The 126648-nt window shown below is 49.9% G+C and overlaps 7 protein-coding genes and 1 pseudogene across 14 annotated transcripts; 5 read left to right on the forward strand and 3 right to left on the reverse strand.

Annotated features, from left to right (window-relative positions):
- Positions 1–19366: 19366 nt before the first annotated feature.
- Positions 19367–20320, reverse strand: LOC113916082 (olfactory receptor 1361-like). Its single transcript, XM_035726753.1, has one exon. It carries the CDS (start codon positions 20318–20320, stop codon positions 19367–19369), a length of 954 nt encoding a protein of 317 aa, XP_035582646.1.
- Positions 20321–34964: 14644 nt separating this feature from the next.
- Positions 34965–35918, forward strand: LOC113916083 (olfactory receptor 1361-like). Its single transcript, XM_035726765.1, has one exon. The coding sequence runs from the start codon at positions 34965–34967 to the stop codon at positions 35916–35918; it is 954 nt and encodes a 317-aa protein (XP_035582658.1).
- Positions 35919–42306: 6388 nt separating this feature from the next.
- LOC113916639 lies at positions 42307–43944 on the reverse strand (annotated as a pseudogene).
- A 3276-nt stretch (positions 43945–47220) lies between these two features.
- On the forward strand, positions 47221–68700 carry TPM4 (tropomyosin 4). Of its 2 annotated transcripts, XM_027583295.2 has the most exons (9): positions 47221–47370; positions 53072–53197; positions 57537–57670; positions 59684–59801; positions 60262–60332; positions 61278–61353; positions 62976–63038; positions 63125–63194; positions 67264–68700. In XM_027583295.2, exons 1-9 carry the CDS (start codon positions 47257–47259, stop codon positions 67344–67346), a joined length of 855 nt encoding a protein of 284 aa, XP_027439096.1. In that variant the 5' UTR covers positions 47221–47256; the 3' UTR covers positions 67347–68700. The 2 variants fall into 2 exon arrangements, with proteins under 2 accessions (XP_027439096.1, XP_027439097.1); XM_027583296.1 differs by lacking the exons at positions 47221–47370; positions 53072–53197 and adding an exon at positions 53441–53748 and having other exon boundaries at positions 67264–67519.
- A 2986-nt stretch (positions 68701–71686) lies between these two features.
- On the forward strand, positions 71687–90528 carry RAB8A (RAB8A, member RAS oncogene family). Its single transcript, XM_027586888.2, has 8 exons — positions 71687–71892; positions 76410–76470; positions 78353–78413; positions 81944–82021; positions 83570–83659; positions 84282–84347; positions 85616–85666; positions 89078–90528. The coding sequence occupies exons 1-8, from the start codon at positions 71769–71771 to the stop codon at positions 89168–89170; spliced, it is 624 nt and encodes a 207-aa protein (XP_027442689.1). The 5' UTR covers positions 71687–71768; the 3' UTR covers positions 89171–90528.
- Positions 90529–94335: 3807 nt separating this feature from the next.
- HSH2D (hematopoietic SH2 domain containing) lies at positions 94336–103462 on the forward strand. 5 transcript variants are annotated; one of them, XM_027581801.1, is made up of 6 exons: positions 94336–94406; positions 97144–97293; positions 98696–98785; positions 99778–99943; positions 100418–100552; positions 102687–103462. In XM_027581801.1, the coding sequence occupies exons 2-6, from the start codon at positions 97169–97171 to the stop codon at positions 103344–103346; spliced, it is 1176 nt and encodes a 391-aa protein (XP_027437602.1). In that variant the 5' UTR covers positions 94336–94406; positions 97144–97168; the 3' UTR covers positions 103347–103462. The 5 variants fall into 5 exon arrangements, with proteins under 5 accessions (XP_027437602.1, XP_027437603.1, XP_027437604.1 ...); XM_027581802.1 differs by having other exon boundaries at positions 102780–103462; XM_027581804.1 differs by lacking the exon at positions 94336–94406 and having other exon boundaries at positions 97208–97293; positions 98696–98747; positions 99716–99943.
- A 1350-nt stretch (positions 103463–104812) lies between these two features.
- Positions 104813–110411, reverse strand: CIB3 (calcium and integrin binding family member 3). 3 transcript variants are annotated; one of them, XM_027586774.1, is made up of 6 exons: positions 110361–110411; positions 110123–110157; positions 108330–108441; positions 107232–107379; positions 106160–106355; positions 104829–104939 (listed from the first exon to the last, which is right to left on the reverse strand). In XM_027586774.1, the coding sequence occupies exons 1-6, from the start codon at positions 110409–110411 to the stop codon at positions 104918–104920; spliced, it is 564 nt and encodes a 187-aa protein (XP_027442575.1). In that variant the 3' UTR covers positions 104829–104917. The 3 variants fall into 3 exon arrangements, 2 of the variants coding, with proteins under 2 accessions (XP_027442575.1, XP_027442576.1); XM_027586775.1 differs by lacking the exons at positions 108330–108441; positions 110123–110157; XR_003518539.1 differs by lacking the exons at positions 106160–106355; positions 108330–108441; positions 110123–110157; positions 110361–110411 and having other exon boundaries at positions 104813–104939; positions 107232–107533.
- A 10580-nt stretch (positions 110412–120991) lies between these two features.
- On the forward strand, positions 120992–125469 carry FAM32A (family with sequence similarity 32 member A). Its single transcript, XM_027587895.2, has 4 exons — positions 120992–121107; positions 121227–121368; positions 124869–124922; positions 125206–125469. Exons 1-4 carry the CDS (start codon positions 121034–121036, stop codon positions 125272–125274), a joined length of 339 nt encoding a protein of 112 aa, XP_027443696.1. The 5' UTR covers positions 120992–121033; the 3' UTR covers positions 125275–125469.
- Positions 125470–126648: the final 1179 nt, after the last annotated feature.

Below are 126648 nucleotides of genomic sequence, written 5' to 3' on the forward strand. Positions count from 1 at the left end.
TATAGGTATCATCCCTGATACCTATAACCAACTCCTTTTCTCCTCCCAGACCTGCTTTTTCTCTTGGGGATTTATAAAAAACAAAATAGTGAACCCAATCACTTAAACAAGAGGAGGGGCTGTTCCCTTGGGTCTTTTATTATTATTCTTTTATTTTTTTAATTTTTCTGGGTTTTTTTTTAGATTTTATTTATTTATTTGACACAGAGAGAGAGACAGAGAGGGAGGGAACACAAGCAGGGGGAGTGGGAGAGGAAGAAGCAGGCTTCCCGCTGAGCAGGGAGCCCGATGCAGGGCTCGATCCCAGGACCCTGGGATCGTGACCTGAACTGAAGGCAGATGCTTAACCGACTGAGCCACCCAGGCGCCCCTATTATTATTATTCTTAAACAGAAGGAAAGTTTTACTAAAATATGTTCACCCAATAGCTTGTGGGTATTTTGGCCAAGCATTAGTGCCCTGGCTTACATCCCATTCCTACACGTTTATGCACAGTGAGTGATGGGCCTGATATCCAATCTCTGAAATCCAAGTAAGAAAGGAGATATAGGGGCTAGTGCTCTGGCAGTGATGCTCTAAAAATCCCTGCCCATGTTGGTTCTCAGCAGTATCTTTGTTTGAGTCACAATTTTATGTTTCACAGAAGTGGAAGACTGTCACTCAAGATGACCCTGGTTGGACAGTCCAAGCACGTGTTACTTTTACTGTCTCAATTACTATGAAGCAGAGATATAAGATGGCAAAGCCCACTCTTCTCTGAATGTCAAGGCCATCTAAGATTGGATGCTGCTTTTTTTAAACTTTTGTTGTCATCACCGCTGCGTACAAGAGTTAAGATTACTCAGTTAAAGATTTCCAGAGGAAAGATACATCCCTGATCTTTATCTTTGTAGAGATATTTACCAAATGTATCTTTGGATTAGGAATCAGAGCTGTTTTTGTGCATATTAAGGCTGAGTTGTAAGTCATCCTAAGCATTTTGAACGATGGGTGCTAATCTACGTGTGTGTCGAGAAAAGGGGTTATTGATTGGGAGCTTTTAAGTATTTGAACTATGTCATAAAGCCCACATCTAAGTCCAAGCTCCATTTTTGGAGCTTTCTGGGACCAGTCAATATAGGTATCAGGGATGATACCTATAGAATACTGTATTACTTGTAGTAACAATAATACAAAAAAGTATCAGAACTTGAATACAGAAGAGTATCAGGGTAGTATAGTATGGTATCAGAGATGACCTACACTGGAATTTATATGGGCAATAAATAAACTTTTATCTATAAATCCAACGGGGTTTCTATTATCACAGCATACACCCTCAACAACCCTGTGAGTACTTCCTGTTATTGTCTTATTTATAGATGAAGAAACTGAAGCACAGGGAGTTTAGGCAACATATCCAAGGTCCCCCAACTAGGAAGTAGGGGAGCTGGGATTCTAACTCAGGCTCTGTGTCCATGTTCAATATATCACAATGCTTCCAACTGGCAAATGCTCCTGAAGACTAGAAAGGAAATTGTAAAAATCAAGGCAAGGAGATATAGCATGGTAGTGAGAATTCTCTTGTCTCCTCCTGGCCACAGTCATTCTTGGGCGGATCACTCTGAGGTCATAGGTCAAATGAAGGTCAGACCCTTTTCGTGGTCTTGCTGCTCTCAGGACTTGGCAGGTGAGTGGGGTGGGGAGGGCATGTTTTAATGCAATTTTACAAACCAATAAGAACAAACCAGAGGACCTGAATCTTCCCTGTTGCCCTTCTTTTTTCATTTCTACCCCTGCTCCTCCCAGATCCAGTAAAGCTTCCCTGAAGTTACAAAAAATAGACTGGATGTGTGTATATTTCTTCCCAAACTTGAGATACTTTTAAAGAAATATTTCACTATGGTGGATACAGTGAAGGGAACATAAAAAAGAGTAAGGTTCAGTGTGGCTGATTAGGTTTTTTAAATTTTTTATTTAAATTCAGTCAGCCAACATATAGTACATCATTAGTTTCAGATGTAGATTTCAATAACTTATCAGTTGCAGGCGCCTGGGTGGCTCAGTCAGTTAAGCCTCTGACTCTTGATTTTGGCTCAGGTCATGATCTCAGAGTCATGAGATCCAGCCCCACATCAGTCTCCACACTGAATGTGGAGCCTGCTTAATTAAGATTCTCTCTCTTTAGGACGCCTGTGTGGCTCAGTCTGTTAAGCATCTGCCTTCGGCTCAGGTCATGATCCCAGAGTCCTGGGATTGGAGTCCCTCATCGGGCTCTTGCTCAGTGGGGAGTCTGCTGCTCCCTCTGCTTGTGCTCTCTTTCTGTCTCTCTCTCTCTCTCTGACAAATAAATAAATAAAATCTTTTTAAAAAAATTCTCTCTTTCCCTCTTCCTCTGCCCCTCCCCATCCGCTTGCATGCACATTCTCTTTCTCTCAAAAAAATAAAATAAAATAAAATAAAAATAAAATAAAAGATGAGCTGCTCCACCGTAAAGTGCACACATTTTTGCTTGAATAGATTTTGCCAAAATGCCCTGAAAAGATTGCCACCCATGGAGGAGAGTGGTCATTTCCCCAACTATGTCACCAACATTTTGAATGATAAAACTTCAAAATTAGCCAATTTCCTGAAGGAAAAGTATATTTATTGATTGCTTTACTCTCAATATCCCCAATTTCTAGTGAGGCTGAGCATCTTTTCATGTTTATTGACCATTCAAGTTTCCTTGGCTATGAATTTCTTACAAAAATATGAAAAGCAAGTGATGAAAATACTAATCATAAGAAAGATGGCATGTCTACATCAATATCAGAAAAAGCAGACTTGAAAGCAAGGAGAATTATCATAGATAAAGAAGGACATTTCATAATGATAAAAGGGTCAATTCATCAAAAAGATAATAAATATAAATGTAGAGGAATTCATTTCTCAACCCCACTCACAGTGACACCCTCTTTCATGACGTTTAATCCAAACCAAGCACTAGCAGATGCTAATGTTTCAAAATCAAGTGGATCATTCCCAAGATTCTCCAGAGGCATATTTCACCCCCAAGGGCCTAACCAGGCCCTTATTTCTTTCCTCAAGCTTCAAAGCCGGGCACTGCCCTCTGGCACTCTGCAGCATCCCAGAGCAAAGCAGAGTTTTGCTCCAAAGCACAGAAGTAAAACCACAAAACTGAAATCAATAAATGTTTAAAGAAATAACTAGCAAATGAAATGTTACATCAATTTCACTAATTGTTGACTTTAATGTTTATAAAAATGACAATACAGCCCACAAAAAAAACCTGCACACAAATATTCAGAGCAACTTTATTTGTAATAGCCAAAAACTGGAAATGACCCAAATGTCGTTCAATACATGAATGGTTGAACAAACACCAGTACACCCATACAATGATATTCTACTCTGTACTAGCTTGCTAAGGCTAACTGAATAAACTACCATAGACTGGGTCATTTAAACAACAGAAATTTATTTTCTTGCAGCTCTGGAAGCCAGAAGTCTGAGATCAAAGTGTTGGCAGGGTTGGCTCCCTCCAAGGGCCATGAGAGAAAGGTCTGTCCCAGACCTCCCTCCTTGGTTCATAGATGTCTTCTCCTTGTATCTTCATATCATCTTTTCTCCATGGTTATCTCTGTGTGCAAATGTCCTCTTCTTATAAGAACACCAGTCATATGGGATTAAGGCCCAGCCTAATGAACTCATTTTAAACTTGCTATCTCTATAAAGACCCTATCTCCAAATAAGGTCATAGTCTGAGGTACTAGGGGTTAGAACACTGACATATGAATTTGGAGCGGGGGGCACAATTCAGCCCATGATATACCCAGTAATAAAAAAGGAACAAAATGCCACGATACATAGAACAACTTGAGTGGATCTCCAGGGCATTATGCTGAGTGCAAAAAAAAAAAAAGCCAATCACCAAAGGTTATATACTGTGTAATTCCATGTCTATGATACCCTCAAAATGACAATTTTATCCACACCTGTGATAAATTGCATACAACTATATAGACACATTGTACTAATATGAATTTCTTGATTCTGATATTGTACTATACTTCTATACAATGTAACTACTAGATGAAATTCAGTGGAAGGTATGCAGAATTCTATGTACTATTTTTGAAACTTCTTGTGCATCTGTAACTATTTCAAAATAAGTTGAAAAAACAAAAAATTCACTTTGGTAATAAAGACTCATTCTCTGGGCACCTGGGTGGCTCAGTCATTAAATGTCTGCTTTCGGCTCAGGTCATGATCCCAGGGTCCTGGGATCGAGCCCCACATGGGACTCCCTGCTCAGCGGGAAGCCTGCTTCTCCCTCTCCCACTCCCCCTGCTTGTGTTCTCTCTCTCACTGTGTCTCTCTATCAAATAAATAAATAAAAATCTTTAATTAAAAAAAAGACTCATTTTAGGGTTAAAAAAATTCCAGTGGAAGTCATTTACGTTTTTGCTTTTTAACTTAATGGAAAGTCTATTGATGCTCAAAGTATCCAGCTAAAGGTTAAATAAGCAATATATTCATGGTAACAAGATGATTTCAAGAGAGAAATGTCCACTTTTTCTTCAAGAGATCATTTCCTTTTTTTTATAGAGAAAAATAAAGATATATTTATATATAAATATATATTTTTAAAAAGTATTTATTTGTTTACTTATTTATTTACTTAGCTTAATTTGTGTTATAGGCGTTTACATGCTTGGTAAAGTGTATGAATGGCTTGAGTTATCCGGATTTCACTAACCCACCATTCGTATAATGGGCAAGTGGCATAAAGAAAGCTTCTTGAAAAGAAGCCACAGGACAAAATTAATTTTAACAATGTAAACACCATACCTAAGAAAATGACTGAGGCTAGAATCCTTCACTGGGTAAAATGTGAGAGGAAACAATGGTAATCAGTGATGTTGGCAGATTGCATTTTCCAAGGATGACCATACTAATGTCTGCCATCCCACATACTGTTCTTGCAATGTGATGTTGATACTCTTCCATCAAAAAGTTAGGCATAAATCCCCTCTCCCCTTAAATCTGGAGGGCACCGTGACGGTGGCAAAGTGGCCCCATGTGACTGCCAAAGCTGAATCATTAAAGGTCATACAGTTTTCACCTGGTCTTGTTGGGATGTTCACTCTTGGAACGCAACCACATGTAGTGAGGAAGCCAAGCTGTCACATGGAGGCGCCACCTATAGGTGTTACAGCCCAGTCCCAGCCCAGTTGGCTGAAGTGCAGCCAACAACCAGAATACACTGTCTTCTGTGATTCCAGCCCTCAGCCTTCAAATGGAAGAGATGAGCTGGCCTTGCCAAGCCCCATTCAAGTTAAAATTCATAAGCAAACAAAGACAATTTTACTACTTCCTTTCCACTTTAGATGCCCTTTATTTCTTTTTCTTGCCTAATTGCTCTGGGTAGGACTTCCAGTACCGTGTTGAATAGGAGAGGTGAGAATGGACATTCTTGTCCTGTTCTTGATCTTAGAGGAAAAGCTTTCCACCTTTCACTGTTGACTATGATGCTAGCTGTAAGCTTGTCATCTATGGCCTTTATTATGTTGAGGTACATTCCTTGTATACCCAACTTATTGAAAGTTTTTATCAAGAAAGGATGTTGAGCTTTGTCAGATGCTTCTTCTGTATCTAATAAGATCATATGATTTTTACCCTTCATTCTGTTAGTGTTCTATATCACATTTACTTATTGACATATGTTGTACTTTCCTTGCATTCCAGAGATAAATCCCACTTGATCATGGTGTATGATCCTTTTAATGTGCTATTGAATTTGTTTTGCTAGTATTTTGTTGAAGATTTTTGCATCCATGTTCATCAGGGATATTGCCCTGTGTTTCAAAGAGATATCTGCAGTCCCATGTTCATTGGGAATCCCATTTTATTCACAATAGCCAAGATATGGGAACAACCTAAGTGTCCGTCAATGGAGGAATGGATAAAGAAATGTGATATATAGATATAGATCTATAGATACAGATAAGAGGGAAATAATACCGTTTGTGACAATATGGATGAAACTGGAGGGCGCGTTATGTTAAGTGGAATAAGCCAGGCAGAGAAAAGACAAGTACCGTATAATCTCACTTATATGCAGGATCTGGGGGGAAAAAAGTCAAACTTATAGAAACAGAGCAGAATGGTGGATGCCAGGATTAGAAGGAAGAGGAATGGCGATATGTTCAAAAAGTACAAACTTTCAGGGTGTCTGGGTGGCTCAGTCAGTTAAGCAACTGACCCTTGATCTCAGCTCAGGTCTTGATCTCAGGGTCATGAGTTCAAGCCCCACATTGGGCTCTGCGCTTGGTGTGGTGCCTACTTTTAAAAAAAGGTACCAGGGGTGCCTGGGTGGCTCAGTTGTTAAACGTCTACCTTCAGCTCAGGTCATGGGTTCTGGGATCGAGTCCCGTATCAGCCTCCCTGCTCAGCAGGAAGTCTGCTTCTCCCTCTCCCACTCCCCCTGCTTGTGTTCCCTCTCTTGCTGTGTCCCTCTCTGTCAAATAAATAAATAAAATCTTTTAAAAATAATAAAATAAAAATTTTAAAAAGGTACTAAATTTCAGTTATAAGATGACTAAGCTCTAAGGCTCTAATGTACAATGGAGAGGACTATAGTTAATACTTCTGAATCATACACTTGAAATTTGCTAAGACAGCAGGTCTTTTTTTGTTTTTTTAAGTAGGTTCCACACTCAATGTGAGGCCAACTTGGGGGCTTGAACTCACGACCTGGAGATCAAGACCTGAGCTGAGGTCAAGAGTCAGTTGCTTTACCCACTGAGCCACCCAGGCACCCTGAGATAGCAGGTCTTACGTGTGCTCATCACACACAGAACTTTGGTAACTGTGAGAAGAAGTGGATTAACTCAGTTGGGGTAATCATTTCACAACATATACACATACCAAATCATCACACTGTACGCCTTAAATATATACTCAATTATAATTCAATAAAGCTGGGGGAAAAATTCAATCTACAAAAAAAGAAAAATATCCATAAGCAAAATAAATGCTGTTAATGTTGTTGCTGTTTTAATCCACTAACTTTGGGGTTTATTTGTTAACAAAGTGATTGATAACTGCAACAGCGAGGATAGAAGTAAGCCTCCCCACAAAAAATTTGAAAACATCAAGAAGACTATCATATATACAGATTCATATGCACTAATGTTAACCATTATATGTGCCTTGAAGTGCAAGCTAAGAATACTATGAAGCTCCCATAATTATAAATCCATTTAAATAGGATTTATTTTATTCTTACTTTTTGTAAATTAATATTTACAGGATGTGGTTTATAAATTATTGTATCTTCTCTCTGCAGTAGATGTACCTAATTTATAAATGAATATATGGCTCAAATGCTTTTTTTAAAATAAAATGTTATGTAAAAAAAATTGTGGAGGTCCTGCCTGTGGGTGGGAACCATGGTAGGATTTTGAGCAGGAGAAGATCACCATGGATTTGTCACAAGGACCCAAAGGTGCCAAGGGAATTCTTCCATTTCTAGGGCCATTGAAGAAAGTTCTCCCCAAGAAAAAAATGCCTCAGAGATCAAGGCTTCCATAGAAGTGGAAGAAAAAAAAAAAAGAAAAAAATGATGAGTGTTGCTCACTTTCCCCAAGAGACCACATCTAGCAGGGTTTCCATTTAGGGCAGACAGTTATTTGGCATCTGGATCCCTAACAAAGCCTTCAGGGGCTCAGCCCAGGGCAATAGGATCAGGGCATGAGCACTAAAGCTTCTTCCTTAGGGACCACAGACCCATCTCCCCATCACTCAAAGCCCCAGGCCCCATTCTCCATGCAACCCAGCTCACCACTCAACTTCAGATCCAGAAGGCAGAGGTGTATGGACCACCCTGGGCTTAGTGCCTGATGTCATAGCTCACCTGCCAGGTGAGTGCGGAAAGAAAGATCAGGAGTTCTGGAGATAGTCAGACCCACTGTGTGACCTTGGACTAGTGACTCTGCCTCTCTGAGTCTTGACTAGTTAGTCCTCATATTGTATGAATGGGACCAGAAAGTCTTTATGTGTGTAAGCCATGCTAATGCCTATATTGTGCTGTTTTATAGGAGTGGGCTTCGGAAGCAAATAGAACTGAGCCATTTGACCTCCTTGCACCTCAAAGTCTTCCTCTAGAGAGCAGGAGTAACAGTAGCTACCTTGGAGAATCAGATACAGTCATATGCATAAAGTGAGTCACGTAGTGAGCCCTCAGTACAGGTGAACTGTCAAATAGGAAAAGCTATTGCAGGGTTGCCCACAGGGAAGCAAGCGAGGTTGTAACGGGGAGAAATTTAGAATGTCTCTCTCCATATTGCTTCTATTTCCCTTGCGGCTGTGACCCATAGCTGAGAAACTTCTGATGAGCCCTGTAGGCATGTTAATCATCAGAGGAATTTTGTTTGCAGCTGAGATTTGCAAAAACCTACCTCACTTGAGGAAAATAAGAAAGGATGTACAGAAATGGCTGTGCTACGCTTGAGATTTTCAGGAATGACATGACCAGATTCCTACACCCAAGTATCAACTGACCAAGAGCAAAGAAGTTTCACGAACTTCCTGGGATGTCAGTCACCTTTTGACTCCAATGTCCTCCCGTTTCTCCCTTTTGCTAACATAAAGGCAGCTCGAATTTCATATCCAGAGAGATGGCTCTTTGAGACAGTAGTCTGCCATCCTCAGTTTCCTGGTTTGACGAATAAAGTCAGTTTCCTACCCAACATCTTGCCTCTTCACTTACGGCCTTGTCCTGCAGAGAGCTTGGACTTGGTTACAAGGTTTCTTTGAGGATTGTCCCGGGGGGCAGGGGAGAAAGAGGAGACATGAGAGTGACCGTTGAGGGCACAGACTGGGTGTCCAGGAGATAGAGGAGAGGCAGGGGGCTGGAGAGGATAGGAGGGGACAGGAAGGAGGGACATTTTAGGAGGAAAGAGCAGCAGGAAGTGGTGATCTATTGACCATAGAAGTGAGGAGGTAGGGGAAGGGGTGGACAACACTCAGGCTCTGCTTCGAGGTGGGAGGAATATCAGGGAGACTGGAAGTCCTGGAAGATATCCACCAGGGGATGCCCAGGAGGGTGACATCAGCCTGAGTATTGCAGATAGAACCCAGATACAAGCCAGTGGGTCCACTCTACTTGTTCCCACATTCTTCTTTGAGAACGGAGGACAGGAACCAGGAGCCTCGTCAAGAATGTATGAGAGAGACACAGAGATAGTGGGAGACGGACACAGAGACAGAGACACAGAGAGACAGAGACAGGGAGAGAAACAGAGACAGAAAGACACAGACGCAGAGACAGAAAGAGACTGAGACAGAGACACAGAGAGACACAGAGCTAGTGAGAGACAGAAACAGAGACAGAGACACAGAGGGAGAGAGAGAAACAAAAAAAAAGCATTTGGATTTCAGGCATTCCAAAAATGTTCAGTATCTTGGTTGTGGTAATAGTTTTATATACATAATGTCAGAACTCACCAATTTCTGTGTTCGCACATATGCCATTTATTACACAAGGTATACCTCAAAGAAGTAGTAATACAGATCAAAAGAAAAAATTTAAAAGTATAAAATCCTGTGTGTAACTTACCCCCTTCCTCTGTCCCATTACTTCCCTCCTCCAACGTGACCGTTATTCTAAATACAGCTTTTGTCATACTCTGTGGGTTTTACAAGTTTTATGTAAACAGGATCACTCTACACATCTTTCTGCAACTTGCTGGATTTTGCTTAGAATTATATTTTTAAGATTCATAAAAATACTCATATTTTAGGATTCATATCAATACACATGGCTCTAGTTAATTTGCTTTCAGAGTGATATAATATTCTGTTGTGGAAATATACCCTCATGTATTTGTCCACTTTGCTGGTGATGGAAATCTAAGTATTTTCCAATTTTCCATTATTATGAGAAGTGTCGTTCATGATTTGTTTTCTAAATTTTTTATTGTGGTCAAATATACATGACATAAAATTTACCATCTTTATCATTTTTAAATGTCCATTCAGTGGCATTAACTACATTCACATTGTTGTTTGACCTTCACCACCAATCATCTCCAGAACTCTTCATCTTGTGATCATTATTAAACACTGACTCCCCATCCCCTCCTCCAGCCCCTGACTCCCACCATCTACTTCCTGTCTCTGTGAATCTGACTCTAAGGACCTCACGTAAGTGAAATCATACAGTATCTGTCCTTTTGTGTCTGGATTCTTGCATTTAGCATAATGTCCTCAAGTTTCATGTTGTAGCCTGAGTCAGAATGCCCTTCCTTTACAGGGTCATGTAATATTCCATCGTATGGATGCACCACATTTGCTTACCTACCATATACACATAGAATATGTGCATTTTCAACCTTTCCAGACATTGTCAGTCACCTTGAGTGATGAGGGTGAAACAGACTCTCATAGTGGCTTCTAGCTCCTCATTATTGGTGAGGTTTAGCATCCTTGTATTTTTTTCACGTGGCATCTGGGTTCTCCTGTCTGTGATATTGTTTCTTCACGTCTCTGAGGCAGGTAATGGGGTGGGGGGCTTACACTGGTCATCAGAGTGTCTGGTCACAGTTTAGGAGTACCCCAAAATGAGATGCTCAGTAAGTGTTTGATGAATGAACGAGGAAGTAGAGGCTGTGCATATAGACTCACTGGGAAGGGAAGAGAGACTGGTGGCAGGCAGAGGGGCTGGTGGGGCCAGAGAGGGTTTCTTCCAAGTCTGGAAAATACCAACCAAAGTTCTGCCATTACTGCTGGCAGAGCTCCAGCTGCCTGCGGATACTACCAAAAGAGCTTCTGGCATTATGACAGACACCTGTCTCTGATTCTACCTCCCTCTAACCTTCTGAGACTTCCTGGGGCACTCAGAGTAGCAGAAACTCATTAGAAGCCAGCTGGAAAAAGAAAAGGCACCAGAGAAGCAGAGAGGTGAATATGAGAACTGAATGGGACTATGTCCCTCTGCATGCCCTGGGAAGCACCACATCCTCTCTGGCCCCAGCACATCACAGCCCACACACCCTCTGCCCACAAAACCACCTGCCCAAGCAGCCTTTGCTGGCTCTTCCTCAGGACACCCCATCCGTTGGTCTCCCCAGAAACATTTGAACGTGAGACTTCCAGGTCCCCAGAGACGGAGAAAGAAATAGCATTGGGCACTTCCTGAAACGATGCACTGAGGAGGACCCAACACCATGTCTGTGGTTCCTGCCAAACTATACAACTTGAGCCTAATCATGAGGAAACATCCGATAAACCCACATCAAGAGACATTCTATATGAAAATCCACCTGGATTCTTTAAATGTGTCAATGTCGTGACTTTGGGAACCATTGAACCTGGGTGCCTGGCATATCAGAGTTTGTTGTAAAGCTCTCTCAATGTTTATACCCATTAGGAAAATGTATAATAAAAAATGAAATATATTTTTAAATGTCATGAAAGAGCAAGAAAAGCTGAGAGGCTGGCCTTTATGAAAGGAGACAAAAGAACAAAAGAAACATGATAACTAGAAAGAGATTGATCCTGGACTGGATCTAGACGTGCACCTGATCCCGCTTCTACCTTCTGGAGCCTGGACCAGAGAAGAAAACCGCTATAAATCGTAGCCATTCAGGGACAATTGGAGACATTGGAACCAGACTAGCTCTTACACATAATAAAATGTGTCAGTAATGGATTTCTTGGATTTTATAAATTTGCTATGGTTACATAAGAGAATGCTGTTGTTCTTAGGAAATGCACACAAAGTATTTCGGGGTGGAGGGACACTGTATCTGTAAGTTACCCTCAAGTGGCTCAGGAAAAAAAAACACGTTTATATACAGAGATGGAGCTATAAAACAAATGTGATTAAAAGAGTGAACAATCTCAAAGTAGGAGAAGGACACGTAAGAATTCTTTATAATATCCTTGCAATTCTTCTGTAAACTTGAAATTATTTTAATTTTATACTATTTGTATTTTATATATTTAAAATTATTATTATAAATATTTTAAAACTGTACGTGTACACGCACGTCAGAACTTATCAAATCGTACACTCTAAATATGTGCCATTTGTCGTATAGCAATGATAGCTCAATCAAACTAGTTTAGAGATAAAATAAGTAAAAGAATGGAGAAGGAACTTCATTTGCAAAGGCAGAGGAGGCATGACTGGAATCTTGTGTCGGGAGGACACTTCCTTCTGTTGGGGTTTGGGTTTCATGGGGCGAGGACAACTAGGAGACAAAGGTGGAGGAGCTGGGAGGCCATCAGTGGTTTGTGGGTTGACCTCTCTGCAGCCCTGGGACGGGCAAGACATTGCATCCTCACAGGGTGCACTTCCAAATATGGACGCTGAAGGGCGCCAGTACATCACCATGCCAGAAGGTTTTCTAGAAGTCTGAGAATGTTCAAGACCTGGAAGAAAACATTGAAAACCGCGCACTCTGATGTTTGAAAACATAAAAGCAAGGCTGCAAAAATCAAAATCAATAAAGCTTGGAGGAAATGTCTTCTTAAACTGGCATGATATCGACATCATTCATTGTTAACCCTGGCATTCCCCCAAAATGTCATTAGATTTGGAAAGTTATCTGTGCGTTAGATGCTCTCCATTTGCAAGAATCCCCATAGATGCACAATCAGCAAATGGTGCAATAATTTTCATGGCACCTAAATAATTTCAAAAACAGCGATCTTTTCTACTTTTTTTTTAAGCAGAGGAAGAAATACATTTACTGTGAATGGCTTGTTACAATATTTGCTACAAGGCAGGACGGGACCTCTGAGAGTGCAGGTGCCCAGGGATGTCCTGTCCAGCCTTTTGCCTTCACACCTGCTGTTCCTTTGGCCTGGATCACTCTTCCTTCCCTACTTTGGCCAACTCCACTCCCTTTCACCCTTCCTGTCTCAGCTGAAGGCCACCTTCTCAGGAAAGCTTTCTCTGACCCCAACTCAGGCTCCCATTACCCTCGCTCTTAGCATCAGATGCTTCAGAGCCCATGTCACATTGTAACCATAAATTTATTATTTGTGCAATTATTGGGTTTCTGTCTGTCTTCTCCATTCAAATGTGAACTGGACGAGGGGCAAAGATGCTGTCTTTCCTCCCCTGGCCCACGGCTTGGCACATAGTATGTGCTCAATAATAATCGAATGAATGAATGAGTGAGGGAAGGAAGGGAAGGAGGAAGGAAGGAAGGAAGGAAGGAAGGAAGGAAGGAAGGAAGGAAAGACCAAACAGGTGCATGAGAATGATAAATCTGTTCTTGTCCAGTCTTCTAATCCAAATCAAAATTCCTATGATTCCATTGCAAAACTCTGAATATTAGCTGTCAAAATTCTCTTTAAACTCATGCTTATTATTTCAACAAGAGTCCCCTCTTCTGCTGGCTCTCTCTGCCCAGTCTTGTGCTGAATAGTGTTGAGGTAGCAGAGAAAGCTCAGTCCCAGATTCTGCCCTTGAGAAGTTCCAGTCTGAGTTGGGAGCACAGAACTGGACACAGACACCTCCAGCTTAAATATTTAGAGATGGATCACAGCAAGGGTCCTGGGAGCTGATGAGCAATGAAGGAAAAATGTCCTAGAATAGAGGCTTGAACTTGGCATGGAGAGCAGAGTATAAAGAATTAGTCCATGGTGGCTTTCCTACCTGAGGGACCATGTATGTGAAGGACCTAAGGCTTGAGAAAGCATGATTTTAGGATAGAGTTGAGATAGGAACTGTATAAAGAAGACCAGCAAGGTCCACTGTAAGGGATCCTGTTACCAAGCAAGTAAGGGACTACATCCCACCACAATAGATCAGCATCGGCTATTGTCAATGTGGGGCAGGCAAAGTGCTCCGGTGAGAATTGGGCTGGGCTGCTAGGAAGAGTAGAGCAGGTTGTATGTACTACACTTACCTCAGGGGCCACCATTCACACAGACAGCAATGGGAATAGTGCTCACACACACGCTCCACACTGGGGAGTTATGCTGTAGAGTGCCCCTGAAAGCAGGGAGAAAACAGAACTTTCATGTACATTAATTTTTATCTCCCAAGAACTTTTAAATTAATAGTAATTAGAGAAGGGACAGCAGGCTTGCATACACGAACACTGCACCAAAGTGGATATACAGATGATAAAGACGCACTTGAAAATATGTTCAACATTATCAGCCATTAGGGAAATGCAAATTAAAGCCATGAAGAAGATCATGACACACCTATCAGAATGGTTACAATAAAAATACTGCAATACACCGTGCCACCAACCAGGACCTCCACACATTACTGGTGGGGATGCAAAATGGTGTGGCCCACTCTGGAAAATGGTTTGACAGTTTCTTATAAAGTTAAACTTACACTTACCATATAATCCAGCAATCTCACCCCTGGGTACTTACCCTCGAAAAAACGAAGACTTATATACATGAATATTCATAGCAATTTTATTTGCAATAGCCAGAAGCTGGAAACAACCTAAGTGTCTTTCCACTGGTGATTGTCTAACCAAACAGTGGTCCATCCATACAATGCAATATGACTCAGCAATGAAAGGGAATGCACTAATTTTTGTAAAAGATTTTTTTATTTATTCATTTGAGAGAGCGAGAGAAAGAGCGAGTGAGAGCACAAGCAGGGGGAGAGTCAGAGGGAGAGGGAGAAGCAGGCTCTACACGGAGCAGGGAGCCCATGGTGGGCTCAAGACCAGGACCCTGGGACAGAAGGCTGTATCCTCGGTTTTGGTGAGTATACAGATCTTGTATTAGGTGGTGCAAAGAAATTCATTCCAAAGCAAAGTCAAGAGAACAACTGGGTCAGATCATGCTAAAAGAAGATGATATTATTCTGCTCCAAATGAAATGATCAGAGGCACCTAGTTGGCTTGGTATGTGGAACATGAGACTCTTGATCTCAGGGTCATGAGATCGAGCCCGACATTGTGTGTAGAGATAACTTAAATAAATAAAACTAAAAAAAAGAAAAAAAAGAAATGACCAATGAAGTGAGACATTGTTGAGAAGACAACACAGTTTGGTTTTTTAGATATCCCTTGTTGGGAGTATAGTTCTAAAACATTTGCTCATATTGTTTTGATTACCCTCATGTTATCACTAGATGACAATAAATGCTGTAGGATTGTTTTTATTAAAAAAATTCAAATAACTTCTTTGGCCTCATCTTAGTGCAAACTTGAGGTACTAATTTGTTTTAGAAGTAGGATGCTGCCATGACAGTAGATGGCATTATCTTAGTGGCTGGGTTGTGAGGACACAGTATTTCAGGCTAGAAAGCTGGATATCCTCTTTAGGTCAAAGCCAAAGTGCAACTATAATCGTTGAGAACTTGGAAGATGGTTCAAGTGGTTATGAAGCCCAATCTCTAGAAGAAGTGGTCGGAAGGAGCAAGAAATCATTGTGAGTTGGTGGCTTCTTGCCAATTTGTGCAAAGTATTACAGGAAAGATGTGGACTTGGGGGGACAAGAGTTGGCCCACAGAGATAGAAAAGTCCACAGCTGAGAGTCCTCAAAGGGCTGGAGAAACCCCACAATCCTGATTTCTGGAACAGCGGTAAGGAGGGCATTGCCTTCTGCAGGGTAAGTGGCTGACCCTAAGCTTTTACGCATGAGGCATCCATTTCAAAATACGTCCATTTTTTTTTAATAAATGTATTTCAATCCAACTTTATTTACCAAACAGGTGGTGGGCCTGATTTGGCCCATAGGCTGTAGCCTCCTGACTCTTGTCCTAACTCAGATTGTAGTGGGTGTTTGCTTGTTTGTTTTTAGTTTCAGGTGTACAATATAATGATTCAGTATTTGTATATGTTGTGAAAGACCACAGTAAGTCCAGTTAACATCTATCACACATATAAGTATACTCTCCTTTCTCTTGTGGAGAGAATTTCTGAGATCTACTCTCTCAGCGACTTTCAAATATACAATATAGTTAACTACAGTCACCACATTGAAAACTACACCCTGATGATTTATTGAATTTATAGCTGGAAGTTTGTAGCTTCTGACCCCCTTCATCCACTTTCCTTATCACTCACCCTCCACCTCTGGCAACCATCCATCAGTCCTCTGAACCTAGGAATTTTTTCCTTTTTCATTTGTTTTGTTTTAGATTCCACTTACAAGTGAGATCAAACAGTATTCCTCCTTCTCTGCCTGACTTACTTCACTTAGCATAACGCCCACGGGCCATCCGTGTTGTCCCAAATGGCAAGAGTTCCTTCTTTTTCAGGGCCAAATAATTCATCCGTCTCGAATAAACCTATCGCCATCTGTATGATGGGGCTACTAGCAGAATAACCAGATAAAGAATTAGGCCACCCTCACCACGAAGTTCCCCTTTTAGAAAGCTCTGGATAATCTAGGTATTGACCTCTTGAGTGACCCCACCTTACCCTTCCCACTCCCAAATTCCTGCTCTTATGCTTCATTTAAAAAAAATTTTTTAAGTTTATTTTTTTAGTAATCTCTGCACCCAACATGGGGCTCGAACTCACAACCCGAGATCAAGAGTTGCATGCTCCACTGACTGAGCCAGCCAGGCCATCATGCTCCTATGCTTTAAATTAGTCAATACAGAGTGAACCCCTGAAACCCTAGACACCTCATCCACTGCAGAGCCTGAGGTCTGTGCTCTCTCTGTCTCCCCACAGCCTTGCTGCGTGGCCCTCAGGATAAGCACCAGGAGAGCTGGTCCCACCACAATATTGACTTGCTCTGGAAATGTCTGTGGGGACTCCCACAAATACCCAAGGGCCTCAGGCCTTCATAACCTGAGAAGCACTATCAGTAGTCTGAGACCAGCACCCCATTCCACCCAAGACCTTTGTTTCAAATGACCTCAAGTAGCGACCATTAACATGATAGAGAGACCTGAGGAAATCAAGGAATGCAAAAATTCTCTCTGGGAAAGAGCTTTGGGTGTGGCTTCCTGATTCAAAGCAAATAGCCTCCTAAATGTTCTAGAGAATTCCTTTGAAATCAAGAGCCCAGACCATGCCTGCTTGAGCCTTAAAACAATACCCATTTGCACTAGTTTGCACCAGAAGAATCCATCTATGATGGCTGTAGAGTGCCTAAGGAGGGCATTTCCTTCTATGTTCACTCTACATGTGACCACAGAGGGGGCATGGCAAGGAAGAACACCCCAGGGGGCAAAACCAGAGACCACAGTGAACAACAGACAATGGAGTCTCCCCCAGCCAGGCAAAAAACATATTCCACTTCACAAGTAGGGCATTCTTAAATAAATCCTGCCCCATGAGATTTGATCATTATTGTGCAGTAGGAGCTGGTCTCCCATTGTACATTGAGTGAGGGGAGGGCCAGATAAATGGACTTTTAGTTTACAAATTATTGGGTCGGGGGAAACATTCCACCATGTTGAAGAAGGCTGGGTATCAGCCAGAGATTTTGAACTGAGTTGACTGCATTAACGAGATGTCTTCAGGGAGGGGTGTTAGGTGGATTCTCTGAGTGGGGCAGAAGCATGCTTTCGTGTAACTGGTGGCTAGAGGGATGGAAGGGGGACTGCTAGCTCTCTGCAAAACTCTACCCTCTCCCTCTTCTGTAGTAACAGAATCAGAACCTGGCAACACGACTGGCCAGCTACGCATTTCCTGCCTCTCTTGCAGCTAGGTGTAGCCTGGCGTGGGATAGGAGAAGTATGTGATGCTTTGAGAGCAGGCGTTTGCCTCCCCTGTGCTCTCTGATTAGATGTTTTGGTAATAATATTGTGATAACAATATCTGGGAAATGGGGCAGAAATAAGACATGGTGAATGATTAAAAGCAGAGCCACCCACTGGCCTAGAACACTGACTGTCACATGAGAGAAAAAAAAACTTTTACCTTACTCAAGCCATATTTTTTCCGAGTCCTTTTTTTTTCTTAAGCAAATGTTATGGGTTGAATTACGTCCCTTCCTCAAATTCATATCTTAAGTCCTAATCCCCAGTATTTCTGAATTTGAGCTTATATAGAAATAGGATTGTTGCAGATGTAACAGTTATGATGATATCATACTAGAGTTGGGTGGGCTCCTAATCCAAGAGAACTGGTGTCCTTCTAAAAGGGGACATTTGGAGATAGACATGCACACAAGGAGGATGCCACGGAGAGATGAAGCATGATCTGCAAGTAAAGGGATGGCCAGCAAAGCACAAGCTCCCACCAGCTAGGAGAGAGCCTTGGGATGGATTCTCCCTCACAGTCTAAGAAGGAACCCACCTGCCAACACCTTGATTTTCTACTTCTGACCTCCAGAATCATGAGACAAATTTCTATGTAAGTCACCTCCTTTGTAGTTTTTTGTTTTTCATTTGTGTGTGTGTGTGTGTGTGTGCACGTGTGTGTGTGTGTTTACAGAATCCCCAGGATACTAATACAGAAACTGGTACCAGAAATGAGATGCTGACATCACAAAAATGAAAATTTTGTTGCCATGAGCTGAGTGGTCTGGTGGTAAGGACACAAATAACACAGGCTGAAAAGCTGGAGAACCTTGTTATGCCAAAGAACATTGTCTGGTAATAATGTCACTGGTGATAACCTGGAAGGTGGATCATATGTTCACTGAGCCTATGTTTCTAGAAGTGATTGGAAAGAGCTATGATGTCACTGTGAGTTGGCTACTTCTCTCTGCTTGGCAGCAAGGAATCACAAGAAAGAGATGGTCCTAGACAAAAATTGGCCAGTGTTCAAAGTCAGAAACATCATGAAGTTAGAAGAGCCAACAGCTTCCTGTTCTTCAAAACAGTATAAATAAGGATCTTGCCTCCTACCCAAGGCTATTGTTTCAGATGACCATTAACTGAGACTGACCAAAACGTAGGTAGTTCAAGGAAAGAAATATTGCAAAATCAATAAACATAAGAATTCTGGCTAGAAAAGCACATCAGATCTGGTGCTTCCCAATGGAACTTACTAGAAACAACTAGACCAGTTGTCTACTCTAAGGTTTTAGAAGGAACTAAGTTGTTACAGAAACAGCAAAATCTTAGGACTTTTGGGCCTCTGCATTTGCATCTTTTTATTACACAGATTAACCTGAACATTAAGCAAAGTGGGGCTTCTGTCCTGGTCTCTCTAGTTTGCCAAGGACTTCCTTTTAACCATGATGTGTTCTTCAGGCTACAGTGTGAGGGCCACAAGGTCAAGGATTTTGTTTGTTCCCTGCTGGACCTTCAGCCCTTCAAAGACTATCTACAATATAAAAGATGTTCAAGAAATAGTTGTTCGAAGAATAAAGTAATACACAGAGAACCAAGAGTGATATGAAGGAAACATGGAACATTGAGACTGTGCAAGGACATTTGGTACAGATGGGCACTGGATTTGGGCACTCAAACATCCCAGTGCTATGGCCACTGAATAAAAACTGGCTTCCTCTTGACGAGGGCCCCCAAGGCTCCCTTCATGTCACTGTTGCGTAGGCTGTAGATGAAAGGGTTCAGCATGGCAGTGACCACGGTGTACATCACCGCAGCGGCTGTGTCCTTCTGGGCTGTGTGGGAGGACGTGGGGCTAAAATAAACCTCAATGACTGTCCCATAGAACAGGGACACCACAGACAGATGAGAGCCACAGGTGGAGAAAGCCTTCTGCTTGCCTCTGGTGGAGGGGATCCTCAGCACCGTGGCAAAGATGCGTGTGTAGGAGACCAAGATGCCCACAAAGGTGGTGACAGTGGGCAGGGCGCCCACGGTGTACACCATTGCATTATTGAGAAAGGTGTCAGAGCAGGCCAGCTTAAGCAGAGGGCTGAGGTCACAAAAGAAATGGGGCACGCGGTTGTGGGTGCAGAAGGAGAGGCGAGTCAATAAGACTGTGTGGGTGAGGGCATTCCCGAAGGCTGCAGACCAGGATGCAGCCACCAGGAGGCCACAGAGCTGTGGTGTTACAGACCTGGCATAGTGCAGAGGGTGACAGATGGCCACATAGCGGTCATAGGCCATGGCAGTCAGCAGGAAGCTATCGACGCCAGCAAACCAGATGAAGAAGAACATCTGGGTCAGGCAGCCCGCGTAAGGGATCCCTTTGTACCCTGACACGTGGTTGGCCAGCGTCTTGGGAATGGTGGTAGAGGTGAAGCAAATGTCCACAAAGGCCAGGTTAGCCAGGAAGAAGTACATGGGAGTGTGGAGTCGGGGGTCAGTGGTGATTGCCAGGATGATGAGCAGGTTCCCCAGTCCCGTGACCAGGTACATAATCAGGAAGAGGATGAAGAGCAGCTGCCGTTGCTTGGGGTTCTCTGAGAGGCCCAGGAGCAGGAACTCAGAGACCGAGGTGACATTTGCCTCTTCCATGGCCATCCTGGATCAATCAGAAAGGACATCCAAGAGTTGTCCAGGGTCCTGATACGGCCAGCCCTCCTACTGCACCCTGATCTCATCTCCCCTCGTTGGTTCAGTCATTCATCAATTCTTCCCACCCTCTCCTGCAACAGGACCCCCACCCACCCACCTGTTTGCTGCATCCTTTCCATCAGTGACACACCATTCATTCCCCACAACCCACCTGCCGGATGGTGGGGAAGCCGCCAAGCACGTGGACCATTTCTCACCTCACCCCCTACACCTCCATGCCCCAGGGTGTCATCTGGGTTCAGTGGTCAGCTCAGCCTGCACTCGGGGTAACGTGGAAATATGGGCATTAACACCCCCAGGAGTGACTTTCAGCCGGCAGAGGACCTGTCCTTGTTGGGTGACTCCCCTGGCGTCATCACTCCTGAGTGAGGCAGTTCTGAGGTGTGTGCTCTTGGGGATCCCTAGAAGGATCGCCCGTCAGCTGCCCCAAGTGGGAATCTGCTCATCCATGCCTCCCTTCCCCAAATGCTCACTGGATCTCCTGGGATTGCCCCTTAAACATAGGATTTGCACTCAAGTCCTTGACTCAGAACCTGCTTTCGGGAGAGTCCAAAGTAAGACTCGAGGATTTGAGAGTTTCTTCCATCTTTGAGAGAATCATGTTTAGTCCATTTGGGGCTCAATAAAGAAAATTTATTAGTTAATGACGAAAGATGAAAAGAACGTCGTTATTAAGTGTCATACTGAAGAACACTGGAATAATAAAAAGTTCCAGGAAAAAATTGTTTTATGTCAAAGTAGTTGGTAAAGCAGACAGAAAGCATTTAGAGAGCAATATGCCTTTTAAAATACTCTGGTGTATGGTTAAAAGTCACTGAGACTTTTCAGATACAGAATAATTAATAAAACGTCCCAAACCGTAATATCGATGGGGCATGAGCACTGCCATTCAGACTCGTGGATTTGTCTGTGGCAAAACCCATTTCCTGGAAAGAGAAAACAGCATTGTGAAAAATTACTCAAGTAAGGAAAACCTCAACCATGATCGGCGTCACTAAAGTTGTTTCCGTAATTTATTTTTAAAGCGAAATTCACAGATGTAAGTCCAGAGTTTTGGGCAAAACTCGCAGAACTTCCCGGATGTTTTAATTTGGTATCATTCAAGTCTCTTGGCTCAGCTTTTGCTGGATGATTCAAAAAAGATACGACAAAGACGGAGCACTTGAAATATGCCTCTTAAAACCTTACATATGCCACCACGCGTCCAATAAGCACAGAGGTAATAAATCAATGTGTCTGAAGAGCTGGGGATCGAAATAGAGAAAATCGGAAGTGTATTTGGACACAAATCGATAAACTGAGGAGCTGAGGCTGCAAAGAACAGCCTGGAAATCCTGTCAGGTCTTGTAAATTTTTCTCAGTAATAATTGTGGGAAAGAAGTCAGCATTTAGAAAATAAGCGTGTATTTTTTGGTTTGTTTTTAGATTGTAAGAGTTGGCTTTCATAAGTGCAATTCTAGGGGCACCTGGGTGGTTCAGTCCGTAGGCATATGACTTGGGTTCAGGTCGTGATCTCAGGGTCCTGGGATCCGACCCCATGTGGGGGCTCCCGGCTCTGCTGGAAGTCTGCTTCTCCCTCTCCCTCTGCCCCTCCCCCCCAAGCTTGTGCTCTCCCTCTCTCAAATAAATTAAGTTAAATTACATTAATTAAATTAAAAATAAATGCAATTCTAACAGGGACGTCAACACTTTATCTGTTTTACAAGAAAAGAATAGTTGGGTTATTAAACCTGATGACAATTTGATATGTAAAAAGAACTGAACACATGAAAATAAGTGAAAAGAAACCGACTGCGACAGAAGTGTGAGCTATTGCAGGAATGGAGAAACGTGGGATGCTACCTGAAATCCAACAAAATAAGTACCGATCCCCAGGTGAGGGGGCTGGGAGACTATCTGGGGGTCCACGACTAAATTTCATGAAAATGAAATTGTTGTTTGATGACAGGAGGAAAAAGAAATCCATTTCTTGAATCCTATGAGTTGATCAAAGTATATCCGGGAAGCTCTGTGGGACAAATATCAATAAAATCAAGCTCTTCAAATAAATAGGGCAATTAAACCAATGCTAGAGCTTCGTCGAGTGGAAAGGTATCCAATATATAAAAATCTCAGACAGGACAAGAGCTAGGACGTTGCTTTCAATTTAAATTGTTTCTTCAAAAAAAAAAAAAGAGTTTGTTCAGGAGAAGGTGAGCGAGGACTCGAGCACCTTGAACAATAGTACTGATGTTAAGAGGAAATCTTGCCTCTTTGAAGCTGCAAGCGACCTAACGGACATCACCTTGAACTGTCCCTCACTCCAGCCTTCCCTCCTCATCTCTGATCTCACCTCCTACTCTCCATTGCGCTCGTTCTGGTGTCACGGATGGTCCTTGAACAAGCCAGGCATGCTCCTGCCTCAGGGCCCTTGCACTGTCTGTCCCTCTGCTTAGAGAATTCTTCTCCCCAGATAGCCACACGGCTCTGTTTTCCACCTCAAGCCCCTAAAGCAACATCCTCATGAAGCAGGCAGGAGGAGCTTTTTACAGAAGTTAACTAGATCTTGTCCTTCACCTAGCACCCTTCTCTCCATCATATGCAGAGGGTAATTCCAAAGCCTGGTGCGGCCACTATGGAGAACAATATGGAGATTCTCAAAAAAATAAAAAGGAAATGAAAACAGAAGGTCTGAGAGCTATCTGCAATCCCACGCGCCTCGCTGCATTATTCGCAGTAGCCGAGTATGGAAACAACCCAAGTGTCTGTCAAGAAAATGGGGTGTCTACACGATTAGAATATCGTTCAGCCATGGAAAAGAAGGAAATCCCGCCATTTGCGGCAACATAGATGGACCCTGAGGCCTGGGGCTAAGTGAGATAAGCCAGATGGAAAAAGACAAACACTGCCTGGTATCACTTAGGTGTGGACTCTAAAACCAAACAAACAAAAAACAAATCTTACAGAGTCTAGCCCCTGCTGACCTCCCCAGCGTCTGCTCATGTCACGACCCTCCAGCCACACAGATGGTCCGAGATTGGCCCTTCCTCAAGGACTTGCTCTTTCCTCTGCCTCGAGCGCTCTGCCTTTGGGACCCCTTTGCAGATTTCAAGACCCAGCCCAGACCCTTCCTTCTCCTCCGAAGCTCAGCCCACAGCGGCTGCTGTGTCCTCTGTCCTCCCGGGACTGTGTTCTCTGGACCTGAAGAGGAGCCTCCTCCCTGGGACCCTGTGCCTGCTGCCCCGCCTCTCTCCTCCCCTGCCCAGGAAGTGAACGTGCCCTGTTCCCCCTGCTTGTTGAGTCGTTGACCACCGACGGAGCATCTTCAGTGTGGCATTCCCCAAGCTGTGGATGGGAATTCTGAGATGAGGGCAAACACAGGGAGCCCCTCCCGACCCTGCAATTCCACCACAGAGGAATTCTCTAGAAGGAGCGTGGTGAGATGCGTTCAAGGACGTTTGGAACGAGTAGTGCTCATCCACAGTACGGGTGCATACATCCGTCGGGGCACTCTGACTCAGGGAACATTTCTATGTCCCAGGAATGGTCGAAACGGGAAACTGCTCTCACCAACGTGGATGAATCTCAAAAGCAGGGGCAGAAGAAAACCACAGAAGGATGTGCACAGAATCACGTTGCCCAGGGAAAGTTTAAAAACACGCAACAGGGTTCTATGGCTCGTTCGTGCATACGTCCCAGGTAGTAAAGGTGCAAACATGTATGGGAGTGATCGACACTAGTGGTAGGAGGTCGGTTATCTCAGAGCCGGGGGAGGGAGGGGGAGGGAGGGAGGGGTGCGACACACGCATATGGGAATATGGGAACGGAGGGGGGATGTGCAGGGACGTTTTACTTCTTAATCTGGAAGATGAATACAGGCCGGCTCCAGCTTGAAGCATGATCTATGCTTTTTTTTTTTTTAAGATTTTATTTATTTATTTGAGAGAGAGCGCAAGCAGCGGGAGGGGCAGAAGGGAAAGGACAATCAGACTCTGTGCCAAGCAGGGAGCCTGACACGGGGCTCAATCCCAGGATCCCAGGATCATGACCTGAGCTGAAGGCAGACGCTTAACGACTGAGCCACCCAGGTGCTCCGATCTATGCTTTTTTGAATGCCTGCAATAGCACACACACGCGCGCGCGCACCCACGCACACACACACTCACGTGCACGCACGCACACACACACACACACGCGCGCACACACCACCTCCCCTCAAGGAACTCATAGGAGACAGAGACCCAGGTGGGTGGGTGGGTAAGAAAATGATGGATTCCACTTCATCCTCTGGCCAGGGTCACTGTCCCCTGAGGTCCCATCCCAGGTTCCAGACGCCCCACCTTTGCTGAACTTGCCCTGGGTCCCACAGGCCCTGTGCGAAGCCCAGCTCCGCGTCCACCCCCAATCCCGTTCTTCCTCTGTGCCCCAGGCTGAGCGCTGGCCCTGCCGACCACCCAGGCACCTGGGCAGAGATGCGGGCGGCAGTCCGGTCTCCTTCCGCCCGCCCCCTCACTGCATCCTGACGCTTCTACCTGAGCTTCCTCTGCTTCCTCTCCTCCCAGTGCCCCATCGGGTTCTCGTCTTGTCACTCTGCAACTTCAACCCTGCCCCTTCTCTGGGCTCTTTGGGGCCAGGCTTCTTCTTCCGGTTGAGCCTCCATGATGGCCACCACCACAGTGAAATGACCTCTCCCTTGCTTCGAAGCCTGCACTGGCTCCCCATGGCCCTGCTGCTAACAGTGAACATGTCTTCCACGCCTCCTGTGCACCTGACACCCCGGCAAGGAGTTTGACGTGCTGCGTCTGACTCAACCCTCTAAGAGGGGCACTCTTACCTCCATTTCTAGGATGAAGAAGCTTGGGGACGACACCCAGGTACTCACCCTGTCCGCGTCCCTCTCCCCCACTCACCTGTGGAAAGTGTCGCCTCTGCTGCCCAAATGCCTGGTCAACAGTGAGCCGGCTTTTGCCGGGAGAGCAGTGCGGGCTGCAGGAGACGTAGAGGCAAGTCTCTGGCCTCCCAGGAGGGAGCTGGAGGACCTGCTGGAGCCAAATTTACCCTCCATCCCACCACTCGGGCCCAGTCCCTCATGTCTTGTTAAGGCACCTCCTAATTGTCCGCTGCACACTCTGTCCCTGCTGGCCTGCCTCTTTGGGGAGGAGGCCGACCGCAGCCTACACCGGGCTTTCCCCTCTACCCCTGAGCTGGGGCGGTGGGGTGGTGCAGGGGCTCTGGGCCTCTCCGGGGGACCTTCCCCGTGGGGCCTGCGCCCAGCACATTCCCCAGCTCGGCTGGGGCTGCCTCACCACTGGGCCAGGTCCACGGTTTCCCATCAGTGGGAGCAACAGCCTACTGACCTTTATTTCTTCATTAAGGTGAAATTCACACGACACAGGATCAACCATTTGAAAGTGGACGCTTCCACGGCCTGCGGCATATTCATGACGTTGTGCGACCACCACCTCTATCTCGTTCCAGAACATTTGTACCCCCAGAAGGAAACCCCGTCCCCGTGAGCAGTCACTGCCCACACCCCCAGCCCCCGGCAGCCACCAGACTGCTCTCTGTCTGTGTGGACCTAGTCATTCTGGACACTCCCTAAACACGGGATCCTACAGTGTGTGGCCTTTAGTGTCTGGCTCCTTTCCCTCAGCGTGCTATGTTCACAGTTCACCCGAGGTATAGCGTGAGTCAGAGCTTCATTGCTTTTTATGGCTGAGTGGTATTCCGCTAACGGATATTCCCCAAATGTTAAGGGAGTTCCATTCTGTCGTTAGGAATGAACCGCGATCTGTTTATCCATTCCGCCATGGACATTTGGGATGTAGCCCCCTTTGGGCTGTTGTGAATAGTGCTTCTGTGAACATCTGTGCACTGGCCTCTCTTCGGGTCCCTCTTTTTAGTTCTGTGGGGAATATCCCTCCTTGCAGAATGGCTGAGTCATGTAGCAGTTCTAGGTTTAACCTTCTGAGGAACTGCCAAACTGTTTTCCACAGTGGCTCCCCCATTTTGTGTCCCCCTGTCCCCAGCAGTGCACAAGGGCTCTGATTTCTCCACATCTCACCAACCCTTGTCCATCCTTCTCACGAGCGCCACTAAGCGGCGTGAAGCCTTATCTCATTATGGCTCTGACTTGCATTTCCTTGCATGAGTAATCAAGTTGAGCATCTTTTCATGTTCTAAATACTCTTGAGCTTGCACGTCTACTGGTAAAATATATTTGGGCACATACTCCTGCTATATGAATATTTATTTAAAAACTAAGTATTGTACCACCACGGAATGCTATGAGCATTGTGAAACACTCCTCCCAAATTGAAGTTAAAAAGAGAAGCTCTTAGAAAGACATAAACTCTTGGTTACTTCTAATCACCCTGACAGTAACCCTGACAATAGCTAACATTTCAGGTACGCTGGGGCCAAGTTCATGGCTAAGGTTATGGGTAGGAACTCTTATCAGGAGATACCTGGGTGGCTCAGTTGGTTGAGCACCAGCTCTTGGTGTTGGCTCAGGTCATGATCTCAGGGTCCTGTGATCGAGGCCTGCAATGGCAGACCACTCAGTGGGGAGTCTGCTTGAAGAGTCTCTCCCTCTGCCCCTCCCCCAACTTGTACTCGCTCTCTCTCTTTCTCTCCCTCTCTCCAAAATAAATAAATAAATCTTTTTTTAAAAAAAAAAGAAACCCTTTCATGTGGGCTTTTTGACCAGTGAAAAATGTTTGACTATTTTTTTAAAAGATTTTATTTATTTATTTGAGAGTGAGAATACAATCTGGGGAGAGAGGCAGAGGGAGAGGGAGACTGAGAGCTAAAGAGTCAATCTGGTGAAATAGAAAAATGAGCAAAGTACACTTCCCTTTTACTGTTAAACCCTTTTTATTTCTTTTTCTTTAAACTTATTTATTTGTTAGGACAGAGGGAGAGAACACAAGCAAGGGGAGCGGCAGGCAAAGGGAGAAGCTGGCTCCCTGCTGAGCAAGGAGCTTGAGGTGGGACTTGATCCCAGGACCCTGAGATCATGTCCTGAGCCAAAGGCAGATGCTTAATGGACTGAACCACCCGGGCATCCCAAACCCTTTTTATTTCTAAATAATCTTAGACTCACATAAAAGTCACAAACGTAGATGAGTGATCCTATATAGACTTCACTCAGCTTCCCCCAACGAAAGCATTTTATAATTATATGATTACATATAAAAACATATTAAAAATAATTATATGTTACATAATAATATATATAATTATAGATTTGTATATATTTAATAGTATATAATTATGATACATTTATAAAAACCAGGACATTGACGGTTGCATAGCACAATACTATTAACTAAATATCTTTTTTTTTGGAATTCATCACTTTTTATATGCACTCAATTGCTTTGAAACACTTTATGAAATTGCATAGATTCATGTAATTACCACGAGGCCAGGACAGAGAACTGTTTCTCTGAGAAACCCCCGTGCCTCCCTTTTGTAGTCAACACTCCCCTCCCTAATACTTGGCAACCATACTCTTGTGAATATAACTCCCCTAATTCTGACATCTCAAGAAAGTCATGTATATAATATCATACAATATGTGACCTTTTGAGATTGGCTTCTTTTACGCAGCACAATACCCTTGAGAACCATCCAGGTTGTCACTTGTATCAATAGTCCATTCCTGGGGTGCCTGGGTGGCTCAGTCGTTAAGCGTCTGCCTTCTGCTCAGGTCATGATCTCAGGCTCCTGGGCCAGCCCCACATCGGGCTCCCTGCTCAGTGGGGAGTCTGCTTCTCCCTCTCCCTCTGCCTCTCTCCCCAGATTGTATTCTCACTCTCAAATAAATAAATAAAATCTTTTAAAAAAATAGTCAAACATTTTTCACTGGTCAAAAAGCCCACATGAAAGGGTTTCTTTTTTTTTAAAAAAAGATTTATTTATTTATTTTGGAGAGAGGGAGAGAAAGAGAGAGAGCGAGTACAAGTTGGGGGAGGGGCAGAGGGAGAGACTCTTCAAGCAGACTCCCCACTGAGTGGTCTGCCATTGCAGGCCTCGATCACAGGACCCTGAGATCATGACCTGAGCCAACACCAAGAGCTGGTGCTCAACCAACTGAGCCACCCAGGTATCTCCTGATAAGAGTTCCTACCCATAACCTTAGCCATGAACTTGGCCCCAGCGTACCTGAAATGTTAGCTATTGTCAGGGTTACTGTCAGGGTGATTAGAAGTAACCAAGAGTTTATGTCTTTCTAAGAGCTTCTCTTTTTAACTTCAATTTGGGAGGAGTGTTTCACAATGCTCATAGCATTCCGTGGTGGTACAATACTTAGTTTTTAAATAAATATTCATATAGCAGGAGTATGTGCCCAAATATATTTTACCAGTAGACGTGCAAGCTCAAGAGTATTTAGAACATGAAAAGATGCTCAACTTGATTACTCATGCAAGGAAATGCAAGTCAGAGCCATAATGAGATAAGGCTTCACGCCGCTTAGTGGCGCTCGTGAGAAGGATGGACAAGGGTTGGTGAGATGTGGAGAAATCAGAGCCCTTGTGCACTGCTGGGGACAGGGGGACACAAAATGGGGGAGCCACTGTGGAAAACAGTTTGGCAGTTCCTCAGAAGGTTAAACCTAGAACTGCTACATGACTCAGCCATTCTGCAAGGAGGGATATTCCCCACAGAACTAAAAAGAGGGACCCGAAGAGAGGCCAGTGCACAGATGTTCACAGAAGCACTATTCACAACAGCCCAAAGGGGGCTACATCCCAAATGTCCATGGTGGAATGGATAAACAGATCGCGGTTCATTCCTAACGACAGAATGGAACTCCCTTAACATTTGGGGAATATCCGTTAGCGGAATACCACTCAGCCATAAAAAGCAATGAAGCTCTGACTCACGCTATACCTCGGGTGAACTGTGAACATAGCACGCTGAGGGAAAGGAGCCAGACACTAAAGGCCACACACTGTAGGATCCCGTGTTTAGGGAGTGTCCAGAATGACTAGGTCCACACAGACAGAGAGCAGTCTGGTGGCTGCCGGGGGCTGGGGGTGTGGGCAGTGACTGCTCACGGGGACGGGGTTTCCTTCTGGGGGTACAAATGTTCTGGAACGAGATAGAGGTGGTGGTCGCACAACGTCATGAATATGCCGCAGGCCGTGGAAGCGTCCACTTTCAAATGGTTGATCCTGTGTCGTGTGAATTTCACCTTAATGAAGAAATAAAGGTCAGTAGGCTGTTGCTCCCACTGATGGGAAACCGTGGACCTGGCCCAGTGGTGAGGCAGCCCCAGCCGAGCTGGGGAATGTGCTGGGCGCAGGCCCCACGGGGAAGGTCCCCCGGAGAGGCCCAGAGCCCCTGCACCACCCCACCGCCCCAGCTCAGGGGTAGAGGGGAAAGCCCGGTGTAGGCTGCGGTCGGCCTCCTCCCCAAAGAGGCAGGCCAGCAGGGACAGAGTGTGCAGCGGACAATTAGCAGGTGCCTTAACAAGACATGAGGGACTGGGCCCGAGGAGTGGGATGGAGGGTAAATTTCGCTCCAGCAGGTCCTCCAGCTCCCTCCTGGGAGGCCAGAGACTTGCCTCTACGTCTCCTGCAGCCCACACTGCTCTCCCGGCAAAAGCCGGCTCACTGTTGACCAGGCATTTGGGCAGCAGAGGCGACACCTTCCACAGGTGAGTGGGGGAGAGGGACGCGGACAGGGTGAGTACCTGGGTGTCGTCCCCAAGCTTCTTCATCCTAGAAATGGAGGTAAGAGTGCCCCTCTTAGAGGGTTGAGTCAGACGCAGCACGTCAAACTCCTTGCCGGGGTGTCAGGTGCACAGGAGGCGTGGAAGACATGTTCACTGTTAGCAGCAGGGCCATGGGGAGCCAGTGCAGGCTTCGAAGCAAGGGAGAGGTCATTTCACTGTGGTGGTGGCCATCATGGAGGCTCAACCGGAAGAAGCAGCCTGGCCCCAAAGAGCCCAGAGAAGGGGCAGGGTTGAAGTTGCAGAGTGACAAGACGAGAACCCGATGGGGCACTGGGAGGAGAGGAAGCAGAGGAAGCTCAGGTAGAAGCGTGAGGATGCAGTGAGGGGGCGGGCGGAAGGAGACCGGACTGCCTCCCGCATCTCTGCCCAGGTGCCTGGGTGGTCGGCAGGGCCAGCGCTCAGCCTGGGGCACAGAGGAAGAACGGGATTGGGGGTGGACGCGGAGCTGGGCTTCGCACAGGGTCTGTGGGACCCAGGGCAAGTTCAGCAAAGGTGGGGCGTCTGGAACCTGGGATGGGACCTCAGGGGACAGTGACCCTGGCCAGAGGATGAAGTGGAATCCATCATTTTCTTACCCACCCACCCACCTGGGTCTCTGTCTCCTATGAGTTCCTTGAGGGGAGGTGGTGTGTGCGCGCGCGCGCGTGTGTGTGTGCGTGCGTGCACGTGAGTGTGTGTGTGCGTGGGTGCGCGCGCGCGTGTGTGTGCTATTGCAGGCATTCAAAAAAGCATAGATCGGAGCACCTGGGTGGCTCAGTCGTTAAGCGTCTGCCTTCAGCTCAGGTCATGATCCTGGGATCCTGGGATTGAGCCCCGTGTCAGGCTCCCTGCTTGGCACAGAGTCTGATTGTCCTTTCCCTTCTGCCCCTCCCGCTGCTTGCGCTCTCTCTCAAATAAATAAATAAAATCTTAAAAAAAAAAAAAAGCATAGGTCATGCTTCAAGCTGGAGCCGGCCTGTATTCATCTTCCAGATTAAGAAGTAAAACGTCCCTGCACATCCCCCCTCCGTTCCCATATTCCCATATGCGTGTGTCGCACCCCTCCCTCCCTCCCCCTCCCTCCCCCGGCTCTGAGATAACCGACCTCCTACCACTAGTGTCGATCACTCCCATACATGTTTACACCTTTACTACCTGGGACGTATGCACGAACGAGCCATAGAACCCTGTTGCGTGTTTTTAAACTTTCCCTGGGCAACGTGATTCTGTGCACATCCTTCTGTGGTTTTCTTCTGCCCCTGCTTTTGAGATTCATCCACGTTGGTGAGAGCAGTTTCCCGTTTCGACCATTCCTGGGACATAGAAATGTTCCCTGAGTCAGAGTGCCCCGACGGATGTATGCACCCGTACTGTGGATGAGCACTACTCGTTCCAAACGTCCTTGAACGCATCTCACCACGCTCCTTCTAGAGAATTCCTCTGTGGTGGAATTGCAGGGTCGGGAGGGGCTCCCTGTGTTTGCCCTCATCTCAGAATTCCCATCCACAGCTTGGGGAATGCCACACTGAAGATGCTCCGTCGGTGGTCAACGACTCAACAAGCAGGGGGAACAGGGCACGTTCACTTCCTGGGCAGGGGAGGAGAGAGGCGGGGCAGCAGGCACAGGGTCCCAGGGAGGAGGCTCCTCTTCAGGTCCAGAGAACACAGTCCCGGGAGGACAGAGGACACAGCAGCCGCTGTGGGCTGAGCTTCGGAGGAGAAGGAAGGGTCTGGGCTGGGTCTTGAAATCTGCAAAGGGGTCCCAAAGGCAGAGCGCTCGAGGCAGAGGAAAGAGCAAGTCCTTGAGGAAGGGCCAATCTCGGACCATCTGTGTGGCTGGAGGGTCGTGACATGAGCAGACGCTGGGGAGGTCAGCAGGGGCTAGACTCTGTAAGATTTGTTTTTTGTTTGTTTGGTTTTAGAGTCCACACCTAAGTGATACCAGGCAGTGTTTGTCTTTTTCCATCTGGCTTATCTCACTTAGCCCCAGGCCTCAGGGTCCATCTATGTTGCCGCAAATGGCGGGATTTCCTTCTTTTCCATGGCTGAACGATATTCTAATCGTGTAGACACCCCATTTTCTTGACAGACACTTGGGTTGTTTCCATACTCGGCTACTGCGAATAATGCAGCGAGGCGCGTGGGATTGCAGATAGCTCTCAGACCTTCTGTTTTCATTTCCTTTTTATTTTTTTGAGAATCTCCATATTGTTCTCCATAGTGGCCGCACCAGGCTTTGGAATTACCCTCTGCATATGATGGAGAGAAGGGTGCTAGGTGAAGGACAAGATCTAGTTAACTTCTGTAAAAAGCTCCTCCTGCCTGCTTCATGAGGATGTTGCTTTAGGGGCTTGAGGTGGAAAACAGAGCCGTGTGGCTATCTGGGGAGAAGAATTCTCTAAGCAGAGGGACAGACAGTGCAAGGGCCCTGAGGCAGGAGCATGCCTGGCTTGTTCAAGGACCATCCGTGACACCAGAACGAGCGCAATGGAGAGTAGGAGGTGAGATCAGAGATGAGGAGGGAAGGCTGGAGTGAGGGACAGTTCAAGGTGATGTCCGTTAGGTCGCTTGCAGCTTCAAAGAGGCAAGATTTCCTCTTAACATCAGTACTATTGTTCAAGGTGCTCGAGTCCTCGCTCACCTTCTCCTGAACAAACTCTTTTTTTTTTTTTGAAGAAACAATTTAAATTGAAAGCAACGTCCTAGCTCTTGTCCTGTCTGAGATTTTTATATATTGGATACCTTTCCACTCGACGAAGCTCTAGCATTGGTTTAATTGCCCTATTTATTTGAAGAGCTTGATTTTATTGATATTTGTCCCACAGAGCTTCCCGGATATACTTTGATCAACTCATAGGATTCAAGAAATGGATTTCTTTTTCCTCCTGTCATCAAACAACAATTTCATTTTCATGAAATTTAGTCGTGGACCCCCAGATAGTCTCCCAGCCCCCTCACCTGGGGATCGGTACTTATTTTGTTGGATTTCAGGTAGCATCCCACGTTTCTCCATTCCTGCAATAGCTCACACTTCTGTCGCAGTCGGTTTCTTTTCACTTATTTTCATGTGTTCAGTTCTTTTTACATATCAAATTGTCATCAGGTTTAATAACCCAACTATTCTTTTCTTGTAAAACAGATAAAGTGTTGACGTCCCTGTTAGAATTGCATTTATTTTTAATTTAATTAATGTAATTTAACTTAATTTATTTGAGAGAGGGAGAGCACAAGCTTGGGGGGGAGGGGCAGAGGGAGAGGGAGAAGCAGACTTCCAGCAGAGCCGGGAGCCCCCACATGGGGTCGGATCCCAGGACCCTGAGATCACGACCTGAACCCAAGTCATATGCCTACGGACTGAACCACCCAGGTGCCCCTAGAATTGCACTTATGAAAGCCAACTCTTACAATCTAAAAACAAACCAAAAAATACACGCTTATTTTCTAAATGCTGACTTCTTTCCCACAATTATTACTGAGAAAAATTTACAAGACCTGACAGGATTTCCAGGCTGTTCTTTGCAGCCTCAGCTCCTCAGTTTATCGATTTGTGTCCAAATACACTTCCGATTTTCTCTATTTCGATCCCCAGCTCTTCAGACACATTGATTTATTACCTCTGTGCTTATTGGACGCGTGGTGGCATATGTAAGGTTTTAAGAGGCATATTTCAAGTGCTCCGTCTTTGTCGTATCTTTTTTGAATCATCCAGCAAAAGCTGAGCCAAGAGACTTGAGTGATACCAAATTAAAACATCTGGGAAGTTCTGCGAGTTTTGCCCAAAACTCTGGACTTACATCTGTGAATTTCGCTTTAAAAATAAATTACGGAAACAACTTTAGTGACGCCGATCATGGTTGAGGTTTTCCTTACTTGAGTAATTTTTCACAATGCTGTTTTCTCTTTCCAGGAAATGGGTTTTGCCACAGACAAATCCACGAGTCTGAATGGCAGTGCTCATGCCCCATCGATATTACGGTTTTGGACGTTTTATTAATTATTCTGTATCTGAAAAGTCTCAGTGACTTTTAACCATACACCAGAGTATTTTAAAAGGCATATTGCTCTCTAAATGCTTTCTGTCTGCTTTACCAACTACTTTGACATAAAACAATTTTTTCCTGGAACTTTTTATTATTCCAGTGTTCTTCAGTGTGACACTTAAGAACGACGTTCTTTTCATCTTTCGTCATTAACTAATAAATTTTCTTTTTTGAGCCCCAAATGGACTAAACATGATTCTCTCAAAGATGGAAGAAACTCTCAAATCCTCGAGTCTTACTTTGGACTCTCCCGAAGGCAGGTTCTGAGTCAAGGACTTGAGTGCAAATCCTATGTTTAAGGGGCAATCCCAGGAGATCCAGTGAGCATTTGGGGAAGGGAGGCATGGATGAGCAGATTCCCACTTGGGGCAGCTGACGGGCGATCCTTCTAGGGATCCCCAAGAGCACACACCTCAGAACTGCCTCACTCAGGAGTGATGACGCCAGGGGAGTCACCCAACAAGGACAGGTCCTCTGCCGGCTGAAAGTCACTCCTGGGGGTGTTAATGCCCATATTTCCACGTTACCCCGAGTGCAGGCTGAGCTGACCACTGAACCCAGATGACACCCTGGGGCATGGAGGTGTAGGGGGTGAGGTGAGAAATGGTCCACGTGCTTGGCGGCTTCCCCACCATCCGGCAGGTGGGTTGTGGGGAGTGAATGATGTATCACTGATGGAAAGGATGCAGCAAACAGGTGGGTGGGTGGGGGTCCTGTTGCAGGAGAGGGTGGGAAGAATTGATGAATGACTGAACCAACGAGGGGAGATGAGATCAGGGTGCAGTAGGAGGGCTGGCCGTATCAGGACCCTGGACAACTCTTGGATGTCCTTTCTGATTGATCCAGGATGGCCATGGAAGAGGCAAATGTCACCTCGGTCTCTGAGTTCCTGCTCCTGGGCCTCTCAGAGAACCCCAAGCAACGGCAGCTGCTCTTCATCCTCTTCCTGATTATGTACCTGGTCACGGGACTGGGGAACCTGCTCATCATCCTGGCAATCACCACTGACCCCCGACTCCACACTCCCATGTACTTCTTCCTGGCTAACCTGGCCTTTGTGGACATTTGCTTCACCTCTACCACCATTCCCAAGACGCTGGCCAACCACGTGTCAGGGTACAAAGGGATCCCTTACGCGGGCTGCCTGACCCAGCTGTTCTTCTTCATCTGGTTTGCTGGCGTCGATAGCTTCCTGCTGACTGCCATGGCCTATGACCGCTATGTGGCCATCTGTCACCCTCTGCACTATGCCAGGTCTGTAACACCACAGCTCTGTGGCCTCCTGGTGGCTGCATCCTGGTCTGCAGCCTTCGGGAATGCCCTCACCCACACAGTCTTATTGACTCGCCTCTCCTTCTGCACCCACAACCGCGTGCCCCATTTCTTTTGTGACCTCAGCCCTCTGCTTAAGCTGGCCTGCTCTGACACCTTTCTCAATAATGCAATGGTGTACACCGTGGGCGCCCTGCCCACTGTCATCACCTTTGTGGGCATCTTGGTCTCCTACACACGCATCTTTGCCACGGTGCTGAGGATCCCCTCCACCAGAGGCAAGCAGAAGGCTTTCTCCACCTGTGGCTCTCATCTGTCTGTGGTGTCCCTGTTCTATGGGACACTCATTGGGGTTTATTTTAGCCCCACGTCCTCCCACACAGCCCAGAAGGACACAGCCGCTGCGGTGATGTACACCGTGGTCACTCCCATGCTGAACCCTTTCATCTACAGCCTACGCAACAGTGACATGAAGGGAGCCTTGGGGACCCTCGTCAAGAGGAAGCCAGTTTTTATTCAGTGGCCATAGCACTGGGATGTTTGAGTGTCCAAATCCAGTGCCCATCTGTACCAAATGTCCTTGCACAGTCTCAATGTTCCATGTTTCCTTCATATCACTCTTGGTTCTCTGTGTATTACTTTATTCTTCGAACAACTATTTCTTGAACATCTTTTATATTGTAGATAGTCTTTGAAGGGCTGAAGTTCCAGCAGGGAACAAACAAAATCCCTGACCTTGTGGCGCTCACACTGCAGCCTGAAAAACACATTGCAGTTAAAAGGAAGTGCTCAGCAACCTAGAGAAACCAGGACACAAACCCCACTTTGCTTATAGTTCAGGTTTAACTGTATAATAAAAAGATGCAAATGCAGAGGCTCAAAAGTCCTAAGATTTTGCAAACTGAACTCTCTTTCTGTAACAACATAATTCCTCCAAAAACCTTAGGTTCCATTGCAATGGAACCAGATCCGATGTGCTTTTCTAGCCAGAATTTTTATGTTTATTGATTTTGCAATATTTGTTTCCTTGAACTACTTACGTTTGGTCACTCTCAGTTAATGGTCATCTGAAACAATAGCCTTGGGTAGGAGGCAAGATCCTTATTTATACTGTTTTGAAGAACAGGAAGCTGTTGGCTCTTCTAACCTCATGATGTTTCTGACTTTGAAAACTGGCCAATTCTTGTCTAGGACCATCTCTTTCTTGTGATTCCTTGCTGCCAAGCAGAGAGAAGCAGCCAACTCACAGTGACATCATAGCTCTTTCCAATCACTTCTTGAAACACAGCCTCAGTGAACATATGATCCACCTTCCAGGTTATCACCAGTGATGGTATTACCAGATGATGTTCTTTGGCATAACAAGGGTCTGCAGCTTTTCAGCCTGCGACATTTGTGTCCTTACCACCAGACCACTCAGCTCATGGCAACTAAATTTTCATTTTTGTGATGTCAGCATCTCACTTCTGATACGTTTCTGTATTAGTTTCTTGAGGATTCTATAAACACAAAACAAAACCGCAAAGGAGGTGACTTACATAGAAATTTGTTGTCTCATGGTTCTGGAGGCCAGAAGTAGAAAATCAAGGTGTTGGCAGGTGTGTTCCTTCTTAGGCTGTGAGGGAGAATCCATCCCAAGCCTCTCTCCTAGCTGGTGGGAGCTTGTGCTTTGCTGGTCATCCCTTTACTTGCAGATCATGCTTCATCTCTCCGTGGCATCCTCCTTGCGTGCATGTCTATCCCCAAATGTTCCTTTTTTAGAAAGACACCAGTTTTCTTGGATTAGGAGCCCACCCAACTCTAGTATGATATCATCATAACTGTTACATCTGCAACAATCCTATTTCTAAATAAGCTCAAATTCAGAAATACTGGGGATTAGGACTTAAGACATGAATTTGGGGAAGGGATGTAATTCAACCCATAACATTTGGTTAAGAAAAAAAAAAGACTTAAAAGAAATATGGCTTGAGTAAGGTAAAAGTTTTTTTTTCTCTCATGTGACAGTCAGTGTTCTAGGTCAGTGGGTGACTCTGCTTTAAATCATTCACCATGTCTTATTTCTGCCCCATTTCCCAGATATTGTTATCACAATATTATTACCAAAACATCTAATCAGAGAGCACAGGGGAGGGGAGGCAATTACCTGCTCTCAAAGCATCACATACTTCTCCTATCCCATGCCAGGCTACACCTAGCTGCAAGAGAGGCAGGAAATGCGTAGCTGGCCAGTCGTGTTGCCAGGTTCTGATTCTGTTACTACAGAAGAGGGAGAGGGTAGAGTTTTGCAGAGAGCTAGCAGTCCCCCTCCCATCCCTCTAGCCACCAGTTACACGAAAGCATGCTTCTGCCCCACTCAGAGAATCCACCTAACACCCCACCCTGAAGACATCTCGTTAATGCAGTCAACTCAGTTCAAAATCTCTGGCTGATACCCAGCCTTCTTCAACATGGTGGAATGTTTCCCCCGACCCAATAATTTGTAAACTAAAAGTCCATTTATCTGGCCCTCCCCTCACTCAACGTACAATGGGAGACCAGCTGCTACTGCACAATAATGATCAAATCTCATGGGGCAGGATTTATTTAAGAATGCCCTACTTGTGAAGTGGAATATGTTTTTTGCCTGGCTGGGGGAGACTCCATTGTCTGTTGTTCACTGTGGTCTCTGGTTTTGCCCCCTGGGGTGTTCTTCCTTGCCATGCCCCCTCTGTGGTCACATGTAGAGTGAACATAGAAGGAAATGCCCTCCTTAGGCACTCTGCAGCCATCATAGATGGATTCTTCTGGTGCAAACTAGTGCAAATGGGTATTGTTTTAAGGCTCAAGCAGGCATGGTCTGGGCTCTTGATTTCAAAGGAATTCTCTAGAACATTTAGGAGGCTATTTGCTTTGAATCAGGAAGCCACACCCAAAGCTCTTTCCCAGAGAGAATTTTTGCATTCCTTGATTTCCTCAGGTCTCTCTATCATGTTAATGGTCGCTACTTGAGGTCATTTGAAACAAAGGTCTTGGGTGGAATGGGGTGCTGGTCTCAGACTACTGATAGTGCTTCTCAGGTTATGAAGGCCTGAGGCCCTTGGGTATTTGTGGGAGTCCCCACAGACATTTCCAGAGCAAGTCAATATTGTGGTGGGACCAGCTCTCCTGGTGCTTATCCTGAGGGCCACGCAGCAAGGCTGTGGGGAGACAGAGCACAGACCTCAGGCTCTGCAGTGGATGAGGTGTCTAGGGTTTCAGGGGTTCACTCTGTATTGACTAATTTAAAGCATAGGAGCATGATGGCCTGGCTGGCTCAGTCAGTGGAGCATGCAACTCTTGATCTCGGGTTGTGAGTTCGAGCCCCATGTTGGGTGCAGAGATTACTAAAAAAATAAACTTAAAAATTTTTTTTTAAATGAAGCATAAGAGCAGGAATTTGGGAGTGGGAAGGGTAAGGTGGGGTCACTCAAGAGGTCTTAAATGACAGACTTAAAGAAAAAAAAAAATCAAGCAAATTGTAGTACCTTTGGTACACAGACATGCCCTTAGCAGACTGGTGATGGCTCCTTCCCTGTATTCAACCCATGCATAGTTCACCTGCAGACAGTTCCCATTACATGCTTAGGATTTCCAACATGGAGTGTTCATGGCCCTACATGGGGCAGACCAGAAGTACCAGGGCATTAATGCCTAGAGGGGAACCATCAACCAGTGATGGTCAACTGTTGATAGGCAACTGCCCCTAGCTTCCTGACCTTCCGTTAGATAACTCTAAACTGTCTGGAGTGGAAGTCAGAAGTTGCTGAGAATATCCCAAGAGGAACCAACACCCAGTTGCCTGTAGCAGTAGCCTACTCATGAATGAAACTCCCCTCCCTGTCTCCTTTCTCCATTCTCTCACTGGGCTCCTAGGACCATCTCCCACAAATCCTTGTTTTGGGGTCTACTTTTTGGGAAACCCAAAGTAAGACATGCACAAAAAGGTAGAGTTGATATAGGAATGACTGAAGTTTATAAACCCTGAGATAGTGTATTTAAAACACTCAGTGCCCAGCACATAGTAAGTGCTCAACAGATGTTATTAATTGTTGTTGTCATTACTTTTAAAAATTGTAGTAAGATATACAAAACATGAAATTTACCATCTTTACCATTTTTAAGTGTTCAGTTCAGTGACATTAAGCACATTCACATGGTTGTGCAACCATCGCCACAACTTGTTCATTTTGCAAAACTGAAACCCTGTCCCCACTAAACGCTGACTCCCCACCCTGTCCTCCAGGCTCTGGCACCCACCATCCTACTTCCTGTCTCTATAAATCTGACTCTTCTAGGGAGACCTCTTATAAGTGGGGTCAAACAGTATTTATGCTTTTGTGACTGGCTTCTTTCACTCAGCATGATGTTTTCAAGGTTCATCCACGTTGTAGCGTGTGAATGTCCTTCCTTTTGAAGATTGAATAATCCATTGTATAGATATGCCATGTTTGTTTATCCATTCATCTGTCAATGGACACTCAAGGGTTGCTTCCAGCTGTTGGCTATTGTGAATGATGTTGCTATGTACATGGGTACACAATGCTGTTGTTACTTTTTATCATTAATCCATTCATTCAAAGTCCCAGGAATTCTGATATGCCAATGTTCAAACTGAGGGTATTTCAGGAATCATTTCCATATAATGGGGGAGTATAGAGGGATTCCTTAAAAAAACAGACTTCCTAAGTCAAAGAAGGCAGCTTTGCTGGATGCCCAAGATGTTGGTTCTTCCTAGAAGGAGTGGTTCTCAACAAGGAGGACAATTTAGACTGCTCCACAGGGGACATTTGGCAATGTATGGGAACATTTATGGGTTGTCATGACTGGGGGTGGGATGTTAATGGCACCTAATGGGCAGAGGCCAGGGATGCTGCACCACATCCACTGCACAGGACAGCCTTATACTATGAAGAATGATCTGGTCCCAAATGTCAATAGTGCCAAGGATAAGAAATAAGCCTTAAAAGGATGGCATGCTTTAACTCATCACTACCCTACTCTGCACCAGCTCAGAAAGGCAGCAGCAGAGGTGAGACTTCAACAGGTTATTCCAGGATCCCATGGAGAGACACCTTGGTGATAGGCGGCATCAAAGAGAGTGAATAGGCATCAAGAACTATGAAGGGTCTGGGATTTCACTGTACTTGCAAGCTGACAATTTAACCTGCCACTGTTATGGATGCTGGCAGAAGACACGAGACTCCAGGGTCAGAGACAAAAGACTTTATTACTTGTGGTGCAGGCAGCATAAACTTCCTGTTTGTGCCAGTTCCTCCTAAGTCCCACAGAGACCATGCAGGTGAACACAGATAGGCAATGGGTGAAAACTGTTTGTGCTACAGCTGAGGAATTCCAAGCTGAGAAATCCCAGTCTTCTCTAGTAGATTACAAACAAACCTGCTCTAACTTTATCTCAGAGGGAGGCATTATCTTTATTATATGGACAGCAAACAAGCTTGCCCTCTGCTCTGCAGGAAGAAACTCTGTCTTCCATGGCTGTTCGCTATACAAACATCCTTGAAAAGATAGCCAGAAAAAAACACTGCTTACGCCACTGCCTGTGAGTTATACAGAAATGCCAAAGTCTCAGAGAGTTGGTTTCTCAACAGCAGTAGCATTGACACTCAATGGGTGGTGGCCATCGTATGTAAGGATAATTTGGGCTGTAGGTCAAGCACAGAAGGCTGCTCAGGATACGTGTGGCACAGTTCAGTGATACAGTTCAATGGATAGACTCTAGAGCCAGACAGCCTGGATTCTGTTACTTTTTAGCTGGGTGGCCTTGAGCAAGTATTTGACCTCTCTGTGCTCCAGTTTCTCCTGCTATATAATGGAAATGATAATAGCCCCTATCTCATAGGGTTATGTGAAAATTAATATATGAGCTTATATATATATGCAAGGCACTTAGAAGAGTGTGAGCAGATTGATAGCCATGTCGGTGTTAACTATAATTATTATTAATTATCATGACAATGCTGCAGAGCTTGTGGTCATGCCTGTTTTTCGGCATTTGTGGGCAAGCCCTGTAACCCACACAGTTCCCTTAGAGTATGTCTCAGAGATTTCTGGGAGGACACAGGGCTCTTTGCTCCCTTCTTCCCACACTGATTTAATAAACAGGGCAGCAGGGCTGGAGCGGTGGTGGTTTTAGGTCCCAGGGAATCAAACAGACTTAGGTTCAAATCCTGGCTTTGCCACGTGCCGCCTGTGTGACGATGGTGAGCAGCTTCCTTGTGGGGGGGCCTCCAAGTTCCTACTACACAAGGATCTGGGTGAAGGGTCAATGAATCTCTCCTCACACGGATACTACACACACACACACACACACACACACACACACACACACACACACACTGCATGTGACCCACCCAGCACGTACTCTGGGTCATCCTTAGCCAGTGCCACTTTGATTATCATTGTTGTCATATTATTATCCAACAAGCAAGACTCCATAGGGTACAAGATGAGATCTTTGCTCTTTTCCACCAATATTAAGTTCATTCTGGCCCCCTCGCTCTCTCTGCATGCCTCAAACTCCAGAAGACACATCAGGGGTCCCCACACTCTCCTCTGTCACCTGACTCTTGTGGGCTCATCTCCCACTGACCACGTTCTTCCCACCTGTCTCTCTCTGCACAGTCAAGGCATACTCACCCCTTCTCAGACCCTCTCACCTGTGGTCTCCATATATGCAATACCTGTATCTACCAGCCCACCTTTCAGTCCTCCTTCTGACCTCACTTCAATTGCCACCTCTTCAGGGAAGGCTTTCCTGACTTCCACCTAAGTCCAACCAGGTCCCCATATTGTATATTCCATTAACATTTTTTTTAACTAAAACGATGGTTTTTAATGGGAACCGGAGGTATGGTTACAATTACATAGTCCGACACAAAAAACCCATGGGTGATCAGGAGTTGAAAGTTTACAAAATAATGAGGGTAACACCGGGTACAAGAAGAAAAGCTCTTGCAGAACCTCAGGAGTCAAGCTAATACGGCCTCTCCCTGCGATCCTGTCTGTGCTCACCCCTGGAGTCCATCTTGCCAGGGCCAAAGCCACCTCTGTCCCCACCACCCCGGCCCCCTCGGAAGCCCCCACGGTCCCCGCCTCGGCCTCGGTAGCCGCCCCGATCATAGCCTCCTCTGCCACCACGACGATCATCTCCATAGTTACCCCCCCATGAGAGCCTCCTGGTCCCCCTCCTGGGCCATCTGGTTTGGGGGCCTTACATTGGTTACATTCATTCCTCCAAGAGAAGTTCATGTTCTTACATATAGGATTAGGACACCTCCAGTCACCAGCTCGCTGCTGGCCGCCGCCACCACCTCCTCCACTACGGAATCCTCCCCGGCCACCACCACCACTGCCACCACCTCCATAGCCTCCACGGCCCATGGGTCCTCCTCGCCCTCGGCCTCCACAACCATTGCCACTGCCCCGATTGAAGTCTGCTCACCGAGTAGCAAATGAGACCTTGATGGGATTCCCAGAGAATTCTTTACCATCAAACCAATCAATAGCTGCTTTAGCAGAGGTGGGTCATCAAATGACACTGTTGCCTCTCCCTTCAGCTTGCCTGTTTCCCTGTCTGTGTACAGATTAATCATGGGCTGTCCTGTTTTCTTATTTGTCTTAATAATACCAATCTCCTTGAAGTAATCAGCCACAGACTCAATTGTAACATTTTCGTCCAAGCCTTGCAGAAAGATGGTGTTGTTGTCTGAATTATCCTGTTCAGAGTCATGACGTGATCCCTGGTCCCGAGGGCCACCAAATTTATTGAAGCCACCACGGTCACTTCTGCCCATGCCACCTCTGCCTCCACGGCCACCTCCACGACCTCTGGGTTCATAGCCACCGCTGCTGCGCTTGTAACCACCGCCACCGCCCCGGCTGCGGCCCCCACAGTCCTGCTGACCTCCCCCGTAGCCACCGGCACCACCACTCTGGTCCTGATTGCCATAACCACTGCCACCACCACTCTGGTCCTGATTGCCATAACCACTGCCACCACCACTCATGGAGAACTGATCTTGGCCATAGTTACCTCCACTGCTACTGTTGTACTGGTTCTGCTGTCCATAGCCTTGAGGGGGATTATAGGAGCTTTGCTGCTGTCCACTCTAGCCAGACTGCTGGCCATAGCCCCACTCTGGGGCTGCCCGTAGCTGCTACTCTGAGAACCACTACCCTAACTTCCCGAGGTGCTGCCATGGGCTGGCTGCTGGCCATAGCCAGGTTAAGAGGACTGTTGCCCATAAGATGACTAGAACTCTGGTTACCGCCATAGCCACCGGTTGAGCCATATCCCTGGGGAGCTGACTGCCAAAGCCTGTGTTCTGGGTCTGTCCATAAGAAGAACCATAACTGCTCTGGCCATAGCCTGAAGTGTCTGCTGACTGGTCGTAACCACTGTAACTCTGCTGTCCATAGGGCTGATTGCTCTGCTGGGAATAGCCCTGCCCAGGCTGGGTGGGGTAGGCCCCATAGCTTTGGGTGGCTTGTTGGGTATAGTCGTTTGAGGCCATGTCCGCGAACGCACGCACAGGCCAACAAGCAACAAGATTCCAACACCACAGAGCACCGACACCTCGAGGACTCTGTATATTCCATTAACATTTTATCTGAAATGCTCACTGCCTACCCAGGGGCCCTCAGCTCCCACTGTTCCCCCTGGCATGAAGGGCTTCCTTCTTCCTGAACCTCATGGGGGTGGGGTGGGAAGGGTGCCCCACACAGGGGCACCCACCCCCACACACAAGCAGCCTTCAACCAAGGAGGATAGGGATTTGTGGAAAAATACCCCAGCTTCCCAGCTCCTTGGCCCTTACAACTCTGAGGAGTGTGTTCTCTGCTGCGTCCCCAGAGGTCCCCAGTGGGACTGCGCCCCAGTTGTCCCCAGAGGTAACTGGCTTCAGTATGGCAGCCTTCCTTTACTGGTCTCCTTCCCTTCCCTGTCTAACTTTCCCACCCTCTACTTATGTCTCCTTGGGGTGCCTCCCAAATAAATTACTTGCCCTCAAATTCTTGCCTCAGCATCTCCTTCTGGAGGAGCCCAACCTAAGACAGCAGTTTGCCCTATTAAAATGAATTCCCTGTTTGCAATTATTGGTCATCTCTCTCCCTGGGCTGAGTCAGGTCCACCACCATGTCTTCAAAGCCCATATGGTGCCTGGCATGTAGTAGATGCTCAATAATGACCCCAAGTTTCATGGCCATGAGGTGGCCAGGATGGCAGTGGTCACTCTAGGCTCACCACCATCCTCTGAACCCACTGTCGGGAGGGGAGTTCACTCCTTCTGAGCTATAAATGGCAACTTCTGCCCCCGTCATGCCCCAGAGCCTGGACAGCTGGGACAAGGTCCCCAGGAGCCCTGGATGACCCTTCCAGCCCTAGTCAGCACTCCTCAGGTGTCCCTGGGGCAGATACACAGAGAGGGCACCAGTCCCAAGGCTGCAGGGCAGGGGGCACAGCTGGACTCTAACGCCATTCCTAGCCTCCTTCACCCCTCCCCAGCATCAGATTCCACCTCCGGGAGCTCCCTGAGCAAGAGGACATTCCAGTGACAAGGGTCTACCTTACAAGGCCACCGAGCTAGCCGGCAGCTCCTGGGGGAGGGATCCCTTTCCTGAGCCGGTGGTGTCAGGTCTGGAATTAACCACACCACCTGTGGTAAGGCTGGTCCCAGGGACTCCCAGGAGGCGGTGGGGGGGGGAGGGCAGGGGGTACAGGGAGATGACCTCTGATGACTCAGCCTGAGACAGAGGATGGGAGAAAGACATGGCAGGGTGTCTTAGGACCTCTCTCCAGCTCTGTCTAGAGGCAGCTGGGTCAGGTTCCAGTTCTGCCATTCACAACCTGGGTGACCCTGGGTGGGTGACTCTGGGCCTCTGCTTCCTTCTCTATAAATGGGAACAAATACAGTCTTCTACCTCTTAGGGTTCAGGGAGGCTGAAGTGAGATGCTTTGAGTGGAGTGCTCATCATGGCACCAGGCACAGCACTTCATTATCTATCCCCAGTCTTTCAATCATCACCGACATTCTTCGAGATGCATGATGGTCCGCTTGTGTCCTAAGTGGAAACCGGGTCTTCGCAGCCAGGACCTGGAGAGGGGAGGGATAAGAGAGAGAAAGATGGAGACAGAATTGGGGAGGGATCTGGGCTGAGTCCCCTTGATTCCTGAACATAGGGAGAAGCCAATATCCTTGGAGCATGAGAAAGTTTCCAGAATGTTCTGTTGCTACTGTTCGGGCTCCCATGCTGATGGGGGAGGGACAGGACTTCTCAACGTGACAAAGCAAAGGAAGCTGGCTTAAGGGGGTCAGAGGGAAGCAGGGACTTTATATCTGGGCTTGACCCCCATGCTCCCCAGCGGTGCTGGCCACTGCCCAGACTCCTTCTGTGGTCTTGGGCAGGAAACACAGAAGCTTCACTCCTTCTACTTCATCCCACATAGAAACTTTGGTGCTGGGGCTGGGGGGCCAGGGCTCTGTCTAGGAATCCAGGAGGGCTTTCTGGAGGGGGAGCCATCTGATCTGGACTTTAAAGGATGAATAGAGTTTCCCAGTTGGAGAAGTGGGGGGGGGGGCGGTGAGGGGTGGTGTGCAAATGTGTGTGAGAGAGCGTGTGGATGTATACAGGTAATGGTTCACTTTAACAAGGGTTCTCTGATCTTCTGGAGGCCAGGTACTGAGGGACCACAGATAAGACTGAGGCACAGGCCTGTCCCAAAGCAGCTCATAGTCCACAACTGATGGCCAAATAACAGTAATAGTAAAAGGTACCATGTTCTGAGCATGTGCTGCTGGGGCTCAGCACGTGAAAGGCTCTCCTTGTTCATCACACCAAAGAATGAGTTTCTGAAGGCAGATTGCTGGAGGACAGAGGGGAAGCGTAACAGGGAGGCTGGGGGTACCCTACCTGGAAAGGCCTGGAGGTGGGGAGACCACAGCCGTGCCTGGGAAACACTGCTGCGGAGAGTTGGGGAGTGAGCAACCGGCAGGAGTCTGAATGACAAGCTGAGCTAAGGCCACCTCCTATTCCAGTGGTGCTGGGGAGCCACAGACGGATGCTGAGTGGGGAAGAGAGGGTGTGCCATCTCAGGAGGGCATCAGGGCCTGGTCTGGGCCTGCCTTGGGCTCCAAGAATTTCCAAGAGATGATCCAGGTCAATCTCGCCCTGGTAATGCCGGCCCACAGGGGCAGGGGAGATGACAGAGAGACAAACATAGGAGGAGACAGAGAGAAAGAAGGACAGGGAGAAACCAGGGAGCCCCTGGGGCAGAGCAGGAGATGGGATGGAGTCCTGACTCCCAATACCTGGAGGCAGGACCAGAGGGGAGGAGAAGGGAGGACAGGCGCCTTCCCACCCCACCTCGCCCCTACTCTGCACCCACACGCAAGCCCTCTCTGCTCCCCTCTGTGCTCCCCAGCACAGACAGGGAAATTGAGGCTGGCCAATGGGCCACCAGGGTCCTCCTGAGCCAGCGCTGTGCCTGCACACCCACAGGGGACCTGTGTCACCAGGTTAAAAATGGAAACGGGTCGGGCTTTTTCTTTCTTTTCTTTTTTTTTTTTTTTTTTCCCTTTGAGAAACTCCTAGGCCCAAATAAGGCGAGGGCTGTGGGGCGGCCGGTGAGCTGGCCAAGTCCTCCTGAGCAAGCGAGTGGCAGCTGGCCCAGCGGCCTAGGTTTGGGCCTCCTCCAGGTCTCACCCGGCAGCGGGGCGGTACGCCCGGGAGCCTATAAGGGCCTCGCCCCCGCCTGGCTGCTCACTCGGCCCCGGCCCGCAGCGCAGCCCCCTCCAGAGTCCTCTGTGCCCGCGCCCCACCGCCCAGCCATGGAGGCCATCAAGAAGAAGATGCAGATGCTGAAGCTGGACAAGGAGAACGCCATCGACCGGGCGGAGCAGGCCGAGTCGGATAAGAAAGCCGCTGAGGAGAAGTGCAAGCAGGTGAGGTGCCGTCTGCCGGGCCGGGGCTGGCTGCCCAGTGCCCTCCGTGGGCTGCTCCTGGCTGGGAGGCCAGGCTCTGGGACCCAAGGCGGGAGTTTCAGCAACCTCAGTGCCTGGAGTCAGGGCAAGGGACAGGGGGTGATGGCTGAGAGTGAGGGTACCATTGTCTTTCCAGGGTCCCTGAGCTGGGAGAGAGAGGTGATTATACACCAACAGGGCCAGGGTGAGCAAAGAGAGAGAGAGAGAGAGAGAGAGAGAGCATGCGCGCTTGGGTAAGGGAGGGGTGTTTGTGTGCACTGGATGTGTGTGCAAGCTGGAGGGTGTATGGGGTGTTGGGATGAGGGGATGAGCGTGGGGGTGTGTACTAGATGGGGTAGTTGGTTGATACCGTGTGTGAGAGTGTGTTTGTGTGTTTGGGCATTTCTGTGTGCGCACAGGTGGGGGGGTGTTTTGGCTGCAGAGTGTGGAAGGTAAAAGTGTCTGTGACAATGCGTATGTGCACACTGAGGCACGAGCGTGCGGTTGTTGGAAAGTGGGAATGAAAAGAGTGTGCATGTGTCCGTGAGTCTGCGAGGGTGTTGGTGGTGGTGTCACCGTGGGCTGTGTGTAGCGGGGGGAGGCTGTGTGTGTGTGTGCTCCTGCCAAAGCTGACATGACGGCAATGGAATGTTTGTGTGTCAGGGTGAGCGTGTGTGTGTCGAGGTGACTGCTTGTGTTGGCGTGTGTGTGCTCTTTGGGGTGATTGTTCCTGTCAGAGTGCGTGTGTGTGTGCGTGCGCGCATTAGTGTCCAGGTGAGGGTGGCGGCGCCCAGCTACGTGTGCATACGCGCGTGTGTAGTGGTGAGGGTGGCAGTGCCGAGCTGTGCGTGAGTGAGGGTCACCCTGTCCCCATGTCAGGACACACCCAGGTGGGACTGTGCAGGAAGGGTGGCCGAGTGTGGGTGTGTGCTGGGGCAGCTGGGGCAGAGTCAGGCCTGGGGCAGTTGGAGATTTGGGGGTGAACCTGAGGATCTCAGTGCATCTCTGCATATCTCAGGTTCCCCCGCCGTCCCTGCTGGGAGCCCAGAGGGGAGAGGTAGGGGTGCCAGTGGCAGGCAGAGGCCTTGGACCTAGAGCTCTGGAGACAAGTTTCGCAGAAGGCTCCGGCAATAGGGTACAGCGGGGGGCTAATGCAGCTGGTGGGCAGACGCCTGGGCTGGGCAGTCCCAAGGCCATGCTTTGGAGCAGAGCAGAAGTCACCTGTCTGGGTCTGGGTGGCCAGATCAGCCAGTGGGAGGAGGGAAGGGGGTGCTGCTCTCTCTGTAGCACCCTGCCCCCCACAGGACTCAGCCGCACCCCCTGGGGTTAATCACCCAGCCCTCCAGGAGCATCAGGGTCTCAGATAAGCCCCGGGAGCCGCCCAGGACAGCGACACTCCGCACCGAGCCCTGCTCGGCCCATACACCAGGCCAGCTTGGAAGGTAAAAGGACAGGCTCTGCACCCACACGCAAGCCCTCTCTGCTCCCCTCTGTGCTCCCCAGGACAGACAGGGAAATTGAGCTTGCACTGGCTCTGCCCACAGCTGGGTCACTGAGCACCGTGGAACAAAGGCCTGTGCCTCAGTGGCCCCATGTTTGAGATAGGAAAGTGACAGTGGTCACTTTTCTCATGGCCATGGAAGGATTAGATGTGACTGCAGGTGGAGCCCTTGTCCTGGTGCCTGGCACGGAGTAAGCACTCAATAAATGCAGGATTATTTCCTGCCCTGCCCTACGCCCTACTTCCTCTGTGGGCCTCCCCATCCCCCAGTATCCCGGGGCTTCCCTAAGAACCTGTGACACATTCTCAGAGGCCAGCCCCACCCCAGCACTCCCTGCCACACTCCCTTCCTCCTTCCTCCCTGGCAAACGCAGATACCCATCTTGTGCTGGCCGTGAGCTGCCCACTTCCATCCATTATTCAGCCCTTGCCATGAGAGGCTCGGCTAGGGATTCAGAGCAAAGCAAGGTTATGGCTCTAATTTTCACTAAGATGTGAGTGACTGATACAGCATACTCTCCTAAGGCAGACACACATTCAAAAGGGAAGGCTTCTCAAAGCCTTCAGCCATCGGTATGGCCAAAAAGGCAGGGACAGGTTTTCTGGCCTCCAGCTGGATTTTCACTCTGTTCTTGGTTTTCCATGAAGCCACCCACTGCGGTGGACTTGTGCTTGAATCCAGGCTGGATCTTTTTCTAACTTTGACTCAGGACACATTGCTGCCCCTCTCTGAATGCTTAGTGTTCTTATCTGTGACATGGGGGCACGGGCCCCCCTCCCAATGGCCAGGTGTGGAAACCAAGATTCCAGAGGCCCAAAGCAGAGGCCACATTCTCAAAGGGACAATGGCCTGTCCCACCTAGGAACGGAGGCAGGAGGCAATGAGGGACTTGACTTACCTGGAGTGCCTTACACTTCATGAGGCCAGAGTGGGTCCCAGGGCCAGCCTGCCCCTTGGGGACCCTGCAGCAAAGTCTCAATTCTAGGCCCTGTTTGTCCAGTGTGGGAACGGGACCGGGAGGCCCAGCCCACCCAGCTTCCTGCCCGCTCCCCTCCCAGGGCAGTGACATCCGCCACAACTGGCCTTTGACCCCACATCCTGCCTCAGCCCAGTCCTAAGGTCCCATTTACAGGGACTACGGTGTGCAGTCCATGACCTTCCCAGCCGTTTTACAGCAGGGAAACTGAGGCCCAGAGAAGGAAGTGATTTGTCAGAGACCATACAGAGCCAGGGGAAGGCTACCCTCCTCAGCAAGGTGTCATACACACCAGCACACACTTTGTGCTTAGAAACCGGGCAGAGGGAAAGGAACCCGATTTGTATGTCTTACTGATTTTTCCTACCTGGCTCCAACCACTGAAGCGTTGGGGTGTGTCATTGATTCATTCTGCAAACCTCCCCTGGACTTCCTTGGTGAGCACTGGGCCTAGCCCCATGCTGAGTGATGCTGGGGCTCGGCTCAGGGTGACCTCAGCCCGGCCCAACTCCGGAGGAGTCAGACTGGGAGAGACAGAGCCAGACACGGAGGAACGCTCCCTGCCTCAGCAGTGAGGCCTGGGCTGGAGGCGGGGACAGGGCCTGGGAGGGCCCGAGGGGGTGGTGAGGCTCTGCCCCGGGGAACAGGGTGGGCTTCCCAAGGGGAGGGGGGCACTGGTGCTGGGTGTGGAAGGTCAGTGGGAAGTGGGTGGGCAGTGGGCATGCGTAACCTAGAAGTCAACCGAACCAGCTTTGGAATCAGTCTGACGAGGGTTCAAACCCCCTATCTGTATGGCCCGGGGCAAGTCCCTTCCTAATGCTGGGACTCAGTTTACCCTTCTGACATGCAGCTTCAGTCAGACAGTACGTGTCGTGTGCCTGGCACTTTCTAAATGCTTCATAGCCCCCGACCCCAGTCCCGACCTTGCTGGAAAATGTCATGAAAAACCTAACCATCTTCACACCTGGATGAGCCCAAAGCTGCAGAACTTGCTCTCACTCTGTCATATTAAGGGCGCGCTGTGCTGGGCATATAGTTGGCACCTAGTAAATGCTGCACCCCACAGATCCTTCCTGAAGGAAGTCAGGTGAATGCTGGATCACGCTGACCTGTCTTTAAGGAAACTGGATCATTTTCTCAGTCAAGGCAGAAGTTTCACAGCAGCTGCGGGGGCACTCAGAGACCACCACGACAAGGCTTCCATTTTGCAGATGAGAAGACTGAGGCCACAAAAGGGGACATACAGCTGGGATTTGGAGCCAGGCACCTAGGCCTATCGCCTGAAGGTCGAGATCAGGCCCTGTGGAGCCGGACATAGGCCTGAGCCGCTGTCACCCGCCTCCTCTGAGTCCCACTCCCCTCCCCATTCCCTAGCTCAGCAGTAGGACACTCAGTGGCCTTGAAGATGGGACAGGAGACCTTTTAAGAATTTGCACGGGGGGCGGGGGGTGGCGCACAGTTGGTTAAGCATCAGACTCTTGGTTTTGGCTCAGGTTGTATTCTCAGGATCCTGAGATCAAGCCCCATGTCGGGCTCTGCACTCAGCGTGGAATCTGCTTTGAATTCTTTCTCCTTCTCCCTCTGCCCCTCCCGCTTGTGCGCGCTCTCTCTCTCAAATAAATAGATCTAAAAAAAAAAAAAAAAAAAGAATTTGCACAGGTGCGCGCACACACGCACGCGCACACACACACAAAGCATTTGGCACATTTTACACATCATCTCAGGGGTGAGTGTGTAACCCAGATCAGACTCAGAGCTTGACCTAGAAGCCACATCAGCTTTAATAACATACCTTCTTCCGGAAGTTAAAGAAAAGAGGGAAGTCAGAAAGGGATGCAGGAAAGCAGGCCTGGCATAAGGGCCTGCTCAGAAGTGGGTTCAAATCCTGTGCTGCGTGACCTGGAGAAAGTCACTCCACCTCTCTGGGCTTCCTGCTGGGAAGAGGAAGCAGGAGGATGAAGCAGGGCCCAGGGAGGGCTGCTTGCCCACCCTGGGAGCACGGACTGGACCACAGCGTCAAACTACCGGAGACAGGAGTCAGATCAAAGCATGAGCTGGACTGACCAGAGGACCAGAGTTCAGGACAGGGGAGGGAGGTGCAGCCTGGAGGTGACAGAGAAGGCTTCCTGAACTGACTCTTGACTGGTGTAGTGGAGGGCGATGGAGATGGACAGGTGAAGGGGTTTGTGGTTTGTATCCCATAGATCTGAGCTTTTCAAGCTGGGAGGGCCAAGAGAGGGGCAAGGCTCCCAGGATAAACAAAGGGAACTGAAAACTTGGGAACACGGGGGACACTTTATTAAAATGAACATAAGCCAGATGTGCAGTAATTTTAAAGATTTAACCTTAGCCTTCAAAGAAAGTGGTCTTTGAGGGGTATCTCTCTTCTAGACAAGCCCCCCAAGTACAGGAATGGGGTGGGCCTTCAGAGTATTTTATTTTATTTTATTTTTTGAGAGAGAGAGAGAGCATGGGGTGAGGGTGGGGGCAAGGGACAGAGGTACAGGGAGAGAGAGAATCTTAAGCAGGCTCTATACCCAGCACCAGCCGAACTAGGGGCTCAATCTCACCATCCTGAGTTCATGACCCTGAGGTCATGACCTGAGCCAAAATCAAGAATCTGAGGCTTGACCTACTGAGCCCCCACAGGTGCCCCAACCTTTAAGAGTATTTTGTGGGAAAGTAGGAGAACCGATCTCTTGGGCAATGCGGAGCCATGGCAGTTTTAGGCAGGAGGAGGGCAAACACACATTTAGAAAGTTTTTCTAGCTGCCAGTGCAGGAGGCAGGACTAGAGAGGGACAGGCTGGGGTTTGGGGGGGAGATCTGGACCCAGAGTATGAGACTCTTATTTCTGCTTAACTCGGGATCACCAGCAGTCCGCACCCCTGAAACTGGGATGCAAAACTGAACGTGTGTTTCTGGGAAGAGTGTTGGGACTTGTTTCCCAAAAGCTGTAATCGATTCTGAAAGAGAATCCGGGACCCCCCAAAAGATAAGCACACACAGTGGGTCCCAAGAGATGGGAAGAAGGTGAAAATCATATTAACAGGTAGCGTTTGAGTGGTGCACAGTATCGTTATCCCTGTTTTGCCGATGAGGCAACTGAGGCCCAGAGAGACAGAGGACTCTTGTGAATGTGGGAGACGCCCCTGCGCCACGGGTACGTGGCCCCCAGGCTGACACGTCCCCCCATCTGTCCCCAGGTGGAAGAGGAGCTGACGCACCTCCAGAAGAAGCTGAAGGGGACGGAGGATGAGCTGGACAAATATTCCGAGAACCTGAAAGACGCCCAGGAGAAGCTGGAGCTGACGGAGAAGAAAGCCTCCGACGTACGTGCGCAGTAATGGGGGCGCCCGCGGCTGGGCCAGGCGGGAGCCCCGGGGCCGGGAGGGTGGGAGGGCAGCGCCGGAGGAAGAGGAGGAGGAGGAGGAAGAGGAGAAGGCGGTGCCTCCCGGCGCTTTCTCCAAATAAGTCCCGAAAAGGGGCACTTTCCAGCAGCTGTGGCCAGCGGTGCCGACGTCAGGCCCTCCCCCAGCGGTGCTGACGTCGGCGGCCGGGCCCGGTGACCTCATCGCCCCGACGGCGGCCGGGCCGGGGGCGGGGAGAGGCGGGGGCGGCCCCGGCGCAGGCAAAGGCTCGGGGGCCGGGGCGCGGCTGGTGCAGCTTTCGCCGGAGCCGAGCCGAGCCGAGCGCCCGCCGCTGCCAGCCGCCCGCTGCGTGCGCCTCCGCGCCTCCGCGCCTCCGCGCCATGGCCGGCCTCAACTCCCTGGAGGCGGTGAAACGCAAGATCCAGGCCCTGCAGCAGCAGGCAGACGAGGCGGAGGACCGAGCGCAGGGCCTGCAGCGGGAGCTGGACGGCGAGCGCGAGCGGCGCGAGAAAGTGAGAGCCCGCGCCCTGGCCCCGCGCCCCGGCATCCCCCGACCCAGGGCGCGCTCCTTTCTCCCCTTCTCCCCGCGCCGCCCGCTTCCCGCGCTCCCCGCCCGCCCTCGGCTGCCGCTGCCCGCTTCTCCACTCCCCACCCCCCCGCCCCCTGTTAGCCCGCCTTCGCGCCCTCTGGCCTGGCGGCTCCCGGATCGCGGACCCGCAGCCCCCTCCGCTGCGCGGGCTGAGACCCCCCTTTCTCCGCGGTCATCCTCCTTCCCCAGCCTGGGACGGGGGAGGGGGCGCCGCATCCGGATCGGGCGTGGCCGGCCGAGCGGGTAATGGGGGGATGGGGCCGACGAGGACGCACGATCCTGGAGTGGGGAGGGGGTTGTGGGGGGCGCCGCACTGCCGTCTGACTCCGGGCTGGCGCGGGGGTGCTGGGCGGGGGGTGGGGTGGGGACCGGCGACTGGACCTTGGAGCGGGAAGTGAGAGTGGAAACATTGAGCTTCCATTGTCTGGGGTTGGACTAGCCAACACGGACTCTGGGGGCGGGGGCGGGGGGCGGGGGGCGTCGCACTTTCTCCCCTCTTACGCGGCTTCCCGGCTCCAGCTGAACTTTCCCAGCTGTTCCCAGGGGCGCGGCGGCGACGTGTCTGCCCCTGGCGGGGGGCGGAAGTTCAGCCCGGAGCCGCCGGCCTTTCCCTCCCCAGCTGGTCCCTTCGGGAGCGACCGGCAAGCGACGGCCGCGGGACCCCGCTTTTCTCCAAAAGAACTTAGGAATGTTAGCTCAGGGCCCTCGACCCAAGATGGTTCGGTGTGCCTCCGCTCCATGCTGCGGGGCCTGCGACAGATAATGGGGCCGACGGAGGAGGGCCCTCTTCGCCCTCCCTCCGTCCTCGGACTGCCCCTCGAGGCAGGACAGATGGTGGCAACCCCTGGGGCTGGGGAGAGATCCGGAATCTAACGCCATCTCCCACGACTTGGTACTTAACCCCTAGCTGCGTGTCTCCCCATCTGTAAAGCAGCCGTGACAATAATGCCCTAGGATAGCTGGGAGGGTTCGGGGAGTAAGGGCACATAGTAGGTGCTCAATTCCTGGCCTGTTTTTCCTCCCCTCTCAGTCACCTCAGAAGAGCTCACAGTCTGATGGGTGTGAGGGGTACAAATAAGGCTGGATAGCATTGCAGGGGGTTCAGTGTTCTATTGTGGGAGCAGGACAGGGGAGCAGCCCCCCCACCCCCGTGGGGTAAGCTTCAAAATGGAAGTCGAGCATTCATTAGTATAGAATAAGAGTTTGCTGGGAGAAGAGCCCTAGGTGTGCAAGAAAGTTGGGGGAGAGGGTGGAAGCCTGGGGCCCGGGAAAGCTGGAGTGTTGAGGCTGAGGGTGGGGACCCCAGAAATGGAAAAGATGCGCGGGGTGTTGACAAGTCTGGAGAAGAGCCCCACACCGCCCCAGTGTTGGCCTGAGTGGAAGCATTTAGTCTTCCACTAGGGTTGCTCTGGCGTGAAGAGGCCTCAAAAACCTGGTGCAAGCCTCAAACAGTAGCTGGTTTGGCCTCTTTCACTCAAGGAACCGGCAGAACCCTCCCTCTGATCTCATCCCAAGTCATCTCGCTGGAGGACAATTACTTCTGCTTAAAAATGGCCCTCAGCCTCCAGCCAAGACTTAGGAGTAGGACCGTCCAGTTGGGAGGAAAGATGTTTTTGGAAAGTTGTGGACTTCTTAAAAAGTTTGCTTTTCAAAGCATTCTCCTCTTGGTCAGGATGGGGAAGTCTGAAGAAAGTACTCGGGCAAAGGAACTGAGACCAGAGGCGGGGGGGGGAGCCTTTCTCAAGTCTCTTGTGGAGAAAGCCAAGAGCCGGCGTGTGGCAGACTTCTGGGTCTGCCTCCCGACAGCTGGTTTCGTTTAGATTTTTGTGTGATTAACCGACATCTTCCTGTTCCTTTGCCACATGTATCTAGCAAGCCTCTTTTACCTTATAAGGGAAATCCTTTGTAGAGTGTAGAAGCTTTGATTGCAGGAAGGGGTGGAGCCCAAAATGACTAGCAGTGACTAGCAGTTTTTCAAAAATACATATATATGTATGCACGTCTATAGTCCTGTATATCAGCGTTCTTTCAATTCCAGACAGTTGAAAATGTGCCAAAAGCATGGTTATCAGGATTCAGAATTCCCCACAGAAGGAAAGTCCACTTTCGTTTTTTAAAGACAACTCATGAATAAAGCACCTTTGTATGATCTTAAAAATCAATACCTTGACTGCTAATGGGGATGGGGTTACTTTGGGGGGGGTTGATGAAAATGTTCCAGAACTAGGTCATCGTGTTGGTTATGCAGTTTTGCTAATGTACTAACAACTATGGGGGCGGGGGGGGAATCAATTCCTGCCCCTGTTGCTGAAGGAGTTAAAATTCACGTTATTAAAAAGAATAAAAGGCACCCACTCGTTAGAAGGAGTGGGTGAGTTTCTTAAAATAGTTCATCGGTGGTTTTAATGTAGTCTCCAAATTGGTGTTTCAGAGGAAGTTGCGATCAGAAACACCTGTGGGAGTTTTCCCTCCATCTGCTGCTAAGACTCTGGAGCTGAGCACAGTTTCCTGAGTCTCTCTTTTTCAGCATCTCTGGCCTCATTCTTTTACTCCATTTTTTTGCTGTATAAATTCAGGGGGTTTGGGGGTAGGGGAGGAAGCGTCTCCTACTAATTTTTATGGCCTTCCCCAATTCAGAGATTGACTTGATAGGAAGAAGCCAGTGTAGCTTTACACATCTTCCCTCGGTTGAGTCAAATTTCACCAACTCTTCAGTATTTCTCAAAGCCTCCACAAGACTCTGTAGGGTACAGACTCAGCCAGGGAAGAGCCATGGGCTGGGTTTCCTGAGGCCAGTTCTGTTGACCCTGAACAGAACGACTGCCCCTAGCTGGACCTCTCCATTTCCCCATCGTAAAATACCAGAGGATTAAATGAGGTGAAGTCATGGGACTTCCCACATGCCAGGTGCAATGCCACACCCTCAGTTACAGTCTTCACGGTGCTGGGATGGGGAGGCCCAGAGCAGCGAAGCAGCCTGCCCGGTGCCACACGGCTACAAATTGGCAAAACAGGGATTCTGACCAAGCGCTTTTTGAGCCCAAAGTTCCTGCTTGCGTGTGCACCGCCATATTGTCTTCCTTTTAGGTGCAAATACCTTGAAAAGCCAGTATCACCATTCAGACATCCCTTCCGTGCCTATAACGACGTATAACGACGTTTTCTTTTCTTTCCTCACTTAGATCTTTTTGTCCCATCCTCTCTGGGCCAGACTTAGTTCAGGGCGGTGTTCGGACGGTGCCGCACCCCCTTCCCCACGTTGTGTGGCCAACATTTAACTGAGGCTTCCATACTCTTAACATTTATCTTATCATTGAGGTGACTGGGAGCAGAGCTTTTTATATGCCAGGGTGAGCCAGGGCACTGGTGGCCTTAGTCTCTAGGAATCCCAGAGAGGCCAGCACTGTCTTTTCCCAGCATGCAGTGTGCTTGGCGCTCGTCCGTGTTGACTTGACTGCCTGTCCTGTACTGGAATACACACCTTTGTCATTGAGTGGTGGATGTTCCTGGACATTTTCAGGGGAAGAACATGTGGAAAATAAACATTCTCCAGATGAGAGTGTGAATTCTTTACTGCCTGCATTCCCAGGTGGGCTCTGTCGGGCAGTGGGAGAGGGGGAAGTGTTTAATGGAGGGAAGAATGCCATGTGAGTTGGGGATGCTGGGCTGGCCTTTCACTTCTTAAGCCGGCTGCACCTCTGACCTCCCCAGGCCGAAGGGGATGTGGCAGCTCTCAATCGACGCATCCAGCTTGTTGAGGAGGAGCTGGACAGGGCTCAGGAGCGACTGGCCACAGCCCTGCAGAAGCTGGAGGAGGCAGAAAAGGCTGCCGATGAGAGTGAGAGGTAAGGATGACCTGGCGGCATCAGCGTGTGCTTCTCGGAAGTGGGGGTGGTGCTGTGCGGCTGACCTCCCGGATCCTGGGGGCGACTGAAGGAGAACTCCCAACTGGCAGAGAAAAATGTAAAAATGGGTAGATGTAAGCCTGCGAGGATGACTGTCACTGGCCACCAGTTTGCAGAAGGCTGCTTCGCGGGTTCTCTGAGAGCCACTGCATCTCGCTGGTGTTCTCACGATACCAAGTTCCTGGGGGATGGGAGAGGGGGATGGGAGATGAAAACTTGGAATGGGCCATTTGCACAGATGATCGTTAAGCCTGCTGGTCAGTGACAACTGTATGTCAGGGACACGCGCAAACCAGCACCATTAACAGACTTGAAACTGGCCGCGCTCCTCACCTCGGTGGCATGCACTCTGCATTTGGGCCTCCAGCAGGATGCTCTGTCCTCCGGCGCAGGATAATTCATGCCTTGGCGCAGGCTCTGGAGGACTGAGGGCAGATTGTGTCATTCACAGAAGCAGCCGTCTCTGTGTGGTGGTAAATGGGCTCCTTGTGCAGTGATGGTGTGGGCCAGGCCAGCGGTCATTGTGTATCTACTCCACGATCACACCAGGGCACTCGTTTCACCCGTCCGCCATGGTTTCCTGGTATAAAGTCCTCGAAAGGGTTAATTTCTGGTTGTGCTGTTGTGAGATTAAAAACCAACCTTGGAGATGGACTTCGCCGGTTGCCCCTGTGGGAAATTTCTTCCGGTGCAGTGTAGAACAGCCTGTGCCATGGGAGGGCACACAGCCCAGCAGAGGCTCTGCTTCAGCCACCAGGAAATGTGAGGGACCCAGTCACAAGTTGCTCATGGCTGTGCCTGGATTAGCTGCTGCCCATGTTCACAGGCAGCCTGGCTGGCCAGACGTCTCACCTCCAGAACCTCACCAAACCCAGAGAGCCTGGGAAGGCCCCTCACTTCTTTGTGTCGTATCACCGGAGGCCTTTGGCGACGCCCTTGTTGGGAGACTGCTAGTTTTGATAGAAAGAATTCTCTGCTTGGGAACTGGAGAATCTAGATTCAAGGCCTTCCACAGCCACTTACTTCACGCTGGGCAAGTCACTTGGATCTCTCCAGTGCTGCGAAGGTTTCCCAAGCTCGCTCGGGTGCTGAGGTTAAGGCTTTGTACAGATGTGAAGGTGTCTTGACAGTGAGCTAGGAACACTAGTGACATATTTATTAAGCAACAAGACATGTATGGTCCTCCACTCTGGGCAGACATGACACACATCAATACGTTATCCTGGGTTGGCCTCCTGGGAGGTATCTGGTCCTACCTAGGGCATTCCAAGCAGTGCAGGCCAGGGTGAGCCAGCTCTGCTGTAGATATCCAGTCATCGCCCCCAGCCACTTGTCCTTTCCAAACTGGACATATCCACTTCAGTTCAGCTCTCCCTCACCCCTCACCTTGTGGGTTACCTGCCTCTTACCTGGTCTTCCCACGGCAGTCCCTTCATCTTTCTGGTTTCCGTTCCCTCCTGTTTCTGAAACCCTCCTGTGGTTCCCTGTGTTCTCTTCTGGAAAGCCTCCCATGACACATACACACCTCCTCCCCCACTGCAGTAGAATTCATCATTCCCACAGCCAAGCTGGCCCCGACCTCCATCACACTGTGGTAACTGTTGGCATACAAGTCCTTGTTACTGGTTAGTGAGAGGCCATATAGGATGGGAGCATGGGCCCTGGAGCCAGATCACCAGGGTTTGAATCCCAGCTCTGCCACTTAAGAGCTACACAACCTTGAGCAAGTTACTTGGCCTCTCTGTGCTTCCGTTTCTTTGTCTGTAAAGTGGGGATGGTGTACCTCATAGGGCAGTTGTGAAGTTTGAGGTAAAGGGGAAGCGAATGAGAACCGCTCTACAATTTCCTCTTTGGAACATGTTCTTGGAGAGGAGTTTGGATGAGCAGACGGGTGGAGGTGTATGATGAGCCATAATCAGTGTGTGGAGGTAATGATGAGGCTGCTCCTTGCAGAGGAATGAAGGTGATAGAAAACCGGGCCATGAAAGATGAGGAGAAGATGGAGATTCAGGAGATGCAGCTCAAAGAAGCCAAGCACATCGCCGAGGAGGCTGACCGCAAATACGAGGAGGTGAGTGGGGCTGGCAGAGGGCAGCAGCAGGAAGTGGGGAGGAAATAGATCTGTGATAGGAAGGGCCCTGGGGCTGCCTAAAGGAAGCTTTTGGTTAGTTCAGCTGTCCTTCTGCGTCCCCATCTGTTCTTCCAGAGATGGCCACTTGGCTAGGAAACCATATCTTCCACGATGCCAGGAAGGCCTGGGGAATTCTGTGACACTTGTCTAACTTAGGAGACCAAATGATCAGATCACTTTATGTCCCATAGCTGGGTGTTTTGGCTAAAATTGGGAATCATGGGTCTTTAGACCATGAAAGGTCAGTCGCTCTTCTTGCCTCTGTGGTTGTGTGCCTCATTCCTGGGGCCCATGTCCTCACAGATGGTCTGGGCGAGGCCTTGCCATCTACAAGGGTCGCGGGGGAGGCATCCTACTAGACACGGTTGTTGGGGTCTCAGTAGATCCTTTCTGTCTGCAGGTGGCTCGTAAATTGGTCATCCTGGAGGGCGAGCTGGAGAGGGCGGAGGAGCGTGCCGAGGTGTCTGAACTGTGAGTGGCAGAGCGGGACCGAGAGGGGGCCCAGCTCGGCTCCTGGGGCCAAGTCGGGGGGGAGTTGGTTGTGTAGGGAATTGACCCTGACTCTTTAAAGCCTCTGCTCAAGTGGAATGGGCATCTGGGACTCATAGCTCAGCCCTTCCTCCTTGCCTCCAAGGCTGAGAGTGTCTTTTTGTTCTTTCTGCCCTGGGAAGAGCTGCCTACATGTTCGCTCTTCCCCCAGAGGTATTGGGAAATAGACTTGAGATGGGCCATAGCAGAGAAGCCCAGAAGTCCCGTTTTCCCAGAGAGGATATCTCAGGAGGCTGCGCCTTCTTAAGAGAACACTTACCTGCGGAAGGCAGCCTTCCCTATCAGCGTTTCTGCCTTGTTCTTGATGTCATTGTTTGCCTGTGACACATTCCTGGGTGTGGGGGGGGGGGTGGGAGGTGAGAAGCTTGACCACAGTCCCGCAGGCTCCCCGAACACACAAAAAGCCTCTCCCCCTTGGCCTCGGGTGAGGAATCTGGCTCCAAGGAGCATCCCGCGGTGCTGAGAGAGAGGATCCAGTTTCGCAAATCCGTTCAGAGTTTGCCTCCTGGAGTGTCGGGTGCAAACTGATTGTCACCCAACCTCCTGCGCCCCATTTCATTCTTAAACCTTCTGGAGGCAGCCTCATCAATCACAGATTTCACAAGGTCCTGTTGCCTCACCCTTGGCGAGAGCCCAGGAGTACTTTACGAACCTTCCAAATACTCCTCGGCCTGCTGCGCCTTTGCCAGGCACGATAGGGTTTGGATAAGCGCACGGCTCTACAGTTCAGAAAGAAGCCGTTAACATTTTTCCCCCGCATTCCTTCCGGGGGCCCTAGGCAGCGTGGATTCCTCTTTTTGAAAGCTTTCAGGGAATTGCCTGCTCTAAGGGGGGGACAGGACATAAATTTCCTTTGTCTCTGCACAGAAAATGTGGTGACCTGGAAGAAGAGCTCAAGAATGTCACTAACAATCTGAAGTCACTCGAGGCTGCATCTGAAAAGGTTGGTGGTTGGCTTGCGCTGGTGATTTGCTGGACTTACTTTTCTTCCCCACGGTGCACGGGAGTAAATGCCCAGGGTATCGGGGAATCTGACCTGTATTTGCTAACAGTGGCTTTGGTGCCCAGCAGCAAGTTTTTTCCCCCCACCAAAAAAGAGACGTCAGCAGCTAGAGTTCCTTCTTCAGTGGCGTCTTTGCACCATCTTTTATCTCTGCCTTCGAGGAGGGCGGAGAGGGAATGAGATTTGTACCTGGTCAGGCTCCTCTTAAGGAGATCTGAGCCTAACTGTATGCAGAGCCTCACTCTCAGATGAATCCCCTGGATCCTCCATAAAATACACTCTAAAAGATCGAGCAGCAGATATAAGAGGCGGAATTGGGCTTTTTAGCTTGAAATAGTACCCAAAGCAGTCATTACCAGAGAGAACCATGTTAGGAACAATGCACACACTCTCCCGTGGCCTGCCCTGTGAATTCGCCATCCTCCTCGCTTCCTCACTCTCGCCACCTCCTACCGCCCTCCAGTTGCAATGAACATCTAGGTTAGGGGCTTCTCAGCTGTATAGCTCCGCCTACTTTTCCTATCGTGATCACATTTGTCATAATTAATTACATGCCTTCCTTGCTAGATGGTAAGTCTTAAGGACAGGGACTGTATCTGTCTTGTTTAGAGCTATGTCATTAGTATTAACAGGGAATCGAGGATATTTGATGAGCGAACGTGGCTTATCACCTGTGCATGCCAAATTAGCTCCTGTGGGCATGTTAAATGCTGTCCTAGGCCAAAGGGTAGATGTTACAGTGAATATGGCTTCTGCTCTGCAAGGGCTCAGAGTGTAGTTGAGTAGAAGAGACTGACCCAGTAATAGAGTGCTTTGAGACTTCAACAGAGGGACCTTGGAAAGTTGGGGAATGTGTCATGAGGAGGTGATGTTTAAAAGGGCTGTAAAGCACGATGGAGGCCAGGAGCTCAAATTCCAGAGTCAGGTTCCAGTCAGTCATGGTGTGGTCACTTCACAGCCATGTGACCCTAGACCAACTACTTAATCTCTCTGTGATGCTTCTACTCATCTGTAAAATGGGATCGAGGATATCTGGCACCTAGCAAGCAGCTGTAAAGGCTAGCTGATACTAATCTGAGTCGAACCTTGCAAGACAAAAATCCTTTCTGGCAGGTAGTCAATGGGGAAAGGAACATCCCATGCTGGGCGGCGGGGGGGGGCGGCGCGCTAAGGCTGGGAGATTGGAGAGTGCACAGAACGCGTTTGAGAACGGTGGTGGGAAGCGGGGTGGAAAACATCAATCAGGCCAACTGTGGAGGGCTCCACGTGGCATCATTTCCATTCAGCCATCTGCTCCGTCTTGATCACAGATTCATCTCAAGTTAATCCAGCCCAGGCCTTCAGCTCAATCCCACCCCAGAGGGCTCCTCTGCAGATTCTCTTGAGTTTTGTGCACATTGCTTCTATCTGGAAAGGTGCTGCCTCCACTTTGCTTCTTAGAAATGTTCATAGTGCTTCATGCACATGCTCTTCTCCAAGGAACAGAGAACCTACATTCTTCTATGCTTTTTTTTTTTGCCCCTCCCCCCCTTTTTAAAGTACTGTTTTGGTTTCTCCCACAGTATTCTGAAAAGGAGGATAAATATGAAGAAGAAATCAAACTTTTGTCCGACAAACTGAAAGAGGTGAGCGCGATCACACCCAGCGAGTTCAGGTTTCTCTCTCGGCTGGGTCTTGAAGCAATCATAGTGACTCCTTTCTTTTCTTCTAGGCTGAGACCCGTGCAGAATTTGCAGAGAGAACGGTTGCAAAACTGGAAAAGACAATTGATGACCTGGAAGGTATGAAACTACCATCTAATTACGTTTGCTCTGCCTCCCCCTTCGTGACAATCTGCTGACAGTTGGGAGGAGTCTCTGGAGGGGCTGAGATGGGCTTTGTTAGGAAAGTTAAGTACAGAGTGACGGCACATCTGGAGGTCTGGGGCACTGGAACAGGACAGTGCAAGTCAAATGTAGACCTGGGTTACCATTTTTTCCAGAAGTAAAAGCTCTCTGCTTAATTGGCTCCACGTGTGAATACAGAGACCCAAATATGGCTGATTTTGTTTTAAAAGTCTTTAGAATGTCCTTCAGTTTGCTCATTCCTGAGAGATGCCTTGCATTTTTAAAATGCCTTACATTTTTACAGAAGCTCTCTCCCAGAGAACTCAGAGCTTATCACAGTATGAGAAAAATGAAAATACAGAGAATGTAGAAACTGAATAAAGACTCCAGTCTGAAAGTCTGGTGCCCACATATCCCAGAATCTCTTGAAGAGTTCCCACTTTAAAAAAAAAGAAAGAAAGAAAGAAAAAGAATTCTGTCCTGTGTTCTTCATAAAATAAACTGGGGAATTCTAGCATCTTGGGTTTCAAACAAAATCTCCTGAAATTATCTGTCTCACCCAGAAAGGGTGCCAAACTTGTTCCTCAGACCATGTGTCCCAGTGTTTGGTTTGGGAGGTGAGGTTTCCATATAAGGGAAAATATCCCATTCCAAAGTATAATCTTTGGACTGGGTGACATCACTGCAAGTCAGAAATAACCTGGGGCGGGAGGCTGGGGATAGAAGCTGTGTCCATGTCTAGTCCCCCTTTCTTTTAAAGATTCATCATGGCTAATCCCCTGCAGAGTCTCAAGCCACTTAGAAACCACTCCATTGATCTTTTGCTTCCTCATTTGTTTTACATAGGACACAACTTTCTTCTAGTTCATGCTTTGTTTTCTCACTTTTGTTTTCTTCCTCTCGTTGTTCATCTGTGGCACTCCATTCCGACCCTCACATTCTGTTCCCTGTACCTCTTTTTCCGAACTCTCTCCCTGGGGACCTCCGCCCTCTAGACGAGCTATACGCTCAGAAGCTCAAGTACAAAGCTATCAGCGAGGAACTGGACCATGCTCTCAACGACATGACCTCTCTGTGAGAGGGAGCTGGGGTGCCGCCCTCTGTCCTAGCAATACCGAAGTTGGCCTCCTCACTGTGGTGCCTGCACTTCCCGTGGGCTTCTAGAAGCTCGTTTCCTGCCTCCTGGTTTGGTCTTTCAAGCCTTCCTCTGCTGTGTCTGTGACTGTGTGACCGAAATAAAGACAGGCACTCCTCGTGCCCAGGCCCATTTTCATTTTCTTCCCTTGCCGCTTTTGAGCCGTAGCTGTTGGTGCCCTTGACCGTGGCTACAACAGAGAGTGGGTGGTTCAAATGAAGAGCTCATTTCAAAAGGAAAATGATGCCCACGTGATTCTTTCTGCCTATATGGAAACAAATTGGCTGTTTGGCAGGAGCTCTCAAATATGTGCTAGCTAACTATATCTGCATGCCAATAGCAGTTTTTCCTTAAATAGAAATTTGTTTTTGAATGGAGACTTATCCAGCCTCTTAAGCAGCTTGAAAGAGTCAGCAGAACTTGCAAAAACTGGCAGGGTTGTGTCTAAAAAGAGGCTCCTCTTGAATGGGGTTTGACCTACGGATTCACAAAGCGGCAATGGCTTTCTGGTCTCCTTATTCTTCCTTTTTGCATTTGTTTTCTCTGTGTTACACCCTGAGAGTGGTGTCCGGGGTTCACTGTGTCTTCACTGTTCATGGAACATCTACCCAGCCCTTGGTCCTGGGAGGAAGTTCACCAGTGAGCCTCACCTCTAGCCCCTGCCCTTAGAAAACAACTACACAGGGGATGAAAGTGCATCCCATTAGCAGGGAAAGGGGGTGGAAGCTGCTGGAAAGCCAGACAGAGTTCATTCCCGAGTTCCAAAGTTGCCTGAGATGCTAACATCTATCTCCTCATACTCAACTCGAATCAGGAACCTTGCTTTGGTTTGGTGAGAACTCTTAAAGTTAGCCTGTGGGTATTAAGAGATCATGCCTATAGTGACCAAAAGCTCATAGATTTCCCCACAAGAATCCAAATTTTAGATATTTTATCCACTTTTTGCCTGCACGCCCCCCCCCCCACCACCACCATAAATCATGCCAGAAACACTGCCATTTTGATGTCCACGCATGTCTTTTAGACTGCCTCTTGAACCTGGGAGCAGCATGAAGATCTGTAATTAGATCAACAATTTTTTTTGTCACCATAGCTTATTATTCCTCATCCTATGATTTTATTCAGGTGGGAACCTCTGTCCCAGTTCTTTATATTCATCCCTCTAAAATTCATCTCCCTTAAACTGTTCACACCCTTTCACCCTCAGCCTCTCTGGTTTCCTAACTATCATCCACTCTGAACTTTTGCATAAACCACTGCCCTCACACACTGCCGTACTTACGACTGTGGAAAGGTTAGACTATGAAGGGAAGGGGTGGGTGTTTTTGTTTGCTCACTATATATTTGTTCCTGGGATTTTTCCAGATGTATGTGGCCTCCACTCTTTGAAATAACTGCAGCCCTGCTTATCCAGTCATTCTACCTAACTAAGCTCCTAAGTGGAACTTCATTTACAGAGAGATCTGGGCTATCAGGATCTACTACCACCGTTGATGGTCTATGGGCCTGTCATACTTCTTGAGGGCAATTGATACATTAAGGGAAAGATTTTTTTTTTTTTTTTTAATCTCAGCTCTAATACAAAGTAGATGCCAGGGAATCCAAGAGGCAAGGTGAAGTGTGGTCAGGATTTATAGTGGGGAGACCTGGGTTTGAATCTCAGCCCTGTGGGACCTTGCACAAGCTGCTTAGCTTTTCTGCAGAACAAAAGTAGTGGCTCCGTCAGTGAGGATTAGGTGAGACCATGGAGAAACTGGCTTACACGGAGTGGGCACTGTCCATCCACATTAGTCAGGCCCAGGTCACTCACTGTTCTCTGACAGAATCCGCCCCGATCATAGCAACTTGATGTTTTGAAGTGCCTTGTCAGATGAAAGGGTCAGCAGTTCTAGTTGAAAGACTGCCGTCTTTGCAGTCATTTTTTTTTTCTTTCTGAAAATTTCCAAGCTGATCCTATCTCAGTTTATGAGGCATTTGCTTTCCTCCAGTATTTTAATGATTCTTGGCCTAGTCTCTTATCGGCCATCACTCATTACAAACCAGTCCTGTCTTGGTCGCTGTTGTGCCTACCTCTAAATGGCATCTTACTTTTTCAGTTTTTGAAAATTTTATCACTTAATAACTCACCTGCAGTCTGACTTAGATTTTCAGTCATGTTGCATTTATCTAGGGTTTGACTACATGGCTACGGACACACAGACACAAGAACACAATTATGCCTGGAATTTCAATGGCCGTTCCCAAAACCCCCAAAGGAAAAACGGGTTTCAGGATTATAATTTCCTAACAAAGACTAATTAACTAGCACTAGGGGGGGAAATGTACTGTTTCCCATATCTAGGACTAAAGTCTTACGTTTGTGTAGCACTTCCTAAGTTCTGAAGTGCCTCTTGTTTGTTCCTTATGGTAATCCCCATGCCCCATATTGCTGTTGTTATCCTTGACAGATGGGGAAAGATTTAACAAGGTTAAATGGCGTATTTCAGTGGCACAGCTGGGGTTTAAGTCCAGGTGTTCTAACTCTAGATTGCCAGATTTAACAAATGAAAACAGGACACCCAGTTAAATTTGAATTTCAGATAGGCAATGAGTAATTTTTTGGCATAAGTATATCTCGTGCAACATTTGGGATATACCTGTCCTAAAAAAGTATTTGTTGTTTACTTGAAATTCAGATTTAATTGAAGACTGTATTTTATCTTGCAACCCTGACTTCCCATTTTTGGTACTTGATCTCTAATTATTCCATGGTATTCTGCTATAATTAAAATGTAAAGTACCTTCTCTGCTATGACTTTCACTGTGACAGTTTGTGGGGTTTAGAAACTTTTTTCTCCTTAACAAAGATGCTTATTAATTTATTTTTCCCCCACTCTTAATCCTCACCAGAAAAACTTGCCCAGGCCAAAGAAGAGAATGTGGGCTTACATCAGACACTGGATCAGACACTAAACGAACTTAACTGTATATAATCAAAACAGAAGAGTCTTGTTCCAACAGAAACTCCAGAGCTCCGTGTCTTTCTCTTCTCTTGTAAGAAGTTTCTTTTGCTATTGAATCTTCGCTTTGCTGGAAATGTCAAGCAAATTATGAATATATGACCAAATATTTTGTATCAGAGAAGCTTTGAGCACCAGTTAAATCTAATTCCTTCCTTTTTTCAAATGGCACCCGCTTTTTCAGCTCTATTTTTATCCTTAAGTTGCATTTATTCATAAGGTAGGCAGGGTATTTCATATTGAGCATACTCTCTTAAAACTGAGGGCATTTGGTTCCTGGGAGAATAGACAACCCTACACTTTTCAAAAACAACTCCAGTATCTAGTCATGGGTCAACTTAAAAGGCCGAAGAATATATAACCTTCTGGGCGACTGTTGGTCACACGACAGGTAGCCAGGGACCATCACATTAAAATATGGGCAGGGATTTTCCATCCAGAGCAAAAATTAAAAAAAGCCAGGGGGAGGGGGCTGGCTTTGTGGGAAGTCGTAAACCATAGACAGATTAACCTAATCATCTCGGCTCTTTCCCACACTCCACCATGCAGAACAAACATCCTCTGAGCAGTCGGATTGAGAATGCTTGGGAAATAATCATAATAATCACCCCGATATTTTCTGGATAGATCCTTGATGTTAGGCTCTTCTACATGTTCCTTTCATTCTAAAATTGTTCTCTGAGGAGCAGATAGCTTATTCCAATAATGACCCATGCTTGTCTACTCTGATGTGAGACCATCTCCTCAGCAGGAATGAATGTGGTAGAATTCAGTCTTATTCAGAGAAGTCCTATCAGGAAGAACTGAGCAGTTGTTAAGAAATATTGGGCAGAAGGGGCCTCTCTGCCAGCAAAGTAGAGATAAAGTAATCAGCCTAGCTTCATCTCCTTTATACTTCAGGGAATGGCAAACTGAAGATTTACTTATGTAGGACTTTAATTCCTCTTTAGGACCAAGTTAATAAAAGACCAAGAAACTCCTGATTAAACTGGATATGGAGTATTTTGTAGGCAGGGCTGCACATTTTGGCTTTGTTGTATTTCTGCTTTCTTGGTTAACATCTCAGAGCTAAACATTCCACATTCCCCAGCAGTGTGGGGGCCAACTCAAGTTTACAATTCTGACAAAATCACCCTGCTTCTAGCTTATCCAAATCCTCTGCCCCTCACTCCTATTTATTAAGCATCACACTACCCAGAAGGTACACTAGCGAACTGTGCAATTGAATAAAACCCACACTTTTCATTTAGATTCTTGCAACTGTATCATATGTAATAGTATCACTTTTTCTACATTTTCGTCAAATAAATTTTTACATAAACTATAATTTGTGTGAACTTCAGAGTGTGTTTGAAGGTACTCTGGTTCAGTGAACGCCGATTGGATGGGAGGGAAAGATAACTGTGCCAAGATCATTAACAAACATTACTTGCTTTATACCATGACTTCATGTGGGGATTATGATCTCTATTCAGGTGAGAGCACTCTGCCTCAGTAATTCAAAAGCTCCTGTCCTTTGTTATACCCAGTCCTGCCTGAGCCAGGCTGTGAAGAATAACTAGGATTTTAATAGATGAGACAGGAACAGGGAAAACTCGTCTCTGTTGCTTGAGTCAGGAAAGCACAAGGCATTGCATATATAAAGGAAGGAAGTAGGAAAGCTGGAAGGTAAGCTGTGTCCACACTGATGAGAGCCTGAACTTAATTTGGTCAGGAGTGGAGAGCTGCTGAAGACCAACAAAGAAACACATTACAGGGCGCCTGGGTGGCTCAGTTGGTTAAGCGACTGCCTTCAGCTCAGGTCATGATCCTGGAGTCCCGGGATCGAGTCCCGCATCCGGCTCCCTGCTCAGCGGGGAGTCTGCTTCTCCCTCTGACCCTCTTCCCTCTCGTGCTCTCTCTCTCTCATTCTCTCTCTCTTAAATAAATAAAATCTTTAAAAAAAAAAAAAACACAAAATCCACTTAGTCCTTTTCAGGAAGGACTAGAATGGGAGTCGACTAGAGGCATTAAGGCCAGTTAGGAGGACGCTTCCATTATCCCAGGTAGTGCTTGCCATGGAATGAAAAGAAGTGATGTGGAGGAAGTAATCTTAAGACAGCTGACCAGCTGGTGGGTAACTTAAGAAAGTGTCAAAGATGACTGCAGTTTCACTACCTGAATTGCTCAGATACCTGCCTCAAGATCTGATCTTGGGGAAGTGGGGTAGGGAATCAAAAAGAGAAATGAAAGCCTTTAAAACAATGTGGCATGCAAACAATTTTTTGTCACTAAGTACAATTAAAAACATTTCCTTCATATTAATTCAACATTTAGCTGATGCTGTGAGCTTGTTTAGATGGTAGATGCAGGGAATATCAATGACTAAAGTATAATTGCCTTCTCTAAGGGCCCTACCATTACTAGCCTGAAGCTCGTTCTCTCCCTCCTGCCTACCCCCTTGGGCTGCAATCTAATCTCAGGATACTGTTACAGTCAATCTCGTGCCTCTTGCCCTTAACAGAAGTGTTCAATGTTTATTAAACTGATCTCAGATCTCTGGGGGTTCCCAATCCCATGAAGTGTATGTGGAACACAGGGCGAGCTTAGGGCCAGATTGTGAAGCCCTGATCCTGACAGACCCTGGATAAGTGTTTGAGAATGAGCACACTGCAGAGTGAAATCTAGATTAGAGAACAGAATAATCAGGAAGACCCGAGGTTCCACTATCTAGAACCAAGATGTGAGGGGATGAAAGAGCTGTATCAAGGATGACTTCGGTTTCACTCAGAAGGTAATTCCGGCCAGGCTAGTTTAAGTAGAAGTTGCCACGTTCGGTTGCGGACATGTTTAAGTACCTCTGCCAAATCCAGAAAGCAGCTGGACACAGGGATGGCCGGGCTACGGGTTTCCTCAAAGAATCACCTGCGCGTGGAGATGCTAGCAGACACAGGAGTGAATGAGCTCCCCCAGAGTGCGAGTAGACCTGGGACCAGGGGGGAACTCCTACTAAAGGACACGCGGAGACCCCGAAGACTGCAATACAATCTGAGAAGCAGCACCCAGAGAAAGGGAATCGTGGGCGACAGAAGAAGCCAGCAAGTAGAATCGGGAGCGACCCAGGAAGGTGGCCAGTGGCACCGACGACGACGTGGGCGCGGCTCCGCTTGAAGCTCTCCCCAACCGGAGCCAGCCAGATTCTCGCAGTGGGCTGCGGAGGGGTAGAGGAGGGGCGGCCAGGGCCGCGAGTCTAGACGCCTCTTCAACGCCCCGCCGGCACCATGGCCCACCTCTGACCCGCAGGAACCTGGTGACTTCAGGCTTCCAAAGCCTGCGTGTCCGAGCTCGAACCCAACTTCCAACCCTGGAGTCTGGGAAAAATCACTGAAGCTCTGGCCTCGGTTTTCTCACCATAAAAAGGCAGGAAACCCCCGTGGGTTAGGGTGGGGATTAACTACTTTCTGTGTATTTTTTCTAAGAGCGGACAACACCTGCAGGCAAAGAACAATGCTCAGAACGATCACCTAGGATCCTCACGACCCCAGCTCCCTTGGCGGCCAAGTGGGTTGGGGTTGCCAGGGCTCGGGGGGAAAGTTGCAGGCAGACAGTGGCCTGGACAATCTCTAATTAGGTCCGAGGGCGCGTCGCGAGGAGTCCCCGCGGGCCTCGGCGCAGATGGTGGCGGTGAAGCCGCTCCGGTGGCGCAGGCCTGGGTAACCCTAAGTAGTCCCCGGGCCAGCGCTGAGCCTCCGGAGGAAGTCTCGAGGGGGCCTCGCTTCGACTATGACGGGCGTCCCCACTCCCCTTTCCTCTTGGGTTCCCCCTGGCCTGATACAGCGGTCTCCAGACGACAAGGCCACCTTCGCGGTCGGTTCCCGCGTTCTTCCCGCCGCCTACGGAGGCTGCGCAGGCCGTGAGGGCGGGAGCCGGAGAGCCCTCCGCGCGTGCGCCCTCTGCCGGCGCCAACGGTCTCCCGGGTCAGCGTACGCACGCGCCCCAAGCCCCGCCCCCGAGCTGCGGGCTCCCGGAGCCGTTGGAGACGCTCTCCGCTCTCCCCCCCTCCCACCGGGGGGCGGGGCCGCCTCTGTGTCGAGGGGGGAAGAAGGCGGGGACCCTGGATGCCAAGCCCCCCGGTCTTCATTTGAAGCCCCTCGACTCCTCACTGCTGGCCAATTGGAGCCCGCCCTGTCCCGAGCGCCGACCAATGACCGGCGCGTTCGGGCCGCTTCCGGCACCGCGCCTTGCTCGCCCCTTCCCCAGGTCTCCCCGCGACGGGCGGGGCGCGGGAGCGGGCGACGGCCGCGGTGACGCGCGGCGGGCCCGGAGCCAATAGGGGGCGGGCTCGGCGCTGATGGACGGGGCTAGCGGCCAGTGGCGAGGCGCTGGCCGCACTTCCCGTCGGGGAGAGAGTGTAATATGGCGAAGACCTACGATTACCTGTTCAAGCTGCTGCTGATCGGGGACTCGGGGGTGGGGAAGACCTGTGTCCTGTTCCGCTTCTCCGAGGACGCCTTCAACTCAACTTTCATCTCCACCATAGGTAGCGGGGCCGGGGAGCGGCCGGGGACGCCGGAGGCCCGGGCCGGGCGCGCCCCTGAAGGGCTGGGGCTGAGGGAGCGGCTGGGCCGGACGGATCCAGGGATCTGAGAGGGTCGAGGGGACCGGAGGGGAGAAGAGCAGCCGCCTCCACCGCCTTTCGGGAGTTCCCGGGCTTTGGTGGGGAGGGAACCAAGTGCCCATTTTGCAGATAGGGAGACTGAGGCTCCAGCCCTCAGCCTGGTCGTCAGGAAGTACGTGTCTTGGGCTGGGGTCCTGGCGCCGGTCATCTCGTTCTGTCCACACAGCAGCCCTTCGAAGCTGTTCTTTTGGAGTCAGAAGTGAAACAGGCTCGGGGAGTAGGCCATAGGAAGAGGCCTATGACATCTGACCTTATTAAGCATTTACTGTGTGCTAGCCGCTTTATGTGCATTATCACACTCTCCAGTCCTCAGTGTTGGGTGCTCTTATGAGCCCCTCTCACAAACGAGGAATTTGAGGCCCAGGGAGAGACGAGACTCACCCAAGGTCAGAGTCTGCAGGTGGCATAGATGGAATTTGAATCCATGTGGGTCTAACCCCAAAACTCAAGGCTCGACCATCCCAGAGAGATATGAGCACTCGCCCCCAGGGCAACCACAGCTGGTCCATCTGAGGGCCAGAACTCTAAACCAGCTCTCTCCTGCTCTTTTCCTCTGGAATGTTCAGGGGTTAAGCCCCTCTCCCTGACCCTGTTCCCCCACAAGTGAATTTACTGTAGAAGGAATGGTGAGAAGGAGTCTGGAGGCTTTCTCTGCCCAACCTTCCATCACTTGAGGGTGACAGCAATGGCAAGTGACAGCTGCCTGCCCTAGGACCTGTCATCCCCAAGGAGATGCCAGATAAAAACTTTAGTGAGAAACCAAAATCAGCCGCTGCCACAGACAGCCCTGACTTCCCTATCTTGAGGCCCAGGACACCGGTTGTCAACTTTGCAGAACAGCCTTTCCCACAGAACCAGCCCACATTGTGGTTGAACAGAATTGGCTTGTTGCTTCTCAGTTCTGATATCCACAAAAGTGGAGCTGACTTCTCCCCATGCCACAAAAACAGCCTTTGCCCATGTGAAAACGTTTGACCTGGAAGTAACACTGATGAAGCGGAGTGGCCTGTGAGCTCTGCAGCCTTACTTCAGAATGGTCACCAAGCCCAGGAGTTGATTCTGAATGGGGAAAACCTAGGGACCAGGTTTTGCTTTACCCGTGTGTAACTTGAACCCAATCACCTATCTCCCTGAACCCCATGATGAGCTGCTCTTTCCAACCTTGCCCTCGTCCTGTAAAGCTGCACTTTACAGTTATATGCTGGATGCAGAGGAGAAAGAATTGGACTGGAAATGGCCATGCCTGCTTTCCAGCCACTGTTTGCCCTTGAACAAGCACCTAGTCTCTCTGAGCCCTGTTTCTTCAGTTTAGGAGTAACACTGTCTGCCTTGACCAGTGCCCTGGATGGTTGAGCATCAGAAATGTACAGTGAATTAAGGGGTTGTCATCATGGCCAGAGGCTGCCTGGAGGAAGCAGAATGGCTCCTGCAGTGACAGCATCCCATCCTTGGACACAGATGTTTCTGATTCCTCCCCCTCCACAACCCCAGGGTCAAACTTCGGGATAACCCTTGCATCTCTACCAATCAGGAAGTGATGTTAACTCCTGTCAGGCTGTGGATTGCTCTCAACCCAGACCTCAGTTTCCCAGCATCAGAGACTTCCTGTTCGCAAGCACTAGTGAGATCAGTTCAGGAATTGGGCTTTTTGTTTGGTTCCTAATTCTTGACCAGAAAACCCAGTCTAGCACTTGAGGGCTCTGAGGAGACTGGCCTCCACTTCAAGACAAAGACATGACTTGGACAAGGTCACCTGGGGAGGTACAGGTGGCCCTTGAACCCAGAATCCCTCCCTCCCACCTTGGTATTCCCATTACATTTGTAGTTTTCCTGCAGGCCTCTGTCTCCTAAGAAAATTTAATTCATCTTGACCTTGAAGTAATGGCCTCATAATTCTTAGCCTTGTAAAGTTTACACTTCCTAATTAAATTTGGTTTGTTAGTGAAACCCGGGAAGAGGAGAGGAAAGAGTGTTGCTGTGGGACTTTGCCGATGGAACAGTGCTTTTTGACTTTCTATGTCCCTGTGTGTCTGTGACAGGAGGTGGGGGTGGGTGTTTTAGGAAGGAACAGCCCTGGGCCTCTTAGTCCTAAAATACAACTGAATGCATAAAGGTGATTCTCTGTTGGCACTAAGTGTACCTTTGGATTTTCTTTATAGATCAAGGATTAAGTGGCTCTTTGTTTCCTGCCCGTGTTTCATTTTGCCAAAGCCTATTCTCATAAGCTCCATCCATCATTTGTGGTGTGAACTTGGCCCTGTGGCTCCTGGAATTGGTTCTTTACAGCCTGGCTCAGCTTCCACTGTCTCCTCAGGGCCCCATTCACCCATTCCTTCCGGGAGGCAGATGGCGTAGCATCAAAGTGCTTCATAAACCACGCAGTGCCACGTAGACCCCGTTGCTCTTCGTTCTGTCGTCCTGCCATCCTTCCCGACACCTGCCGTGTGTCAGCAGGGCTGCCGGGGCTGCGGAGATGACTCGGCTGAATCAGAGGGCAACAGAAATGTAACAAGGCCTGTAGTCAAGGTGTGTGTGCAGGACTGGGCGATCAGTTTCTAGCAAATACGTAGTTGGCCTCTGCCGCGCTGAGTTACTGGAGACACAGCCGTGAGCGAGACGTCTGAGTCCCTGCCCTCCTGGAGCTTATGTTCTAATGGGCAAATTTCACGTGCAGTCTGATATTCCCTGTGGTCCCCTGGACAGTTCCTGAGGTGGACAGGGATGGAATTAGCATCCCCATCATCAGTTCTGAGGGGTCAAGCCAGGCTTCAGCCTCAAGGCTTCATGGGTGGAGATTTGGACTGTTTGCCCTCCATGCAGGGCATTCAGATGGGCAAGTTTTATCCCCAGGTTCATGGAGCAAGTATACACTGTCAGGGAAAGGTGCATGAAGAAGAAAAAGAAGTGGGAGGAGAGAGAGTGAGGCTAGTCAGGAAGGCTCCCCGGAGGAGGTGACTTGAACAAGAGACCTGAGTGAAGGGCCGGGGAGAGCCAGGTAGCTGTGGAAGGAAACAACATTGCAAGAACAGGAAGAGTGAGCATGAGAGCCCCGAGGCCAGATCGTGCTAGGGATAGTTAGGAAGCAGTCACGTGAGCCACGGGTGTGGAGAGGGGGCCAGGCTGGGCAGGACCTGGGAGCACACACGCAACTCTTCTCACTTTATTCTGGGGTATTCTGGGGCTGAGGGGGTGGTGGGAAGCCAGTGGAAAGTGTTTGTTTGTTTTTTTTAACAGTTTCATTAGATACAATTCATGAACCATAGAGGTCATCCGTTTAAAGCATACAAGTTAGCAGCTTTTAGTGTATTCACAGAGTTGTACAACCATCACCGCAGCCAATTCTAGAACATTTTTGTTATGACAAAAAGAAACCCCAAACCCCTTATCAACCCCCTGAATCTCCCATTCCCCCTGGAACCCCTGGTGACTGCTGATCTCCTGTTTGCCTGGATTTGCCTGTTCTGGAGAATTCATACGAATGGGGTCCTGCGCTCTGTGACCTTTCATGTCTGGCTTCTTTCACTCAGCATGATGTTCTCAAGGTTCATCCATGTTGCAGCGTGTGTCAGGGTTTCATTCCTTTTCATGGCTGGGTGGTGGTATGGATGGACCCCATTTTGTTCATCCATCCATTGGCAGACGCACTGGAAAGTTTGGAACAGAGGTTAGCTTTTTGACATGGTTGAATGTGGTTTGGAAAGCCTGGGAAGGGACTGAGGGGGTAGGAGCCTGGAGAACACCTGAAGAGGCTGAGAGGTCACCCTGGTCTTGGGCAAAGGGGACAAGGTCTTGGGCAGGGTGAGGAAAGCTTCTTGGAAGGTGACCTTCCAGCATGTCCTAAAGGAGAAAGTTTGTTGGACTGACAGGTGGGCAGAGTGGGGACTGCCTGCAGAGAAGGAACAGCAGGTGGGGAAGCTGGAGGCCTGGAGGCCGCGGGAGTGACATTGTGGGGTGTCATTGGGCTCCATGCCCTGTGTGCCTGGAGGGCCTGGTGCTGGGTGGCGGGAAGCGTGGGGCTCTGGCCTGCAAAGTGTTTTATGGAGGCCCACCCCGAGAGGCAGCCTGGTGGGAGAGGGGACAGAACAAGGCTTTGGCACCTGAAGTACCTGGGTTTGCCCACCAGCTGTGCCGCTTGCGGCTTCACTCTGGGCAGCTGTCTGCCGTCTGAACCTCAGCCCCCCTTCCATGAGAGGAGAAAGCTGTCCAGGTGCCTCCAGATTTGTTGTGATTCCGAGAATCCACGTGCGTGGTGCCAGACAGGTGCTCCATAAGCCGTGGATGCTGTTACCTGCACAGGTCGGCAGTGCCCGCCTCAGATGCAGCTTGGGAGATGGGCTGGCTGACAGTGATGTGCCTTTTTGTTTTTCCTTTTCTTTCAGGAATTGACTTTAAAATTAGGACCATAGAGCTTGATGGCAAGAGAATTAAGCTACAGATATGGTAAGAGTCGTTGCCACCATCAGCCGCTTGCCAGTGAGCACTTAGAGCCAGAAGCCCTGTGCCTCTTTCCCCCTCCCTGTGACCATGGCCCCCATCTCTTTGTGCCCAGCCATACACGTCAGGCTTTCTTCAGAAACCTCAGGGACTGTGCTCTGCTGGTTACTGGGACCTGCAGTCTCTGTCAGCACCTTCTGGGGACGTAGCTGCTAGTCCTGGTTAGCTCAGCATTCCGATGCGGGCACAACTGGGTCTGGGCTTCCCTGTGGCCTACTTCCTTTGAACTTGGAGAGCCCTCTGTGCCCAGGCAGTGATGAAGGCTGCGGGGCAGCGAAATTCCCCAGCCCAGCATTTCCTCTTGAGCCTACCAGCTCGCTGAAGGAGGCGAGACATCATTTCCTCTCTTCTGTCGTGGGGAAGCCCAGGCCTTACTTCTCTAACACACAGACCCGAAACCCCAGAACCAAAAATAAACTGAGGCCTCGGCCCAATGGTGAGACCCATTTCTATTCCACTTACCTGCGGCTGATTTCTTGTGATACATCAAATTAGAGACGTTGTGAATCCCTGTCACTGACGCCAACTGTGGTCTGTAGCCCATGGCACCAGGAAGGCTGAGCTCAGATGGTCAGATGGAGGGGAGTCCCTCCCTATAGCCACATCACTGACAGGGAAGTATGTGCCCTGAGCAAAGTTAAAGAGAAGTCCTATTTGAGAGGGTGGTGCAGTCTCCCAGTCCCAGCAAGCACCTGTGGTGAGAGGGGCTGCCGTGAGAGGGGCCACAGAGCCACCCTCCCTGCAGCCTGTCTCCCTCACCCCGGTGTCAGAGCGCGAGCATTGCCCTGCTCGCTGAGTGCATCCCGTCGGCTTCCGTGGCGTTCACCTCTGACTCAGACTTTAGGGTCCAAATCTGGATGAGGCCTAACGCCCTGTCAGTTGGGAATCAGGCAGTTTCTGGCTGCCTCTAGAAGTACCTCTACCTGCCACGTGCGGCTCCCAGGAGCCTTGGTGCCCGAAGTCCAAAGTGACACTGCAGCCACAGACAGAAGTTTCGCTTTCTTCTTCCCCTCTCTTCCTCCTTCTGCTCTTAGCAGTATCCGCGGGGTTAGAGACTTTCATAACACTTTTCTAGACTAGGGTCACGGTTGAGAATAAAATGACTGTTCGTAACCACTAATGTCACCTGCTGTTGGCATCAGAAAGTCAGCAGAGCCCCAAGTGAGGCACTTCTGTTGCGGTCCAGAGAGGCAGCGCCCTCGGCAGGGGAGGAAGGGGGTGCAGGGTCGTGAAAGGAACCCTGGGTCCAGAGACAAAAGACTTGGGTCTTGCCCTGGCTCTGCCACCAATCAGTGAAGTCCTCTTCATCCCAAACACTGAATACCCTCCGTGCCAAGAGCTGGGCTGGGCACGGCATGTCTCACCCCAGTGTCGCCTCTGCACCAGTGAGGAAGGGCTTTCTCCTTGGCCTCCACCAAAACAGCAAGTGCAGAAGTGCTTCCGGGGCCCCGCTGAGGTTGCCCAGCTCAGCCCACCCACCATGGAACCAGCCCTTCCCAGACCCGTGTGGGCCCTGGACTTTCACAGATAATACCTGACTTGGCTCTTCGGTGACCCAGAGACTCTGGGGAGAACCCCTAGGAAACAAGAGAAGTCATAGGGGAATATGGGACATGACTTAGGCCCAGTGGGGCAGGTCCTTAACACCCGAGTCACCGTTTCCTTCTCTGTAAGAATAGGGAGAATGGGGGTGCTGCCATGGGGCAGGACGGTGAATCAGGAAATGACCCGTGAGAAAGCAGGGTGTCCATCCTGGGTAAATGTCCATTGTTCCCACTGTAATGATTATTCATGTTTGCTGTCATTGGTATCCCTTCTTCTGCTTTAGGGACACAGCTGGTCAGGAACGGTTTCGGACGATCACAACAGCCTACTACAGGGGAGCAATGGTATGGATTGGTTTTTGTTTCTTTTTCTTTTCTTTTTTTTTTTTAAAGTCAAAATGAACATCACCGTCTGGAACACCAAAGCCTGGATGTTTCTGGGGAGCCCATGCTCGGGGTCTCAGGGGTCCTCAGTCCCAGGTTAATTTCAGGAGAAGACTGTGTGCCCTGCCTCCACACACATCCTCTTCTGCTTTAGAGACAATGCAGGGTTTAAGGAAACCTAATTCTTTGGGAATGAGGGAAGACCCAGGAAGCCGGTTCTTCCAGGTGAGGTCAGTGAAATTGGAGATGGCGTGCCCCAACACTTAGGAGCGTTCACGTGGCCCACGTAGTCTCTATGGAATCTGCTGTTGAAGACTTGAAGAACAATCCAGGAGCTGACTTGTTCTGGGCTGTTGGCCGTTATATTTGTCACCTGGGCCAGAGGTAGGGTGATGTGTTAGGAAGACTCATTCCTCATCCCTCCAGTACTTTTACTGAGCACCTTCTCTAGGCCAGGCCTGAGCTAGGTGTAGAGGATGACCTGGAATGGGGGGAGTTCCTGCCCTCAAGGGCTTCGAGTGGATCGTGCATGTGTGAGGCATGTAGAGAGCTGAGTGCTCAGGGGCCAGAGGGAGAGGGAGGCAGACGCCTGCAGCCTGGCTGAGTGCCTTGGGTCGCCCTCTGAACTCCATCTCCTGACTTGGAACGTGGGACAGAGAACAGGACTGTGTCCCAGGCAGCTGTGAGGACGGATGGCCAGCTCCCCCTTTCCAGCTTCCACTGCACCCCGCCCTTCCCAGTGTACACCCCATCCTATAACTGCATAAATACCTGTTTCCTCCATTAGACCATCAGCTCTGTGAGGGCAGGGCCACATCTTGGTCACTGCCACGTGCCCTGTGCCCGGGACCATGGTGGGTATGTGATGGGTGTTTAGAAAATACTGGCGGACTACAGAAATGAATCAAGGCATTAAGTATTTAGAGTATCCTACACAGCTTCTGAAACATAATAGAAACTCAGTCATGTGGGTTGCAACCTTAGCACTCCTCATTAAAATTTATTTACTCATTTTCCTCTCACCTTGCTGTGCTCTGGTGAGGCAGGGGCCTCGGGGATCTGGGGTCCTGGGGGAGCTTCTACTGTGTGGCCTCAAGTAGGCCCCATCCCTGTCTGACCTGAAAGAGCTCCCCACTGACCCATTCACTGAGCCCCTTCCTGGGCCAGCTACTGGGCCCAGGTCTTGGCCATTAACCCCTGAGCATGGGTGCCATGGTTATCCCCATTTTACAGATGGGGGACCTGGGGCTCAGCATGGTTTTGTGCCCTGCTTAAGTTCACGCAGAGGGTAGATGGCTAGGCCAGTACTGATTGGTTGTCTCCAGTGCCCACATCCTCAACCAGCCCCTGGTGACACTAGGCTGAGCCATTTGTGTGGCCCTCCCCAGCCCCAAGTGTTTGTGGTTTGCAGTCCTAGATCTGTGCTAACCTATTATAGAAGCCAGCAACCACGTGTAGCTCTTTGAGTTTAAATTGATTAAAATAAGAAATCCAGCCCCTTGGTAGCACCAGGTGCATTTTAGCTACCCCAGAGCCATGTGAGGCCAGTGGTAACCTCACGGGACAGCTCAGAGACTGTTGCCACCATGGAAGCCATCATCCTCTCCCTGCCATAGTACTAGACTCTTGGGTCCGAAATTTGGGCAACATTTAATGTCTCTTGTCCCATCATGAGCTTACAGCGTGATATGGGGAGCTGTGCCCAGCGAGGGCTGGGAAAATGATCATTTGGAGCTCCAAGGAGAGTTTCCGGGAGGACCTGGAATAGAGTGATCCGCTGTTTTCTAGGGACTTCGCTTTCCTGATAGAGCTCTACCCACTGCCTGCACCCCGTGGTTGGTGATTATCTGGCACCTTGGAATCTTGAGCCTGTGGCATCAACTTGCTGGTGGTGGCCAGAGTCCTGGGCCAGCAGAGGGGCCAGTCCCTGGATAAACAAGTGGGGAGGCCTCGGGACCCTGTGTCATTTCTTGCCCCTGATGGCCAGAGGGCAACTGCGGGGCAGAGGCCTCCACAATGCTTGACTTAACGGAGTCTGCACGCCAGTCTTCTACTCACGCTGGCCTTGGCTGGGGTGTGGTGGAGAGCACAGCCACTAAAAGCTCCGTTGAGTTATCCCTCAAGTGGCCTCTGCTTGGTCTCCCCAAGAGAGCCCTGAGAAAGGGCCCCCAGATGGCATTTTTGAGGGGTCCTGGCCATGGCTGTAGTTGGGGCAGGCTACAAGGCCGCTCAGTGTCCCCTCAGGTTCATGGCCAGGATTCGGGATTGCAGTGGCTGTCTTGCCCCGTCTTTGAGGTTTTGTCACAGAGTCTCCCAATGATCCCCCCAGCACCCACACACAGACCGTGTTCTTACTCTGCAGACTCAGGCAGCCTCAGAGACTTACTAGCTAGCACCAGAGGTCATGGGTGCGGGCTGGCCCCTTGGAGGGGGTAGCCTGAGGGAACTGAGTAAGCCAGGCCGGGGCAGGACAGCTGGGGTCATGGGCCTCAGAGGTGGCCCTCAGCATTGCTTGGTCCTGATGAGGGCCCAGGGAGGTTCCTAACGGGAGATGGTGTGATCAGCTTCTTCAGAGTTAGCCTTGCCTGGGCTTCAGTCTTAAAGGTCACTTCTGTGTACCTCAGTTTCCCTTGTATCAAGCAAGTATATTTGCCCTGCTCAGTGATGGCAAGATCATGGGCCCAGGTGGAGGTGGGTTCACTCTGCAGCTCTTTCGGGACCCCTGGACTGTCTCCTGGGTGCTCATACATTGGTTATGGAACCTCGGGCCTCAGTGCTGCCCAGCCCTGTGCTCCAAGCTGGCCCCCAATTAGGTGGAGTCACTGGAACGCACAGGGGTGTCAGGGTTCAGGCCCCAGTTGTGCCCTTTACTCTCTCATGGGACGGGAGATGGGCCTAGCCACCCCCACACCTCAAGGTCCTCGTCTGCAGAGTGCGGACCGTGGCACCCATCTGACCAGGACCTGTGTGGCTTCAGGGAGACCCTGCTGCAGTACCTGGCACGTAGTAGATGCCAGATGAGAGGTCATGCTAGAGTGCCCAGAGGAGACTCAGGCAGGGTGGGGTGAGGGAGTGGGCGTGAGAGGGGCCCAGTGGGCACCGGGGCCATGGAGCACAGCCTGCAGGGCAGGGAGCTGTGAGACATGAGGCTGGGAGGTCGGCAGGCCCTCGTGGGCTGCCAGGGCGTGGGCCGTACTTACCCTGCTGGCACTGGGGAGCCTGCAAGGCTCGTTTATAAGCATGAGTTTGGTGGGATCTGGTCTGTAGGGTGAAGGGTCACCTTGGTGGCTAGGTAGACAGGACTAGAGCCTGGGAGACCTGGGAGGAGCTGGTGCTGCAGTCTAGCAGAAGGACGGGCTGCAGGGGTGGAGTGGAGGGAGTTCGTGAGAGGGGTGTCCTGTTGGGATCGGTCCCAGCCACCCCACCTTGCTTGGGGCCTCCCTCTTAGCTCTCAGCTTGTGCAGTGCGCGTGTCTGTCTCCCTCCGCGCAGGGCATCATGCTGGTCTATGACATCACCAACGAGAAATCCTTTGACAACATCCGGAACTGGATTCGGAACATTGAGGAGGTAAGGCTTGCAAGCCCTCACATGCACAGGAACTTCATACATGTCCTCTCCTCAGTCCCCACCCCAGAGCTGCCTGGTTCACAGATGAGATCACTGAGGCACAGAGGCCCCTAGAAGTCACTTGCCAAGAGCCCCATAGCTAGGGACATATGCAGAATGGGGACTAGAAGCCAGGCAGCTGACCCTGGAGACCACACGTGGGCCTGGCCTCATTATACGGTGGCCCTGAAAGCCCATTTCCCCAGCGGGGCTGTTGGGTTTGGGCAGTGTCTCAGTCACGAGAGAAGGGATATCCAGGCTCTTGATCACCATGAGCATTTGGTGCTTTGCAGAAAAGGAAGGTTCTAGAATAGGCATGACCTCGTGTCTGGTGGATGTGGTGGGGAGGCATTTCAGACAGTGCTGAGTTTCAGCAGAGCAGGGTGTGAGCTGGTCTGAGCTACCCGTGTTCTGGCCACAGCTCTTGTAGTGCAGCCGGCTGGGAAGGAGGGCCTGCTAGCCCCACCTTCCCAGCCCAGAGTTGGTGTCCTCGCCTTTCGGCTCCCCATAGAGCTTGCTGTCACCCGCAGAGCCTTCTTGGACAATGGCACTTGCGGCTCTTGATGATTCATCAGGTGGGGCTTTGGGTCTGAGGTGTAGCCAGAGGACTTCACCCATCCGTAAAGCCACGGTCAAAGGTCACGTCACTGCTGGCCTCTTTGAGCAGTGGCACCAGGCCACCGTCCTGACAACCCCACATTGGCTGGCTGGTGGCTGGGCCCTGGCTGAGGACGAGGAACTGCTCCTGTCTTTGTGGAAACTTGCTATTTCTGGCCAGTGGGCGAGAGGGGGCCTTGCAGTTAACAGGAAGTTAGGCAGGGAGCAGTGAAGCGTGTCTCACCAAGACCAGATCTGAGCTACACAGAGAAGGACCCATACCCAGGTCCTTTGGGAAGCGCAGACTCCTCCACTGGGGCCTGGGAAAAGGTTGGAGGTGGAGCTCTGATCAGGCATTGGGGGGGCAGTTGTGGGAGCCCAGGGCTGGCTGAGGTTGGGGGGGGCCACCGCAAACAGGCGTTGCCCACTTCCAGAGCCCAAACAGGCGTTGCCCACTTCCAGAGCCCAAACAGGCGTTGCCCACTTCCAGAGCCCAAACAGCGAGCTGGAGTGGGGCAGAAGGTCCCAGGACAGCAGCTGGGGCCTCCAGCAGAGGAGCCAGAGAGGGAGGGAGGCGAGCAGGGGGAAATAGCCCAGCCTCGCTTGCTTCCCATAGGCCAGACCCTGCCAGGAGCCCAAGGATGGCCTCAGAGCCTGGGTGACACAGCCCATAGAGAAGCTGTCCTCAGCAGCCAGAAGGCACGTGCTTGGTCAGAGTATTAGAACCTGGACTTTGCTCTTATTGGCTGTGTGACGTGAACAGACCACTCAGCCTCTCTGACCTTCAGCTTGTCAACTGTACAAGGGTGTGCTAGCAGTCTTGGCCCACCACGCTGATTTCAGGTGATAGACTGCGTGTTGGCCTGTAGTCCCATCTGACCTCTCACTTCCCCTATCTGCCCCTCCCCCCAGCATGCTTCTGCAGATGTCGAAAAGATGATACTCGGGAACAAGTGTGATGTGAACGACAAGAGACAAGTTTCCAAGGAACGGGGAGAAAAGGTGGGCATGGCAACCGGCTTGGGCCTGGTTCCTCGTGGCAGAGGGACTTCAGGGTTTTAGGGTTCTCTGCATGGAGGCCTGTTCTGCCACAGAGGGTCCCCGATTGCTTGCTGATGGAGTGGGCTTTGGGGGAGACTCCTTCACAGTCTTTCTGAGCATACAATGACCCGCCATCCTGGCTTGTACAAGACTGAGGGGACCTGGGACTCGGGACTTTGCCAGGCAAACCAGGACACGTTGGTTGCGCCAGTGTGGTGCTTTCCTTGGGAAGGGAGAGTGGAAAGCTCTCACCCAGCTGGGCTTCCATCTAAAGACTGCAAGCACGAGGGCTTCTGGGGTGTGCTCTGCGTGCTCCCATATGGCATCTGGTGGGAACCTGTTGAGACCACAGGGAGCAGGCGACAGAGCTGTGGTTTGAACCAGGCTCCCTCCATCTTCCTGCCAGGGACATTCACCCATTCACCACCTGCTGCCCACTGGGGGCTTGAGGGAGCAGCCCAGGAGGTCACATCCATGGCCTGAGATCCCCCCCAACTTCCTTGCTCCCCACTTGGTAGTTTGTGGCATTCAGGGGCGCCTGGTGGCTGAGGTGCACCTCAGTGTGTGTCTCCCTTCTTCACAGCTGGCCCTGGACTACGGAATTAAGTTCATGGAGACCAGTGCGAAGGCCAACATCAATGTGGAGAACGTGAGTCCTGGGCCCACGGCACGGACCCCTCCGGGCTGATGGACAGGCTGCACCCTCTGGGGAGGCTCTTCCAGAGGGCCTGACCTCAGGCTCCGGGCTGTCTTATTAGCCAGGTGGCCGGTAGGCAGTTTTGGGGCAGTGCCATGTGCCAGACCCCTTGGGGGAACCGCTGCCATGTTGTGACATCAGCAGGTGCAGGGCGTGGCTGGCCACCTAGGGTATTACCTCAGTGGCTCTTGGGCAGGCCTGGGGAGCAGGCACAGTTTTGCACATGGAGAAACTGAGCCTCGGACAGACCCAGCTGACTGGTGCCCAGGCCTGGCTCCAAGTTTGTGCTCTTAGCCACGCCACCCGCCCAGACAGGCCCCAGTCACAGCCCAGATGGAGTAGGGAGCCCTGGCTGAGCCTCGGACCGGGCCACCCTCTCTTCTCCACGGGGATGCCAGCCTCGCAGCTAACCTGCCGATCTCCACCCCACCACCCCAGTGATCTTTCTAAAGTGGATCTTCCCTGTCACTCCTGAGCTCCGCCCCGTACACCTGGCACAGAAGGCCGTCCCTTACCAGCCCCAGCCGGTGTGCACCGCCCACGCCTTGGGCCTCGCCCACCACTCTCCGTCCTGGGCCACCTGTGCAGCATCCTCCTCGGACCCTCTATTCCCTCAGGGCCCAGTCCAAGTGGGCCCTCCCCAGGGAAGCTTCTTGTCTTCCAGCACCCCAAGTCACTCTCCACAACAGAACTTTCCCTCATGTGGCCCCCAAAAGGGCCAGGTCGAGCCTTCATCAAGCATGGGGAGACAAACCTTTCACCTGGTACCTGCCCTTCCTGGCCTTCCTGCTGGCAGGGACCCCACATGAAGCTTGTTTGGCTAAGAACGGCTTGTCCTTCTTTCTGCCCTGCACCTACCCATCAGAAGCAGGGACAAAAGTGGACAGAACACAGGAGTCGGGGATGGAAAGCTAGGTCCTCCTGGATCCTTCCTTCAGACAAGTCACTGACCCCTTTGAACCTGAGTTTCCTTTCTGTCAGGGGTGTCCCCACGTCCCAGGTCATTGACTCAGGGGAGGTGGTGGTACAGGTTGGCAGGAGTAGCCCATAGTGGCAGGAGATGGGGCTGGACAGGACACCCACACCCAGGGAGCTGCCCTATTGCTGCCCCCCTGCCCCTCCCCCCATCGTCCCACCACATCTACACGGAGCAGCCCAGAACCGGCAAGCCCCTCTCTGCTCCCTGCTCCAGGGGCATTAATGACACGCTTATTCCACAGGCATTTTTCACTCTCGCCAGAGACATCAAAGCAAAAATGGACAAAAAATTGGTGAGTGTATGTCCTTTTGTGAATCCTTGCACGCTCCCTGTTGGAGCCAGCTGTGCTTGGCCTCAGTGCTGTGATGCATCTCCGGGCAGATCCTGCTCATTAGGGCCCAGGCAGACCCGGTAGGGCATCTCTGGGAAAGGGGCGAGAGTTAGCAGGCGAGGTTTGGGCCTCCACACCCGGATGCACTGCTCTGCTCCATCCTTCCTCCCCGGCTCAGAGCTGCTCCATGCCAGGTGCTGCCTGCTGAGCACACGGGCTAGCCGGGGACACACGGCCTTTTCCACCCCGCCTGGGAGACGGCATGTTTGAGGAGAGAGAGCCTCCTGCAGAAAAGCCCCAGGCAGGCCCAGAGCCACAGCCCACCCCGTGACGAGGCCACCGGCAGGCCTGTGTCTGACAGCCACCGGCTCTCCGTCTCAATGAGTCCCTCCCCACTTCTGTAGGCCGGGACAGCTCTGTGACCTTCAGTAGGGCCCTGGGGCCTCGGAGGGGTCGTGCCTGGATCCCTCCCCATCCACCCTTTTTGTTTGTTTTCTGGCTTTTTTGTTTCATAGTCCCAGGTACTCAGTATTTCTAGAGCTGCCTTTGGTCGTGTCTGCATACTTGACGATACTCTGGGCGTGTTTAGCACCTAAACCCTGCTGTGAGTCTTGCTCCAGAGCCTCCATCCCAGTGGCCCCTCTTCCCCGGCCCTTTCCCACCCCTCGTTGTCTGATACGAGAGCATAAAGCCATCTGTGTGTCGCTTGAGTTGCATCTGGTCACACAAAAGGGCACGTAGGACACAAAACACCACTCAGGTAGTTCACGTCTGATTGAAAACGTGCCTTCGTAATTCTCAGGCGCTGTGAATGGAATCATAAGGGATATGATCAATTTAGTACCAGCCTTTTAGCGCCGAAACAGGAAGCAATCCACGCACACAAACCCACGGACCAGCAACAGCGTGTCGTTTTCCTATCCTTTCTTTCCTCTTCAGCATGACAGCAAAATCAAGATTCTTGATGATCCCTCTGAACTTGCCCCCTGGCAGTTAGGCTAAGCGTTGTGGTGACGTTCTGCTTTCCTCGGCCCGTGGATCCCTTCCGTAGAGCATGAAGCACTGATGTGCAGCCGTAGCCCTTGCGTTTCCTCCTTTTCGAAACCGAATTTTAAATCACAGACGGTTAAATTCCTACTCATTTCTGAACCGAGTTGCCCCAAATCACAGACGGTGAAATTCCTACAAAACACCTCCGTTTACATTCGGAGTCGCAGCCCCATGCCACTTCTTCTCTGCCTTTTCTTTTTAATTGAAATATAATTGACATGTAACATCGTGCAAGTTTGAGGTGTACGATACATTGCTCTTAATACGTTGATATTCTGAAATAGGATTACTGCAGTAGCGTGAACTAACACCTCCATTACTTCCCATAATTATCATTCCTTCTTTGTGTTGAGAACAATTACGATTGAGTCTCGCTTAGCAACTCTGAAGTTTATAATACGGTGTAATAGCGTCAACACTGTTGACTATAATCGCTGCACCGGGCCTTCGCTCTCCAGAGCGTATCTGTCTCCTAGGGGCAAGCTCGTATCTGTCTTAAATCACTGATGTGGTCAGCTCTGCCTGTCCCTGTCTTCTCTCGAGAGAGAGCATCCTAGAAAGCCAGGCTCCGCCAGCACCCACCCTGCTCCCAGACCTCCGGCGCTTCCCGGCTCTGCTCAGCCCAGCGCTCCTCACTGCACTGAGCGCAAACTCCACACCGCCTAGGCTGCTGCCGCCCTCCCCACCTTCTCCCCGCCGCGTCCCTGTCATCCGCTCCAGCCACACTGGCCCTTTCCTGTTCCTTGAACCCCCCCCCCCCCCCCCCCCCCCCCCCGTGTTCCTTTGGACTTTCCCCTCCACCTGCAGTGCTCCTCTCTTGCATCAGCGTCCTGGGGCTACCGCCAACACATTCCTGTAACAGTCTCAGCAGCTTCCACAACACATGCGTGTAAAAGTTCCGGAGGTCACAAGTGGGAAACAGGTCTCACCAGACTAAGACCCAGGGTGTCGGCAGGGGTGCCCTCATCCCCGGAGGCCCTAGGGGAGAACCCGTTTACTTGCCTTGTCCAGCTCCTGGAGGCCCTTCCTTGCCTTGTGAGCCCTTCCTCCGTCTTCCGAGCCAGCCGCTCAGCATCTCTCTGACCCTGCTTCTTTCGTCCCTACTCTCTCGACCACAGCTGGGAAGTTGCTCTGCTCAGGGTTCGATGGGGCCCACCTGGATGATCCAGGCCGCTTTCCCCATCTCAGCTCAAACACATCTGCAAAGTCCCTCCGCTGTGTCAGGTTTCCTTCTGCACAGGTTCCAGGGACGAGGGTGTGGACATCTTGGGGGGCAGTTACTCCGCTGACCACAACCCCTGGACTGTCCCTGGCCTTACTTCACAAGGCCTCTGTTCAGATACCGCCATCAAAACGCTTCTCCACTCTCTGCCTGTTCTCTCTCTCGTTACTCGCTGCTATGGGAAATCACTGCTTATTTGTTGACCCATGCGATTTGTCTCCCTGTATGGTGTGAACTCCCCAAGGCAGGACCATTTGCCCACCATTGCACGCCCAGTGCCCACACAAGGGCCTCACATAGCATAGGCATTCGATGGTTACTTGAATAAATTTGGGTTTTACTCAAGAGCAAAAAGATGAGAAGGAATTAGTCAAAGAAAAGGGGACTAAACCGTGCAAACAGGGTGGAATGGGAGAAAATAGGATCTGAGTTGCCAGGGTAGGCAGGGGCCAGATGACAGGCAGAGGCTTCACATGAGGTGTGAGGGATTTAGGGCATTCCCCCTGAAAATGGAGCATGGGTGGGTTTCAGTATGGACTGAGTGGACAAGATTAGAGTTTAGGGCCTACAATACCAGCTGTGGGGCAGAAGGCGGACAGGGGGAGAGGTGGTGAGTCAGAGCCTTGGCCCAGGGATGTGGAGACCAGCCAGGTGTGAGTGGCATTGTGACCTTGAACCCAACCCCCCTCTTCCCCCCCTCCAATCCCAGGGGACAGTCTTTCTGCTGCCCCTGGGCTGCCTCACTGCGAGGGACTCAGCACAGTTGGGTAGATGGATGGAGAGAAGGAAGTAGGGAAAGGAGGTTGAGATGGGTGGGGTGAGCAGATGGTGGGAAAGATATTGAAGGGATGAACAGGAGGGGGGATTGGATGGTGGGAAAGGGGGGGTAGGTAGCAGATGTGTGGGTCTGAGAAAAGTGAGGTGGCAGTTGGAAGGGACAGTTGTCTGGTTGGCTGGTTGGAAGGTGACGGAGGTTTGACAGATGGGAGGGGAGAGAGGGGTGGATGGACTGGCAGATGGGTGGTTGGTTGGTCCATTGGTTGATTAAGAGACAGAGCTGATGCTCAGCCATGACCTCAGGAAACTTTTTGCCATTTCAGGAAGGCAATAGTCCCCAAGGGAGCAACCAAGGAGTCAAAATCACACCAGACCAGCAGAAGAGGAGCAGCTTTTTCCGATGTGTTCTTCTGTGAGGAACACTGCCTTACTCTGAGCCTCGCTCAGCTGAGCTGACTGTGCCTGTCCTGAGTGAGTCCCTCACTCAGCCGGGGCCCTCCCCCTCCAACACTCCCTGCCATGCCGCGGCCACTGGGCCCACGGCCACCAGACACAATTGAGAAATTGTTTATTTTAGTAACTGTCTGATCTTTTTCAACTTTGGAGATGGAATAAGTTAAGAATTTGCTATTTTTCCCTTGATGTCTGCTGAACGGGCCCTCTCGTCGTGTAACCAGAGAGAAAGATGGAGTTGAGGTGTGGCCATCAACATCAGCCAACATGGTGGGCCTCCATCTCCAGGCCTTTAATCCTCATCTCATTGCAATACAAGTAAAGCCCCACCGGAAAGCCCGTTCACATCCCCACCACAGAAGCCAGGCCCCCAGAGGCCAGTGAGGGTTCCGGGAGTTCCAGGCTCCACACCCTGAGCGAGGCGACGCATGCCGGGCCCGCGGAGCATCCATCTAGCACATCTGACGCCTACTTTCTCCTCTTCTGTCTGTTTTGGACAAGTGACAAAAAAAAAAACATTCTCCCCCCGCCCCCCGCCCCTCTGCTTAACTGTCAAACCAAACCAAAGGGAAGCACAAATTACGGAAATCCTGAGGAAAGAAGCTTGGGGTGGCCCTTCCTGTTCACAGCCAGGTGCTGGTCTGTAGTCTGGCGGGGCCTGGGGCGTGGTCAGCAGGCCTCTTGGCATTCCCCACCCGAGCGCCGAGGGCCACAGGTGACCCTGAACGCGCAACCACACATGGTCCACCTGTGCTTGGGGCATCTGCCTCTTGGCGCCCCAAGCAGCCCCCCAACGCCTCTTCCCTCCCGCTGTCTCCAAATTGGACGTACTTTCTAGCTGAGATTTTTATTTTTCCAGATCTGTAGTGTCATGAAGTGATTCTGTCTCTGATTTCCAGCGGCAGACCCAGGTGACTGGGAGCTCGTGCACACCTCTGGCCAGATGGGCCCGAAGCGTGAGGCCTCGCTTGGCACGGGCTGAGGCCCAAACAACAGACTGACCACGGAGCGGTCTGAGTTGGTTTTTAACTGCCCTCACCCGGTTTTGTTGTGGCAGCTCTACCCTCCCGTAGGGACTGCAACTGGGAGCCGGTAACCAGGTCGGAGGGGCGTCAGCCGGGAGCCTTTCCTTCTCTCCCCCCCCCCCCCGCCCCAAGCTGCTGTCAGTCCAAGCCATTGGCATTGTAGTTTTTTCTTTTGTGAATTAAAACCGACATACCAGCAATAGTCTGCTCTCCCCTGAAATCTCTTAACATGCTCTGTTTACATCGATAAATGCACTTAAGGAAAACAAACAAATTAAAGCTCATTTTAAAGTTAACAGTTTTTTTTTTTAACAGCTTATCTTATTTCTTGGTTTTAATTTCACCTGTAAAATTAGAGATTGGACTAGGTTAAAGGTAATGGACTTTTACGTCCCCGTGTCCCCTGTAAGGGCACTAGGATGGCCAGGTATTGGGTCCAGGGTCCTCAGGAGGCCTGTTATTTAAGGTGTAGGTCCGGCCGGCGAGGCCTCTGGAGCCGTTCCGCTTTTGCACGCCTCGGCTCTCGTCTCCTCCTCAAGTGTGCCATGTTCATCCCTACCCCAGGTGTAGACCGGATCAAAGCAGAGGAGGTCGGTTACCCCGAGCTCTGAGGAGATGCAACCGTGACCAAAAGACCGACTGGGAAGAAGCAGCTTCCCGACCCCCAGCTCTGCCCTCACCGCCCCACCCCCGCCCCCGCCAGGAGAACGGAGAGGTGTATGCGCCCACAGCACCACCGTGGGACACCGCGTTCCCTGTTGAACCTGCCTGGTCAGCGTCAGACCCCATCGTGCCCCCACCATTCTCTCATCTGGATCCTTGCCGGCACCCATTTTGCCAAGTCAAGTGCTGGGTTCTGAGCCCTTGTCCTCCCCCCAGCACAGCCGCAGGCTGAGCCTCAGTCTCCTCGTCGGTAAAATAGGCACGAGCCCGCAAGATGGCACCTCTCAGGCTGGAACAGACGCCTGGTAGGCACTGAGAGAGGAGCTGCCATCAACATCCTGGTCGTCATCCTCATTATCAGCATCACTATTTGTCTTGCGCCTCAGGAGGAAAACTCAGTCCTCTCTCCACATCTTGTCTCTTTATGGAGCACAAGTCGTATCAATAGCTCTCAGCACTGAGCTGGAAGTATCTGCCCCAACAGGCCCCAATTTTGTCCCCATTGCTCCCAACCAGGTCAGGCTGGGCTCATTGAACTCCTCAGTCCCGCCTGAGACCCAGCCTTTTCCTCAGAGAGTCACTAGGACTTCGATGCCGTGGCACGCAGGGAAGTGGCTCCTCCACTCTTGTCCCCTTGTACGGGGAAAGAGGACACCTTGACCTTTTTTTTTTTTTTAAAGATTTATTTATTTATTTGACAGAGACACAGCGAGAGCAGGAGCACAAGCAGCGGGAGTGGGAGAGGGAGAAGCAGGCTTCCCGCCGAGCAGGGAGCCCGATGCGGAATTCGATCCCAAGACCCCGGGATCATGACCCGAGCCGAAGGCAGACGCTTAACGACTGAGCCACCCAGGCGCACCCCCCCCTTTTTTTTTAAATAACATCTTTATTGAGATGTAACCTGCACACGGAACAATCCACCCACCAAAGTGCAATTAGGTGGTCTTCAGTGTATTCTCAGAGTTGCGCAGCTGTCCCCATGGTCCATTCTAGAACTTTTTCATCACCCCATCCCCATGAGCAGTCACTCCCCATGCCCCCTGCCCAGCCCCCCCCCCCCCCCCCGCAACCATTAGTCTTCTTTCTGTCTCTGCATTTGCCTGTCCTGGACATTTCATGTAAATGAAATCATACACCATGTGGCCTTTTGTATCGGGCCTCTTCTGCTCTGCAGCATTCTCTAGATCGATCACGTTGTAGCATGTGTCCTTTTTATGGCTGAATAATATTCCATCGTGTGCATGGTACCATGTTTTCTCAATCTGTTCATCCAGTGGTGGACATTTGGTTATTTCCACCTTCTGGATGCCTGAGCTGTCTATTCCTCCAGCGTGCAAGTTGTCTTCCTACCCCAAGCCTTTGCCCTTGCTGTTCCCTCTTGTGCAAGCCTTTCCCGCACGGGGTCTTGTGCGGTAACCATGTCCCTGTGGACCGCGGGCTCCAGTGGGCAGGGACAGTGCTAGTGTTGTCTGCCCGGTCCCCAGCATCTAGCATGGTGCCTGCAGGGGGGGCTCAGCCAATGCTTGTGGAGCGAATGGATTCATGAACAGAACAAAAGCCTTGTAGGATGGCAGGGTGGTTGAAAACACATAAAGCTCAGCATTGGCAGAGCCTGACTGCCCCGCCCCTGCCCGTCCATAGGGCTGAGAAGGCACTGTGCTCCCTACCCCGAGAGCCACCCCACCTGGGGCCATGAAAGTCCTCCTTGCCAGCTGAGGCCTCCAGTGAAAAGCCCAGAGCTGACACCAGAGCAGGAGGGGCCCCGGAGTCCCAGCCCCCCTGCACCCCCCTACTGGTTCTTTTCCGGAAGTTCCTCTGGGGGCCACCTGTCCTCTCACAGTTTTAAGGACTGTGGTCACCGAGGGGTGGGGGGTGATTCTGTTGTGACATTCTCAGGGGAGGACTTCAGTGTGTGTAAGACCACATCCCCCAAGCGGGTCAGGGTTATCAGGGTGGAGCCCTCTGTGGTGGGACCTCAGGGGGCCAGGCCGGAAGTGGCCCGAGACACCCCATGTTTCTGGAGACTGCACTGCATGCAAATGAGACCAGGCTTTCTAAGGCATCAGGGTCTCCTGGGCTGGTGCGAGCCCCTCCCCAACAGCGTTGCTCCTTATCATCGGGGCTGGTAGCTGACTCACTGGGCTGTGGAGGGCACGGGGGTGATGCAAGTGGCTCAAGGTGGCCCAGCCTATGCAGTATGGAGCCCGAGCTTCTGTCTCCCCAGCCAGGCACATAGGCATCAGATTAAGTCACAGTGAAGAGTCCTGATTTCACCCTTAACTGAGCCCCATGCCGCATGCTTGAAAGTTGTTGCTCCTGTCATCATCACATGATTAAGGAGGGCTGTTATCATGCCCACTTCTCAGTTAAGCAAACCGAGGCCCAGAGAAGTTGAGCGAGTCACCCAAGGCTACCCAGTGGGGTGAGTAAGAAGCCAGATTCCATGTGTCTCCTGCTTGGGCCTTATGGACCCGCAGACTCCAGACCAGGCCACCCCCACAGCCCTTGAGCCTGCAATTGGGGCTATCTGGACTGGCTGGTCCAGGGTGATAGGCCCCGGAGGGGAGGCCCCCAGCTCATCCACCAGAATCTGGGCTATTTCTGCCTGAAAGGGGAGAAGGAAGTGGTTTTGCCCCTGGGCTGGGGAGGGAGGTGCAGCCAGCACACATCCGGGGCTGCCTGGTCCGTTAGACACAAGTTCCTACGCTCACAGCCTATGGTGGGTATCGGGCTCCCCAGAATGTTCTAGTTTTTTTTTTAAATCTGAAGAAAATGAATACAATAATAATGAATATATAATAATCCAGCCCAGACTATAATGGTCTAGATGCCAACACAATCGTAAAATATCATTTTAAGTGTGATTTTTTTTTTTTAGTGTGTTTTGTTTTGTTACAGAGGAAGACGCAATGTGGTCGTGCGTGCATCATGAGGCCCCAGCCTGTCCAGGCTTGACCCTGCCTCAAGGCCTTTGCCCATGCTCTTCCCTCCACCTATAGCCCTCTCTTTTTGCACCCCACAACCAAGTTACCTCCTACCTGCCCCCAAGTGCCTCTTGCTCTGGATCAGCTAAGCCCCCTCTGAGGGTTCTTGCAACTCCAGACCTTCCTTCCTGACAGGCTGTCTGCTTTGAAACATTAATCATTTCTTACCCTTCTTCATTGCTTGCTAGTTTATAGATGCCGGGGGGGTGGGGCTTGCACCTCTTGGGGTCCCCTCTCTGTCCCCTAGGATCTGGCACACAGTAGGTGCTCAATAAAGGCTTGTCGTGGGTGAAGCAATGGTGTCCCTCCACCTGCAGCTCAGCAGCTTTGTTGGACCGTAGACAGAGGCTAACCAGAGTTGTCCCGGTCCCGCCCCTGGGGCTCACCTGCTTAAGGAAACAGGAACAGCCTGGGGGCAGCAGCCCCACCCCCTCTGACTGACGTTCTGACCCTGAATCGAAACCAAGGCTCCTGCAGGCTCCAAGGACAGCAGGAGGGAGAGCCTCAGCTGCCCAGGGATCTCCCAGGTACGTGCCGGGTGGGAATCCCTCACCAGCCCCATACCCACTTCTGTGCCTGCCCCATGCTGGGTGAGGCCAGGGCCCCAAGAGCCTCAGCTCCATCCCAGATTTCTAGAAGAAGGAGCATGGGAGCCATTCTGGGCCAGAAGGTGGGGCAGGGTGGTAGAGACCAGAAAAGCAGGAGGAATTTTCAGTGGGAGCTGACCATTGAAAAATGGAGCTGGGGCTGGGAAAAGGGCGTTCCTGGCAGGGAAACAGCATGGGCCAAGGTGTGGAAGGAAAGAGAGCTTGGTCAGTTTGGGGTAGAGCAAGGATGTCCTTAGGGCTGGAGTGCGGGGCACAAGGAGATGGGGGAGGCCCCAATGTCAGAGTCAGGAAGCAGAAACTTAGTATGGATTCATTCATCCCTGGATAGTTATTCATCAGCAGACACCCCTGCACCCTCATCTGTGCCTGCCCAGCATCAGGTAGTGCTGGGGACCCAGAAAAATCCAAAAGGACCTAGCCCTGGGCCGGGTCTCTAGGAGCCCTTGATGTGGGGGCGACAGAGCTTTGTGCATCTGGGCCTACTGATAGTAAATGCCTGGGGGCACTCGCCCAGGCCCGTGAGCTTCCCACAGACATCTCCCCTTGCCAAACCAATGTGACAACAGAACTGATCCCTGCGGTTCTTAGGGTTGCAAGCTGCCCATCAGCCATAACCATCTGGAAACTTCGAAGAAAAAAAATCTGTTACTTACCAGCCCTGACATGTACACAGCCAGGGGGCACACAACCAGGTTGCTGAGAGAGACGCAGCCAGCGCACATGGCCCCGGGGTCCTGCTTTTATTGGGGTTGAGGGTGGGGGGCTAGGGTTTTGGGGGCTCACTCCTTATTGGTGAATATAAACTATAAGAGCAGGAATTTAAAGCATGGGAAGAGAGAAAAAGAAAGAAAAAAAGAGAGAGAGAGAGAGAGAAAGAAGGGGGGAAAAGTGATCCAAATGGCCAGTTATCTAAATCAACCAGGATGTCTAAAACAAAGGAGCCTCATGGCGGGGATGTGGGGGCGGGGGGCGGCAGGAGCATCTTGGCTCTTTATCTTGTTATGTGGCTTGCAATGTGTTTATTCGCGATAGACTTCATTGAGTTAAAGCAGATGACTTGGCTGTCAAAGGAAGCTTAAGTCAGGCACTTGAATTACAGGAAGAAAAGCCAATCGTCAGGACTCACACTGCACACAGACACTTGAGCTCCACGAGGCAAGGCTAGGCAAAACTTAGGCAGGAACAGAGGGGAAGATGGGAGACAGAGAAGGGGGCCAAGGCTTTGTCTAGGTGAAGAGAAAGGCAAGCTGCCTGGAAGAGGGGATATTTTTGCTGGGTCTTGAAGGATAAATAGGAGTTCTCCCAGGTAGAAGAAAGAACAAACCTGTATACATTACCCCAGGCTAGGACATTACTAGAGTCATGAATATTTATTATATACCCAGACTGTATACTTCTGAACCAACCGTACTTTCCCAGGTAGATATCGTCATATCCCCAAACTACAGATGGAACTGAAGGCACAGAGATATTAAGTGACTTACCCAGGGTCACACAGCAGCTAAGTGGGGGAGCTGGGGCTGGAACCCAGGCTATCTGGCTCTGATTCCAGGCTCTTGATTGCTTTGTCAACCTGCTTTATTAAATACTTCTTAATAGATCTCTTTAATTTTACTCGTCCTAGAATGCCTTTGGGCCTCTCCACGGAGGGCGTGTTCAACATCTGTCTTCTGGCAGAAGAAAGTCATTATTGACTGGGTTAGTCAATATGTCCCCACCCTCTGGAAACAGCCCAGTAACAATGACCTTCTGCAATATTGAAACATTAGATAGGACCAGTGTTGGGGGTGGGCCAGGTTTGGGATGGAATGAAGGGTGACCGTGAAGGGTCATGAGCAGACCACCCAGCAGGGCTTGACCCTGTTGCTGGTTTTGCATTGATTTGATACTCTTTTATAAATCAGGACTATTATTTTCTTCAGCTCCTTGTCATTGGCTCACAAAGTCCAGTGTTACCCTGAGCTTAAGACTGTCAAAACTCATGTGAATTAATGGTTTTGCACCTGACAAGTTACAGGTGTGCTTCCGGGGGCCATCAGACATGACAATGTTGGGAGCAAAGGGAATTACTTGGGGCCACATCTCTTTAGGGTTTCTTCACTTACCCTTTTGCCATGTCCACATCCCTCCTGGGACACTGATATTTATTTAAATTAAGTCAGTTCTTTTTTTTTTTCTTTTAAGTATTTGAGAGAGAGAGAACTAGCAGGAGGGGCAGAGGGAAAGGGAGAGAGAATCTCTAGCAGACTCCACGCTGAGCATGGAGCCCAATGCAGAGCTCGATCTCAGGACCCTGAAATCGCGCCCTGAGCCAAAACCAAGAGTCGGATACTTAATCGACTGTGCCACCCAGGCGCCCCTCAATAAAGTCAGTTTTTAAGCTTAAATGCATATATTTATAAAGGGAGCTTTCTAACACTTGTAGTGATGGTATAATAAGAATAGAAGGACAAGGAAAAATTCTTGGGGGTTTTTGGAAAGAGCCAATGAATGAATGCATAGGAGGTGCTCAAGAAACACAAGCCAGGTTCAAGCCCGTTGCTCTGGCCAGTTTGGGGGATTTAACCAGGGAGGAGGCACCATGAGCTGTAGGAACAGAGCAAAGTACAGGAGGTGGACCAGGCTTGACCCTCTCTCTCTTCCCTCTTCCTGCCAGGTAACCGCTCCCCAGGAAGCAAGCCATGACAGAAGTGGAAAAGCTGCCCCCACCACTGCCCCCACGACTGGACTGGTTCGTGCAGACACAGGTGGTTCAGCTGGCCCAAGAAGGGGTCCCTGCATGGTTCCACGGTGCCATCTCGAGACAGTAAGGACACACACACACCTTCCACCCTGCCCTTCACCCTCTTTCCTCGTCTGCCCCCACCTTGGGCAGATTTTCTGCAGAATTCTGGGCTGGGCTTGGTGAAAAGACCTCTGAAGTCCCGGGCAGGAGGGGACTCAGTGTGTGACCAGGGCCAGTTACTTCCCATCCCTGGACCTCAGCTCTCACTGTACCAGTGACCACCAGACCAGCACTGCCAGGGACCCATCCCCCAAGGCCAGGTTTCCGTAATCAGTGATGGCAGGATGCAGCCTCTGAATCCTTCTTAACACAGTGTCCCAAACAGCTGCTCTCAATCCATCAGGGACATGACCTACGTGCACTTTCTACATTGGACTGAGTTCTGAGGACATGAACAAACTCACCTCATTAGTCACCTCCTTCGTCCTAAATGAACGAAGAGAACATCTATGGCCACCGTTAGCATGTAGGGACATTGAGAGAACGTTGTGAAAGCCACAGAGAGGGCGAAATGGCCACTTTCTCTGAGTTCTGGGGGGGGGGGCGCCCCTAAGAACATACTGTGAGCCACATGTTGCCATTTTAAAGTTTTTAGTAGCTATATTAAAAGAAGTAAAAAGAAACAGGTGGAATTAATTTTAATCCTATCTTTTCTTCAACCCAGTATATCTAGGATATTATCGCTTCAACATGAGTACTGAAAGCTCATCCATGAGACAGTATACGTTCCTTTATTTTGTAGTAAGTCTTGAAAATCTGGTATCCTACGCCAAAAACACATCTTAATTCGGACCAGTCACATTTTAAGTGCTCGGTAGCTACACGTGGTCAGTGGCCTCTGGAGTAGACAGCTCGGGTCTCAAGTCTCCCCATCTTGTCCTGTAGAAGGCCACCTTCCTCTCTGTGAACCCATGATAACAATAGTAATGATGATAGTGAATACTAGTAATAATTTGGCGAGCAGTTACCAGGTATGAGGGTATTTCAGGCATCAGGAGAAAGTCTGTCCTGGGGTCAAGGTCATCAGAGGCCTTCTGCCACTGATGGGAACACCCCTGTGCCTGAACGTCCCAAGGTCTGAAACAACAAGGTGGACTGGTGATGAGCACGAGGAGTAGCTGAGGTCACAGTTGGGATTTTAATTGCAGTGTCTTGAAAAATCACTGGAAGGTTTTATACTTGGAGCTGTAGGATCTAATTTTCACTCTAGAAAGTCTCCTCTGGCAGCTGCTGGCCACCTCCGCTCCTGCCCCTCCCCTGTGTTGGAGGTGCCAGCTTTCAGTCACATACCTCCTCAGGTGCAGCCCTGGGACAGGAGGGTTTTAGGTTTGTTCAGTCCTGGGATGACGGGTGAACCAGGAGTCTGACCAGTATGCTGGGCAGCTGGATCACAGCCATCTCCCTCCTGTGTGTGTCCTTCCAGGGACGCCGAGAATTTGCTGGAGTTACAGCCACTGGGATCCTTTCTCATTAGAGTGAGTCACAGCCACGTGGGCTACACACTGTCCTACAAGTAAGGCCAGGGAAGGTGCAAGAGGGCTCTAGGGCTTCCTGGGAGGAGGCAAGGGCTGCTTCATACCACAACTGCTCAGAGAGCAACTGGTGTAAAGTTCTGGCCAAATCTGGCTGCAGTGAGCAGCTGCAGGTCCGGCTGTAACCAGCAGATGGGGGCTTGGTGGTAACAGCCTGTGTGTCTGAAAACAGGGGCTGCTGGGAGCCCAAGAGTGGCTACTTCCCTCCCCTAAACCCCCTCCCGCGCCCCACCCCCATCCCCTTCAACCTTCTACTTGGCAACTCTCTGACTCCACCCAGAGGCACATGTTAGGGAAACTCAGGGCAGTCCAGCTCCTTAAGGCCTCAAAACCTGATCTGGTGTCTCACAGGATTCAGCAACACAAAGTACTTTTCAAAAGGATTCCAGGCCAAAGGAATAAAAAAATCCAGTGACTCCACTGCAGAGTTCCCAACCATGGGAAAAGCTTAAACCCTGAGTCACACAGTCAGAAAGGCTTGGGGCTGCCATTTATATGCTGTGTGACTTTGAACGAGTTACTCAACCTATCTGTGCCTCCCCCCAAGTCCTCATCTCTAATATAGGAATGCTAAAATTAATTCAAAGTCTTGTGAAAATTAAATAAGAGATAGTAAGCACATGGTGGGCCATTAATAAATGCATCCATTCATTAACAGAGCATTTATTGAGGACCTGCTGTGTGACTGGCGCACAGACTTAGCCTGGGGCCGGACTCACATTTTCACTATCATCCCTACTATTGATCATTTGACCCTAGCCCGGCACCGAACTAAGCTTTTATCTGCAGTAGCTTATTCCATTTTCATGAGAAATCCCGAGGTCAGCCTTAGTCGCCCCACGTTACAGACAGGGAAACTGAGGCACAGTGTGGTTTAGTGGCCACCAGTGTCACATGGCAAAAACATGCAGAAGGCTACTGGGAACCTGACCAGTAGGGCTGCAGCCTCCTAGCCCCAGCAGTGTTGCCACAGAGCCCAAAGCTGCTGCCGCCACTTCATGGTGAAGCTCTTGGATGACGGGAGCTTCGTGATCCCCGGAGAGGAGAAGGCCCACACCTCGCTGGACGCCCTGGTCACCTTCCACCAGCAGCAGCCTGTGCGGCCGCACAAGGACCTGCTGACTCAGCCCTGTGGGCAGGTGAGAGTGGGACCCCGGTGGGCCATAGCCACCCTCGCAGGGGCTAAGCCCCCTGACTCATTTTGTTCCCGCGCTCCCCATTCAGCCTCTTGTGATTCTGTCACTTTCGTGATCCCTGCCCTCCCTCCCACGGCCCCACCCCTCCTGGTCTTGGTTCCCTGCCTCACCCCAGCCCCCCCAGGCTGATTTGTTACAAGCGTTCCTTTGGGGGGGTATATAACCTTGGCTGATCTATAGGAATAGTGTATCTCCTTATAAGGCTCATGGCGGGGGGGGGGGGGGTGGCGGGGGGAGGAACAGCGGGTGAGAGAGGTGGGCGGGTGGTCCTAGCTCTCAGAAGCTACTGTGGGAGGGGCATGCTTCCATACAAGGTTTGTGGGCAAGGCAGTTCCTGAGCCCCACCTTCTAGGGTTTGTCTGGGACCACCCCATCTCCCTCCTTGGGGTTGAGCTGCAGGTTCCCTCTGCCCCACAGAAGGATCCAGAGAACTTGGATTATGAGGATCTCTTCCGTTACGCCAATGCATTGACTGAGGAAGTTGCCAGCCCCGCCCATGTCCCCAGGGAACATCAGAATCCATCCTCCTGTCCCAGGGCTGCACCTGAGGAGGTATGTGACTGAAAGCTGGCACCTCCAACACAGGGGAGGGGCAGGAGCGGAGGTGGCCAGCAGCTGCCAGAGGAGACTTTCTAGAGTGAAAATTAGATCCTACAGCTCCAAGTATAAAACCTTCCAGTGATTTTTCAAGACACTGCAATTAAAATCCCAACTGTGACCTCAGCTACTCCTCGTGCTCATCACCAGTCCACCTCCAGCCCCTCTGCTATCCTTTCTGTTGTTCACATACATCAAGCTAGCCTCAGGACCTTTGCATATGCTGGTCCCTCCTCAGGACCTTTGCACATGCTGTGTGTGCTCTGCCCCCGGATTTCCTATGCCTGGCTTCTTTCTTCAATTCTTCAAGTGTCTCCCTCCCCAGACTGAAAGTCGTCCCCTCTGCATTCTCCATCACCTCACCCTGTTTATTCACTGCAGGGCACGCCTCACAACTTAAAAAGTCTTTTTGTGGGTTAAAAGTTTATGTGTGGGTTTTCACGTTTCCTGTCTGCCTCCCCTATCAGACTGTGAGCTCTGGGAGGCCTGGGGATCTGTCTGGCTTGTTCGCCCTATCTTGTTCATCTGTCTGCCTCTCCTCCCCTCAGAGAAGACCTGGCACAGAGCAAGTGCTCAGTGAATGAGTCTGTGGAGTAGATGAGTGAATAAATTAATGAATCCCACCTTCTCAGGGCTGATTGGACCTTCCGGAACCCCTAGGCTAAGTGTCCTCCCTGCCCCTCACATGGCAGGGAAGTTCTGACAATAGTGGAAGTGAAATGGGCTGGTAGGATGAACAATGTGGGTGTGGGGCTAAGCGGTGAAGGGAACAGGGAAGACCTGGAGGAGGTGGCATGGACCTGGGACACGGAGGTTAAGGAGGAGTCCGTCCCACACAGAGATGCAGGGAGGGTGTGTTTCAGGCAGAGAAAAGAGCACATGCAAAGGTCCTGAGGCTCAGTGTCTTTGGAAAACAAAAGAAGAACAAAAGCCAGTGTGTGGATGGAGTGGGGTGAATCAAAGGGAGGTCGTTGGGAGGTGAGGGGCCAGGATCAGCAAGAGCCAATCATGCAGGGCCTTGGGGCAGGGTGAGGAGCTGGCGTTCTATGCCAGGTGGGCAGGGGGAGTCGCCATGAGGGAGCCCGTGGCTGCCAGCTGCAGGAGGCGCTGCCTGGCGGCAGTGGCACAGGTGACAGGAAAGAGGCAGGGAGTCCAAGTGGGAGGGACCAGAAAAGGATCTCTGGGGGTGGAGCAAGAAGAGGATATTTTTAGAATATTTTAGAAGGGAGCCTGCTGATGGCTTGGAGGTGGGGGTGAGAGGAAGCCAGGTGTTGTCATGGTTTGAGTCCCTGGGCCCTCCATTGTTAGAGAGGTGATCCCAGGATGTGCCACTAAGGGAGCAGGGAAGTGGGACGGGAGAGGGCAGCCCGTGAAGGGTGTGTTAGGGAGCAGGTTCCCCTGGGGGCAACCAGGGCTTGGTCTCCCTCGGGAAGGCTGGGACTCTGCATGGGACATACACTTTAGTTGTCCCATCTTAGGGTTGAGGAGTTGGGGTATTGATCCTCCATCTTCCATTAGGCCTTGGTCAAGTGCTGTTCCTGGGAGATTTTAATTCTCTGGCACTTCTGGCCTGCCATGGGTCCAGAGAAGGACCCCGGGCAGAGTCCCCACTGCTGGCATTTGGGAGCAGAGCTGGGGGCACTGAGCGCTCAGGGCAAAGGAACATGGATGGGGCATTGTCGGCATCTGCCCCAAATGTCACCTGAACAACCAAGTAGATCAGGGCCCGAGGACCACATCTGGCCTGTTTCTGGATGGCCCACAAGCTAAGCAGCCTTTATGTTTTTGAGTGGTTGAAAAAAATAAAAATAAAAGTAATATTTCAGGACCCGTGAAAATCAGATGAAAGTCGGATTTCCACGTCCATAAAGTTTTATTGGAACTCAGGCACACTCACTCGTTGATGTACGATCTCTGTTGTTTTACAGCAGAGACTGTATGACCAACAAACCTGAAAAGATTTGCTCTCTGGCACTTTATGAAAAGAGTTTGCCAATCCCTGGGGGAGATAGTGAAGCTGTTCATGGGGATGGGGAGGGGGCATGGGATCAGGTTTGGGGGCTCACTTGGGGTCCTTCTCACCCTCCAGATGTCTGAGCGGGACCCATGTCCCAACCTCCAGGGCAGAGTCAGAGCTTTGGTGGGTGGGACAGCCCCAGGTCTCACCTGCTCTGGGTTTCAGACCTCAGCGAGGCCGGTCCTGCTCCATCACCCAAGAGGAAGGAAGCCACCAGCAGAGATGGACAGAGCTTCCACGGAGGAAGCCACTTCCTCCTGCCCCCCAAAAGCTCCTCTTGAGAAGGCTTGCCAGAAACTCTGGAAGAACCTCAAGATGCTCCCCCAGACAGGCAAGAGGGTCCAGCAGCAGCTGACATCCCACCTGCCTTCTACGAACTTGTCATCGCCCTGGAGTGCTGGGCCACCGGCAGTGACACACAGCTCGGGGGCCAGGCCAGGTGACGCACACTGGGAAGATAATGTCGACACAGACCGCTCTGTGGCCATGTCCCTTGCAAGCCCTTCGCAGCCCCAGGATCTGAGAGGCAGAGCTGACCCCTCCAGAAAGGTCTCAAGATTGGCCAGCTGGAGCGAGGCGACCCCGAGGGTCAAGGGTTGGCACCAAGCAGTAGTGAGGGTCCTGTCCCCAAAAGTGTCCAAACCAGAGACAAAGGACTTGGCAGAACCCCAGAAGGACTGGCTCCCCGAGGAGTACCGCCCACCGCCACCCTTCGCCCCTGGGTACTGTTAGAGAAGAGCTTTGCCCTGGCTCTGGGGGCTGCTCACACTGGACCCCTTATTGTCTACCCACCAGTCCTCAGGAACCTGAAAAATATAATAAAGACGTTGCTTGGGTCTGGTCCTACAATTGCCGATCGGGTGACCTGGTTATGTGAATAATAATTATCAGTTACAGCAAGGGTCTCGGGCACCTACTGTGCCAGGCCCCATGCCAAAGCCTCCAAGTTCACTATTTCTGTTACCCCTCTGAGCAGGCCCAGTAGATAGGCTCATGCTGCATACTTTAAAGAAGAGACTAAGGGTCAGAGAGGAGGAGAGGCATGGCCAAGGTCACCCAGCTAGAGGGTGTCAGTGCCAGGACTTGAAACCCGGTCAGTTGGAGCTCTTTGGCCACATCCTCTGCACCTGGCTCAAGTCTAAGTACATCCTTGCCTATAAACAGAGCTGTTCACACCTTCCTCCTGGGGTTCTCCTACAAATGAGGGAGGTGAGACTTGGAGAGGGCTTGGCACACAGAGACTTGGAGAGGGCTTGGCACACTCGCGACACCAACTTCAGAAGCATGGGAGCCCCTTTAAAGAAAGAGAGGCAGCCCAGGGTCATGGTTAGCAGTGGGTTCTGGGGGAAATCCCAGGTCACATGGCCGTGTGACCTCTAGCGAGTCACTAGGCCTCTCTAGGCTTGTTTTCTCACCTGGAAAGTGGGAAGAAGAGCAGCTCGTCTTTCTCAGGATGAACCAACTGGATGCACATAAAACCTGAGGCTTTGGCTCACAGTAGGTGCTTAATAAGTGGAGGTTAGGGTGGGAGTGGGTGCTCTAGAAATGATGCACAGTGGAGGTATCTGGGAAGGTGCCTGGCAGCTAGTTTCGATTGCAGGAATGACCACTCCCTGGACTGACTGGACCTATAGATGGGCCCCAGGCTGACCACAGGTGGAGTGGGTGTGGGGCTTCTCAAATCTGCAAGGTGTAGATGTCTGGGATCTGGAAAGAGGTGGGCCTGGGTTCAAGGCTGCCTTTGCAGATGACATGAGGTGTGATTGCTTCTCACTCACCCCACTGGGATGCCATAGGCAGCCAATGCAATGGCAGAGAGGTGCTTCATAAACTGTAAAGTACAGTGCCAGCCTCAGTGAATGACATTGCTGCCCCGTCCCTCAGAGGCCTCCTCTGGCTGTGCTAATGAATGAGCACGGAGTCAAAGCTTGGTCCCCGTGAGCAGCTCAAGATCACATGGGCCTGATCTCCACATCTGGTCTCTGTGCACCAAAACTCATTGCTACCAAGGCACTTCCAGCCCTCACAGTGGACAGAGATCTAGAAGTCAGCCACTTCCTTGTATAAATGGGGAGATCATGGCTCACAGAGGGTGCAGCCACACCCAGGGTCACACAGTGAGGGCAGAGTTGAGATCCCAGGCTTCCTCTCTCCCATCTGGCAGGTTTACCGTGAAACACACGTCCTCCAAGCAGATGTGACTCAGTGACGTGTGTTTATTCCCAGAACCCAGGGAGACCGGATTCCAGAGCGGAGTGAGGGGTCACCCCGTTCTCCTCTGACCCGGCTTCTCCGTGGTGTGCTCAGATGCGGATGTGGAAGGTGCTGTGTGCAAAAAGAAATGGAGTCAGTCATCAGGCAGAGAGGGTGGCCTTCCTTCGTCCCCGCCCCACCTTCCTGAACTCTCCTGCAGTGAGTCCCTGAGACAGGCAAGGAACCACAGGGGGAGATGGATCCCCTCAAGAACCCCAGGCTGTGGCCCCCCCTGGTCCCCACAGGGGTGGAAAGCACACCTCTTTGGATCTGAGTTGACACTCCAGCTCCACCCCAGACTTGCTGTGGGACTCTAAGTGAGTGCGTACCCCTTCCCGGGCTTCAGTTTACTCCTCTGTAAAATGGGGATAATGGCCATCCTTCCTGCATGGGGCTGTAGTGAGGGCTAAGGGGGCTAATGCACAGGGTGCTGTCGGCCAGAGATGCTGTCCTCGGTAGGGTTCATTCAATTGTCGTTATTCATGTCTCTGCCTGCTAGGAGACCAGCCACGCTTCTCCAGGGAGAGGAGGGGGGCCCTCTGTGCACGTCAGGATGCCACCCATAATAACACCCACAACAGCAACCCCAGCACACAGATACTGAGCAGCTACTGTGTGCCAGGCGCTGCTCTAAAGTCTTTCCATGTACTAACTCGGGGGTCAGCCAACTTCTCCTGTAAAGAGCCAAATGGTTGATATGTCCAACTTTGTGCAAGGACTCAGCTGGGCCTTGTAGCTCGAAAGCAACCATGGCTAATACATACACAAGCAGGCATGGCTGTATGCCAATAAAATCACCGGTGGACACAGAAATTTGAATTTCACATCCACTTCATGTGTCATGGAGTATTATTGGTCTTTAATCTGTTCCCCGCCATTTAAGAAATGTAAAAACCATTCTTAGCCCACAGGAGGTACAAAAACAGGTGGCTGGCCACCCCCTGTATTAACTCGCTATCAGCCCGACTGTGGGGGCTCTGATTCTCCCCAGGACTGCCAAGTACAGTTGTACACCCTGTTCACCGCAAAATGTTCAGGCAAGAGAGGGCTGAAGACCAGCCATGTTCCATTCACCCAAAGAGCTGCGTCCACCCAAAGGGGTTGCCCATGGGGTCCCCAATTATCCCCATTCTAAAGATGCAGGGACTGAGGCCAGGAAGGCTGGGACAGTTCTCTAAGGTCACAAATGAATGAACAGAGGAACTTTCACAAACGGAGCCTGCGGACTAGTTTTGTAGGAGCTGCGCTCAGACGTGGAAATGGATCGTGCAAAGTGGCGAGGAGGGTCACACCTGAGGAAGTCGGGTGCCCGCAGGATCATGTTCTGGAAGTCTTCCAGGGAGAGCCGCCCATCATGGTCGCCATCGGCCTCATCTAGCACCCTCTCACACACCAGGCTCACCTCCTCAGCGCTCAGCTCCCCCCGCGTCAGCTTGGTCACTGTCTGCTCCAGGTCCCATGCACAAATGTAGCCGTCATTGTTAAAGTCTGTGCAGTGGGGTGGAGGGGATGCGGAGTGGGGGCACAGCGGGGGACAGGCAGGCTGGGCCTCTTGTCCCCATGTTACAGAGGAGGAAACTGAGGCACTGGAGAGATCCCAAGACCCCGGGGTAATGGCTGGGTCTTGCTTTGGAATTGGGCAGAGTCCGGCTGGGAGGTCATTCATTCACTCCACCAGTATTTCTATTTATTGAGCACCTACTATGTGCCAGGCATATGTGACTGTTTCTCATCTATTCATTCAACAAGGATTTAGGGAGCGCCTACTATGTTCCAGGCACTGTGATAAAGTTTCGTTCATTTGACAGGTTTTTAGTGAGCACCTATTGAGTGCCAGGTGCTGTGATAAATTTTCATTCATTCGGTCAGTCAACAAGTGTTTATTGAGCACCTCCTTTTTGCCAGGCATGAGAGACAGATGGGGAAGGAAACAGGTAGTGTTGCTGCCCTTGGGTCTCATCAGAGATAATAAGAAATGAACGGATTATGAACAGAAATTAAGCAGCAGTGCTGCGTGCTGGGAGAGAACTGGGATGTGAGGTGGAGAGGGATTGAGGGTGGAAGCTGCTTTTGACCTAGACTTCAAGGTGCGCAGGAGTCAAGGGAAAGGTATTCCAGGCAGAGGGCACAGCAGAGGAGAAGGCCCGGAGGGAGTTAAGAGTTTGGTGTGCTGGAGTTAGAGGGAGGCCCGTGCGGCTGGAAAGAAGTGAGTGAGGGGATGAGGTCAGCAAGTACCAAGGTGGGGCGAAGCCCCCGGGAAGACATCTGTGACGGCAGGGCAGCCCCTGGCCCCAGGCCTGGTCTTGTTCTCACTCCCCACCCCACCCCACCCCACGCTCCCCGACCCCGGAGCCCTGCACGCACCATAAATTTTAAAAGCATAGTAGGCTTTGAGGTCGCGGGGAGCCATTTCGCTCATCACGGAAAACATGTCCAGGAAGTTGTCCAAGGTCATGTGCCCGTCCCCGTCCTCAGAGAACACCTGGGCAATCCTCTGGCGGAACGGGTTGTCCTGGGGACAGGAAGCAGAGAGGCCCTCCCGGACCGGGGACTCAGGGCTCCATATGGAATCGCTCTCCGCACCCACCTTCCTGAAACCTTCAAGTACCCACCCCCCGCTTCAAACTTCCTCCCGCCCACGGTCCCGGGACAGGACTCCAGACAACTCTCGCTGCCCGTGTGGTCTGGGTGGCCGTGACCCCGCTTCTGGCTCCAGCTGCAGCCACGTGACCTGGTTGAGGCCCATCAGAGATCGCTCTCGACTGGCAACCGCGATCGGCTCTGGGGTAGGCAGGGTGACTCAAACTGGCCAATCAGAGGCTGCCCTTATGGCGACGGAGGGGCCTGCTTTACCCTGGTTGCCGAGCTGACAGGAGTCTGGGACCGCTGGGGCAGCCCCTTCGGACAGGCTGTCTGAGACCGAAGCCCCTTCCTGCCAAGGGGGAGCTGAGAGATGGAGGGAGACTCCTGAGCTCATCCACGGAAACCCTGCTTCCAGCCGTGCCTGGCGCTAGCTCTGCACCCTGGAGTTTTTCCTCCTATGTTCCAATACATTTTGTCCCTCTCGAATGAGGTTTCTGTCCCTTGTGATAAAATAATGTCTGCTCAGTCACTCACCCCACAAGTCCCCTTTGGCAACACAAACTATGTGACGAACATCCAACTGAGAAGAACCTGCCTTTTTAGCGGCTCCTGCTATGAAAAGCAGAACTCACATTCCCTGAGTACCTGCCATGCAGGAGGCCCTGTGCCAAGCCCTTTACCTGCATTATCTCATGCCAGCGTTCCAACAACCCCGGCTTTGATTCCTGTCTCGGTCACAGCCTAGCTGTGTGACCATGACCAAGTGTCGTAAGCTCTCTGAACCTCACTTCTCTCATCTGTAAAATGCATCCACTTCATAGGAAGCAGGGGACATCCCTACTATTTTTTTCCCTGCCTGCCCCAAGGCCCCGCGCATACCTTCAGCTCGGGCATGCTGCCGATGAGCTCGTAGGGCACCTTCACATCAGGACAGCTGGTATAGTCGAGGGGGACAAGCTGGGGAGCCAGGTCCTGGTAGCGATAGAAGAGCCTGGGGCAGAGGGGGAAACACCGGGAAGAGCTGGCAGATGGGATGGGGAGGACTTGTCCCGTTTCTCTCATTCTAGCAGCTGCTCACTACACATGGAAGGATCGTGGGTCCTCAAGAGTCATCAGCCCTGGGCCCCGTCCTCAAGCACACAGAGCCAAACATGGGCACGTCTACCCTCTGGGGGCAGGGCCAAAGTGGAGAGAGGGCCCCAGGGCTAGGGGAGACTCGAGTGGGGACATTGATACTGGGCTTTGAAGAGTGAGTAGGAGCTGACCAGGTAGGTGGGGATGGCAAAAGGGAGTGTGCTTAAGGTAAGATCATTTTACATCAAGCCTTCAGAGAATCCGAGTGAATCTCTGAATCTCTGGATATCCATCACATTGTTGGCCTCTGACTCTAAAGACCCCCCATTCTCACATTTTCCTTCTCTCACCCCATAAGGCGAGCGTTCCCTAAATGGGGCAGAGCGGAGACAAAAGGCCAATATTCAGGGTTTTTTAATGCATGCAGGGCATTTTGCAAAACACCAAATGCCACCGACACCACCTAGATGGTGAGGCCAGCTCTCCACTCCAATGTCCTCACCTGCTGATGCCCTATCTTCACTGGGGGCATGAGAAGCACAGCCTTGTAGAGGGCATCCTTGGTGAGTCAGAGGTCCCCAAGCTGCTGGGGGCTGTTTCCGAGGGAAATGGGAGCCCCTGGGTCATATGATGGCTAGGAACTCAAGGAGGGGGTATCTGGAATTTCAGTCCTGACCACCCAGGCCCCTGTCTGGGCCCCCTCAGGGAATAGCCTGGGTTTGGGCTTCTGTATGGCCTTGAGCATGTCCCTCTTCCCCTCTAAGCTTGTTATTCTGCTGACAAACAAGAAGCTCAGGACCGACGAAATGTCAGCCCTCAGACTCCTTGGAGCTCTGCCCATCTGCAGAGCTCAGGTCAGCCTCCCCTGCCCAAGCCTCAGTTTCCCCATCAGTAATCTGATCGTGATGGCCAGGGTGACCCTATGAGCTGTCCTCACCCAGACAATGGGGCTCACTGGTGAAAGGTGTGCCCATCAATAATGGATATCCCGTGCCCATACAATTGGGGCCTTGGCCCCTATCACTCTGTATCTGAACCCCGGCCAGCTTGGGTTTCACACCTCCAAGTTCATGGGTCAGGGCCTCTGGACAATGGCCCCATGGGCTGAGCAGTAATGTGGGATACCCCACTACGCCTCTCTCGCTCATGCCAGCGACCTGCAGCAGCCGCAGCCTGCCTACCCGCACCCTTACCTTGATGCCACCCCCACAACCCAGAGCTGACTCTAGCCTCTGCCCCCCGGTGCCCAGCCTCCAGTCCCAGCCTCTTCACACTGGCCTCGGGGGGATCTTTTTAACATGCTGATCTGTCTCCCACACCACACACACACACACACCTCTCCCCACTCACATACTCTCCATGGCTCCGCACAACCCTTGGGAGAAAGCCCAGGCTAATCAACCTAGAGACCGTGACAATATGACAAGATGGGGCTTCTCAGCCTCCCCATCTCTGCCTCCATCCACTGACCGTGCCCGCAATCCCTCCCTTTGTGTTTGAACCGCCACGCAGCACTCAGTCCTGTCCAATTGCAAACATCCTCCAACAATGGAGAGAAAGTTATTACCAGGTCTTCCTCCCTTTCTGCCCAGACTGACCTCATGATTTCCTTCCTTGTGAAGAAGGTGCAGTCCTGCGGAGAGAGATGTTGGCTTGGCCCAGAGCCTGCCTCAGGGGCCTCCTCCCTCTCCCTCCCACTGCACGCCCATCCCTGCCTGATGCTGCACACAGAGCTGCACCAGGAACCCTTGCCGACTGCACACCCTGGACAAATGGTGCTGTCCCCACCTCTCAGGCAGGGAAACCAAGGCTGCCGAACCTGCCTATCACCCCTACCTGATATGCTTCCAGCTGCTCATGAGTGAAGACTGTCTGCTTGTTGCCCATGGTGAAGACCACTGCCAGGAGTCTGGGACAAGCTCCCAAAGCCCCCAGTCTCCTCAGGACCACACAGGTTGCCAGGCTGCAGCACACCAGCGTCTGGGCAAATGTCCCTGCCCTGGCTGTCACCTGCCCACCCGCCCTGTCACCCCCAGCCTGGTGAGATCAAGTTACAGCTGAGCTCTCTGGGCAACTGCCCGAGTATGTCCATGGCCACCAGGACAAGAAGGACTGTAGGAGGTCACAGAACAGCAGACCACATCTGCCACAACTGGGTGAGGCTGGCGGGGGGGGGTATGGGGCCCCTTCTGGAGACAGACAGGGTGATGGAGAGACTGCAAGCAGATCCCAGCTCAAATACTAGCTCTCTACCCACTAGCTGTGTGCCTTACACAAGTCACCTGACCCTCTCTAAGCCTTGTTTGTAAGATGGAAGTTATATTAGTACCTAACTCATTGAGTCGTCCTGAAGATCTAATGAGATCATTAATGCAACCAAAGAAAAATTTTTTAACTATTGGGTTTAAGCCAGTTTTAGGCACTGGGAGCATAATAACTGGGTGAACAAGCTAAATGAGGTCCCCAGATGTGCACTGGAGATGATGATGATGATGATGATGATGTTGATGATGATGTTATAGCTTAAGAAAAGAGATCCAAGGTGTAAGTGAGAGAAACAGTCAGTTAAATAATACCAAACAGAATTCTTTATTGCAGGACTTGTCAGAGCCTTTAGCATGCTAATGTTCACCACGCATCCTCAATGTAGCAGCTGCCAACCTTATTAAGACCCAGGATTCTTTTGGGCAGAACACCTGGGATTCAAAATTCTTAACCTAGTGTTCCATGCTCTTCTTCCTCTGGGTCTGTCTTGTCTCTCCACTTTCTTCTCCTGCTAAGCCTTTTCCATTGCCACACCCCAGCCCCCTTGAAGTGCTCTTGGATCTTCCCCTTCCCTCATCACCACTCTCTCTGGCCTGGACGATCACAGTTCCTCCCAGTCTCATCAACTCTCTTCTGCCCCAGTATGTGAAGCCACCTTGTAAAATGTGACTATGATCAGGCTTTAAAGACCCCTTTTGGATGATTTAAAAGAAAAAAAAAAAAAAAACCTGACAATATCAAGTGTTGGAGAAAATGTGAAGCAACTGGAACTCTTATTAATTGCTGATGGTGATGCAAAATAGTTCAGCCACTCTGGAAAATGGATCGGAACTTTCCCATAAGGGCGCTTGGGTGGCACAGTTGGTTAAGCCTCTGACTCTTGGTTTCAGCTCAGGTCGTGATCTCAGGGCTGTGAGATTGAGCCCTATGTGCAGCTCCATGCTCAGCGCAGAGTCCACTTGAGATTCTCTCTCCCTCTGCCCTTCCTGCTCTTGTTCTCTCTCTTTCTCAAACAAATCTTTTTTTTAAAGATCTTATTTATTTATGTGAGAGAGAGAGAGAGAGAGAGAGAGAGAGAGCACGAGTCGGGGGGAAGGCCAGAGAGAGGGAGAAGCAGAGTCCCCTCTGACCAGGGAGCCTGATGTAGGGCTTGATCCCAGTACCCTGGGATCATGACCTGAGCCAAAGGCAGATGCTTAACCCCCTGAGCCACCCAGGCGCCCCTCTCTCAAATAAATCTGAAAAAAAAAAAAAGAACTTTCCTATAGTTAAACATACACTTACCATGTGACTTAGCTATCCCACTATGAGTAGTCATCCAAGGGAGATGAAAAGATGTATGGGCACCTGAAAACCTGTACATGCCCACAGCATGGAGAAAACACTTGCAAATCATATATTTGATAACTTACTAATCTCCAGGATATATCTAGGACTCCCACGAGACTACAATAAAAAGACAAATCGCCCAAATAAAAAAAAAATGAGCAAAGATTTGGGGAGGGGATGAATAGATGGAACACAGAGGATTTTTATGGTAATGATTTTTTTTTTTAAGTAGGCTCCACCCCCAGCATGGAGCCCAGTGCAAGGCTTGAACTCACAACCCTGAGATCAAGGCCTGAGGTGAGATCAAGAGTCACATGCTTAGCCAACTGGGCCATCCAGGCACCCCCACAGCAGTGAATCTATTCTGTATGATACTGTAATGGTGGGTACATGTCATTCTATATTTTTTCAAAACTATAGAAGGTACTACACCAAGAGTGAACTCTAATGTCAACTTTGGATAATATGATGTGTCAATGTAAGTTCAACACTTGTAACAAAGGCACCAATCTAGTGGGGGAAGTTAATAGTGGAGGAAGCTGTGGGTGTGTGTGGGCAGGGGGCACATGGGAAATCTCTGTACCTTCTGCTCCATTTTGTTGTGAACCTAAAACTGTTCTAAAAATAAAGTCTATTAAAACAAAACAGAACAGGTAAAGGATTTGAGGAGACATCTCTCCAAAGAAGATATACAAATGGCAAATAAGCATATGAGAAGATGTGTAACATCATTCATTAAGGAAATGCAAACTAAAACCACAATGAGATACCAATTCAAACCCACCAGGATGCCTATAACAACAAAGACGGACAATAGCAAGTTGTTGGCCAGGATGTGGAGATACTGGAACCCTCATACACTGCTGGTGGGAATGTAAAATGGGGAAGCTGCTTTGGAAAACAGTTTGGCAGGTCTTTAAAAAGTCAAACATAGAGCACCTGGGTGGCTCAGTCAGTTAAGCATCTGCCTTTGGCCCAGGTCACGATCCCAGAGTCCTGGGATCGAGCCACGCATCAGGCTCCCTGCTCCGCGGGAAGCCTCCTTCTCCCTCTCCCACTCCCCCTGCTTGTGTTCCCTCTCTTGCTGTGTTTTTCTCTGTGTCAAATAAATAAATAAAATCTTTTAAAAAAAAGTTAAATATAGTTATCATATGACCCAGCAATTTTCACTCCAAAGTGGAGAGAATTGAAAATATATGTCCACATAAAGACTTGTATGTGAATGTTCATAGCAGCATTATTCACAATAGCCCCAAAGTAGAAACAACTCAAATGTTCATCAATGGATGGATGGATAAAGGAATTGTGGTCCATTCATTCAAGGGAATATTATTCAGTCATATAAAAGGAATGAAGCACTGATGCACGCCACAACGTGGATGAGCCTTGAAAACACCATGCTGCGTGAAAGCAGTCAGACACAAGAGGCTACATAGTGTGTGATTCCATGTATATGAAACATTCAGAATAGGCAAATCCATAGAGGCAGAAAGCAGATTTAGTCATTGCTAAGGGGCTGGGGCAGGGGGATGGGGAATGACGGCTCAAGGGGGTGGAGTTTCCTTCTGGAGTGATGAAAACGTTCTGGAACTAGATATCGGTGATGGTTGCACAACTCTGTGAAGGTGATAAATCTCACTGAACTGCGCACTCTAAAGGGTGACTTTTATGGTATGTGAATTATATCTTCATTTTTAAAAATACCTGTACATGAAGAGTGATAGCGACTTCATGCATAATTACTAAAAACTGGAGACAACACAAATGTTCTTCACCTGGGACATGGTTAAACAAACTGGGGTCCTTCCATACGATAGACTACTACTCAGCTATAAAACGGAATTAACTACTGATATACACAAAATGAATGAACCTCAAATGTGTTATGCTAACTGAAAGAAGCCAGACTCAAAAGGCTACCTACTGGATGATTCCATCTATATGACATACTCAAAAGGACAAAATTATAGGGACAGAAAACAGATAAATGGTGTCCAGGGGCTGCAGATGGGGGAACAAGGGAATCTTAGGGGTGATGAAACTGTTCTATATTTTGGTTGTAGCGTTGGTTACATGGCTGTATTCATTTGTCAAAACTCATAGACCTGTACACCAAAAAGAGTGAGGGTTTTTTTGCATGTAAATACATTTTTAAAAATGAAAACGATAAGAAAACTAATTAGCAAAGCCCTCCTTACTCCCCAGTGCCTCATGGTTGAAGTCCAGGTTCCTATGCTTGACCCCATCAGGCACTCTGTGATTTGGTTATGTGCCCCCCCTCCCCCCCACCACCCATCAACAATTAGTTTACTGGGCACCTAATGTGTGCCAGGCGCTGTCCTAGGTCCTGATAGTACAAAAGCAGTGCTCTCGTGGAGCTCACGTTCCAGTGGGCAAGCAATCAAATAAACACATAATTAGTCAGAGGTGCTAAGTTCCAGGAAGAAAAACAAAACAGGGCAAGGATATAGAGAGAGAAGAGGTTAGGCTAAATAGGTTGGGCCCTCCCAACCTATTGGTTGCCCCCTGATGAAACGACATTTGAGTAGTGACTGAAGGGAATTGAGGGAATAGTGAGTGGAAAGGGAGTTCTTGGCAGTGGGAAGAGCAAGTGCAAGGGCCCTGAGGCTGGAGTAAGTTTGACACCGTTGGAGGAGGGCAAGGTGGTGGTGCTGTGTTGGAGCTCAACAAGCACTAATTACAATTAGTAAGCTTCTGCTCATGTCCGTCAGCCACCAGAGGCTGCCTCTCTGACACCGAACTCCAATCATGGGATTTTTTTCTTTTTTGCATGTCCAAGAAATCATTTTTCATGGTATAAATAAATTAACTTTATCTTTGTATGGATAAATCCCAGCTTTATTATGATAAATAATATGCAATAATATCCCCTTAGTAATATAGGATAGAGAACTTAGAATCATAATGACAGTACGGTGTTTCAATATTATCAGGGGAAAACAAATCAAAACAACAATGAGATATCACTGTCAGGATGGCTATTATCAAAAAAACAAAAGCCGACAAGTGTTGATGAGGACGTAGAGAAATGGCAACCCTGTGCACTGTGGGTTGGAATACAAAATGGTGCATCCACTATGGAAACCAGTATGGGGGTGCCTCGAAAAAATAAAAATGGGTCTCCCATAGGATCCAGTATACAGCCAGAAGAATTGAAATCAGGATCTCCAAAGAAATATTAACACTCCTATGTTCATTGCAGCATTACTCACAATAACCAAGATATGGAAACAACCTAAATGTCCTTGGATGGATAAAAGGATAAAATAGGGCATATACACACAATGGAAGAAAGAAGGAAATTGTGCAATATGTGATAACATGGATGATCTTTGAGTGCATTTGCTCAGTGAAATAAGCCAGTCACAGAAAGACAAATACTGTGGGATTCCACTTATATGAGGAGAAAAAAGTAGACTGGTGGTTCGCAGGGGGTGGGGGGAGAGGGAATGGGGCTTACTAGCCAACACGCACAAAGCAACATTTATCAAGCAAGATGAATAAGCTCTAGAGGTCTACTGGACATTATAACCAGAGCGAGTGATAATGCATTGTACACTTAAAAATTTGTGAAGGGGTTAAATCTCATGTTGCGTGCTCTTACTGCAATAAAATACAATAAAAACAAAATGTAACCACCATATGACCCAGCACTTGCACTCTGGGACAATCCCAGAGAAATGAAAACTTACGTTCACACAAAAACCTGTAATGGATGTTTTATTCAAAATAACCCCAAACAGGAAACGATCCACATATCTTTCAATAGATGAATGGTTAAATGAACTGGTCCATCCAGAAAAATACACATAACATTTACTATTTTGACCATTTTTAAGTGCTCAGCTCAGCGGGATGAAATACATTCACACTGTTGTGCAGTTGTCACCGTCTGTCCCCAGACCTCTTTTCATCTGGTAGAACTGAAACTCTGTCCCCGTTAAACAGCTCCCCATTCTCCCCTCCCCCAGTTCCTGGAACTCACCATCCCACTTTCTGTTTCTGTGAATTTGCCTATTCTGGAAACCTCATGTAATGGAGTCATACAGTATTTGTCCTTTTGTGTCCGGCTTCTTTCACTCAGCATGTCTTCCGGGTTCATCCACATTGTAGCGTGTGTCAGAATTTCTTTCCTTTTTAAGACTAACTAATATTCCATTGTATGGATAGATCACATTTTGCTTATTCATTCACCTATCAATGGACATTTGGTGTCTCCACCTTTTGGTTATTGTGAACAACACTGCTATGAGCATGGGTGTATATATGCAGTCATGTCCTTTTTTCTGTGTCAGGATCCACATTGCACTTAGGATCTTAGGCTCCTGATCTTCAGTCTGTTTTGTTTTGTTTGGTTTTGATTTTTTAGTCTTTTTTTTTTTTTCATGACCTTGATAGTCCTGAAAAGTACCAGTCAGGTACTTTATAGAAGACCTCAGAGGTGAGGTATCCTCCTCACACATCATACCTGGGGTTACTTGATAGCTACATGACGTCACTGACAACGTTGACCTTGATCTCTTGGGTAAGGCGGTGTTTGCCATGTTTTTCCACCCTCGGGTAACGCTTTCCCTTTCCATACTCTACTCTTCGGAAACAATGCAGATTGTGTTAAAGAGATGCTCCTTATCAGGGTCCTCAATGGCACAGAGGGCGATGTTGTGTGATAAAGCACCAGTGTGGACACTTACAGTTGGACAGTGATTTCCATGAGTTGTAACTGTGTACGAAGACACTTAGAAAACCTTAGCTGATTTATTGTATTTTCTTTGTATGTCTACGCAAGAATAATATATAACAAAAATCTCTGTGTATTTAAATCTCATGACTCTTTAAGTGGATATAAAGTAAAAAAATCTAAGTGCACAAAAGCACAGGAATTTGGCACAAATCCTCCCTTGGAACATAAATTATCAATGGGGGCAATATTGCTCCTAAGGTGGCAAAAATTGGTTCCGGGAGGAGGGGATGCAAAAACCTTAGACATTTCAATGGTTTGTGGCCCTCCAAAGCTCAATCCTTGACAAAAACTACATTGTTGGTATTTAACTTCTCTCATTAAATTAAATCGAATTAAATTCTCTTTAGGGGATGATAATGAAAAAAAAAGTTGAGAAATGCTGTCATAGAGGTTTACAGAATAGTGACACATCTTACAATGGATGGCCTCATGCTGTGGTGACAAAAGCAAGGCTGGAATACTCAGCATAGGCCAGATTACAGTTTGTGCCTCAGTTTCCCTACCTGTAAAATCAGGACGGTTTGTGTAACAGGGCGGCGGTGGGAGTAAATGTGATGATCCATGTAAATCCATATAAAGTATCAGCAGCCCCATTTTATAAAAGAGAAAAGAGAAAGTCAGAGAGGTCAAGCCACTTCCTGCAGGGCACACAGCCTTAGAAGTGCCAGCGAGGAGCTTCAGACCTGCTAGGTTGGCTGGGGGAGAACAGATTTCCCCAGCTGAGTCTGTCCCATTCCTCCCTGAGGAGCTGATTCTGTCAAGGATCACCCCACCAGCAAGCCTGGACCGGCCTGGCTGCACCAGGAGTCCATTCTTTCTGGAGGCTCTCTTCCAATTCCTGAGCACAAAGGGTTGAGGTTATGGCTGGAGAATTGAGCAGTCGCTTACTGCCCCCTGCGGGTAGAACTAGAAATGTCAGGCCCCGAGCCCTCTGGCCTGATTCCCGGAGGCTTGCTTCTCCCTCCTCTGCACTCCCTCAAAGTCTTTGGCGCAATTTGGGCACTAGCAGTCTAAATTAAAATACACAAATGTACATAATATTGGATTATGTATATATAATATACAGGTTATGTATATATAATATACAAATAGTATGGTAGTATATAATACTACGGATTCAGGCCACTGCAAATGTGAGCTGAGATTTGAGGGCATGTAGATGGGCGTTGGTTAGGGAGGGCTCACTCAGCTCCAGGACATCCTTGTTAAGAGATTCAAGATCTTTTGATAATGTCGGAGCCTACCCTGGGCTCCCGGCTCCGCGTGGAGTCCTCTTGAGGGTTCTCTCTCTCTCTCTCCCTCTGCCCCTCCCCCCACTCGCACGCAGGCTCTCGCGCGTGCTCTCTCTAAAATAAATTTTAAAAATCTTTTAAAAAAAAGACATTTTGCTAAATGAAAAACTGAGGACAGAAATAAAAGAACATTGCACCGACCTACAGATGTTGGCATACACACTTTTTGCTGAAAAATATAAAAATGAAACTGCTAATCATTTTGGAAAGAGATAGGAAGGGAAGTTTCTAGTTTTTTTTGTTTTCTTTTTTCTTTTAAACTTTTCCATACTGTGTGATTTTCTCACATGGAGCATACTATATATATTTTTATATTTTTATATATATATATTTTTTATGTATATATATTTTTAATGTCAGCAGAGTATTATGGGAGATTTGGAGTCTCTGTTTCCCTCAGTATTAACTCAACATACAAAAGCAGTCACAACATTCTGATGGGGAGAAGGTCAGTAATAAAACAAGGATAGAATAAAATCCCATTTTATTTATTTATTTACTTATTTATTTATTTTAGAGAGAGAGGAGGGGCAGAGGCAGAGGGAGAGAGAGAATCCCAAGCCGACTCCATGCTCAGTGCAGAGCCTGACTCGGGGCTTGATCCCACGATTCTGTCAGGCAAATTACCTACCTAGTGCTGATCAGAGAATTCCTGATTGACTGGTTTAAGATTTCATTTCTGAAGAGCCAAAACTGTAATGAAGTTAAGTCTCTGTTTGGTGATGTGGGGATTAGCATAAGGCACTTTGGGCTTGTTGCCCTATTTTTTTTTTTAATGTGTATATGTCCCAGTTAAGGAAAAGGAGAGACCACTCTTTCCAAATCAAGTTCCAGACCTTCCGCATATTGAATTGAGAACTATGTACTACTTAAAGTACAATAGTACTGTATATCACACAAAAAATGAGAGAAAAGCTATAAGGCCTGACAGCATTTTCATCCAGGGCCAGAGGAAGATGACCCCACATTGAGAAATATAATGCTTAAAAGGATGGAAGGAAAGAAAAATAAGAATGTTTCGGTTACAACAATAGCCCTACTTGTTCATTAAGCCAATTACTTGTGATATCAGGGAATTAAAAAACCCAACTCATTGGAGCCCCAAGTGTTATGGCACTAGGAGATCAGGGTTTTTCAGTGCATCCTATGCAACTATTTTCTCTTATCAAACCCTCAAAACAGAGTGGCTGAGACTCAACATTTTATAATGAGAACAACCAAACCTTGCTACTGTTCTGCTTCAGGTAATGAAGGCATCAAGAGTGAGCCCAAGAGAAATGAAACTTATGTCTATACAAAGACTTATATACTGATGTTCACAGCAGCTCCATTCATTAGGGCTCCAAGCTGGAAACAACCCAGGTGTCCATCTACAGGTGAGTGGATAAAAAATATATATATATATCAAATATATGTATACAATGGAATAACACTTAGCAATGCAAATGGAGTACTTTTATAACCAACAAGAGGGGGCACCTGGGTGGCTCAGTTGGTTAATGGGCTGTCTTTGGCTCAGGTCATGATCTCAGGGTCCTGGGATCAGGCCCTGTATCTGGCCCCGCATCAGGCCCCACATCTCTTGCTCACTCTCTCTAGCAGGCTCTCTCTCAAATAAACAAAATCTTAAAAAAAGAAAGAAAGAAAGAAAGAAAGAAAGAAAGAAAGAAAGAAAGAAAGAAAGAAAGAAAGAAAGAAAGAAAAGAACTCTAGCTCGAAAGAACATATACAGTATAATTCCAGGCATATAGTATATTTCCATGTATATGAAGCTTCTACAAAAGGCAAATCTAACCTTTAGTGAGAGAAAACAGGTTTGGAGTTGCCTGGGGAGAACAGTAGGGAGGGGTGGTTAACTGGGAAGGGGAACAAGGGACTTTGTGGTGATGAAATGTTCTAGATCTTGATTGTGGAGGTGATTACATAGGTGTGTAAACATGACAATATTCATCAAAATGTACAATTAAAATGAGTACATTTTACTGTTTATAAATTATACCTCAATAGAATATATTTAAAAATTTTTTTCAAATGCAATTGACATGTATGTCACCTAATACCACCATTCAGCAAAACCTGAAAAAACTAGTTAAGTACCCATTAGGTTTATAAAAGTAGGTTATCTATTAAACTCTCAGGGGTGCCTGGCTGGCTCAGTCAGTAGAACATATGACTCTTGATCTCGGGGTTGTGAGTTCAAGCCCCACGGTGGGTGTAGGCTTACTTAAAAATAATACCTTAAAAAAAAAAACACCTCTCAAAATACAGCAATAAAAGAACAGAACATCCAAGTGCACACAAAGCACTCAAGAGAACACTGCGTTTTAGGAAATGGGGCTTTGGGGACACCCAGGTGGCTCAGTCGGTCGCACATCGACTCTCGATTTCAGCTCAGGTCATGATCTTGGGGTCCTGAGATCGAGCCCCTCCTCGGGCTTCGGGTTAAGTGTGAAGTCAGCTTGAGATGCTCTCTCCCTCTGCCCCTTCCCCCACTAGCCATTAGCGTGTGCTGTCGCTCTCTCAAATAAATAAATAAATCTTAAAAAAAGAAAAAAGAAAAGAAAGGAAATGGGAGATCTCTCAAAGGAGCTTCTTGAATTCCGATGGGCCCAAGGCCCTAGAAACCGAAAGTGGGCGTCAAACCGGAAGTGTGGCAGGAGACTGGATGCAAAGGATGAGGTCCAGTCAGACTCTCCAGGCCCCACCTACAACCGGAACTTGCGGCCCAGCTCCACATGCCAAGAGCGCAGGCGCACCTCCTAACTCAACCAATCAAGACGAAGTGAGGCGGGGATTCCTACGTAAATGGTGCACTCAAACAGGAAGTGTGGCAGTTTACTTACAGAACTGCAAGTGGCATCATGGCGGCGTACGAGCAGGTTCAAAAGGGGCCCCTGAAACTAAAAGGCGTTGCAGAGCTCGGCGTCACTAAGCGGTGAGTCCCCGGGAGCACCGCAAAAGCTTGTCTTCTGCCCCCTTAAGCCTCTTCTAGAGTCCCCGAGCTCTTGCTCTCTGATCCGCTCTCACCTTCTCTCCCCGCTTCTCCCCTCTCAGGAAGAAGAAAAAGAAGGACAAAGACAAGGCGAAACTCCTGGAAGCGATGGGAACGAGCAAAAAGAACGAGGAGGAGAAGCGGCGCGGCCTGGACAAGCGAACCCCGGCCCAGGCGGCCTTCGAGAAGATGCAGGAGAAGCGGGTAAGGCGGGTGGGGAAACGGGGGATGCCCCGCGCAGCAGGTCTGGGTCTCCGGAGGTGGAGGGAGACGCAGGGCCGGACGACTCGAAATTGGGGTCAGCCTCGGGCCTCTCGGAGGGGTGGTGAGTGGTCAGAGAGACCTTGATTCCGGGAAGATGCTACGTGGGTGAGGAAGAGCCCACGGTTGGGGGAGCTCCCAGGACAGGAAGAGCTTCTGGTCAGAGTGGATGGCAGAGAAAGCTAGAGCTGGCGTTGAAAGGCCAGAACTGGAGACCGGATTTGGATTCCACCGCAGTGTCTCATTTGCCCCGTGACAGGATTAATGACTCATCTTTCTGCCTCAGTTTACTTATCTGTAGGAGTCAGGATAGTGCTTTCTCCTAAAAGGGATGGGAACTTTAGATGAAGTCATTCAGATAAAGCATTTGGCACTCGGTATAGCAAAAAGTCAGAGCTCAGTGGATGTTCGCTGTTGACATTAAATGGTGATGCTCCGGGCTATACGGTTCCACAAAGTCTGTTTCCATGATGACTCTGCTTGACAGATTCAAATAGGTTGTATTTGTATCCTAGGTCCGCTCCCACGAAGACATTTGGCAGTGGTTGAGGACATATCTGTTTGTTAAAACTTCAGGGTGTGCTGGTGGGGGTGAGGAGTAGTGGGATGAGGCCAGGGCTGCTGCTCAACATCCTACAGTAATCAAGACAGCACCCCCCACAGCAAAAATGATCTGGCCCAAAATGTCAGGTGTCCAGGCTGAGAAACCCTAACCCTGATCTGGGTGATTTGGTCCAATAACATCAGGAAGAGTTAACTCATCACTCTCAGGCTTAATTGAGAGTCATTCAAAAAAAAAGTGAGACTCACAGACTTTGACAAGACCAACCTGGGTTCCATTCTGCCTCTACCTCTTGGTGGTGGTGTAACCCTGGGCAGGTTGGTTAACCTCCCACACCTCATTTTCTTTGCCTGTAAAGTGGGGCTGAAGTCCTTACCTAACAGGTTTGTGGTGAGAATTTAACAAGTGAATGCACTTAAGTTCCTTACCTGAGGTTATAGTCCCAGGCTGGGCTGGGATGTTACTCCTGAAGTGAAAGTGGGGTGGGGGAGAGTCTCATCAGGTGATTAATAACAGTGGCTCAGAATAGGACAGTAATAGTGGAAGCAGTGGAAGGTATCAGGTTTGGGATCGATTTTGGAGCAAGAACGGCAGGATTAGTTGATGGATTGGGTGTGGACTGGGAAATGAGGAATGACCAAGATTTTTGATGGGAGATATTGGGTAAATGAAGGTGCTGTTTACTGCAGTAGGTAAGGTAAAGTGGGCTTCTAAAGCAGGGCATCAAGACCTTGGTTTTATACTATATGCTGGCTAATTGAACATTAAAAAAAAAAAAAAGACCTTGGTTTTAGAGAACGCTTGAACGTTTGAACAGCTGTTAGAAAGTCAAATGGAGAATTCTTGTGAACAGTTTGAGATCTGAATCCGCAGTTTGGAGGAGACGTCTGGGCCTCTCCTGCAAACATTCTGGAGCTGCTGTGGGACTGGATGAGATCCTCTGAGGAGACACAGTGACAGAGATGAAGTCCAGGATCTGAAATTGGAAAGGATCACGGGAAGGAGGAATACCAGGAGAGTGTGTCCTTAGGAGCTGAGTGGAGAAAGTGTTTTGAGAAGGAGGAAGGGATTGACAGTGTCATGCTGCCAAGGGTCTTATGGGGTGAGTACCTAGAGCCCTTAGTTGGCATTTGGAATGAGGAGGAAGAGTGGCTGATTAGAGGGGATCCAAGGGAGGGCGGGGAGAGGCAGAGGTGGAGACAAAATGCAGAAATAACTCTTGGGAGATCTATCAAGAGGAACAGAAATGAACCTGTAGCTGGAGGGTGGTGGAAGGTCAAGGGGAATTTTTTGTTGCTGGCATTGAAAACTGGAAGTACTGCTGTGTGTTTTGTTTTGAACCAGGAGAGAAACAGGAGAAAGTGTGGGCAAAGGTAGGTAGAATTGGGAAATGCGAATTCCCCTGTGGAAGGGTGTTTGATTGAGCACAGTGAGCATGAAGGCTGGACAGTTCTTGGAAGACGGGCCCATGGAGCAGGGCCCCAGCCTGAAGGGTTAGGGCTTGGCATCTCCAGCCCCATCACCCACTGTGCAGGCTGGTCCTCATGTTCTCTGTGAAGTGGGGGTGGCGACAGCACCCAAGAACTTGGTACATGAAGTGGGGTGAGGGAAGGCAGAGCCCTACCGAGTGCCTGGCTTTGGCGGCAGCTGGTTAAGTCAGTGTGGCCTCTCTTGTGAGGAGGCACAGGCCCCACGGGGGCTCACAGCATCAGGAAGAGAGGCAGGGTCAGCCGGGGGTAGGGGGGCAACTGGATGCAGAGGAAGACGGGGCAGCAAATGAGGTGAGGGACAGGGAGGAGCAGCCAGGTGGGGGCCAACAGGGTCCTATCGTGCGGGTTGGCTCAGCTCACCTGGATAGTTCTCCTGCTTGCCTCACTTGGAATCTGTGCAGTCAGATGGCAGCTGGGGTTGGAGGCCCAGCTGGGCTAGAACATCCAAGATAGCTTCACCATCACATGTCTGATGCCTTGTTGCTCTTCCCATGGCCCCTCTTCCCATGTGTCATCTTACCTTCCAGGTCCTTTCTTTCCAGTAAGGTCATCAGACTTACTGCGTGGTGGCTGGCTTCCACGAACACAAAGCCAAAGGCTGCCAGGTGTTACGGCTTCAGCCCAGCACTGGCACTGCATTCTGTTAAGTGAACTGAGTCACAGGGCTAGCCCAGAGTCATTGTGGCAGAGAACTGCACTAGAGCACCAATACCAGGCAGCATGGGTCACGGGGTGGGGGGAGGGGGGCACCAAAGTCAGCTGTAGACACCCAGTCAGTAAACGTAGAACCAAGTGCAGCCCCAGGTTTGTCTGGCTCTGTGTCCTGTGCTCTTAGCTCTTACAAGGTCCCATCCGGTGTTGGGAATGAGGGGTGGGGCAGGTCATGGTGGTGCAGGATACCCATTCCACAGTCAAGTCACACTCATCAGGGTGATCTGGATATCGGAGCCCTCGTGCCACTGTGTCACCAGCACCTACTCCCATGAGCTCCTACCATGTGTTGGGCCCTTCACCTTCCTCATTTTTCATCCTTCTTCAAACCACATCTGAAACTTTCTTTTTCTGCAAAATGGGAATGCAGTCAGTTGCCCAGGGATGCAGGAAGCACACATAGAGCTCCCAGCAGAGTCTGTTCATGTCAGCGCTAGTTATTCCTGGCCACTCTGACCAGAGGGCAGCCAACCGGGGTCCCTGGTGGGACATGTTGGGGCCGGGTGTCGCTGTCGGACCACCCTGAGTAGAGTTAAGGGAGGAACAGGATGTACACCCTGAGACCTCCAGCCGTGCTAGGTGTGAGCGCCAAGCTGGTGGGGACTTCCGTCTTCCACCCCATGCTGGCCTGGGCTGTGGCAGGTGTCTGAGCTCACCTCCCATGTCTATCCTCTCTCCAGCAAATGGAAAGGATCCTGAAGAAAGCATCCAAAACCCACAAGCAGAGAGTGGAGGTAAGTCACATGCCCAGTGGGGAAGACCAGGCTATGTAGGGTCCCAGCTGGGCCCAGAGGCTAGGAGCCTGGCAGAGGGAGCCCTGGGAGTGGTGGGGTGGGGGGTGGGATAACCCAACAGAAGCGACACCTCCCCAGGGTCATTTAAGGATGAACCCAGGGTTCAAGGCTGGGTGGCTTTGAGAGGAGGGGGCTCACTGAGGAGAGGCAGAGTGGGCAGTGCCACACAACCCCAGTGCCCTGTCTGAGGCTGTGCTGATGTGGGTTTTCTCGGCTTTCCCAGGACTTCAACAGACACCTGGACACCCTCACGGAGCACTATGACATTCCCAAAGTCAGCTGGACAAAGTAGCCTCCTCACCCAGGGTATGGAGTGGCATCAAGGGGAAGTGGAAGGCAAAGTTGGGGTTATGTTTGGTGCCTTTGGTATTTTCTAGAAACATTCTTTTACACACACTCTTGCGTCTTCTGCTGAGACAAGTGCTTTCCAAAGCAGTGTGCCCTCTTTTCTGGAACTTGATTAAAGTAAGACTGTCTGTTTACTCTATTTTGGTTTGTCGGTAGCATAGAAGATAAACCTTTTTAGGCTGGACTGGAAATTTTTGCAAGTTTATCCAGAGATTAAGGTTATTTCTGTGTGTCACAGAAAAGTGTCTTTACCCCCCAAGCTGCATCTAACTCTGATAGTCAGCCAGCTCTCTTTCCCCGGATGAAACAGACTCCAGAAGATAAGGAGCTTATACCCCCATGGGGCCCTGCATGAGCTGTCCTCCCAGGCTCCCTCTAGCTTGGGGCTTAGGCTGTGCCTTCCCGAGCCTAGGGAAGACACTTGAACCTTCATGGCCTTCGGAATGCCTCCCCAGCCACCCTGGTGTTTGAGACAGTGCAGCCTGGAAAGCGGGACAACCGCCTAAGGCAAGGATGGAATGCACACCTTGTCCCTGTCTGAGCCTGCGGCCGGCATGCAGCGTCTTCCCCTAGTGTCCTCACTCCAGACATGTCTAGAGGGTGTTGCCATGGCAGACGTTGTTACTCAAGCAGGGCATCCCTTTGTAATGGAACCCCGACACAGCCTGCCTCACTACCCTCAACCCAAGGCTCTAAGCATCCCCTGGGTTTATTCAGAGTTGGCACATAACTTGGAGCCCGCTTGGCCTTTCTGGCCTAAGGACACCTCAGAGGTGACATGACCTGGGCAGAGCCCCAGCACAGACCGTGCAGTCAAAGGGGAGGGCCCAGGTCCTGGTGCTGGAGAGCCATAATCTCTGAGGACCGACGTGTACCTACTTGCTGAGGATCAGACTGCATATACTATTGGGAGGAAGACTCTCTTGACCCTAGGTAGTGACAGAATAGCAAAGTCAAAAGAGAAAAACCAGATGTTGGGTTCGGGGCTGTCACCTGTGAACAGAATAAAGCAAAAAATGGTTATGAAACAGAAGTCTGAATGTCTTAATTATAAGCGGTTTGATTATCACTAGAAACACTGCTTTTTGGATTTATTGCACATGTAGAATGCGCATACTGCAAAGTGACCATTTACCCTCAACTTGGAAGAAATTAGGTGACATGTTTTTCCACCTGTGGCTTGCAGCCCACCTGAGAGGTAATATACTGTCTCATTAGTAGTGGCTCCTTGGGGCAGGTTCCCTAGAGTTCTCTACTGCCTAGCCGAAAGGCACTTGGAGGCCTTTTCCATCCATGAGTCAGCCGCTGGGGTTTGTGA

This window comes from Zalophus californianus, chromosome 1, assembly GCF_009762305.2.
Source record: "Zalophus californianus isolate mZalCal1 chromosome 1, mZalCal1.pri.v2, whole genome shotgun sequence".
In the NCBI taxonomy this organism is placed as follows: Eukaryota; Metazoa; Chordata; class Mammalia; order Carnivora; family Otariidae; genus Zalophus; species Zalophus californianus.

Excerpts from the sequence above, each read along its gene's own strand:
- LOC113916082 (XM_035726753.1), bottom strand. The coding sequence starts at position 20,320 with ATGGCCATGGAAGAGGCAAATGTCACCTCGGTCTCTGAGTTCCTGCTC.
- LOC113916083 (XM_035726765.1), top strand. The coding sequence starts at position 34,965 with ATGGCCATGGAAGAGGCAAATGTCACCTCGGTCTCTGAGTTCCTGCTC.
- TPM4 (XM_027583295.2), top strand. The coding sequence starts at position 47,257 with ATGGAGGCCATCAAGAAGAAGATGCAGATGCTGAAGCTGGACAAGGAG. Across the intron at positions 57,671-59,683 it reads GCTGCCGATGAGAGTGAGAG|AGGAATGAAGGTGATAGAAA; the intron begins GTAAGGATGACC and ends TGCTCCTTGCAG. Across the intron at positions 63,195-67,263 it reads GACAATTGATGACCTGGAAG|AAAAACTTGCCCAGGCCAAA; the intron begins GTATGAAACTAC and ends AATCCTCACCAG.
- RAB8A (XM_027586888.2), top strand. The coding sequence starts at position 71,769 with ATGGCGAAGACCTACGATTACCTGTTCAAGCTGCTGCTGATCGGGGAC. Across the intron at positions 76,471-78,352 it reads AGAATTAAGCTACAGATATG|GGACACAGCTGGTCAGGAAC; the intron begins GTAAGAGTCGTT and ends CTTCTGCTTTAG. Across the intron at positions 83,660-84,281 it reads CCAAGGAACGGGGAGAAAAG|CTGGCCCTGGACTACGGAAT; the intron begins GTGGGCATGGCA and ends CCTTCTTCACAG.
- HSH2D (XM_027581801.1), top strand. The coding sequence starts at position 97,169 with ATGACAGAAGTGGAAAAGCTGCCCCCACCACTGCCCCCACGACTGGAC. Across the intron at positions 99,944-100,417 it reads TGACTCAGCCCTGTGGGCAG|AAGGATCCAGAGAACTTGGA; the intron begins GTGAGAGTGGGA and ends TCTGCCCCACAG. Across the intron at positions 100,553-102,686 it reads CCAGGGCTGCACCTGAGGAG|ATGTCTGAGCGGGACCCATG; the intron begins GTATGTGACTGA and ends CTCACCCTCCAG.
- CIB3 (XM_027586774.1), bottom strand. The coding sequence starts at position 110,411 with ATGGGCAACAAGCAGACAGTCTTCACTCATGAGCAGCTGGAAGCATAT. Across the intron at positions 110,158-110,360 it reads AGCAGCTGGAAGCATATCAG|GACTGCACCTTCTTCACAAG; the intron begins GTAGGGGTGATA and ends CTCTCTCCGCAG. Across the intron at positions 106,356-107,231 it reads CTATGCTTTTAAAATTTATG|ACTTTAACAATGACGGCTAC; the intron begins GTGCGTGCAGGG and ends CCCACTGCACAG.
- FAM32A (XM_027587895.2), top strand. The coding sequence starts at position 121,034 with ATGGCGGCGTACGAGCAGGTTCAAAAGGGGCCCCTGAAACTAAAAGGC. Across the intron at positions 121,108-121,226 it reads GAGCTCGGCGTCACTAAGCG|GAAGAAGAAAAAGAAGGACA; the intron begins GTGAGTCCCCGG and ends CTCCCCTCTCAG. Across the intron at positions 121,369-124,868 it reads AGAAGATGCAGGAGAAGCGG|CAAATGGAAAGGATCCTGAA; the intron begins GTAAGGCGGGTG and ends TCCTCTCTCCAG.